The 137,760-nt window shown below is 42.3% G+C and overlaps 6 protein-coding genes across 8 annotated transcripts; 2 read left to right on the top strand and 4 right to left on the bottom strand.

Moving 5' to 3' along the window:
• The first annotated feature begins 14,716 nt into the window (after positions 1–14,716).
• On the top strand, positions 14,717–41,154 carry fa2h (fatty acid 2-hydroxylase). Its single transcript, XM_070831238.1, has 7 exons — positions 14,717–15,071; positions 34,272–34,403; positions 36,966–37,108; positions 37,585–37,685; positions 37,923–38,095; positions 38,239–38,491; positions 38,618–41,154. The coding sequence occupies exons 1-7, from the start codon at positions 14,790–14,792 to the stop codon at positions 38,683–38,685; spliced, it is 1,152 nt and encodes a 383-aa protein (XP_070687339.1). The 5' UTR covers positions 14,717–14,789; the 3' UTR covers positions 38,686–41,154.
• A 1,854-nt stretch (positions 41,155–43,008) lies between these two features.
• On the top strand, positions 43,009–56,343 carry ano10b (anoctamin 10b). 2 transcript variants are annotated; one of them, XM_070830976.1, is made up of 16 exons: positions 43,009–43,103; positions 43,227–43,291; positions 44,936–45,198; positions 46,523–46,696; positions 48,460–48,597; positions 49,181–49,297; positions 49,469–49,585; positions 50,921–51,259; positions 51,449–51,631; positions 51,760–51,815; positions 51,901–51,975; positions 52,897–53,061; positions 53,137–53,328; positions 53,428–53,565; positions 53,652–53,768; positions 53,853–56,343. In XM_070830976.1, the coding sequence occupies exons 3-16, from the start codon at positions 44,943–44,945 to the stop codon at positions 53,874–53,876; spliced, it is 2,091 nt and encodes a 696-aa protein (XP_070687077.1). In that variant the 5' UTR covers positions 43,009–43,103; positions 43,227–43,291; positions 44,936–44,942; the 3' UTR covers positions 53,877–56,343. The 2 variants fall into 2 exon arrangements, with proteins under 2 accessions (XP_070687077.1, XP_070687076.1); XM_070830975.1 differs by lacking the exons at positions 43,009–43,103; positions 43,227–43,291 and having other exon boundaries at positions 44,877–45,198.
• Positions 56,344–57,911: 1,568 nt separating this feature from the next.
• snrkb (SNF related kinase b) lies at positions 57,912–70,914 on the bottom strand. The gene is made up of 5 exons (XM_070831228.1): positions 70,644–70,914; positions 69,292–69,713; positions 68,579–68,973; positions 62,634–62,775; positions 57,912–60,661 (listed from the first exon to the last, which is right to left on the bottom strand). Exons 2-5 carry the CDS (start codon positions 69,525–69,527, stop codon positions 59,629–59,631), a joined length of 1,806 nt encoding a protein of 601 aa, XP_070687329.1. The 5' UTR covers positions 69,528–69,713; positions 70,644–70,914; the 3' UTR covers positions 57,912–59,628.
• A 2,173-nt stretch (positions 70,915–73,087) lies between these two features.
• LOC139201459 (probable E3 ubiquitin-protein ligase HERC4) lies at positions 73,088–82,175 on the bottom strand. Its single transcript, XM_070830785.1, has 23 exons — positions 81,959–82,175; positions 81,723–81,840; positions 81,542–81,618; positions 80,774–80,995; positions 80,591–80,682; positions 79,983–80,113; positions 79,678–79,802; positions 79,227–79,303; positions 78,938–79,056; positions 78,741–78,800; positions 78,553–78,658; positions 78,239–78,437; positions 77,496–77,644; positions 77,268–77,363; positions 77,026–77,124; positions 76,248–76,415; positions 76,030–76,170; positions 75,660–75,829; positions 75,463–75,526; positions 75,303–75,373; positions 75,025–75,208; positions 74,339–74,441; positions 73,088–73,484 (listed from the first exon to the last, which is right to left on the bottom strand). The coding sequence occupies exons 1-23, from the start codon at positions 82,173–82,175 to the stop codon at positions 73,267–73,269; spliced, it is 3,006 nt and encodes a 1,001-aa protein (XP_070686886.1). The 3' UTR covers positions 73,088–73,266.
• Positions 82,176–83,232: 1,057 nt separating this feature from the next.
• Positions 83,233–94,744, bottom strand: LOC139201458 (probable E3 ubiquitin-protein ligase HERC4). Its single transcript, XM_070830784.1, has 23 exons — positions 94,519–94,744; positions 94,270–94,387; positions 94,089–94,165; positions 93,305–93,526; positions 93,122–93,213; positions 92,161–92,291; positions 91,503–91,627; positions 91,346–91,422; positions 91,145–91,260; positions 90,963–91,022; positions 88,891–88,996; positions 88,440–88,638; positions 87,783–87,931; positions 87,523–87,639; positions 87,199–87,297; positions 86,929–87,084; positions 86,655–86,795; positions 86,271–86,437; positions 86,069–86,135; positions 85,882–85,952; positions 85,111–85,294; positions 84,845–84,947; positions 83,233–84,524 (listed from the first exon to the last, which is right to left on the bottom strand). Exons 1-23 carry the CDS (start codon positions 94,742–94,744, stop codon positions 84,307–84,309), a joined length of 3,021 nt encoding a protein of 1,006 aa, XP_070686885.1. The 3' UTR covers positions 83,233–84,306.
• Positions 94,745–102,913: 8,169 nt separating this feature from the next.
• On the bottom strand, positions 102,914–123,109 carry LOC139200992 (Wilms tumor protein homolog). Of its 2 annotated transcripts, none has more exons than XM_070830190.1 (8): positions 122,192–123,109; positions 118,621–118,743; positions 117,121–117,223; positions 108,859–108,958; positions 106,032–106,176; positions 104,163–104,252; positions 103,675–103,767; positions 102,914–103,344 (listed from the first exon to the last, which is right to left on the bottom strand). In XM_070830190.1, the coding sequence occupies exons 1-8, from the start codon at positions 122,655–122,657 to the stop codon at positions 103,223–103,225; spliced, it is 1,242 nt and encodes a 413-aa protein (XP_070686291.1). In that variant the 5' UTR covers positions 122,658–123,109; the 3' UTR covers positions 102,914–103,222. The 2 variants fall into 2 exon arrangements, with proteins under 2 accessions (XP_070686291.1, XP_070686292.1); XM_070830191.1 differs by having other exon boundaries at positions 103,684–103,767.
• Positions 123,110–137,760: the final 14,651 nt, after the last annotated feature.

Below are 137,760 nucleotides of genomic sequence, written 5' to 3'. Positions count from 1 at the left end.
GTGAAGCAGAACATTAAAGTTGCGGGCCGTAAAACCAAAACAATCGGTTCAAAGTTGCTAAAAACCTCCACGGAGCTGAAGGGAACTGCAGTTGTGTGATAATTATGTGCAGATTCACTCTGAGCAAACGCTTTCACTCTACATGCAGTCATTTGACCCATCGTTAATACAGAAATATTGATACAGCTTTAATTTTAGATTTTAGACAATGCGTTCATAATGTTGCTTTACTGGATTTGATGAAATGAAAGCAGGTTTGCTGCTCACAAGAGTCTTTTCTTTCTCTCATCAGAAGCGAATCATCTCCTGACCTGTATCTCCTTCTGTACTAATTCTGGTCACCACAGAATTGAAACCCCATAATCAAACCTGAAAGCCAAGAGCCCGGCAACCATTTTGACTTAACACTTGATGATTATGATAAAGCCTGACTGAGAAATTGGCAGGTCCCTATGCCTTTTCTTGCGCTGCAAGAAGAACTGGCAGGACGGGACGGTGACTGTAACACCTCTTTGTGATTTAAAAAAAAAAAAAAAAAAAAAAAAAACCTTAAAAAGTCAAAATAGGTAACAAAAATCCTCTTTAAAATGCGCCCAGGGTCATGGTCAGGGCTAGGATTGGGATGAGGGCAGCGTCGGGAGCTTACTTTAACTCGTTGGTACGCTCATGGTTTGACCGCCCCTCTGCTGCCACCAGCAGGCCAGCTGCTCTGGAAGTAACGCTCTCGTTTAAAAGGCATTTGAAATGTAACTGTGACAAATCAAAGTGAAACATATATACATGAAAGTGAAATATCCATGTTGGTATTTTGACTTTGACTTTTTTGATACAAGTGAGACTTAAAGAACGGACACATTACTGATATTGTGCAGACTCGTTTATAAGCATCAACCAAGTTTTCTTTTGGATCTTACTGCATCTCAGAGCTCATTATTTCAGACTAATAAACATCACTGTGACGACGGTGAAAAGAGGGCATTTTAAGATCTTAAATCAGGATGGGACAAGAGGAAGGCTAATTCTCAGGAGCTGAATTTAAGAAGCATGAGAAAATGGCTAAAATCTCACCTAAAACATACCATTTTTGAATCAATTCTATAAGAGACAGAAAGGAAATGCAAAGGTACTAAAAGACAAGACAAGAAGGGAGAGAAAGATGGAACAAGCCAGACTAAAAACGGGCGGTGGCAGTTTGTGAGTGGTGCCTCAACCTCTAAACTGTGATGACGCTCCTGTGCAAGAAATACAGTGACTGCACACAGTGAACCGCCTGTTCTTCAGAACTGTTCTTTGCATATTAGAGTGGGCAAACACATTTCCAGAAATGTTGAACTGTTTCTTTAGATATTGAATTACAGCACTGTTTCACTGTGTCATCACTCTCCACATACTTTTACTTCAGATTAAATATTTACACACACACACACACACACACACACACACACACACACACACACACACACACACACACACACACAGATCACACTATGGTTGTGAGTATCCAGTTTAACTGAACATGGGCGCTCATTCATAGTGGACTGTCTTTATATCCTGCTGCTGATAAATGTTGAGCTAGCTGTCTGTTAGTGGGAGAGTGAAAGAATGTTTAACACTGCAAGATGGTCATTTTGAACATTTTCCGCATTTGCCACTGTGCGGACAAGGCAACATGTTTCCCATCGATGTCTCACTATGTGTATTTTAATGGAGTAACAACAGATTAACCAATTCTTAATCATCTTCTATTGCTAAGCTAACAGAGGTCTGTGTAGCCTTGGGCTGTTGTGCTTTTAGTTGTTTCATTTTTAGGATTTTGAAAATTCGTTCTTGGTGCATTGAGGTTCTAGTGGGAGGGTAGGAAAATACTTTACCAATCTATGATACAATTTAGAAAATGATGCTTGCAAATGTGAGATAGCAGAGCAGAAATTTGTTATCAATACATTTGATGATTCAATCATCTATCAGGCTTTTACTGTATGTTAATATTTAAGCACATCAGCAACACTGATTTATTATTAGTAGCACTTGATTGCACTTGATACACACTTGGTATTGTGTGAAAATGCTCCGTCTACTGTATTACATTTTATCATATCACTGCTTGTTGTCAGTTTATTTTACAGTATGGAACCTGCACTGTGTAGGTTCTGATTAATTACAATGTAATATAACATAATTGTCTTTTACAAGCCACTGTTGTTGTGATGTTGTGTGTGTGTGTGTGTGTGTGTGTGTGTGTGTGTGTGTGTGTGTGTGTGTGTGTGTGTGCCTGTGTGCCTGAAGTATCAGCTTCTTCCTTGTACAGAAACCAGAGCTTTGGCTTCCTGTTCTACAACCTGACTCCTCAGTCACGTTCAGGTACACACACACGTGCGCGCGCACACACACACACACACTGACATATATAGAGACACATGCTATATATCTGGATGCACAGGGCCTGTGTGTTCCCCTTTTAGTATGTTGGCCATGAAACATTCAGCAGCACACTTGTCTGATCAGCAGTGGCTGCTGTCCGGTCATAAGGCCCCCCATCTCCGGTCTCCCTGTCTCACACACAGATACACACACACACACACACACACACACACACACACACACGGATAGCTCTCTGTTTTCTGTGTGCAAAGGTGCAGGTGAGCTGTAGTTTCCACAGTATTTAGTCGAATGAATAATTATGCGCAGTAAACAAACCAGCAACTTCTGGACCTTGTGCCCTTTTTCAGACAGTACTTTTCCATCTGACTGCCTTTCCTTTGGTTCACATGGTACTACTAACTCATCTACATGTACAGTATTACAGGATTTACTAAAACATTGTTTCATCTGCATATAACATCAACAAAATTTAAGTGGCTTTATGTGCCATAGATTATGTGCTATAATGTGCTTATTTCTTTAGGAAGGATAAGAGCCCTGAGGTTGGTGTGATTAGGAGACGATTAATCCGTGGCATTTGTGGTGAAGGTAGATTTCAGTCAGACTTTACAGCAATGCTAGTGAATCTGTGATGCTGTTGAGATGCTCCTTGAAAAATGGGCTGGCATTAGGGAAACAGCTTCAGGCTGGTTCAAATCAAACCTAAAAAATAGAACATTTTCAATATTGATTGGCCCCTCCAACTTGTAGTGTACCCCAAGGCTCTATCCTCAGCCCTCTTCTATTCACTGTATACATGCTGCCACTGGGTCATATAATGCATAAATATAACACTGTATCATCATCATAAGTGTATCACACATTTCTGTCCTACTAATAACCAGTGAAGTAGGCACTTTTAATCGTCTTGTCTGTCAGAAATAAAATGCTGAATGGCCCAAGATTTTCTCCAGTTAAATGAAAAAAAAATCTGAAATCATTCTTTTTGTGGTCCTCCAGAGTCCATTCCTAAACATCCAAAAACTCCTAGGTTCCCTTTTTCCTTTAATGTTAAACCTGCAGCCAGAAACCTGGGCATGATATTTGATAGTGACTTCTCATTTGATCAACAAATTACAAAAGTGGTTCAATCTTGTTTTTATCTATTGAGGAGCATTGCGAAAAATCAGATTTAATCACTTCTTAAAACTGATCTTGGCAGTCTAGGCAGTAGTCGTTTGGATGTTTCAAAACAGCCAAAGCCAACTCATAGTGACACTAGAAGAAAAGTCAAGGGATCATCAAAATCAGTAGGATTTAACGTCCGGGAATCATGATGTGCTGTATTACATTTGATCTCAAATCATTAAATAGTTGTTGAGATGTTTCAATCTGGACCAAAGTGGTTGAACAACCGACAGACCGTCATTATCATCGTAGAGCAGTGCTGCTGGCATGTGACAGTCCTGTCCTATACAGTCCTCCATTTGTAGTGCAGCACTGCAGTATGTAGGCTACTGGAGATCATAATGTTCAGAGCTGTTGATTCAGTATGGTCATTTTTCATTCTGTGCTTTGTGGCGTCGTTGGATGTTTGACTAAAATATTGTCAAAGATCAATTGAAGTTTTAGTTTGTTTGAGTTGAAGAATAAAACATCACTTCTTATCACATCCGAAATTTGGTTGCACTGACATGAAGCATTTCTTAAAACTCAAAAAAAAAAAGAAAAACGAAATTAACGAAGTACATTTACTCAAGTTCTGTACAGTGCAGTTTTGAGATACTTTTTTACTTGTTTATTTTCATTTTCATTTATCTGACAGATACTTTAGATACTGTTCCACTGATGAACCTATCCAGCAGTGTACAAAGTAGTTAAAATGCTCCACCTCCACCAGCTAGAACACGCTGCTTAAGTTTCATGTAATATCTATACTGCTTAACCTGGCGGGGGGCGGGCTGGGGGGACACTGGGCTGGAGGCGGAGAACATGCAAACTACACAGAATATACTAATACTAATTAGTAATATCATATATCCTGTAGAATAATATAACTCACTGACAGGGACCATTAAGCCCAACAAGCCCTTTAACTTAAATACTTTCAGCACATTTTGCTGATATACTGAATACTTTTGTACTTTTACTGATGTGAAATCTTGAATGTGGAACTTTTGTTTTTATGGAGCGACAGTCGTGCTACTTTTACTCAGCTTAAGTGGTACTTTTTTCACCACTATTTTGTTTTTGCACATTTACTGTTTTGGGTCTCTCATCAGCGTTACTTCCTGCAGCATCACTTCCTGCAAAGAGACGGCATTTTTCATGTGAGTTGGTGAACAGAGCTGAAGGACAACTGACTGTATGAATCATATTCATTAGGTGAATGTTAATTTCTCCCGCTGAATGTGTAAGTGGGAGCTGTGTACGCCATAGCAACACTATCGGGTGATAATACGTCAGGGCCCAATAAATACAGCCTCAATATTGCATGTCACAAGCTGAGCTGTGTATTTTTGTACCAGCAGTGTTGTGGCACAAATTTGACACCATCACATTTGATTATTCTAATATGTCTTCGTGGTACAGACTGCTGTAGGGCATAAAGAACAAGAATCTGTATCCAGCTGGGCTCCTACCTGTAGTGAGCATGTGGGGCGCTGAAACATCTAGAAGTGGTCAGTATGTTTGGTCTGAAGACAACATTTAAAGGCCCTGAAAACTCCTTTTCTCAATCCTATAATGCCTAGTAAAGAAATACTTATTGAGAAATACTTTTTCTTCATTCAAACACACAAAGGCTGAATGTTCAGTCACGATTTGTTATCGTTACTTTCTTCAAATTTTATTGCACTTTTAGAAAACAAATTCACAAAAACACCACTGCATGCCAAGATCAGATGGAACAGCTGCCATTTCATTCATTTTATTATTTATTAATTGTGACCCAGTCTGCCAGATAAGGTCATAGCCTGTTTAGCTGTTCGCTGGTTATCAATGCTGTATTTAAAGTGGTTTTCATATCTGATAAACACCCACAGTAATGGTTAGCATGAGATTAGTACACTTCTTAAATGATAAATTTATCAAATGACAACAAAGACATAATAAACAATTTAATGCAGTAAGCTGCATTAAAAAACAAAGTCTTGTGGAGCGAAGGAGGATCAGAGAAGGAGGCAGCCTGACAGAATTTCACTCCACAATTCCTCGAGAGGACCAGAAGGAAATGTTATGTTAGTCCTGGGTTTGGATATAAAGGGGACCAAATAGTGAAATACAAATGGTGACAGGAGTCCACGCTGCTGAAAAAAAAAAAAAAAACACTCAGGAGGCCTCGTAAAAATGGTAGCTTAAGCTATTTTTATCTTAAAAAAATCTTAAGAGAGGCTCCACTTTGTAAAGATCAGAGTGTTTGAGAATAAGATCATGCCATCCTCTGCTGACGAACCGCAAGTCAAGCGAACATCGTCCTCCAACATCCCCAGTCACACCTCTAGCTGTCCAAATTGGAATAATCTGAATGAACTTTCCCATTGGAGGGCTGATGATCTCCCACGTCACTGTGAGAGTCGTAACTAGGTGGGTTGTTTGCGGTCGTCAGGACTCATGGGTCAGCCAACACGTTTTATACTGCGTTTGTGTCTGAGACAGCTCGGGGCGCACTTCTTCTCCGACTTGCTGCCGGGAGATGCCGGGGCCGGAGCTGCAGACCCCTGCTTCCTGTGCAGGGAGAGAAACCAGACACAGAGGCAGAGAAATGAGAGGAGGAAGTGTGATTGAATGTTTGTTCTGGCAGTGACATGAGAGTATTTAATTATTAACCGCAGACTCCTGAAGCCTCTGCTGATGGAGCCACCGGTGTGATCACAGTCCAGTGTGGGGCGGACAAGGCCAGCTCAGACAGGCTGGTTACTGTCCCCCTCTAAAAGCATCAGTAATGCAATAATAGCAATAAACATGATGCTATCGTGCTGACACACCGCTCACCGAGTCAGTGCTTGGTAAAACTGCAACATTTGTTGTGCTGTAATTTGGCATCAGTTCTCCAACATCAGCATCTAAATATGTCCAACCAACCAACACACACGTCTATCTAAAAAAAGAAAAGTTGCACCCCTAGGTTGCAGTTTAGCACAGCATTACTATCTTTCAAGAAGCTCCCACATCATATTAAGTCGACCTTTATAAAGGAGTAATCCTTCATAAATTATATACTTAAGAAGAACAAAGTTGTTTATTTATTACTTATTGAGCCTTTATTAACTAGCTAACATTTAACAGTAATTCAGTATGCTTTACCTAATATTACATTTCTACCCTTCTGACCTTTAGAAAAAAACCAAGTAGTTGTTTTGGGGCTTAATCTTGTCTGTATCTATCTGGTATTAGGCTTAAATGTGATTTAATGCTGATTAACATGTCTTCTAAAAATATACTAAAATATTATCCAAACATTTCAGCTTATAAAATGGTTGCAAAAATAATTTGGTCCATTGCCACGAAATTTGGAACAGATCCCATCGGTAGAGGATGAAGCCTGAGGACATTGCTGATCCCCTGACCTGCAGCTCAAAGTCTGCATTTATCCAGCAAGATATCTAGCTGATGCATTAGCACAATTTTTATTTCAGACGTTCGTGTTCCCCAGAGGATGTACACTAAGGACTCCAGCACCACCAGCAGGTTGACATTTGAATTTTCCAGCTTTCATCCCCATCGGCCTCAGCTGAACTCTCACTAATGTTAGCAGGCATGCTAAGCTCCCTTGGTAAGCATTGTAACATTATACCAGCTAGGCATCAGCATGGTAGCATTGCTATTGTGAGCATATTGGCATGCTAATGTTAGTGTTTCACAGGGCTGCTAGCATGGCTGAAGACTTTTGTCTGAAGGTACATGGTTATTAGACAATAGAGGGGGACAGTCAGCCATAAATAACACAGTGATGACACTAAACACTATGCATTGACATTTGTATCAACTTGTAATAAAAAGCTGCCTGTGCCAACAGGTTCCAGGTTCCAGGTTGCTGCAGCACAGTTGGTCCTCACCTGGCAGCAGCAGCAGCAGCGCTGGTGGCCGCCTCTCTGTTTCTGACCTGCTTCATCACCTTCAGCATACGGCAGATCTGTCTCAGGGTCATCTTGGGAGCGTGGCATGCCAGGCGGGGTCGTGGGGTGCAGCGAGGACCCCGGTATGTGAGGAGCGACAGATAGTTGCCCCCTCTGGGTCCTCTCCCAAACAGCTGCAGGGGCTGAACACTGGCATAGCAGGATGCAAACTGGGAGTCATCAGGAGAGAGAGTGAGAAGTGAGAAGTTTGTCACTTGTTGTGATCTGCTGCATATGTAAGTAACACATACACACATGGACATACACACACGCACGCATACACCCATACAGTACATACAAACTGTAACACTATATGATTTTGTTCATTTTATTCATTTCTGTTTCTGATCTGTAGAAACAGAATGATGCAAGTTAAAATTGTTAACATTTTGAGATTAATCTAATATTTTCAGAAAAGGTCAAAATTCTAAGAATTGAGGACAATTTTTTAAAAATGTCTCTGAGCAATTATCAAATAATTGTATTGTTTTCAATACTATAAAATTAACTATAAAATTACAATTAAATTTGCCCATGTGATCCTTTAATCACTTTATGTTTATGTTCTGTAGTATCTTTATAATAGTTTGTTATGAAGACCTGTCCCTGATTGACCCTTCCCTCCCACATTTTGTGGTATATGTGATATTGTCCTGACATACTTTTAGTTCTCAGGTTCACAGGCAACTAAAAGACTTCTTTTGAAACATATGATTCACCATGCTAACTTTGTGTATTTGCTAGTGTGACTGCGGTGTGTAATGGTGCACTGAAACACAGAGCTGCACACTGCAGGGCTGGCTTAGTGTGTGTGTTACTGCCTAAATGGGAAACTTTACACTAGATGTAATGCTCTATTTTGACACCACACACTTTGTCACTTAGTAACTTGTTTGATCACTGATGCACCATGGGAAATACTGATAAGTATTTAATTCCAAATTTCCATTATTGACCTACTATGTTGATCTATGAGCGAATAACAGATACTGTAGTTCAGACAGTGGAACAGAATGAGGCCATATGAGCCTCTACAGTCCCAGCTGTGTGCCTCAGTCATTCACACTTCAAATGTTACACTCTGACACACACACACAAACACACACATCACACCATTTTAATTAGTGCACGAGCCAATGTCTTCCTTTTGCAGACTTAATCACCCTCTCCATCAGAAACCCAAGACACACGCGCACACACACACACACACACACACACACACACACACACACACACACACACACACACACACACACACACACACACACACACACACACACACACACAGGGATCGATCGCACAAAGAGAATGCAGCTGTGCAGATTCATTTACAGGACCGACACCTGATCGCGGAGATTTACCTCCCAACAGTTGTTCTTTCATTCACACACACACACACACACACTGGAACACACACGGACACAATAGCTGACCAGCTACAGTATCTTTAAATTGTCATGTCCTCAGAAAAGAAGCGCTGTCATAACAAACACACACATTCTCAGTGGGAGAGATCTCCTTCAATACTCTTCACTAAATTTGACTAATTCAGTCAATTTTTTTAACTGATTATAAATATTCTAACAAATATATTGAGTTCATGAGTGTATGAATGTGAACTTTAGATTTCCTAAAATACTCTACTTCACCCTTTTAGCAAAGTAGGTCACTTGCACTGAGTTTACTTTTATCTGCCTGACTGTATCCAACAGTCACTTAAAGTGCATCACACTGCATGAACGGTACAGAACATAACTAGAACACTTATTTCTACTTTTACTGCAACACTAAAATAACATCTCATCTAACTACTTATGATTCTGTGACTGAATAAATCTAAACTGAGCAATTTTTAAACACACACACACACACACACACACACACATACGGTAGATATACTTACAGGAACGACGGTAGCCATGGAGGACTGTTGATGCTCTGTGCTAAAGAAATAATCATTAGAATGAGAAGTGCTGCCTTCTTATACACGCCGACATGACCAGGCCAGCAGATGAGCCAATCACTCCTCAGAAGAGACTAAATAACCCTGCCCACTTGTGACATCACACGCTGAGGTCAGTCGACCTCTCACACACACACACACACACACACACACACACACACACAAAGACAAAGACACACACTTGCATGCTTGTTGCTTCAGGTTACGCATACACTGACACGCAGTCTATTATTAAGGACTCTTTTGTGATGCAGGGTATATTTAGAAGCAGCTGTAATTCTGGGAACGGAGGGGAAAATAATAAGGGAGAATGATAACAGAGAGAAAGAGAGACTGGAGGAGGGGTGAGGGGGACGGAGGGATGTCCAGAGAGAAGAGAAGGGGGACAAACGGGGGGGGAGGAGAGGAGAAAAAGACAGCGATGGAAAGAGGAAACGTGGACAATAAAAAGGAGCAGGCGTCAGTCCCACAGTGTACAGGGATGTGCCTGTGTCAGTACATTACACATCACTGATGGGAAGAGACAATGGATGTGACACACACACTTCTACTTTGTAAAGGGAAGAAACAGGAGAAGGGCTGGACTGCTGACACGTCAAAACGTTATCAAACACTTTGTCTCAAGACATAATTCAACTTCATTGTAACTTGTGATCAAGATCTAAATGTCTCCAACACACTTACTGACAGGGAGGTTTATATCAGTTGAGGCACAAAAAATCTAACTGTAAGTTGGAATTGACTAGATTATTCTCTAAGCATAATATTCTGGCTTGTGGCCTTTTAAAGCAGAGCTCTTCAAACAGAGTTATTTTCCATCCCACATTGTTTTACCTGAATGAACCAGCAAAAATGAATCTGTTCACATATTTGGCCCAAAGACTTGGTGACACAGTGACGGCTCCCTGGGTTGGTGGGCAGGGATGGAAGAGGTCAGATCATGTACTCGGGTAAAAGCAGTGATACCACAGCACTGAAATACAGTGTTACACTACAGGTTTGTCGTCAAAATATACGTAAGCACCAAAAGTAAAAGTACTCATCATGCAGAACAATGTATATCATATCATTGGATTATAATCTACTCTAATTTGATCAATTAATGCCTGCCTGATTTTGATGCTGAATCTTGTGAAGGTGAGGCTAGTTCTAATTTCTTTATATACTCCTGTGTAACTTAATCTGTAATAACAATGCATCATATGTTATACCATATTACCATATTTCTCTCTGAAGTGGAGTAAAAGTATAAAATGACACATAAATTGGAATTTGTCAGCTAAAGCACAAGTGCCCTCAGAATTATACTTAAGAACAATACTTACAATTAGGTCTAATAGTAAATGCATGTCGTTACTTTACACCACTTTAAACCACCAGCTGCTAACACACTAGCCAGCTGGAGGTAAACAGTCACAACCTTTAGCTCTCTGGACTCTCTATTCTCTATTCTCTGAGCTGAAATGGTGCAGTAATATGCACCATCCATCCATCCATCCATTGTCTGTACCACTTATCCTTAAGGGTCACAGGGGGGCAGGCTGGAGCCAATCCCAGCTGACACTGGGCTGAACTGGTCGCCAATCAATCACAGGGCCGACACACAGAGACAGACGAACCATTCACACTCACAGCTAGGGACAATTTGGAGTCACTAATTAACCTGCTTGTCTTGCCCACGCAAGCACTGGGAGAACATGCAAACTCTACACAGAACAATTAGAAAAGTTAAACACTATAAAGTTGTATATATATATATATATACACTACTCACTAAAAGTTAGGGATATTCGGCTTTCAGGTGAAATTTCAGGATGAACCTAAAATGCATTCTAACCTTTCCAGGTGAACTTAATGTGACCTTCTCTAAACTTTTGAATGCACATGTCCAACTGTTCAGTGTCTCAGTACTTTCTGCACCAGCTGCTGTTCTCTAACAAGAAGCTTAACAGCAACATTCACAACAGGTTTGATCCATGAATCCACCAATACATTTCCTGCTTCAGTTAGAATTGGTATTTAAACAGTCCTCCTCATCCTGCTGTTCACATTCTGACATCATGAGACCAAGACGACACCTAACAGTTGATCAGCAGCACCTCAACACTGGAGGCTTCAAACAGGAAGTCCTCAGACGGAGGTGTTCACTGAGCTTAGAGGGTCACAGAGTGTCATCAGGAGGTTGTATCAGTGATACAGAGACTGGAAGAGTCACAGAAAGGAGAGGAGTGGACGTCCTTTGGCCACATCCCAATTTATTGAGGCACTGAAAATGTTTTGTTGTGGTATACCCCCCACTGTTGTTAGATTTTCTTTGAATAAATTGTTTAAAATGAAGAAATTACCATTGCATGCTTCTACTTAAATGTCCTACTTTCATGATATAATATCACTGTAGCATTCACTTTTTACATTTTCCATATATTTCACCTGAAAGTCGAATATCCCTAACTTTTTGTGAGTAGTGTGTGTGTGTATATATATATATATATATATATGGATGTACTGTAGAAGCGCTTTGGGTAGTCAAAATGACTAGAAAGATGCTATACAAACCATTTACTTTAAGAGGTAAAAGTGTCAGTATTTGACATAAGAAAGTAAAAATAAAGAAACAGAAAATCAGGAGGATTTGTTTATTTATCTGTTTACTTACTTCAGGTGCCAACCCGTCATATTGTGAATCTAGACAAAGTTCTGAGACAGCCGGGTTTATACACACTTGTTCACAATTTCCTCTCTAACTGGTACCAAATCATAAAAGGAATTACTTGGACTTCACACTTACACAGATCCTCTCTAAGAAACTATAGGAAACTATGGAAACAGCAAAATGACATGTTACATTCTTGTTAAGTTTCATTGTAATAACGCTGCCATAAAAACTGTACTGTGGTGTAAGTGAGATAGAGAAAGGTGGGACTCATTTACACTCCGTGCGTCGTGGGCAGCGACACGTCTCTAGAGATGCAACGCTAAAACCAGAGGTGTGTGCGAACATTTCCACACACCTTCACTCAGCTGAATCCCCTGCAAAAAAAAAGATGCAGAAAAGATTACTTTGTTACGGCAACGTGTCTTATCGAAGTGAGAAAACTACCAAGAGACGAGATTATATGACTTCTTTACATAATATTTCCCCTGTTCTCTCAACAACTAGTCGACTGTAGTCTCACTTTCACACCATCCACCCCCACCCCCCAATACACCCATCTCTCCTTTACTGTGTGTACACTCTGGTCTTTTCTGCCCCCTGCTGTTTTCTGCACCACCCTGTCTCAAACAGCCTGAGAAACATGGCCTCGTGTTGCATTCATTGGTAAGATCATGCACTGTTTTATACACGTCCATCTGTTGCTTCATTTTCTGGTAGTTGGCCATGTCATATAGCATCCGTATATCTTTAATCAAATACTAAATATTCTGCATTGTTGACTCCTAAAGCCGTTCACTGTTTTGCAGTGATACACAGAGGACCTTTAGAATGAGGAGATGCGACAGAGGCATGACTGTCACTGGTGCTGCAGACATTTTGGCGACTCGTCGTACTGGTCAGCAGCGTGAGGGTGCATCACTGTGCTGTTGTCCAAATGAAGGGGAATGAAAACCACGCATGGATTAACAGTTCACTTCTGAAACTGGTCATTTTATGGATAATTCTTTATATGACTGGAAGGCTGTTATAAACTTCTCTTTGACTTTGTGTCTGGGCCTGTTCTGGTCTCCAGCTCACCCAACATCAGAGATGATGATGAAACGATGTTCACATCTGTCCTGGGTGGATGGGACCAGTTTTCAGTAAAATTAGACCATTGATCTGTGGTAGATGTCTCAGTTGCATTTTATTCTAGTTGATGACAAAGCTGTATCAGACAGGCCTGAGGTCAGTGTTGTCACAAAGTCACAGTCTTGTGTTTTTTGTCACACTTGAGACTTAAAAAAAAAAAAAAAAAAAAAGTTTTTACATTATGACTGATTGTAAATGCTGGATTATATTGAGCCAGAATTATACCTGATATTCAAATCACTTTGACAGCTAACCGCACACCCAGCATAACACGCAGGACGGCGCTCGTGGACAGGTGCTGGGTGTCACGCTGCCTTCAGGAACGTCTAAGACTTCCCTCATTTTGTCACAAAAAGAGTCCTAAATGTCCCTCGTTGCACATCCACGCGTGTTTTTGTTCAGAGATACCGGAATTACAGTGTTATGCATCAGGTCTGTAGATGGTATTTTATTAATATTAATTTCAGTAAAGATCTCGCAGTGCATCATTTTTAATAACTCCTGATAAAATGTCCGCGCCCTCCGCCCCCGAAACATCACACCTCACAAACTCCGATCATTGAGAGGAAAAGAAAAGAGAATTTGTGTGTTGATATTTTGCGTTTTCTTGTGTTTCATTTTGTGCTCACCTGTGGATGGGAGTATTTCCGACACCGCGTGAAGGCACCAGCTGAGCTCATGTGTTGGATGAAGATAAAGCGGAGAGAGACGCGTAAACAAACACACGCCCTCTGTGTTAGGACACCTAAGGAATAATACATAGAAAGTTTGAGTGTTACTGGTTAAAACATGATCATCATCACAGTTTTTTTTAGACTCGACTCGAAGCAGACAGAGGACAAAGATTTGTGTCACTGTGAAGTGAAACTATTGTCTGAATAGTGAATTCCCCTGTATTTCCATGAACTTGGCTTCACGTTTTAGCCATTAGTCCCTGAGAGCAGCCTGTGGGCATGCACCCCATCTTATTGATCAGGAAGTGATGACACTAGGTAACTCGCTGGTCGACCCCTACAATAATAATTTGAGTAATTTCGCGTTAAGAGACGCTAATTTGTTTAAAAATGTAATTGAATGATCAGGTAATTATGAGTTTGCCGCACGCAGGAGGAGTTGCCTTCACTGACGCCCCGAGAGTGTTTTCACAGCAACAGGTGCGTCTGGATGTGGTGCTGCATTCAGGGAACACGGAGGGATCGGACACATATGAGCGTCCAACGTAAAACTCGTCTTTTCTCAGTTGTGAGGCGGATGATAGTGTTAGAAAAGAGCACAGCTGTGATCACGAAACAAAAACAACCCTCAAAAGACTTTTTGAGTTCTCAAAAAGAAAAAAAAAAAACTCGCACTAGTTGTTATCTACGATCTTTTCCAGGCGTGTGAACCTGTCACAGACCCCGCCTCTGGTCTCTGTCCTCTCTCGGGTTTAGAGCCTCTGGGTGTCAACCGCGGAGAGCAGCCCTCAGTCCAGTAGTCAGGTCTACGGCCCTCCCAGGAGGTCTCAGTGCGCTCCCCCCTCTGCTCTCTTCTCGCTTCAGGTGGACGTTTCTCCGCTGTCAGGATGTCTCCGTCCTCGTCCCCCCGGTTCTTCACGGAGAGGGAGGTGGCCGGTCACTGCACCAAGGACTCCTGCTGGGTGCTGCTGGGGACCAGGGTGTACGACGTGACCGCTTTCTTGCGGATGCACCCGGGAGGGGAGGCGCTGATCCTCCGCCGGTCAGGCAGGGACGTGAGCCGGGAGATGGAGGGGCCCCCGCACCGGCACTCGGACAACGCCCGGCGGTGGATGGAGCAGTACTACATCGGGGAGCTGGACAGGGACAGCGGAGCCGACCAGGCACAGGTAGAGGACACCTGCCCATCACAGTGACCTAGTGACCTCACACAGGCTCAGAGAAAGACACCGTAGGGGGTGGGGGGGGGGGGGGGTCTGTTGACAAGTCTTTGCTGAGCTTAGTTTTATTTCTCATGTGTAAACAGTTTTAAAGTATAAAACACAAAGTTTTAGAATATAACACCAGACTTCAGAGGTACAGAAACAGTGTCTATATCACACCTGATACAAATACTCTCCCTGGAAGTTTCTAGCATGTCTGATAAAGACGCCCTGAGGCAGCCAGAGGCTCCCTGTGTGCTGATGTCAGGTGGAGGCTGTCTGCAGAGCTCAGGATCCACTCAGTCATGACACACGTTGGGCTCTCAGCAGGTGACTTTGCCAAACGCTTAGTGATTTAGAGGCGGTGGAAAGCCGATAGGGGCCTGCTGACCTGACAGGTGTATGATTATCTCTCACCTGACACAGAAAGGAGGAACTCCCTGCTCTCCCCCTGTATTGATCATAGGGGAGGGGGGCAGTGGGGGAGAAGACTCTGGGCTCCGTGTTTGTTAAATATCTGTGAGGTGAGGAGGAGGGGAGGAGCAGAGCAGGGAGGGGCCGTACAGGTGATATGGTAGACTTGGGTGGTGGTGATGGTGGTGGGGGTCAGTGGTGTTAATGAATGATTCAAGACTAGAGAGAGAGAGAGAGAAACTGGTTTATCTCGTCCCAGCAGGGACTACAAACGGGACAAATTTGAGGGAAACCAGAAATCTTGCATCAATTGTTTTTAGATCAACCCACACCCAATTCATTGTGTGTGTTTGTGTGTGAGAGAGAGAGAGGAGGGAGAAACAGAAAGTTTGCATAAATCTCTCACCAACACACTTGACATTTACATGGCTTGCCCACTCGGTGTGCTCTTTGCCCGTCGGCTGCGAGTTTACACACAGCGAAATAACAGAAGCCATGTTCTCCTCATCCTCTGTGCCGTCCGCTCAGTCACTGATGGGCCCAGTCTGTATACAAAATGGTCTTTTAGGCTTAGATTTGAAGATGGTGTACACGGTTTGAGTGTGTGTGTGTGTGTGTGTGTGTGTGTGTGTGTGTGGGGCGGCCATGTTGTTAATGTTTTAAATGTTGTTTGACAGTTTATAGCCCACACACATTGTCACACCAGGCAGCTCAGTGGTCAGTTTTCACACACACACACACACACACACACACACACACACACTGTAACAAAGGACTGATGCTTTTATGGCCCAGTACATGGTTATTTGACAGAATCTACCATGTTAAATGCATCTATCTATCTATCCTTTGTGTCTCTGGGTGTGAAATCCTGGTCAAATGTGACAGCGGAGGTCATGAGACAGACGTCAGCCTGCTGACTGAGTCACCAGGACATTCCAGTTGTTAATGAAATGTCGCCCCTGCATGATTTGGCCTCCAGGTGAGGCCGGAGAACAAATACAGCTCGCTTTCTCTTCTCTCCGTCCCACCGCACAGGGACCCTGGTCCGACTGCAAATATTAGGCCAAACCTTTGTGTTGTTGTTTAATGATTGGCCTTTAAATAGTATTTTCACCAAGCGGTCAAGCTCCAGTGCAGAAATGGTATTTGTCAACTTCTGATCGCACGCTTTGACTTTAAAGAAGGTTAATTGTAATAAATGAATAATAAAAAAAACAGAGGTAATATCATGTTAACTATTGTCCAAGTAATGCCGCTTTGCCTTGCATGCTTGCTTTGAGAATGAAGATAGAATAATATAATAACTGTAGCAGATGAACATGGGGAACTGGGGAAAAGATAATGAGCGTCATCACAGAGTCATAAATCTCAGCAGCTGTTGGGTCAGAGTGAGCAGCGGGGGATATCAGTCAGCTTTAAGCAGTGCTGTGGTGAGCTTTGCTGTGATGCCTCATTGATACAGTGGCATTAACACGCAATTACTCTCTGGACTGTCTTCAGTTTTTTGGCCATTTCATGCCCGTTTGACGCTTTAATTGCACCACACGTCTCTGATGTTATGTGGAACTGAAATGGTTTCATAATGAATAAACACGATACAAGCCAGAGCATCTTAGCAGAATGTTTTTGTCTTGGGTTACACATGGTGATACCATCTAAATAAGGCTGTGGCATCATAATGTGTGTTACACGCCTTAGACATAGCTGTCAATTGCCACTCTGAGTCATTTTTAAAAGGGGCAGTACACTCAAATGTGACTTTATCAGTCCCTGTTTTGGCATAATAAAGCAAAGTCTGGTGGTGGTTTTCTGGAGGCAGCAGGTGCCAGACTATTCTTGGATGATGTGGCTCACTAGTCCAGTTCTTTGAGGGAAGACCTGTCCCCCAAAGGGTTAAGCCTGGCAGGGGGAGACGCAGGCTGCACTTTTCTACGTCTCAGGGGAGGCTGGCCCGCCTGCGCTCTGCCACATAAGACAAAGTGTTTGAACAAGCTATATGCTATAAGCAAATGGTATTCAGAAAGCTCGGCACACATTGCAGGACTTGTGTAACATTATGTTTGAGCTTGCTCACGGCACAAACATAAGGAGGTTAAAGGGGAGATTAGATGGTATCCTCCTTGTATGCTTAAGTAGTCAGCATATACACACACTCTTTAGTTAAGAGAGTTAATGTGGAGTCCCAGAGCATAAGATGACCTGGATACATCACACAAATCTGTCCGCCAATACTCAGCAATTCATTGACCACTGGTTTGTCTTTCTGGACAACACCCGAGGTGCTATTTGAATCTATCCACGCCTCAGATTTTCTTATTTTTCTGCCTTGTGCTGCCACTGTCACAGTGATGGCCACGGCCGGGACCCCTGAACATAAGGTTGTGGTTTTCATTCATAATCTGACTCAGGACTTGGCCTCATAATGCGTCTTCAAGGACTGAATCCAACATCTGCAGGAGTAGGAAGGGGGCGAGACTAGCTTCCAGTGTGTGTGTGTGTGTGTGTGTGCATACATATCAGTGCGTTTGGGAGCAGGTTTACAATCAAACAGTGATGCTGTTTACACCGTCAACATATTGAACTGGTTTGTAATACTTGCTGATTGCCTCCATCCAGAGCCAGTCTTTGTGAGTGCTTTTACACAATGACAATGAATCCAGGACTTGGCAGCGTTTGTCCTTAAATAAACAACGCACATTTTTATCATTCATTACGTTGTTACTAAGGAGAGCGGCGCTGCAGCAGGCAGAGGTGGACAAAACGCAACGCAGAGAGGATTCGATTTGGTCAGCTTCATTTTAATTGATAGCGATCCGTTAAAATAAGTCTGGACCTGGCCCTGGACCTGGCCCGATACTGTTCCTATGACATCCCTATGAATCATTGTTCATTTAGCTGCTCTCTTTTACCTATGTCACTACCTTTTTATCAAACATCATACCGTATTTGTGCTAAAGACACAAGTTAGTGCCCGGGCTCTCCAAAAATGACCACGCGTAGAGGAAATTATACGTTTTTAGTACATTTCCTGTTTTAAAAAATTTTGGAGAAGAACTGAGGACACCCATGAAGGACGCCTGAAGAAACTGAAAGTTCATCAAGGGAAAGTCATCACAGTCCTGGAGATTGATTGAGATCAGGGCAGATCGTTTCTTAGATTGATGACATTGCATACTGTACACGTAAAGTCCACGTCACATGCTGTGACAACAAGATGTTTCAGGTTAGAAAGAAAATGTCTTTGTGTCTGTTCCAGCAGTGTTTCTGAGGTGACCCACGCCTGCTGCTGAAAGTTGCATTTGAAATTTTAGTGTTTTGTTCAGACTGAGGAAGAAGAGGGGCTATCCAAACTCCTCTTCCTCTCCACAGATATACAAAACGCTATGGGACACCATACAGGGTGCAAAAGGAAACCATTAGAAAAGCTGTGGAGTTTAAGTATTCCACCACTTTAGTATTTAGTAATACACTTCCATAAAGATGGGGGCTCAAAAGACGGATGCAATGCAACGGAGACATTTTAGTCCCAGTAAGGGACAAATATTGGATCCTACATCTCCCATAGTGCAACTTGATAGCTTCTGTCTGTCTTTCTGTTAGTCTCTCTTTGTCTGGCCCACATTTTTCAAACTCGCCACCCTGATTTGTAACACTGGCTCTCTGTTGAAATGACAGAGCTGATGACATCACTATGACATCATCACGGTTTTCCCAGGAGCTCCTCCGTCCAGACGTTATACAGCTGGTCTCTCACACTGACGGGTACTCCTGTTGACTAGGAAACCAGTCCAGTCCAGTCCAAGTACCAGTGTGGTGGTATGTTACTCTGTGTCTGTGTGTAAAGACACATAATCAGTGTGTCAATCATGGGTGCACCTTTGTTTGTTCTGCGCTCCCGTCGCTTTGTCTCGAAGGAATCGAGTCAGGGCGGCCTATCTACCGCTGGACAGGATGTGGAAATTCTCCGCTCACCAGTCCTCGACACACTCTTTCACTTGTCACTCGGCCCGTTGATCTCACTCTTTCTTTCTTATATGTGGACTTAAAATGTAAACGAATTCAGCCGGGCAGAGACAGCAGTATCTATGTGAAACCTACAGGAGAATGTGGCCCTGTAGTCACGGACTTGGGAGGATAGTACACATATTGTTAAATGAGTAGAATCACAAATGAATGAGTGTGTGTGACTGAATGAATGAATGAATGAACAACGGGGATACTATGGAAGAGCTCAGCAGAATGAGAACATATGACTGGAAGTCAGTCCATAGCTATTACAGCACTGAATGGAGCAGTTAAGTGAAGCCTGGAGAGGAAAAAAAGTGGATGGAAAAGAAGCCCAGCATCAGTTCGTGGAGAGTAACAGGGTGTAATAAGGTAGAAGCTAGTAGGTGAGAGTACAGAGTGGAGCACCGAGGTCATGATGGTGGGTGTCGATAAGCTTTGTGGGTGGAATGCTGGAGGCTGAGCGGGTCAGGCTGGTGGAGCGCTGGAATGCAGACTTCCATCTGCATGGATCTCTTTCTGCTCAATGATGCGATTGTCTTTCATCAGAGGGCAAATGGAAGAAGACGGGGGGAGACGGAGGGGGAGGACCTTAGTACAATATTAACACCTGCCACTGTAAGTGCCTAATGTAGGGCAGCACACTAATGTACTCAATTGTGGTTATTTATTAAAGGCAATATCCGATTTGGCCACTTTAGATGTTCACCAAATATGAGCCAATCATTCTGTCGTCAGTTTTTCTCCAAAAAGCCGCGCAGGAGAACAGCTTCTTTTACTGCTCCTAAGAACTGTCCTGAGTTTTGTCACCGCGGTGATGCATTACCTGGCGCGTTGTTGTTTACCTTTGCTACCATAGAGACTGCCGACACTGCAATTAGCACTCAGGTGCAGGCCTCAGGTGGCTCCCTTCATCACCACGGCAACCTGTGGAAAGGAGTGAGGACGAGATGGAGGGTCAGAAGGGATGGAGGTGAACATATGCTTGAATGGCGCAATTGATTCGGGCGAAGGTCTCACTGGAGTGACACCAAAGCCTGCGTCACCCTTTCCTCTCATTGTTTGCCCTGAGCCGAGTTAGACGGCATTGTTCACTCTGATTGGTCCGTTTGTGATCCCATGCCAGCGATCTGATTGGCTTGGAAGGTTTGAGGCCCTGCTAATGTTTGCCAATGGTCATAAAGACAAGGACAGAGGAAAATATGTAACAGTGGGATCAAATTTCAGCCCAACGTTGTGTTTCGTCTAACCTGCATTACAAGACCAGGTGACCAGGTCACCAGACAAATGAAATGCAACATTTGTTCTTTTCAAAATGACTTCTAAAACTAACGAGTGCTCAGATTAAACCCATTCGTAAAAGAAATATTTGAGGGCTGTGTGTCACTGACTGTGTTCCTCTCTTCTTTCATTTGTTCCTTCCACCCCACCTCTGTCTTCATCCCATTATGCATCCAGCCATCTTGTCAGCTTTGCATAATAATACTTAAGTGCTCTGTGCAGCCTTGGTGTGGCTGTGTGTGTACAGCACTTGTGTATGGGACTGGTTTGCTCATACCACAGCAGGGAACACAACACGCATACATGGATACATACACTCAACTGTTGGGGTTGTTGGAAGAAGACAAGACTCTGGGGCACACCTAGAGGAGGAGGAGGAGGAGGAGGAGGAGGAGGAGGAGGAGGAGGAGGAGGAGGAGGAGGAAGAGGAAGACAGCCTGAAGCAGTCAGTGTACTGTAGCGGAGTCTACAGGAAGAGAACACAGGGCTACTGTTTCTGCCACGGATATTTTGCATGCAGTACGACATGGCTGCTGGTCAGAGTCTGGTTATGCTCTTTAAGGTCAGGGCTCATGTGCTCGTCTGGTGGAACACCTTAGTGTCAGGAGTCAGCTGACGGTGGTGCACAGTAGGAATTGGCAGGAAGAAATAAATCTGTGTGTTTGATCACCTGAAGAACTAGCTGATGACTTTGGCCTTTCCTGTTACCACTCGGTTCCTGTCATATTACACACCAATACAGTAGACTTTACACATGGCTAAAGCTGTAGACTGATTTTTACATAAAATGTATGCTGGACTTCAATAGGATCAGTTAATATTAATCGCCCCTTTACGTGGAGACTTGACTGAGTTTGTGTTTAAGTCTTTTAACCCTTTAACCTTCTGCTCAACCATATGGTAGAGCACATTTTGACTCACTATATCTTATTGAAAACATGTTTTACTTACGACATCTCAACCGTTTGGTAGAGGCCAATATTTCAAAAAATGTGGGGTCTGTTCATAAAAAAACATTGATTTTTGTAATTAGTGCCCCAAGGAAATAAAATATATAAAGAATACATTTTTTCATTGCTTTTTTCTTGGTGAGGACGTTAAAGGGTTAAATCAACAGTCACTTTTGCTGCATTTGTTGCTTTTGGTCCATTTTTTATTAATTAGAACAAGATTTTTAAAACGTATGCAGAGCACAGCAGCACGATGGGTGGTTTCAGAGTTTACATGGTGCTTAGCTCACTAGTTACTGTCAGTATGGAAACATGACACCTTCTGCACAAACTGCCTAGCTACACACAGTCTCTGATTCTCGTGCACACACACGCACACACACACACACACACACACACACATTCTCACATATACACACACAGGCTACAGAGGGAGAGAGAGAGCAAGGGTGGAATCTTGAGTCCTGGTCATACAGGTTTGACTGGTTCTTTTAGTTGGAGGGAGACGAGTGATGTCGTTATCCACACACACACACGCACACACACACACACGCACACACGCCCATTCCATCCTTATTCCTTTCACTGTGTTCCCCACACACACCTAAGCTGGACATGTGCTCCTCCGGGAGTTGTGCCTGCGTGGATGCCTCTGATGTCCAAATGGTGTTCATCATCAGATTTGAGGCGTTGACAGTCAGACTGACGACGCGTGGATGTGACTCGTACTGTGGCTGTGTCGCACATTCATCATTCACCTGAAGTATTGTTTGCATTCTGTCACGCACACCATGTGAGGGACAGCGATGGCAGAAACGTTTGCTCTGGGGGCTTAACTGCATCATCAACTGTACATTTGTCAGGCTGCTGTAAAAGAAGACTGTCAGTGAGCCGTGCAGTCATTGTGCAGCTGACACAACCATGTTTACATTCTTTTAATCGCTGTGCGACAGGTTCGTTTGGGAGAAAGTTTGCCCAGGAAATGGTTTTGTTTGACCAGAACATAAATCTGTCTGACACCACTGAGGCCGTCTTCACCATCAACAGCCTCGGAAACATGCAGGAGACAGCACAAGCGGAGAATCGCAGTTATTCTCCTGTAGCATCTCACCCCTGACTTGCAGTTCTATTTTTGAGGCTCTGCTCAGACTGCTGCCTCTCGGCTGGCAACGGCGTCAGGGGAGGGACAGGCGTGAAAACCTCTAGACTTAGACTTTAGACTTTAGACTTTAGACTTTCTCTAACAGCCGAACCTGCGATAATTATCATATCACAGCGATGATGAGAGCAACAAAGTGTTCCTTTTCCCATTTGCTCTCCTCTCTCTCACATCCACAGACACACCCACCTACACACATCCACAGACACACCCACCTACACACACACACAGTGCTCAGAGCGGCACACAGCATACAGCTCACCAAAGGGCAGGGCCACATTTATCCTAATCCAGTTGTGCACTTGGCTAATATTTCAGCATGGGATGAATGCTGCTGTAAGAGGCGTGGTTGCGGGTGTGGCCGAATCCAGGAGAGGTGAGGTGTGTATCCTTCCCTCATCGAGCTGAGCATGGGCCGCGAGAGCATTCAACTCTGACACACACAGTCATGTGATCTTCCTGCACGTGCTGATGTCATCGTTATCTAACCTGAATTATGGAGCAAAGCAGTTGTGATTTAGCAACAAGTTTTAGGATTTGATAACATGTGCGGTAGATTTATAAAGGTCAACAGACACTCAGTCAGTCACCACTGTTGGATATGAAAATAAGCCTTTTGTTTTTCTTCCATTCGCTGTGATCTGAGTGACTGGTCGATGTGCCCCATGAGTATTCAGAGCTCACGGCCTTTCCAGTGTTATCGAACCTCCCACGGTGTCAGTGAACTTCAACCTGTCTGTTTCCACATGCATCCTACCAGGGAACGGCTGTAGACACACCCAACTCAAAAACACACACACACACACATACAAAACGTCCAGTTTGTGGCAGGTAGCACAGCAGAGTTTAACATAAAGAGATAACAGCAGAGATAGCAGTGTTATTTTCAGGGTACCTACTTTGGTGTCAGATTTTATTCATCTTTAATCCAGGTTTCCCACCCTTGTCCTCTCCGAGCACATTTTATCTCCCCATGGTTGTTAACAGTTTTGTTCTACAAAATCAGTCATATCAGCACAGGAGTGATAAACCACCTCAGCCTCCTGAGGCTGACCGACAGACCCTCCTCATCTGCGGTGTAACCGGAGACCGGCGGGGTTATGAAAGCTTTTTGTAGCACTGAGGTCACCTGTGGAGCTGCTGCCTTTGATGCTCTGTCTCTTTGCTCTTATTTATTTAATAAAATCCAGAAGGGATCCTAAACTTTGCTGCTGCTGTGTGCAGCGATGATCATTATACAAAAGGTAGAGATGGGTCAAGTTAATGGTTAACAGCAGTGATTAACCAGAAATGCAGGTGTCGGTGCGCAGTTGGCAACAGTTTAGGGACAAAGCAGACAAGTAGCCAAAACTGGTGTCGGTATGCGAGATGTTTTTTATGATGACATGTAATGCATGATTCCTAAATATATAATAAATATGTTCTAAAAATATTTGAGGACTGCTTTAGAAAAGTAAAGACTGGAGCTAAGCGGCTCCAGAGTGCTGCCAATGCGCCGCTGTCGTCATGCCTTTATCACAAAATCTCAACTCCAAAAACCAATCGTGGCCGAGCCCGCTTAGATAGTGGCCGTCCAGAATGCAGAACCAACTCACCTTTTGCCCTACACATAATTCCTCCACCTTTAGTCCCAACACCCTCCCTATCAGCACTCATAAAACACACAGCCATAAAAATGCAGTGAAACCCACAGTCACTCAGCATCACAGCCGTGCTGGTGAGATGAAACAATCCATTCGACGCGAAATCAAACCAAACAAAGATGATATTGACAACAAACATCGATAAAAGATGAGAAAAAAGAGATGAAATAAATTGGCCTCAAGCACAACACATTTTTCAGTAAAGTGTTTTGTTTATTAGTGTTTGGAGGTTTAACAGCACAAATGCCAGAAGAGAGGACACAGAAATGTTACTGGGAGTGACTCTAGAGTGGATCAGTTAATCAGAGCTACATAATCTACATTATAACTGACATATTTCAGGGTGTAGTTTGTTTTCCACCGCAGGCAGGAATCATCAGTGTGGTGTTGTAAGTAGGATCAACAGGTGTGTGCTGTAATGTAAGTGGTGGTCAGGATAATATTATAAAGTTGCTGTATTTTATTTATTTGTCATCACAACGATCAATCATCAATATTTGCTCTTGAAATTTGACTGATATGTTTAATGTTTAAGCCTTGAGGGATCCTGGATATGCTTAGAAATAACAACACAAGCTACAGTAGATATTTATGCCGAACGCTGTGGATGGACCCATCCCATAAGCCAAGTGGTCACTGGTGCCATCGATGACTTTATGCAGCGTTCGGACATTATGATCTGCTCTAAGTTACAGTCATACAGCCACTGCTCAGTCGCTTCCTAATCTGACGCACCAGATGGTTTGAAGTCACCCTTAGAAACTGTAAAGTGGCAGGCTCGCTCAGAAAAAAAACAAAAAAAAGGCAAAGTGATGAACCAGTTGGGAGAAGAGCTTCTGTACTCTCCAGTTCAGATAGAAATGATGCTTTAGCAGCATCCGCGCTAAACCTGTAGCTTCCCCTGATCGGTCTGAAGTGCTGTGGTTGGGCCGCAAGCACAGCACTTGGTGTTACGTGGACCCTGGATCATGTAATGGTGATCTTGTGAATCCAGCTGCCTTGTAATGTTCGCTGCTGCCCATGTTTAGCTTGTTTTTTTTAATGGTTGAAGCGTCATGGCTAACTGTCCCACACAGTGACCTAAATTGTCGCAGCTCCACGGGACTTTTCCAAACTCCCCATTACCCTTAAAATCTGTTTTACTCTTCAGCACATTCAGTTAATCCATCCTCCCACATTGGCCTCCCTCCTCCTCCTCCTCCTCCTCCTCTCCTGGTGGTGACTGACTGTAGGTTTTGTTTGTGATGGTACCAGGCCACATCGCCACCCTCCTCCAACCATCTCCTTTGTTTTTTGTCTCGTACTCTCTTATCTTTCTCCTCCCTAATGGGACAGAGCGCTCCCTATGTCCTCCTACTTGACCTTGTTATCCTCTGTAGCATCAGAGCATCAGATCGCTCGGTCCCCCTCTTCTTTTTGAATAGTTTTTTCTTGAATTTTCTGGATACACAAACATAGTATATAACCTTAAGCCCCCTTTCCTGTGCCATACGAGGGACAGACTCAGTAATCTACCCGAACAGCAAATACCGTGCAGAGAGGTAATTGTTGTGTTTGCTGTTGAATGTTTTTAATCACACTTGAACTGAATAATGAAGGATTAAAAGATTGTCCCACCCTGGTGCAGTGGAGTCAATAGGTGTCATTCTCCATGTGACAATGGGCCGACGAGGGGTGAGAGCTAAGTCAACAGCGAAGGCATACCGCCCATTGTCTCTGCTCAGGCCTGGAGAGTGTACACATGCACTTGTGGGCTGACTCAGGCTGACAGTCACTGCCCCCCCCCCCCCCCCCCCCCCCCCCCCCCCCCCCCCAGAGCAGGTGACTGAAAGTGAGCTGACAGCGGCATGAAAGACAGACTGAAAGAAAGGGAAAAAAAAGGTCAGGATGATGGTGAGATGGAGGGAAGTGTAAGTCAGAGGGGATGTAGGTGTGGGAGTTACCCAGGCCCTCTCCTGTCCTGACACTGCTGATGTGTTGCCATGGCAGCCATTGCCTAAGTCACAGCACACGAGGTTGGGTTTCAGTGGTGACGTTACGATAATCAGTACATGTGATTCTTTTTAATATCACAACACAGAGGCAGAGTCCCAGAACAGCCACAACACTGAATGGAAGCAACATTATGGAAATGACTTCAGTAACATGATGAAGGTAGTTCCTGAGCAGCTGCTGTGTATCTCAGTAAGTGTTCAGTGTTCAGTGTCTGCAGCGGTTTAGAGGAACTCCCTCAGTCTACTGGTGACTGCTGCTGTTCCTCGTTGGTCCCACAGTCATCATGATGGATAGGTGCAGCTGCCTTTTATCTTTATGCCAAATTACTTGATCTCAATTGTTTCCCGTGTTTTCCCCCATGAAGTGGATCTTAGAAACGCTCCCTGTATGATACTAAATTTCATCTATTATGACAAAAGTTTTTAGATTCACTTATTTGTATCCTTTAAAATGACCACAGCCTTTGGACCTGGTACATTTTAATCCCTTTATGCCCGATACCAGTACCAGTATACCATGAAGTGGTACTGTGCTGTTCCTGAATACTACCCCTACATTTCAGAGAGAATATAGTACATTTTACTCTACTACACTGATCTGACAGGTGAAGTTATTTTTTCATATTAAGATATTGAATTCAAAACACATGATCAGTTTCAAAATAACATACTTTTACTAATTAAACTACTTAATAGTGTATAAAGTTGTTGAAACTAGCTTCCTCTTGGCAACATGTTAATGAATTGATTCTAATTATCTAATGGGGCCATTTTGCATTGTGAGTACTTTTACTTTTGTGGCTTTAAGTACACTTTGCTGCTAATACTTATGGTGTTTTATATGAATAAGACTTTGAATGCAGGACTTTTTACTTGTTATTGCTACTTTTGCTGAAGTTAAAACTAAAACAAAAGATCCTCCACCACTCGCACCATACTTTTTTTTTTTCAACTGCAACACATTTGGTCAAAGTATTTCAAATATTAGTGGATTAAATCTCTTTCAACAGCGTTGAGGTCCTGTTTGTTGGGAAAACGTGCTTGGTAGATGAAATAGTGTTGGTATAGATATACAGACACAGACGGCCATACGTATTGTGGTGGAGGAATGAACTTACTTACATACTGTAAACAATCTTTTCATCCTCTTAAACCTTAGAGGACACTTTATTTTTCTTCACCGCTTTATGCTGTTCAAAGGTGAAGTTGTATAACTATAAATGAAAGTGCTCACCAAGGTTGTTACTGAATTACTTCCTGTTGTGGTTACTCCTGGTCAGGTGCCTGAGTTCTTCAAAAGCGTTGGCGTCCCAGTGGACACGTTCACCAGCACTTTACCTTTATTTGAGATATTCAGTTAAGTTAATATTTCACCCATTTAAACATTCACAGCAACACACAACAATAGCGGCTGCTGAAGCAAAACCTTCCATCAAGTTATGAAAAGTGGGGAAACCACCTGGTTTGAATGTCTCATAGATTCAATGACAGCCAGGGGAGCTCCGCTATTTGCCTTAAAGGCGTCCTTTTAGCAGGCAAACAAGACGGTCATAGTGTTGTTGTTGTTGTTGTTGTTGTTGTTGTTGGTGGGGCTTGTTGTTCACACAGTGTGTCGTCATGGTTTGGGTGTGAGCAACAACTGGATGTATTTTAGCTCTGCTACGAGTGATTATTCTCATTATAAATACATTTTTAAATAACAAGTTCCCCGAGACCACGGCGACGTGCTTCAGCGGCTTATTTTTTTCTCAAAATAGTTAAAAAAACAAAAGGGATCGAGTTCATGTTCATAAAGAGAAAAGCTCCAAATTCTCATTTCGGTCCAGCAGAAACCCACAATTATACATAGAATTATGAATTAATTATTGAAATGATTGTGTTTTTTTGGTGATTGACAAATGTATTAATAGTTCAAACTGTGCTAGTAGTATAGTTGACGTCAGTGCTGTTATTGCTCTCACTTATTATTGGATAATTGGCTGAACTTTTCAGCTGAAATTTCTGAAGTAATCTAGAAAGATAAAAAGGATGATAAACAGCGTTTTAGATGAATTTGCTATCGAACGGTTTTGGGTGTTTAGCACTGCCAGAGCCTCCTGGAGTCAGCAGATCACTTGGTTAAAACAGGCGTTTCCTCTCTTAAGTTCTGCTTCCTGTATGACATTTTAACACATCGTTGAACCTGTGATTCTCAGAAGTGCAACAAAAGAACTCGTGTCCTCACAATTCAACACAATTCTCTGATCTGGCCCAATAATCCACATGACCCAACACAACGTTTTTTAGTTTTATTGTCCTTCGCACTTAATGTTCCTCTTCTCAGAACCTGCTGACACACTGTTCCCCTTAGATAAGGGATGCAGCGTTAACTAACAACCTCACATTTATTACCGTTGATGAGGCGGTTACAGGCCGATGGAGAGCAGATGAAGAGAGGCAGATGAATAACATCGCTCAGTGTTTTCACGGCTTCATCAGCCATGGCTGCCTCATCGTCACCTCTGAAACAGCTCATGTTCCTGTCAAACCACAGATGGGCTGATTTTATGAGCCAATGGAATTGAATTGAAAGTGAAAATGGGCTTTTGGAGGAAACACGAAAAGCAACATGTTCATGCGTCTGTGATGCACCTGCTGCTCAGAATCAGATGGTAAACCACTGTAAATGGGAAACTTCTCCAAAGCATTTAAAAATAGCAACTTGTGCAGCTATAATAGGATGCAGTATGGTAGTGTTTTACCCTGTGGGCTCACTAGTTCAAATGTCTAAATGTTTAACCCTTTCATGCATAGAGGTCACTACAGTGTGCAGCTATTCAAAAGCTGTTTTCTTGTATATGCACGAGTTTTGATGGCATAGTTGCACATCAGCCACTACAGTGGAAGCTATTGCATCATCTCACACACTGCTACCCAGTGGGAAGCCATTGCAAGTGAAAAAAAAGACGAGTGAAACCAAGATGGCCGACAGACAGACAGCCAGAAACACCAAGTTGTTTCAAACCTTCTATAAAAAGAGACCCTTGCAGGTAAGAAAAATCTGGTGACATCAAGTACCATCTAAGGAGTCATGCAATTGCAAAATTTTCCAAGTATTGATTTAATATTGGGAGGGAATTATGATTAATCACATGTCCACTGAATTGTACATCATGCATCACTAGCTATATTTCAACTACTGGACATGTAAATATATCTTTATAAAATTTGGGTTGAAAAAAAAAATTTTTTTTTCATGCTTAAAGATGAATAAAAACACTCAGTAACGATCTTACTGTTATTCCACTATATGTAACCCACAGCGACCATCATCAGTGCTGCTGCTGATGCTCTCTCATTTGTGCTGTAGTGTGAAATGAACAATATCACTGGAGCACATTCACCATCCTTCCATGCAGTAAATGGTCCCGACCCTGAAGTGTTGTGTTGTTTTAATGTGAGCCATGTGGCTGCAGTTCCTGTTTACTAGTTTGTTTCCATTGTCAGCTCCTTGGAGAGTAAGACTGTGTGTTGCCCAGTGGGAAGGATTCGCTCTATCAGAGCATCATGCAATTCTGTGGTGTGTGTGCGTGTGTGTGTGTGTGTGTGTGTGTGTGTGTGTGTGTGTGTGTGCTCTCTGTATTTTAAAAAATGACTTTACTGTGGTATTTTATCTGCTAATATTTGTCGAAGCAGGATCGTGAGGTGTTTGTTTGCTTTGCACCTTGAGCGTGACCTGCACACAAAGTAAGCGTGAAATAAGTCATATATTTGACCTGCAGATATGGACACGCTTGTAGGGGAGCTTTGTCGTGTAATCACAGCATTTTTGTAACGTTTACTGATTCATATTCTGAATTCTGTCGCATGCTGTGTCTCATATTACTCTGTTTTACCTGGCAAGATTATTATAACGCTGGCTGCAAACAGCTATTTTAAACGTGTTTCATTGCTGCTTTGAAATTAATTTAGACATTTGAAACCTGACTTCATGAAATAATGCGGGTCGGCTATAATTTAGTCTTAGTCTTTTTTCTACATTTTTGACACTATAACTAACTAACTAACTTTTCAGAGAATCATATCAGTGTTGCTGAAAAGTACCTACAGGAATGCAGTTCAACGCATCAACCAGCAGTAAATATTACTGCCTTGCCTAAAATGGCCAGTTTTTATTACTTCACTTTTTATCTAGATCATCCATTTTATCTGTACGGAATGTTTCTCGGTTGCACTTTGTGGTTATGTTGTGCTTGACTGTACACTTTAAACTACAGCCTTACAATAACCGTGCGGTTGATTAAACGGCTCTCTGGCAAAGCATCAGACTGGACAGTGCGTTGAGGTTTTCCCGGTCAGCTCCAGCAGGTCAAACAGGATTTACAGTCATCACCAGCATGTCTCTCTCTGCTTTTGAGAGTGAGAGTGGGCTGAGGTATTCACATATTCCCCAAACGCACCTCTCCTGCAGAATTTAACGGTGACACAGAGTTCCGGTCACCTTTGTTAAGCCAGTCCAAAGTGTGTGTGTGTAGAGTGGGAAGTGTTAGAGCTCGTTAAACATCAGAATGACACCTTAAATAGTTGCAGGCTGTCTCACGTAGGCCATGGCCGCCGCTGCTGATACAGAGGGTGTGTCTGCCATCACGCTGCTTGTTTTGGTGTGTGAGTGTGACGGCGTGAGAGAGTCTGCAAGAGGCGGAGGACAAAATGTGGTGGAAAGAATGGTTGGTAGTTTTTGAACCAGTCGCCTGTGCTGTGCTACCAAGTGTGATTTTATCAGGTCATCATCACCACATACAGCAACACACATAACCACACCAAACAAATGAGACAGTAAATGAACAATGGTAATATGCTAATATTGATCTCTAGACTCTCTCCTTGCTCTTTTCTGTGATTTTTCTTTATCTACATCCCCTCTGCTTTGTTTGATCTTCCCAAATGTTTTGTACATTCACATTTATACTAATTCTACTACAGTAATCAATAAAGAGCTACAGGACTGTGGACTCCAGATAAGGAGCTTATGATCCATCTTTGCTATTAGACACAGCCACACAGGATTGTAACTTGATAACCCATTTTTTAAAGGATAACTCTTTTTTTTAATTAATTTTTTTTTTTTTACATATTTTGGGTTGGAAATAACTGGTAGGTATAAAAAGTTTTGGAATTGGTTCAGTAGATTACCTCAGCCGGCAGCCGCAAGCAGGCTGCAAGCAAGCTACGACGGCTGCAGCGTAATCCTTTGGGGCATCGGCACCAGACAAAGCACAGCCACCAAAAGGGCTTGTTTTTGCCACCGACGGGCACCGATTGTTGTCTAAGTGTCTGACAGCGTTACAGAGATGACCTGTTAAACCAGAAACACCAGTTGCATGGCTAAGTTCAAAGCCCCCAGACTCAATTCACAAAAACAATTCATTTTACCCTGTTTAAGATGGGAATTGCTGATCTCCCGCTGTCTCGATCGGTTGACTTGTTTGTGTTATTGTGTCATTTTGGCATTTCAAAGAGTTAGTTCAGATCCAAACTAATGTGTTAAAACACCAAATTCACAGCATCTGGAACAACAACTCCAACGTTCTGTAAGATAAAATTACTGTTGTTGTCAGTGGGGTCTGGTTGCTTTGAACCGAGCGATTTAACTGCTGTTTCTGGTTGAATCAAGTGATCTTAGTTTGTCAGGTTAATGCAGCGTTTTACTATTATTATCATTATTACTGTAATCTGCATTACACTGCATTCTGCTGTGAATACTGTAGACAAGGCCGGGTGGAGTTCACCTCAGTACTCTCATTAAAAGCTGTAAGTATTGGAAAGTATTGATCTCAAATTACTAGACGTCATAGTGAGTCTTCCTAGAAGGATGACACAGGTTAATGGTCACTTTGTTTCCTTTTTTTTGTTGCTTTAGCGCTGTGTGATAATGGAGGGGGTGTAGGGTTGCCTCGGTAGGTGTAGAATTGCCAAGGTGATGTTAGTAACAAACCATTGGGGACTTGTGTGACCGTGTGTGTGAGAAAGCCTGTGTGTTGTGTTTTATGCAGGCGTGTGCTCGTGCACGCGTCTCAAACCAAGCAGCTGATAAATATTTCGCTTATGCTGACGGGAACGCGGAGGATGAACAGAGGCAGCCAATTGCAGATGAGAGAAGGAGATAATATTGTAACACTGAATTTGTTATTTGAATGTTTATTCTTGGACGATGGGGAAGAAGACAGAGAAACATTTCACGTTTCACTGTACTGCAGTGTGATGGCAGCACGTACAGCCAGTCCAGTTTCACTCCGGTTAGACTTTTACTAATCCACCCAGACTTTGTAGACTTTATCTGTGGTGCTACGGGGCTGCAGCTGGCTCCTTCACAGAGGGCAGCAGCTGTACTGGGGTTCATGTCGGCTACAGCGGACTTCAACATCAACACAGTTGACCCAGACCAAACAAGACAGAACTGTGTGTGGGGGGGGGGCTGATGGGGGCAAAAGAGGAGTGAACAGTCTTCAGGTTATTCACCCTGCTTCATTTGTTCCAAAACTGTCCCTGTTTGTTGGTATATCGTGTAATGCACAAACAGACCGTGATGTTGATGGCAATAAGCTCATAACCTGCTAACCTTAACCCTTACTGCCATGTGCATGCACTACTACCGTCATGATGATTGCACCAGTGTTCATGCGGTTCACATTGTTCATCACTGTTTGCATTGTGTAATCAACTGTGTATACACTGCAAAATGCAACTCAACAGCGATGTATTATATTTGTTTTGATTTACATCAGTATAGATCGATTCTTTCCTCATATAACATCTAGGTTAATTATTTGCATTTTGCATCAACATATATTGAAATCTGTACGGCTGCAGCCTTACAAATCTACCGCAGCGTGTGACGCAGCCTCAGCTTTAGACGTCTGGGTAAGATGCTAATGATTCTTTCAAATAGGCCCAGTTTCAGTGTGGAAGTCAATGGAGAAATCTGGTCATGCAACTTTTGCATTTTCACACACAGAGATGGAGGGCTGCCGCTCTTACAATATGGCCCACATGGTGTTCTTTCCAGCCGCGGCCCTTTATTGTCATGATTATGTAGAACAGGTTTATGAGTCACAGTAGCAGTGTGATGTAAAACAATCGTGGATTTTGTTGTTTTGATGTATTTTAGGAACCTGGTTTTGGCTTTCTTACCATTCTTAGCAAGAAGCACAGTTTTAACTCACATCTTTTAAGAAAAACTGTGCAGCAGAGTCATAAAAGGGAACTAGACATCATGTCAGATCAATGATTGATCAGTGTGCAGCTTTAAAAAAGAGCCCTACCCAATCATCTGTGGAAACGGTAACACTAGGTGTTTTTCAATGATTCATAGGATCAAAGGTTGAAGACTGTAAAAGGAAAGTGTGCATATCACATGTGACCACAGCCTTGAAGAATTTAACATGGTGATGAAGCTGTTGCAATCAACAGAGGAGAGAAAAAGACAGGATGGATGTAACAGACTGTGTGACTGTCTCTTTCTCACACACACACACACACACACACAGCCCAGATCAGTGTTGGACTGTCCTGACCAGGTAGTCTGTCAGTCCATCAGTGACCTTTGCAGATTTCGCTGAGCTCTTCAACCACCTGTCAGTCGAGGAGAAGCTGAGGACACATCCACTCCCTCACAGCTCTGATCCCAGGTCTGTGTCTCTGTTGCTAAACGCATCTGTGCTTCTTTTGTTTTTCCTCAGACTGTGAGAGAGAGGAGGAAGGCCAGTGAACAGACAGAAGCAAAGACGACAGAAAAGACGACAGACAAGGAGGTGAAAGAGGAGGATGACAACGCCCCGTTCAAGCTCTGCAGCTCTGTGGACCTGGACAAGGTGTGTGTGTGTGTGTGTGTGTGTGTGTGTGTGTGTGTGTGTGTGTGTGTGTGTGTGTGTGTGTGTGTGTGTGTGTGTGTGTGTGATGGGGAGTAGAAGAGATTTGAACAGTCGTCAGGTTATTCACCCTGCCTCGTTCGTTCACAAAGTCGTTCCCCTTTGTTAGCAGCAGTCCTCACACTGCTACCAGCATGCACAAACACACACAGATGAATAATAATAATAGTAGTAATAATAATAATAATAATAGTAATAATGATAAATATGAAACCAATTCCTAAAAGGTCTAAATGTATGACTTTTGTGTCCATTCTTGTGAGAATAGTTTGTCTTTGTAAGTATAGAAATCACATATGTTCACATACATTTAAGTCATGCTCATGTGGTAGAGCTGTTTGAATGTGTTTATCTACCAGCTGCATCTATCTCAGCACCCCAGATCCTTGCACAGCACAATTTGATGACAGATTCAACCAGTCCGTCTTGTTCCCTCCGTTGCCAGGCATCATCGCTTCGAGCGAGATGCCCAGCTCTCGACTGTTCACATCGTAAAAAAAAAGACAGACCTCGAGCGGGCGTCACAAACCGTGATGCTTCACAGTGTTCGTACAGCTGCACCCTGTCGCTGAGCTGTAACCAGTAACACTGATGAATAAATGTCTGTAACTACCACTTTAAGTCACTAAAATAAATCCCTCCCCTGGGACTCCTTCACAGCGCTCCAGTGTGGTTTGATTTCAATAACCAAACCCGTGCGCCGAATGCATTTCCTTCAGCGTGGCTGCAGAGTCGGAGCTGTCCTGCATGCTAATTCACAAAACAGACATGAGCTACCGCACACAAATATAGTAACATGAACATACATGGGTTGATATCAGCTGAATCAGTGGCATTTCAGTAGCAGGAAGGCAAGAAAATAGTAGCAACCATAATATTAATAAATAAATTCTTATTGTTCCTATTTGTCTTATTGTGTCGTTATCACCACCCATAATATTGGTATTGATAATAACAGTAACAGCAATAGTACTATCATACTATTACTGGTAATAACAGTGATAATAAAAGACAGTAATAATGAACTAAAATATGAAAGAAGAGTTCAGTTCTAGATATTATATATACTTTTTTGGTGGAGCATGAAGGGTTGCCATGATGTTAGCAGATCCACCAAGACTCCACTGTGAACATCTGGCAACAGCTCTTTGGGGAGCTGGAGACTTCAGTGTGGTTGTTTGAGTTTCTTCTTTGATGGTGCAGACAACAAGGGAGTAGAAGCATTTTTTTATACCACTCATGCAGGTATTATAGCCTCCAATTCGCGTCCAACACTCATTTATAATAAATATGCAGACAAACCAGACAGATACACAATTCACTGAGCTCCACATTCATACAGCTGTTTGAAAAAGTCTGGACGACTGTAGACTGTAGAAAATAATTTTTTTCTCGCTTTTGTGCAAAATATGACTTGAGTTTATTTCATATTTATAAAGATTATTGTTTAAATATGTTTTTTGCAGTAACTTCTGTTTCTGTTGCTTTATACAGTACTGTGCACGTACAGCACTACTCATTATCAGCACAACAGCAGAGTAAGCTTCATTTATCACTTTGTCCTGAGTGAATGGCGGTCATAAAGGTGTTATGAGGCAGTGCTCTGAGGCTGATAACCTGTAAACCCCACAGTGATATGACAGGTAGCTGACCCAGTCAGTGCCAGGCAGCAAAAGGGCCATCGCACGCTAAACTGTCAGCGTGAGAGAGGACGCACTGACATGACGCTTGGTGTGGAGACACGTAGAGAAGTGAGACACGGGGGACAGCTGAGGAGAGTCTGTGGGTGTCTCTGGGTCTAAATGGGGATATGTGATAAACTGTTATCTAGTAAGTAACACGTGATAAGCAGGATGTCATCAACCTGAGAGTCATGTAACTGTGCCAGTCCGTGCCTGATACGAATGAGGGACTTCCCCACCCCATCACCTGGGCAACAATCATCTCTTCCCAAGTAATAAGCAACATTTAGAAATGCACGAGCTGGGACCATATGAGGTTTAGAAGTGAGACAGTGGAAATGGATGAAGATTAAAGTGTGGGCTGCCTGCTTTAGTATGATGTGGTTTTACTCGACCCATCTTCCTCATAAATGAATTCCATCGCTCGTTCTGACTCAAGGTCAGCTTTCCCACCGCTTTCCTAACCTAAAACATTTCTGCAGATGTTACAAAACTGACTACAGATCAGTGTGAAACCTGACTGGCACCGTCTTCATCGTTCACCCAAACCACAGCGGCATCTCTCATGTGTGAGGAGCTTGTAAAGAGTTTATAAAAGCACCTCAAACACTGGCCTTTGGACTCCTGGATTGTTATTGGCAACAGTTCACACACAAGCACTCACTTCCTGGTTTGACCAGTCTGAGTGCGCCTCATCAGTTTTTAACTCTCTGCCGCCACCTGCAGGAGTCAACAGAGGGATCCTGCCTCTTTGTTGTAAACACATCACATTTACTTGAAGGAAACATGTTTCACTGATTTCTCATCGGCTGTGTGTCTGCAGGATTTGGTGGACTGGCGAAAGCCCCTAGCGTGGCAGGTTGGCCACCTGGGAGAGAAATATGATGCGTGGGTCCACCAGCCAGTCGACAGACCGATCAGACTGTTCGGAAACCCCTTACTGGAGGCCGGCACCAAGACCTCCTGGTGAGACAGAGGGCTGCGGCCTTCTCCTTTATATTACTTAAGTGAATATGAGGATAATCAACCAAAACACGCCTGGTTTTCTCTGGATGTTACAGACGTGTGTGTAACTCCCAGATGACAGAAAATAATATGTGAGAAGTTCAGTCTAAAGTTTTTCTTGCCAACGTTAAAATATTGCTGCTATTATGTTTGTTTGTGTTTCTATTGACCAATAAAGTCATTTCCACCCGGTGGAAAGATTAGATTAACAATAACTATATAGAAATTATAAAAGGGTGGGAGGCTGAACTTTAGTATTTACTTCTACTACCCTGAGTCAGCTGTAACAACTAAACACCACATGCTGTGAGCACTGAACATTAGTTTTTCATGTTACCCTTCAGTCTAGAAGATAAAAACAGACCTGATAGAGGGACGTTCCTTCTTGTAAAAAGATTGAGAGTGTGACCACTTTGCTCTGTGCTCTCTTGCTACAGGTACTGGGTACCAGTGGTGTGGCTGCCTGTTGTGTTTTATTTCAGTTGGCACTGCTACACCACCCTGGCAAAGGGCACCACCAAGATAGCCCTCACTTCAGGTAACACACACACACACGCACACACACACACACACACACACACACACACATATGCCTGCAAGCTTACATTGTGAACACATAAGCACCAGAGACTCTTTCATGCTTTCATTTATATGTTTACATTGTCATTTGTGTATGCACATGACCATACAATGGAACATGCTGTCATCATGTCCACTTAATGTGGGTACACATCCATGTCAACATCTGTGTGCGTGTGTGTGTGTGTGTTCCCAGACTTCTCTGTCCCGATCCATAAGTATTTCTTCCCACTGCTGTTTTTGATGGGCTGGTTCTTGTGGTCTTTCATCGAATACTGCATCCATCGCTTTGTCTTTCACATGAAACCGCCAGCCCATAACTACTACCTCATCACGTTACACTTCCTCCTGCACGGACAGCACCACAAGGTACACACACACACAGAGGAACAGGGCGGCTCTCATAAACCTGGCTTAATAATAAAACTGTGTTGTCTTTTAGGAGTCATGAATCATTTTATATGACTCTGCTGTCATGTCTCAGCGTGTGACTCCAGCTCGTCTCTCCACAGTCTCCGTTTGACGGCTCTCGGCTGGTCTTCCCCCCCGGCCTGGCGTCCTTAGTGGTGGGAAGTTTCTACGTACTCCTCCAAAACCTGCTCCCAGATATCCTCGCGATATCTGTGTTTGTCGGAGGACTGTGCGGCTACGTCGTGTACGACATGATCCACTACTACCTTCACTACGGCTCTCCAAAGAGAGGCTCATATATGTACAGCCTGAAGGCCTACCACGTCAAACACCACTTTGAGCACCAGAGAGCAGGTGAGCACTGGAAACCTGAAACTTAATAAAAAGCAGATCCTATTTGATTATTTGGCTTGATTTTCCTTGCATCTGTTTTTGTCTGATCTATCTAATGTCATCCTTATTCCTTATCCCTCTCTCCAGGATTTGGCATCACCTCCACGTTCTGGGACCACCCCTTCAACACAGTCATCCCTGACGAGAAGTTTTAACGCAGAAACGGCTCTCCTGACGGGCCATGGGACTTATCAACCACCCTCTGAGCAGCCAGCCCTCACTATAACCACCCAGACGCACTTAGTCCAGTCTCTGCAGCCACAGCTTTCACTACCAAGGAGGAGGTTCCACCTCTGAGGACTCCTGGGCCTCTGCAACTAATCCATCAAACATAGTATAACACACCTGAAGCTGCCTGTTTATTCCAGCCAGCATCACTTTTCTCTACCTGAGCTCGCTCTGAGTGCGAGCGAGCGTGCGTTTCCCCACTGTGATCATGTCTGTGTAGTTGCAAGGCCTTTCTGTGCCATTTTTTATAACCGAACCAACACCTACTAATGCTGTGCTCTTCTCCGCACTGACCTCAGCAGCCAAATCTTGACCTGATAGCCAATCACAACTCCCTACAGCCAGGAGGTGGGCCAAGGAGAGACAGAGAGGGACACACACACACACACACACACACACACACAGAACAGACACACTCTGCGTTATACTGTACTATGTATAATACTGTAGAGCACATTCAATATCACACTGAGGAAAGTGAAAAAATACGCAGAATACACTGGTTTTTACTGATCCTAAATATTCGCCAACAGCATGACATAAATAAATAAATGTTGACCCACATTCACCCATTGACGTGTACACACACTTCCCTCAGAGCGCGGGAGAGGGAGCAGGAAGTGGTAGATGGTCGGATGAATGTGGAGGATGGAAAAGGAAGGGGATGCGACAGAGCGATAGAAAGTGTGTGAGAGAGTGTGTGTAGAGACGGTGGGCGAAAGAGAGGCCCCAAACCAACTCAGGAAAATAACTCCTTCACTCTCCATCTGCCGCTCCTCATCACTACCGACCACTAACCTAACCTGCTGCGCTCTGTTACGCTGCGGGTCTGTAACAGTCACCAGACATTCCCTCCATCATGCTCGGCCTCACTGTGGGTTTTGGAAGCATTTGTGAAGACACAACATTTGGTTTCAGATATTTGAACACGCTGAGGTTCATTTGACAGTCAAATCTAACTTATTAATTATCAGCATAGCAGCTGAAGTGAAATTATACTGTAGTTCTAAATGTTTGAAAACCGCTGTGGTAATATATTTTTGCTTTTTGTCATTAATGATACAACAAAGATGTAGAAAAATATTTTGTAAGATGCTTTGTATAGAAGAGGAGAGTCTATACAGTGAGCAGATGTTTTCTTGTCAGTTAGACAACAAGAAAACAAATGCATTTAGAGGTACGGATGGATGGATGGTCGATTGTTGTCATGGTGTCAGAGGGACAGAGCTGGAGGCATGAAGCCAGCCTGTCAGACGTCCTGCTGTGGGATCTCGGGGTCAAAGGTCACAGGGTCAGATAGGCCGATGCAGACTAAGCAGAATTTGGGTCTTTGGGAGCTCAAGGTTAGGACCACCCTTCGGATTTCATTCCGTCCATTTAAAGCCACAGATTTTTGTGGCCCTGCAGATCCCCGCAGGATGAAGATGGATGAACCATCTGACTGCTCAGCAGGAGGTCTTGATAGTCACTGGCGGATCCTCAAAAGGTCCCCTCTGCACACCGATAACTGAAGCAGAACAAACTTCATTGAAAGCATTTACATTAATAGGAAGAACACAGCCAGAATATACTACAACAACAGAAAATAATTTTTTATCAACTTTTCTGGTTAAAAAAAAGCCTCGCTTGATACATAATATGTATATGTACATACATACATTCAGACCTCTGTAAAATAATGCAAAATCTATTTCACTTTCAAATTCAAACAGTTTTTCCAATACAGCAACATAATAATAATAATAATAATAATAAAAATAACATGATTCCATTCTGTTTTCTAATATTTAGAGCAGCAATAGTAATAGTAGTCTTCAGGTTAAGCTTAAGAGGGTTGTGCCACTAAAACAGCTGCTGAATATGTGTCAACAGGGCTTGCAGGGCTGAAAGGTGTCCTGTTGCCTACACGTATCAGCTAATATAAAACCGTAACACTGTCTGTCTTAACACAGTGCAGCTGATTATGAATGTTCAGGGCGTCATGAAGAAAGAATTCTGATTTTAATATAATGACTTTGTACCACGAAGACGTTGCTTCAGATGGAACCAAAAACTGTTTTTGATAATGGTAATAATGGTGGAGATATTAATGACCATAGTGATGATGATGATGATGATGATGATGAGTGAGACATGCATACTGATTGTGATGGCTGCATGGCCAAGTGAGTCCACCTGTGGGAGTAAAGTTCATACAGATCTTATTTATGTATATTTATATCATACAGATGAATGACAACAGCTTGTAATCTTTGATTCTGACAGGAGAACTTTTCCTTGAGCAATGCAGCTTCAAGTAATATTTCCTAAATTTGTTTACTACAATATCTTTTTGGAATTTTAAATGTCTATGCAAACGCAAATGTATTTGTAAATAAATATCTGTATATTTCTGATTTCAGTCTGGCTTGTACCTTTTGTCCCATCACAGTTTATTATACATTTAGGCCTCTTTCTTAACCAGTTTTACACTGGTGATTTTCAATGCGAGCCAGTTTACGATGAGGAACGTCATCATGGTTATTTGTGCTCGGGCTTAATGACTTTGATTGTTAACAGACTGCCTACTTTAAACTGGCTTTTCTTACTCAAGTGTGTCGGACAAAGAAAAGTTTGGACTTCCAGTGTGAACATAAAAAAAGCTAATGTGGCAAACAGCATGGCACCATCTTACTCCTAGAGATCTCACACGAACAGAAAGCAAACAGTCTAAAGCAATACGTCGATCGCGATCTACCGGTCGCTCGTGAAGGTAGTGCCGGTAGATCGCGTGACATTAAAAAAATAAAAGTAAATAAAAAGTTGCATTTGCCACTTGGTTGAATTACAGGGCGGCCAGTTTGTGAGCTCTTCTCTGCTACGGGTCGCGGGAAGGGACATGCACGCGGTCAAATGCGCTAGCTACTGCAAAACTCCAGCGAGCAAAGTGAACTAGTCTTCCAAGCTATATCGACTAAAGAAGGGATACTCTGGGATAGGGAATAGGACAGGAAGGGATATTTGACTCCATTCAGTGCAAGTCATCAGAGTAAAGTAGTGACCATAAATGTATTGAATGTTCCAGTTACTCTGGTCACTTGTGTGCAATATGGATGGTTACATCACTGTTTGTCACCTTTGTGCATTACTGCTGTCAATTTTTATGTGTAATACCAGGGGTTACATTAGCCTCAATTGTGCAGTGTATGCCAACATATATTGTATATATAAAGTATACTCAGTATATATAGAAATTAATATATGTTTAGCATTTTTAATGTAGGTAGATCATTTTGACCTGGTCATTTTAAAAGTAGCACGCAAGCCGAAAAAGTGTGGGCAGCCCTGTTCTAAAGCCCTCCTGAAGACTCTCAGGCACAGTGCTGCTTTGAGCTACATGCTAAAATGGCCACAATGAAGAGGCTAGCATGCTAATATTAAGCAGATACAATGGTCACCATGGTCACCATGTTACTTTAGCATGCTAACATTTGCTAACTAGCTCCAAACACAAAGTGGTTGTGCAGGCAGGCTATTTGGTCATAAAACCAAAGTATCAGACACATTTAAATGTTGAGTAAAACTATCAACAACTACTGGTTGGATCTTGATGAAATGTTGCACCTTCCATGATTCTCTGGTTTACCTGACTTCTCCCATAGCACCACCACGAGCACCATGAGCTGGACATTTTTGTTTTTTTAGTGAAATGTTTCGACAACATCGCGGAGTGTCATGAAACTTAGTGCAAATGTCCATGGTGACGTTCCCATTAACATCAGCTGTACTTTCTGTTTAGTGCTAATTAGCAAATGTTAGCATGCTAACACGCTAACCTAAGATGGCAGCCGTGGTGAACACTAACATTAGCATTTAGCTCAAAGCACTGCTGTTCCTATGAACAGCTTCACAGAGCGGCCTCTTGACTGATTGTTACCCCCCTTGACTTTTTCTGGTGATATTTAAGAAAATATATAATAGATTATAAAGAAATAATACAGTATACAGTACAGTGTCCAACAAGGACATTATTGCTGTCATCTGTTTTACTTAACATGTTTTTAAAGCAGGTGATTGTCTGAGGTTTCAAACCAAAGTGGAGTTGCCCTGGGGCATCTTCATGCGTGTGTGTTTTAAACACAGGGCAGCAGGGACGGGTGGAGCAGTAGGACCCTGGGGTGCAGCAAAGACAGCAATAAAGCAGAGAGCAGGCAGGAGGGAGGAGCCTGAATATAAACCACACTACCCTCCACACCCTGCAGTCCCGGGAAGTTCCTCCGCATTCCTGCTATACACACACATACACTGTATATACACACATATATACACCGAACAGCAAGCTGGGAGAACCACACACTGAGGCTGGGTAAGTCTGTGCAGAGAGTGACAGTAGGTAGTTCCTGGTCTCCTTTCAGGAAAACTGAACAGATGTTGTTGTCTTCATGTTCATCTGTGTGTGTGTGTGTGTGTGTGTGTTTTCAAACAGGAGTTTGGAGGGGGTGTGGGCCTGCTGTAGGACCAGAGACCAGAACCTCATCATCAGCGTTCTGACAGGTGCTGTATTTCCTGACTCATCCTCTCTCTCTCTTGCTGTCACTGTCTGTTTACACAGACTGACAGTGGGAGGGACGGTGCCACTTTCATTTCTGTCTCTGTGCCTCTGTCAGTCTTTGTCCCGTCTTCCAGCAGTTTGACTGAACTCTAGTGTCTAGCTCCCCAAACAGGGGAAGTATTTTTTTTAAATCTGCCGTTAGTGCTGAAATAACCGCTGTTTCCTCCCGAGAAACTGAAACATGTACTTTTGATTCTTATCTGAAGGTTGCAGCCAGCAACTGAAATTACAGCCAGAGTTTGAATGACAACACACAGTACGCAGATTACCGGAAAAGGATGCCTGAAATTGCTGCACATTCAGTCTCACATGCAAATCTAAGAGCTCCATAACCAGTGTTGTTTAATGTAATAGCTGGCAATGCAAATGCAGCAATGAAAAATTAAAATCATACCTGTAAATATAAGACTGCACTCAAATACATAAATGATGGGGCATAAATAGTATCTCGCTACATAGCATCTCAGACAGGACGCTGGTAGCGGCTGGTGGCGCACTAACAGTCCTTAAACAGGTAGACGTCCCTCTGATCTAACTGTTTTTTAAGAGCTTCTGGACTTTTATCTGTTCATAAAATGATTGTTGTCAAGCTCTCTTCTATATATTGTACCAATATAATATTGTTTTATATTATATTGGGAGCAGCTTTTCAGTTTTCAGGACCTGCATGAGTTAAGAGTGTGACACTGTTGGAACCTTTACCTTTACTTTTACATCTTCAAGTGGAAAGAAGTGAATAAACAAGCTGAACAGACTAGACCCATGACTGTGGTACAACCAGTCTATTCACTCACAGACAATGCTAACATCCTAATGTTAAGAGGATTTAAAGTTTACCATGGACACTATCTTAGTTTAGCATGTTAAGGTTTTTAAATTAGTACTACACACAAAGTACAGCTGAGGCTGATGTCATTAGTTTTACGCCAAAGGACAAAGTGACTTAATAATGATGGCGCTAAATGAAAAGTTATGGGATCAAAAAGTTATTAGAATTCATCATGAGGGAGATATGAATGTCTAACAAATTTCATGGCAATCCACACCATTGTCGAGACATCTCACTAAAATACATAAACGTAAGCGGCGCTACAGAATAAAGCAAGGCATCAAAAAGTCACCAGGATTTATCCTCTTGTAACTATGCATGTCTGTACGAAATTGTGTGCCAGTTCTTCCAGTAGATGTTGAGATGTGTCACCTGCTGGGGATGCCAGATGAAAAGTCAGACCACCAAAGTCATTAGGATTCGTCCCCTGAGCGCCGTGAATGTCTCGGCCATCCAGTCGTTGTGAAGATATTTCACTAAAAGCCTAAAATGTAAATTTCCTGGTGGCACTAGAGAAAAGTCAGAGATCACTAAAGTCATTATGATTCATCCTCTGGAGACCACTGATGTCAAAATTCGGGTACAATGTGCAAAGGGGCTGTGGAGATGTTGGACCAAAGTGGTGGACCAACAGACTGACATTGCCACCCTTAGTGCGATGATGCTAGTGCAGCTCAAAGTGAAAAACAAACACAAGTGCAGCAATGTCACAAGAGGAGAAACAAACTAAGACTGTTGTGTTACTGTTTCTCCTCAGTCTCACCATGAGTAAGGCAGGTGGTGATGAAGATGGCGGCGGCAGTGAAACAGCTCAGCAGCTGGAGGAAAAGACTTCGGTGGGGAATGTCCAGAGCAAGCTGAGTGCTGCCACCTCTGGACCAGGCTGGACTAAAGTTAGTTGCCCCTGCTGTGTGTCGGAGCGGGTTGAGCCGCTGGTTCTGGTGAAGCTTGGAGAGAAGGTTCGCCCTGAGACGAAAAGATGGCTCATCAGACTGATAGGAGCTCCTCAGAAAGATGGAGGTAAGGGCTCAAATAACAGTGATGATCTGCAAGAGTCCCGAAGAGCTCGCTGGTCTCATTGACTGCAATCTTACAAAGAACATTCAGCTCAAATTTATGGGCCTTTTACAGGAGAGTCTTTGCCTAGAAGTTAACATTTAAACATTTATTTGCATTTGCATGGCACTTGGCAATGTAGATAAATATAATTAAATGATTCCTATGCAAATGTGAGCCAGAGATGGTTTCTAATTAACTAAGACAGAGCAGAAAAACAGAAAGAAGACTACTTTACTACTGCTGTATTCTCATTGTCTCTGAGGAGGTCTGTAAGACTATCTGCTCATCTCTCCTTGGTGGAAATTTGTTCACTTTTCTATTTTATTTCATGTCTGTTGACCGGCCTTTAAAACATACTGAGCTGCCAAAGGGGTTCAATCTGAACTTTATTTGAAATTGTAGTACAGATCTCACATTTTACAAAACTCAAGTATCAGGTTTGAATATTACACTAAACGTCATATAATTGTACTGAGGAGCAGGACCAAGGTAATACAGAACATTCAGTATATGTGTACAGTTTAAGATAATTTGAACAACCTTTAAGGAAATGATTGGTATTTTCCAACCTGGGTCTTATTCTCATAATTATTGCTTTTCTTACGGTGGGCCACACTAACTCTGTTGTTGTGGAGATTTGGGAAATGTGCCTCCAGAAAAAACAACATATATCAAGGCTTCCTGAAGCCTTCCTAAATATGGCAGAGTTGTGTATATTGTTTCAAACGCTTGTCTCAGAAATGAAAAACACAAGTAAACTTAGAAAATATTTAATGTTGAAGATAGGGGGTTGCTATGCTGCTACACTACTTCTACTGCATGACTAATACTACTACCACTTTCTACTTCTTTCGTTATCACTTCTTTGCTGATGACGCTCCACATTATTTTTCGTCTTTCTAACAAACAGATGAAGGAATGTGTCTCATTTTGTCCACTTGATTGTCAGATCACCATATAAAGCTCGACTTAGCTGACTTAGCAGACTGGATTTACTTTATCTGGAAATTAAATCAGTTACCCCTCATCAGCTGCAGTCATGAACCTCAGATCTGAACCACTGCCTGTGTGTTTGGATACTATATCAGCTGGTGAATAAAAGGTTTCTTTCTTTTGAAGGACTATGTTCATAAAACTGAACTCATGTGTACATTGAAACGTTATGGTTGCTGTGATCATCTCTGCATGCTGATCATGAAGAGAATCTCTAATTTCCTCCCATTTGGTCACAAACTACAAAATAAGAGTTTTAATACTTCCTCTTCGTTCTGTTGTCTCACCTCAGGTGCTGCATTACTGGCCCACCCTGGCGAAGACGCCAGTGGTGACATCATCATGGTCTCCGCCCCGCGCTGTACGTTACTTAGAGCCACTGAGGAGTTGGGCCTATGTAAGACTTACTCCAGTGAGAACATGGAAGCCTTCTCCTACAACGACAGAGACAACTTTAAAGATTCAGGTACAGCAATGGAGCTTCGAATGTAATCATGAGCACGCTTTACATGCTGAAACCATCACATGAGAGAGGGTGTGCAGGTTAGTTCTTTAATACAATGTTCGCACAGAGAATTAAACATGTATGGTCACACATGGGTGCCGAATCAAAAGGGAAGCAGATAAAGTTTTACTGTCTCTACATTTACCAGGTTATTTCCCACTCTATCAGCCTCTCTGTAGGTTTACCATTTTATTTAGTACAGCAGCACCCTGTTGTGAAGCCATAAATGCTTGAGTAACACTTTGGTCATAATCAAACAGTTCGCACAATACAAAGTTCAGTTCAGCTGTGTTGTGTTTTTCCATTGTGTGTCTTTGTTCAAAGCTCATTGTTACTGTGCGGTGAAAACCCAGTGTGTCTGAATTTGGTGAACTGAAAACGTTCCGCATCCTCTAACATTAAACAAACCATTTAAAATTCCACTTTATAATAAAAAAAAAAAAATACAATGCATTGTCATAAAGCTAACTCATAGCTAAAAATTGGTATTTTGGAGATGCATGGTTTTCACTGGACAGTGATGATATGACCTTGTGTGTGTGTGTGTGGAAAAGCATCCTTGCACACAAATCTACTGTACCTGTCTTTACCAGTATTATGCATGTTTGTACTCAAGATGAAAAACAGTTCTACTATTCTGTCCTGTCAGATTAAGGCTGGATTATCAAAAAGGTCATATAGATTAGAAGGGTTGATTTAACTCATAAAACAGCTGAAAACTGTTGAATCTGTAATTAAAGGAATTTGGAGCATGTAATCATGCATGTGGTGATTATACTCCTGTCTCTGTTCAAAGATATGTGTAAGTTAAGTAGCCGTTGGCCAGGAGTGTAACCCAGACAAGCCACACCTCCCTCTCTCCCCACTCCCCACCGATGATGTGCTCTGTGCAGGAGGGTTCACACCTTTGACCCTTTATGCTAAAAGTGGAAGTTGGAGTTAGAATTACAATATTCTGTGTGAGTGGGTCTACTATCTAGGAACGGTAGATTTTAGATGAGGCAGAAGCTGCAATTTCAATCCAAAGGGGAGACGGGCTCTATCTTGCCAGGTGAGGTCCTGTTATAGCTGTTACATGGCCTTCACCTCCTCCTCCTCCTCAGGAGTGATGCTGGTAAACAGTAAACTGACAGCAGTGGTACCAGTCTCTGTGGATGGAGCACTTGTAAGTCCTTCATTTCCAAGACAAAAATGTTCTGTTCATTCCGCTGAGGTTCTGTACCTTTGACCTTTATAATCAATGTTTTAGCCACGCTAGCTGTGTGTAGGTCCACCACTTTGGTCCAGACTGAAATATCTCAACAACTATTGGATGGATTGTCATAAAATGTGGTACAGACATTCACACCGCCCACAGAATGAACTCTAACTTTGTTGATCCCCCGGCTTTTCCTCCAGAGTCATCATTTGCTTCAAATCTATATTTCTCCAATATTTTGGTTTATGACTAAAAAGCTGCAAAACTGATGATACTGTCATCAGCCTCAACTGTACTTTGTGTAAAGTGCTAATCAGCCAATGTTAGCAACCTACAATGCTAAACGTAGATCATACAGTAGCATGATAGCATGTATGATACGTATAAAACATCTGCATGTTAGCATTGTCATTGGGAGCCTCACAGAGCTGCCGGCATGGCTGTGGACCCTCAGTGCCGTCTTGTGCATGTTTGTGTTCATGCATTACTGACTACGTGTGTCTGTGTTCATTCATGTGTGTGACAGACAACATGGAGGTGTTCCTGACTCTGGCTGAGCGGCAGTACATAGTGAAGTATGAGCTGGATGGTCTGCGGGCGCAGAGAGACCTGAGAATACCTGGCCTGTCTGACAGCTACACGCTGCATCAGAGAGACAACATCTGTGAGCTCACATCAGTATGGGGGGGCAGGGTGCACACACTGGGGAAATATCAATGGAGACAAATGATTTATTATCAGAGCAATGTGACAACAATCTACCAGTGAGTCATTTTCAACTTGTTATTTAATTTAATCATTTCACAAAATGACTCAGGACAACACACACACACACACACACACACACACACACACACACTAATATATGTTAAAACATTTTTACAGTACCTCCAATCTAATCACCAGTTAGAATTTAGTTTTTTGGACATTTTGACAACCATGTTGTAAATATTTGCTGGTCCCTGCTGTCTCTATATTTATTCATTTGGCTAATATCCAGCTGTATTGGGTGTATCTATGTCTTGCTGACCTGAGCTGTTCTTCTCTCCTCACATTCGATCAAGAAATTGCTTCAGTCAGCATCAGCCTCAGTGTGTGTGGTCTATGACTGCGAGTGCGTGAGTGTGTATGTGTGGATTAGTTGTTACTTACTTGGAAAACTGTCCCTCTTTCACCAGTGTTCTCTTGTCCCTCTTGGTTGGAGCGTTGCTTTGACGTCATGCGTGTAAAATTGAATGTCGTTGCAGGGCAGAAGCTTGGGTCAGCTGGTGTTATTGTGGACACGTTTCCACTCCACCACTCAGACAAACTGAAGGATCTCAGTGAAGCCTGGTACTCTGGGAATCAGCTGGCACAGCCGCTGGGTGGGTGGAAACACACGCACACACACACACACACAAGCACATGACCGCTTGTATGCAGAAACTGATCAGTTTTTCGTGCTTGTGTGTGGAGAGGAGTTGTAATTCACAGCAGATGACTGTTGGACCACACATGTGCTTAAACCAGACACTTCTGTGTGTTGTTGTATCCAGATCAGGTCAATGAGTATTTTGGAAGCTCTGTGGCTTTCTACTTCAGCTTTCTTGATTTCTACACCTGGTCTCTGCTCCCACCAGCGATCCTGGGCCTGTCCATCACATACTTCTCAGGTAGGCGTGTGGGTTTATTCTTTATTTTTGTGTCTGTGTACAGTGTACACAGCATTTATGTATTTAGCACTCAAAAGTATTATTTCACCTTTACAATGGAGATTTTTTTTGTCTCTGCAAGAGGTTTTGCTGCCTGCTAAACAACCTTAATTATAACTTTTCACACCTTTCTTTTTTATGTTAACTGCCTGATTATGCTTTACGCCCCAAAGATAACAGGAGGACAAGAGAACTGCAACAGTACCGAAAGTTTGCTAACGAGGCTAAAACACTCATTAATTCTTATCTGTGGAAGCCAAGAAAAATTTAGAAAAACTTAAATCACATCCTAATTATCATCTTCTCCTGACAAAATAACATTTCCTTTTTAAAATAAATATTCCTGTATGTGTGCTGAAGTTAGCTAGCTTAGCTAGCACAGTTAGCTCTTCCCACAGCAGGAGCCCACCACCACACCTGTTCCACATCATCAGAAAACAACTGTGTTATCCTGAGTAAACAAGCTAATTAACTCATTGTCTCGAGATAACTAAAAATGAATTAAAATGATGTTACCTTTACCACCATGTATTTCACTATGGAAAGCTTGGCCAGCGACTGGCGACAGAATTAAGACCATTTTGTGAAGTGTTAGCATAACATAATAATGTTAAAGTTAACAGTAGCAGCATGTTAACACCGTGGAAGTATGAGGGTTAACACGCCCACAGTAAACTTTTAGAGCATTTAGAGTATTAGCATGTTAGCGTGAAAATTGTTAGCAGGATTATTTTCTAGCTTTGAAAATGCGCACAGCTTGAACACAAGTCCCAAAGTGATGTTTTCATACAGTCTGATAGACAGATGCTATTTTGAGTGTCGACCCTTTTCACAGCAGACATCATGAAGAAGCAGGAAAAGCACAGGTGAAATGAATAACTTTAACGATGGCTGAATTCCATTCAGGTGGGCCAGCTCCAGGTGCTCTGGTGATGTGCACACTCACTTACTGGGACACTGACTGGAATGGAGCCATGGTTGATGTTATGATTTACACCTGTGACTATTGACTAATCAATATCTGCTATGAAAAGGGTCCATTCAAAACAACATTATTATCATGTTTTAGAAATGCCAACATACTAACATCATTCATTTCATTGTACAGCTGATTGTAACTGTGTGTCTGTCATTTTAAAGGCATCGTGTGATGAAAGCTCACCAGAATCATCAGGTTTATCATCTGGAGACAACGAATGTCTCTGCATTTAATGGCGATGCATCCAATTGTCATCTGCTAAACAAAACAGTTGATGTTAAATTAGATGGACACTAGCTTGCCATTACCCTTCACAGGTAAAGTTCAGAAGGAGATGGTGGAGTCTGTCTCACGTGCAGGGGCCCCAGGTATTGAAGATGACTCAGAGCCAGCGGTGAGCGGCCATATGATCCAGGCGATGTTCAGCATGCTCTGGTCCACGGTGTTTATGGAGATGTGGAAGCGCCGGAGCTCCTCCCTGTCCTACCGCTGGGGGACCCTGCACCTTGCTGAGCGCTTCGCAGAGCCGCGGCCAGGTTTCCACGGCGACCTCGGGGTCAACCCTGTGACGGGCCGTGTGGAGCCTCTCTTTCCTGAATGGCAGAGGGACCTGCGAATCGCACTGGTGTCAATCCCAGTGGTGGGGCTGTTTCTAGGTAGAACACTTTCAAATTTGCAGTGAATTAACTCATCAGTGCATGTTGCAGGGATTAAAAAAGAACCATGATATTAATTAGCTTTTTTGAACACATAAACACTCACACATGCATCAAGTCAGCATCATCAAGTGATACAGACATGAAAGCACTTAGAAGCAGAAAATATGCTGTGCTGTCCTCCTGCAGGGTTGGTCGTTCTGGGCATGCTTTGTTTCTACTGGGGGGAGGCCCAGGTGCAGCAACTCAACAACGAGTGGGACTCCCTGCTGTCTCAGGTGTTGCTCTTCGCGCCCTCAGTGCTTCACATCGTCTACACAAACATGCTGGCGACTGTTTACAAGACGGTGGCGCGGTCTCTGACTGAATTTGGTGAGTGAGGCGGATGGGATGCCAGAAGAATAATGACTTCACGAATAGAGTGGCAGTCGTTCAGCTGATCAAGTTATGCAATAGTATTGTTCATGCTAGCCAACAATGAACCTTGTATTTCCCCTCAGAGAACCACAGAGAGGAGTCTGCCTTTGAGAACCACCTGACAGCCAAAGTGTTGGTGGTTAGTTCCTCCTCTCCTCTCCAACCATTTGCTCTCACGTTAACCTAACAGGCTCTTTTACCTGGTTCTTTTCTCTCTTCCCCAGTTCACCTTCTTCAACTACTTTGCAGTACTCTTTCACATTGCCTTCTTCAAGCAGGACGTGCCTTTGCTACGTAAGGTAACAGCTGACCTCTGTCAACAATGCACGGGCTGACCAGTGCGAGCTTAACAAACAGACTGAGGTGCCATATTCTTTGGTTTCTTGTTCTGTAACCAATCAGCATCAAGTGACATATCCACCCCACCCACATCGTGTTTAGCTGACACGAAGACTAGTGTAGCAGTGTAGCTTAGAGGAATAAAAGTCTTTTTTTTTTGTTTAATCTTTACATTCATCAAAGAAATATGCTGATTTTAGAGTAATTACTTCTATAAGTTGATTTACAGCATGCAGCTTTGCCGTTCACACGTCGCTGCGCAGTAGCTAGCGAGCTATGTAGGAACATGACATTCGCACTTTTAATTCTACCTGCAAGGTTTTGCTTGATCAGTTGTTTTTCCCATCAGCCAAGTGCCTTTATACCTGTATTCTTTCTAATGGCTCCAAACAGAAGTATGGTTGTATGGAGGTTTATGGGGAAACTTGATTTATTACCTTAACAAACACTTCCCTCATGAGTTCATGAGCTCAATTCTTAATTTCTTCCTCAATGCAGCGTGATGTTCTTTTATTAAATTATGGTCCCATTTAGAGTAGAATAGACGATAAAGCAGGACATGCTTTAGGGTGGGGTTACCTGGCGACTAACCAGAGGCGGGTCATGACTGATCCTTACGTGGAATGATCGTTACTTCTGGTTCCAAAAACAAGATGGCGATTTTGAAAATGTCAGACTTGAGGCTTTAAAACATCTCCAAACCAACGGATAACATCACATTGGCTACATCCACTTCATATATACAGTCTATGGTGAATATGGAGATGTAGGCAGCGCTTCAGAGGGCTGGAACCAGAATAGAGCAGTTAACTCATCCTCATTGTTATTGAATTAAATCAAAAAGAGTGAAATTCACATATTCTCTCTGTCTTTGTCTGAAGCGTCTAGCATCTTTGCTGATAGTGACCCAGCTGGTGAACCAGGTGACGGAGGTGGTCATACCCTTCCTGGTGGACCGCTTCATCAGTGCCCCCCACAGGGCAGAGAGTGAAGACGACCCGCAGGAGGACAAGTTTAGGAACCAGAGCATCCTGCCTGCTTTTCCTGTGAGTTTACAGTATTGAGAAAGAGTGCATATCAAAACGGGGATTAGATTACACACACATTATGTTTTGTCACAGGGCCTGTTTGCGGAGTACATCGAGCTCCTGGTGCAGTTTGGGTATTTGAGTCTTTTCTCCTGCGTGTATCCTCTAACGGCTGTGCTGCTGCTCATCAATAACCTAACGGAGATCCGATCGGACGCCTACAAGATCTGCAAACTGTTCCGCAAACCTTTCTTCCCCCCCGTAGCTAACATGGGCGTGTGGCAGGTCAGCAGAAAACACAATGCACAATAGAAACGAGGAGCAAGCAGTAAATCACACCCAGCTTGTTATGAGTGAACAGCTGTCATTGTCTTTGTGTCTCAGATCGCTTTCGAGGTCCTGAGTTTTGTCTCCGTCGTGTCCAACTGCTGGCTGCTGCTGCTGTCGCCGCGGTTACAAGAGCTGTTTCAGGAGGGTGGGATGAGCGGCACAAACACTCTGCTGTTGGCTGTTTTGGTGGAGGTATGAAGGTGGACGGAGGGCGGAGTCACATTGAAGACAATCTGCGTGCGTTCCCCTGTCATTTTTACTCATGTGATTGTTTGCAGCACGCGCTGATCTCGGCTAAGGTGGTTTTGGCGGTCCTGATCCCTGATGAACCGGACTGGATCCGAAAAAAGAGAGAACATATTGAGTATGCATCCATGCAGGCCCTGAGAGAGCAGGTTAGACCCCCTTCTCAATACAGTTCATCATAATTTGGGTGTTCCTCTTCATCTGTGTGACAACTTTTCTTTGTTCTCCCCCAGAGGCTGCGTTCTGACGAGTCCTGACCGTGTTTCAGAGTGTTGAGGTGCTGCTTTATGTTGTCCCGCGCTGAGCTGCTACAACCACAAGATACAGTACCGCCCTCAGTGTTGTGTGGACCCACACAGGAGACCAGTGCTGGATCTCCAGCAGGGTCCACAGTGCATCCTGCTGTGCCCCTAACGCACCCCCTGTATACTTTTAAAGTGTTCGTGCTGCTCTCACTAACTCACGGGGTGCTTCTGCAATGTGCATCATATGAAACACATTACATTGTTCACTGCAAGTGCAATTAAAACAGCAGCTTTAAAGTGTTTTTTCCACTTTTAGACAGCAGGTGCGATGTATTGGTTACATGGATAGAGGCCTGTTAAAAGATTATGTTATGATAAAGGAGGTTTTCACAGGATTTGTTCAGATTGAATGAGCTGAAGAGTTCTTATAAAATCACTATGGCTACAGTATGTACAGTCATTATTTACAGTAGTAAGAGTTTTTAATGTTATTGGCAGGGTCAAAGACTCAGTCACGGGTGGTTTTGCTCAGTACATATACTGCTGTGATAAGCTACAGTTAGCATTCATGATCCGTTATTAGAGGGGAGTATCATCATTGGAGTGATTATCGTGAGACAAAAAGCAGCGGATTCAAATGAAAGTCTGTCTTTAATCAATACTTTTTATATATTTAAAAAAAAGTTTTTTTTTTAATGTTTTAGAAACATTTCAGGCCCAGTCTGCTTTTTTAGCATCTTTTAGCTCATTTTGGGGGTTTCCTGCCCTGCAACTTTACTGTTTTGATCCACTCTTACTGCTCTCATCTACATGTATTCAGCTGCTCTGCTAAACCCACTGTGAGCTACCTGCCTGGCACCATTCAGTAGACAGACCAAGTCGGCGGCTAGCTGGTTAAGATTGTGGAGTATTAAGCAGATAAACAGCCAGATGTTCCCTTAGGAGTTGATGGAGACCAAACAAAGCTAAAAGGAGGCCGAATAAGGGACCTTACATTCATTACTCGGCTCCAAATGAATGATAAGGTTGTCCTGTAACTGCTGGATGTGTATGCAACTGTTTTTTAGCCATATTAACTTAGTTAATGTTAACACTGGTTAATGTTTACAGCTTCTTGTGCTGACCTCAAGAGGTCAGAAAAACAATTATTGCACCTTTGATTTGAGAAAATCATTAATTATGTTTATGACTCCATCAAATATATATAAAAAATGCTTGGATTGTTATTAAACTTACAGTCTGTATTCTTATTAAATGTTTGGTGCTATGAGTCAGGACAGAGAGTCCAACCTCCACCCAACACAGACCCTGACAGAAAGCCCAGCCAGCTGAGCCTGGTTCTGTTCGGGGTTTCTTCCAGTTAAAGGGGAGTTTTTCCAGTTAAAGGGGAGTTTTTCCTGCCACTGTTGCCTAATATAATATAATATAATATCTGATGCTGCTCATGTGGGGATTGAATCCTTCATGCTGAATTCCTGAATCGTTGGGTCTCTCTCTTAATTAAGAGTTAGGTCTGGACCTGCTCTTTAAGGAAAGCGTCTTGAGATAACGCTGTTGAATGAATTGGCGCTCTATAAATAAAGATTGATTGAAGTGATACTACAGATCATTTATTTGTTTTTTATTATTTGCTTTTTTTGTCCAAACTGACATCAGCCTCTGGTTCAGTTAGTTGAAAATCTTGCACTTTAGCACTCCATTGATAATACTGTCCTCTACATGAATAATCCTAATACGGTTAATGGACCATGTGACTCTAACACGGGGTGAATATAGTGAACAATAGTGACTTGATTTGCAGTGAAAGTGATGGGGAACGACCAAAGGATACGGTCCTTTGGTCGTGTGCTTTGCTATTTGAAATGCATTATTTTCTTATGTGTGGATTTTAGTCTTTACTCTCACATCAGTGTGTTGTGTGCCTCTACGAATGACTGCTTGAGCTCAATGTGCTGCAACAACAAATTCACCTTATTGTCAAACATTATTACTGTATTCTATTACTATATTCATGCTTTGAGTGTTATTTCACGGTGTGCTGCTGGCGATTTTGACCTAATATAATGAACGTGCAGATGCACCGGGGGAAGTCTACCGTCGTGCTTGCTACTGTTCACTCTATAGTGTGAGTTGTTGTTCTTAGCAGCTCTTTCACGCCACCAGGAGGCACTGTACACTCTCCATTCACCTCCACATGCTGATTCTCACAAGCCCTAGTGGCTGCAGAAGGACTGCTGTAGTAAAGATGCAGATGGATGGTGAGACTTCCTCATGCAGGTGCAACTGTACACGTGCACCCTGACATTAATCATAAACCTGTGTGTGTGTGTGTCTGTGTGTGCGTGTGTGTGTGCGTGTGTGCACTGTTGCTGTGATGAGATACACTTTTAGACAATCCGGTCGCAGGATCAGGATATCAGATCAAACCAGGTGACAATGTGTGCTGGTTGTTCTACAATAAAGTCACAGAAGGAGACTAGTTGTGTGTTGTGTTAACTCTTCATGAATCAGCCTCACATCCAGTGCTCCGACTGAGCATGTCTACTCCAGAGAGGTGCTCACAATTGTGAGGTGTGATGCTACGTTTTACTCCAGTACATTTATTTGTGAGCTACTAGTCAGTCCAACAGACATTTACATTTGGCAGTTTTTAATTTCTAATAATAATAAGAAACTTTATTTTTATAGCACTACAACTGTGACCTCAGAATAACCAGCAGGGCTCCATCTGCTGATCTTAGCACGTCAGGTCAGAAAAATATTTAGAAGCAAGGCCATTTAAGGCCTTAAAAGTAAGTAATGGAAGTCAATCGTCTATCCTTCAGGAGGCCAGGGGTGATGGGTTCATGCCTCTGTGTCCCAGTGATGAGCTGAGCAGCTGTGGGATGGAGGGAGTTCAGGCTGACACTGATAATAAGAATTTGAATAAAGTGCATTGCAGTAAACCAGATGGCAATAAATAAAAGCGTGTACAACTTTTTGTGAATCAGCAAATCATAGAAAGGACCTGACTAGAGATTAGACTGAGATGGGAGAAACATGATGTGACAACATTTTTGACCTGAGCATCAGAACAGAGGTTAGGATCAACACTGGAGTCCTTGCAGCCAACGACAGCAGCCATCTGACAATCCAGGATTCATTTCAGTCATTTTTCAAACAAAAAAGCCAAACATTTCGCAGCTGCAGCTTCTAATTTATAAGAATGTGCTTTTTTTATTTAGTGTGACAGTGACGTGAATCTCTTTAGGTTTTGGACTGTTGGCTGGAAAAACGAAACTGGAGCGTTACCTTGGGCTTGTCATAAGCTTTGGACAGCATTTTGGACAGCAGATAAATTGATTGAGAAAACAATCATCAGTTGTAGCCCCATATTTGAGATCTATTGAGATCTTCTAGATTAATGTTTTATGCATGAAACGTGATGAATATATGAAATACAGATTATTATGATGGTTTTAGATGATAATTGGCTCCATCTTGATCAAATAGTGTTAAAATGCTGCTTACATGTTAATGCAACTGCAACAATAATCCAATAATATAATGTATATACTAATATTATACTGAGCTATATAATACATAGAGATAAAGCACATTTAGCTGATGATACTTAAGTATGATTTTGAATGTAAGACTTTGATTTGAAATGGAGTGTTTTACAGTGTGGTGGCTGTATTATAGTTTTACAGTTCTGTGTCCCACACTGTGCTGCTAATTTAATGAATGGGGTTTGTTAGTCCACACGTGAGCATTCGGCTTATGGTCGTGTATCAGAATGGGGTCGCCAGAGGTGGACTGAGACGCACGGCCCGTTTAGACAACTATGAGTCCCAAAAGCAAACACTGACTGTTGCTTTGTGTGTGCATCTTATTACCAATCATTTCAGTTGATACTGTGCTGTACATTTACACAGCATTACTGACATATAGTGAGATATCTAGAGTGGGATATCTAGCTTGTGTGTTTGTGTGGGAGAAACTACACTGTACAATTTCCTTGTCCACGTTCTCTATAAAATCAGCACACTGCACATATTCATCGTGTTGATTTAATCCATTTTAATAAATAAATACAGAAAAATAAGTTCATGGCTCCGTAGAGACGCGGTCCTAGTTACAATGCAGGTCAGTAGACACAGACACACTGAGGAGAGACAGGCTGCAATCACACAGGAACAAATAATGGGCTTTTATCCCTCGTCTGCACAGATTTTATGCTTCCATGGCTGATGAAATATGAGCGATAATCAGATTTCATGAGGCGTCAGCTCCCTATATAGACGGTGACCGTCCAATCACAGCTCCCAAGTTAAAAATCCAATTTGTTGTACCCATGAAGCTGCAGTGGCTGACAGGAATAAGCTCTGTTTACTTAACTATAGGAGGGAGATGTAGCTTATTGTACAGCTTTGGCCTTCTGTAACGTTACAAAACTTGTCCCAGTTTCAAAAGAGGAAAAAAACATACAGTGTGTATGAGAAAAAATAAGAACACACAGAGGCATTATAGGGTAAGATAATACCATACAGATTTGACTGTCGTTGGTCTAAATGACCAACAAATCTACCCATCAGTCCCAGGATACTGCTAGTACAAAGCTCCCAGCTACAGTAGTCGTACTGTGTGCAATCCATCACTCAGTGGGTCACCTCAAGGTACTTAACACTTACACAAGAACAATGTCCTGTCAGATCCAAGACACACAGAGGTATGTGGTGATAAATATAACATGCACAAAGTCACATATCTCTTCAGAGAATTAATACCTTTGTCACGTTATTGAAAAAAAATATCCAATAGACTTCATATTTGCACATCTAAAATAAAACTGTTGTGCTCAAATAGCATTAAACTGTTTAGTATAATTGAAAAGAAACTGTTGAAAATGCGATGGAAGACCTGCATCCCAATCAACGATCAATGATCCTATCAACAGTATTATATGTTAGGACAAGTCATATATATATTAAGACTTTAGGATTAAGAGAACAGAAAACCATATCATCATCTCAGTCTGAGGCATATATTACACAGTATCATTTCATATCGTGTCGTAACAGTCTTTCTTTAATAGAGCTTATATTAAGAGCTTTTAAACCAATGACAGAAGCAGGTTGTGCAAAGGGAAGAGGAAACAAGTGCTACTCTGTAGCAGAAGCTGGTGCAAAGTTGATTCTAATTCATATGTTATAAAATATGAAGTCATGGATCTACCGAGTGCTAGACCACTCTGACTTTTAGAGCTTTTTACAGTCAGAGCCAAAACGACACAGTGGCCGTGTACAATATGAAACCTATTTTATCGTTGTAGGCACCTGTTAAACACAACAGACGATAGCTTATTCAATAAAAACTGCTGCAGTCGTCTTCTCTCTTCAGTCTCCCTCCTTCCTGTAGGTCCAGTATTGTTTCTAAGCTACAGATCCGACGCTGTCTAGTCGTTGTGATTCTATGGTTGCTCCTGTACGCAGCAGCAAATGCATGAGGTTCTACTAAGTCTGACTACTGTGCTGTACACCACGTCTAGCTTAACACAATGTTTATTACATGAGCACAATGCTAGAGGTGAGTGTTTGTAGGTGTGAAGCTGTACACGTCCCATCCTGTACACTTGGTGTTTGCGTGCCGAGGGCCTTTGTGCCTCAAGGTCTCTGCAGCGGAAAGGCTCAGCAGGGAGCTTTACCACCTGCCCACTGCTAACCAGCCTGCGTGTCCCGAGTGAGCGGGCAGCACATGACAGGCAGCACCCAGGCAGTTTCACTTACAGCACGTGGCAGCAGTTGTACTGAGCCAGCGGCAGGATCTTGGGCTTGTTGTGTGCCGGTATGTTGAAGGCAAGAGCTTTCTCACACAGAGGGAACTGGAAGAGTCTCTCACGCAGCTTTATGCTGTGTCGTTTCCCCTGCTCCACCTTCAGGACGGCCTCATCCCGGGTTGCCAATGCATTGTGGGGCAGAGATCTGTCTGTTAAGAGGTCATCTCTTCCACCTTCCTCTGTTTTTTCGTCTTGTTCTCCTTCTCTCCCTGTTTTTTGCGTCCTCTTCTCATGCGGGATGAGTCTGTTTGTCGCAGGGACGGAGGATTCAGGGGGTTTATCGGTGTTGTTGTTAGGTTCTGTCTCTTTTCCTTCCGCTGGGCTTGTGGAGTCTGACTGCCCCTGACAGCAAACCCCCAAACCAGGCGGAGACGATGATGGGACCTCAGATGTCTGACTGACCAGCTTCACTCCATGACTGACTGGCTGGTCTGAAATCACACTCCCACCGTCTTCCTTCCCTGTTTCCATCTCCACCTCTCCCTGCTCCTCCTCTTCCTCAGCTGAGCTTCCAGATTCTTCTTCTTTGTCTTCCTCGTCCCTGTGCTCTTCATCGTCTGCTCCAGGAAGCTTTTTCTTCGGCTCTTCCACTAACAAAGATGCCAAACCTTCACCCTCTTTCGTCAAACCGCCCTCCTCCTCTTCCTCCTCCTCTTCTTCCTCACAGATCTGCTGTAGTGCAGGCAGGTTCTTGGTGACCAGAGGCTCTTCAGCTGGAGGTGGGTGGAGGGTGAGGCTGAGGCTGGGCTGCCACGGTCCAGGGAAACTCTGCTGAGGCGAGGGCTTTGCGGCGAGCAGGTCCCCACACTCTGGAACTCCTGAGCGGGGAGAGTTTGGAGAGAGGGCCCCCGAGAGCCAGGTTGGTGGGGCCTCTGGGCTCAGCAGGGCGTTATCCAGCCCCTGCAGCCACTGATGAGCTTCGATCTCCTCGAGGGAGGCGCGGCGGGACGGATCCTTCTGGAGCATCCTGGAGATCAGACTGATGGGGCAAAGACAGAGAGGTTCATTGTTTTATGGATGTAAGCACGTAAGAAGCTGTTTGCTTGCTCTATTTTTTTTATCAGATTTTGGATCAGCCAAAGTGAATTGACACAGAGAATGACCTGATTTAGATGTGATCCACCTCCACACATCTTAACATCTGTTCTATTCTGCCCCTTTTCTGAAATCAAACACCGTCATGTGACAGACATAACCCATATGACAAGTGCTGGGTCAGATGTTCCAGGCTGAGTTTGCAGCGGCAGATAATCTAACAAACCACTTTGTTGAGGGTATTTATGCCCGCTGCCTTCTACACGGCGTTCATTCAGGGAGTTTTCAGAGTTGCGACTGCATGCAGATCACAGCTGTTGTTTTACACATGCAACCTGTGCTGCTGTTCTTCTTTTTATGCTGCAGTTAGGATTGTCTTGTCAGTATTTTCAAATTCAATCATCCTGGGTGTATATACTGTATGCTGAGGACAGGGCTGGACTTCTTCTAAATGTTTTCAATTGTCAACAATCCAGTCCAATGAAAAGACCAACACATAGTGCTGTCCGGCTCTCAATAGTTGCTGACTTTCCTTCCCTGTAAATCATAAAAATGGCAAACAAAATAAATCACTTTATTTTTAACAAAGGCTCAGTTATTCCCTAAAACAGCTGCCCGCTGTGGTTTTAGTGAACATTACACAAACAGGATTAAATGGTGCATTTTTGGGGTCTACTTTCAGCAGTGGATTAGTACATATTTGTTGTTCAAGTGAGTATTTATGCAACTATAATGGTGTATGTAGGATTGACTTATATTACATGAAACACAGTGTGTGTGTTCGTCTTTATAAAGAAACATGTCACGCAGTGCAAGAGTGAGGCTCACTGACATTTTTCTAATAGAGAACAATGGAGGTCAATGGCACAGAGGAACAAGACTGTTGTATTACCTCCAGGGTAGCAGAAGTGTTCACCAAGTTAAATGGAAGACTTTTTAAGACTTTTAAAGACCACATAGAAATGGGACTTAATAGGTGTTTCACACTCACGGTCATCAAGTGTGTTGGAGAATCAATAGAGACAATGTGGCCAGAATTATGACATTTTTCTTTCTGTACTCCCCAACAGTTCATAACAACAATTTGTAATGATTAATTAAATGAATGCAATCCAGAAAAGTGGAGTCTCTCTCTCTCTCTCTCTCTCTATATATATATATATATATATCTCCTAATTAAATCTATGACATATTAATACCTTCTGAGGCCTTTTTTGAGGAGACCTGGAGATACCGTGCCCATATATTTGAATTTTCACACCAAATGTGTTTTGGTGTCAGTGCTTTTTGAAATTTGGATCTGAATTTTCATTTGGATTTGATAAACCCCTGCCAACCATCTACATCCTTTTTGATTATTCCTCTGTTAAGTCAATAGTAGAAGAGAGGGATAGTGTGATTTGAGGTTTTTATTGCCACTCTCTCTCCAAAGCTGCAGCAGCAGATCAAAGTGTATTGATGTTTAACCTGCAGTGCTGTGAGCTGAGAACAGTGTGTGCGTTGTGGTTGGAGGTGTGAGGAGTGAAGGTGAATTGAGAAGACACCTGAGTATGAGCGAGTTGTATTTTATTCCAGGCGTGTGTTTGTGTGCCTTTGTCAAGTCTGGAATCTGGTTGAGGACGTTAGAGAGAGCAATACCCAATATTTTAAGATCATGCTCACTGTTTGAAGCTGAGAGAAATGTGTTTGCAGGGGGGTGGAGAAGCTTCTGAGATAACTAGGACACTGTCCACTGAAACACGCATTAATGAGCTGATTTTATGGTCAGCAGCTTCTAAGACAGGGTGACACATCACATCTATTCAACTGCAGAAAATCTCTGGGAGACAGTAAAACTTTAAGTGAAGAGACAATTTACAATCACGGAGGAATCTAACAAACTTAATCTAAGGTCAAACCCAAGTGTCACTACTCACTCTCTGCAGTCGTCTGAAACATGTTTGGGGACGCAGTATCGACAGTCCAGGATCATGACCAGAGTCTCGCTGTCGTTGGTTTCCTGGAAGGGAGGGACTCCACACACCAACATGTAGAGGATCACCCCCAGAGACCAGATATCTGGAACACACACATAAGCACAAAAATTAGCCTTAAATAGCAAAACCATCAGGCCTCAAAATAGCACACAGTCCCTCAGCTATCAGATCTTATTTAGAATTCTGCCAGCCTTGTAATTCATGAGGGATATTTAAAAATATTTGTCCTTTTTGCTTTTGACTTGAAAACACCCAGCAGTCATTGTTTGAAGCAGCAGACAGCTGAGATGAAAACTGGATTCTAGGCAACAGATCTACTAATCTTAAAGATTAACATGTTATTCGTTGATGAAGTGAAAAAAAATTAAAGAGGAAAGTGCTTGAGTAACAGCTGGATGTCCGGTATGCGTCTGAAGTGTAAGGCTGTAGACAGCTGGGCTTGGTGCTCTTGACCCCTGACTCAAACACACACACACACACACACACACACACACGCTTCCTGGTGCTGACCGACAGTGCTGACAGAGTGTTCTTTTCCCCGTCTCCTCCCTTTCCTTCCCCTCCCCTCCACTCCATCTCATGCAGACACAGTGAGGGGAGGTCCATGCAAACTCAGAACAGCCTGAACCAGACGAGAACACTGTGGCCGGTTCACAGAAACACGCACACACGCAGAGGAAAGGGAGCTGGGGGCTCAAGGCCATAACAAACAGAGGGCTTGTTGTGGTGTTGTGCTATTCTGAGAATGATCTTCCTTCTGGTTTCTGTCTCTCCTTGTGTTTCTCCCAAACAGTGAAAATAGGAAGACTGCACAGTGTGTTCACATTGTGCGTTAACCCTGACGGGTTACACTAGAAGTAAAGCCAGATCATGTATCTGATAAATGCTGCCTCTGCTAATATCACATATGTTGCATGAGTCAATCAAAGGACAACTCCAGATATTTTTGACCTTGTTCTTTTCCCCCCAGTTTTTGCTTTCTTAATCTCTCACCAGTTTCATCTGTTTCTGTAAATGAGTGTTTTCATTAAAACATCCTAAGAAGATCAGATATAAAGGGATTCAAAGATCTTTCAGAATACAATAAAAATCCAAACACTGGTTCATTCAGATCCATATCTATCCATAGACAGATCCCACACGGGACTGGTACGTTCCATGTGAACTCAACATTCAGCCATTGTCCCACATTATACTCATGATGGTCCAAACAACAGCCCTCAGTCCTCAGGCCATACAATGTCCACTCACGTGCACACTCACGGGCACGCTCATTACAGTCTAGAGAAGAGTTATGCAACAGGGAGGAGAAGCCACTGAGTGCTGGGAGAGTACTTTTCTCTGCTCACTGGGGAATATCACACATTCTCATCATGCATTAGTGGCCTGCTGACAGCACAAACATCAACTCTACACACACACACACACACACACACACACACACACACACACACACACACACACTGTGTATATAAGCCAGATGTAGATAGGCTGAAGTGAGGTTTTAAAAGCAGTGTAACTATAACAGTGTTGACTCTTTGAAGTGCACATTTAAAGATCAAATTCGTCATGAGGGTCAACAAAGCCGGACCCGCCCCTCCAAGTTCAACCAAAAAAATGCAACCCTTTATTTCTCCACCCATTATTCCAGCATCCCCTGCATGGCGGTAACTTATTAAATGGTGCATTACGGTCATCAGACACTGATAAATCTACTGTATCACATAAACTGGACCAATTATGAGGCCATTGTTGTCATGAGCTTGACAAATGTCATTATTCTGGTATGGTCATCTTCTAACTGTGATATAATGACTCTGATAAAACTTAGAAGCAGATGATTATATGTACATTCATTGTGCATGCAGAGGTTCTTTGACCCATATCGGCGTCATAGTCACTATTTTTATGACTTTATGACCTTCTAGTGACTTTAGTAAGTGGGCTACTATGGAATCATTCATGGACAATGTAAGAAATAAAATATTTGCACAGTTTTTTGTCAAAATGACAAGTCATACTCCAGAAAGTTAGTACTGCACTTACATAAAGTTGGGGGACTTGAGACAGATTCCGAGCACCAAGTATGTACAGCTTTTTTTCCCCTAAAACGTTGACGTCTCTAAGCCCAAGCTGAGTTGACATCATCAGAGTTATAAGACATTACATAACTGTTCTCACAGGCTGTGTAGTGCTCTCCATGAAACTGACCCTCTTACGTGAAGTTGGTGGAATGCCCCTTTAAAAAATGCACTAATCTTGTTACGCATCGAGTGCAGCGTGGGTTAAAACAAAGCAGCAGACTTTGTAAAGTAAAAAAAAGTGTCTTAAAGTGTGACTGTTGTTGGAAGCTGTTGATGAATTGTTCTCTGTATGGAACATATGGTGGTGTGCTGGATCTGTGCTTTGGAAAAGTCTATGTTGATGTAAACAGTCCAGCAGCCCTCAGGTTGATATGAAAACACTGACAAAGAGGTTTTGTCTGTAAGACCTCTCCAGTTATCCATCTATTTTAAAATGGGATATTTAAAGAGGGGTTTTTCCATGTCCTCCTCCCAGCCGGGCACCCAGCAGCCACCAGCCTCCACCCTGGAGCAGAGAGATGAGTGGAGGATACGATGTGGCGGCCGGCCAAAGAGGCGGCATGGCAAGTCATTATTCTAAATGAAACTCTGTGCTGTGGTTCAGTACGTCACACTTTGAGGACACTAGACATCACATCAGAGCACTCTAACCCAGTTTGACCTCATCACTGTGACCGACTTTTTTTGAATGCATCTTCTTCATCTTGTAAATGCTCTTTGAAGAATGGGAGGGACACCATTTATGGTTTTAGAGTTTTAGAAAGCAGCTTTTTTTCCCATCAAACTCGTGTTTTGCAGCACTGAAAGAAATAAAAGTGTTCTTACATTGTCTGTTTGGCTCAACTGTCACGGAAAATAAGACAACTGGACCGCATAACAACAAAATGGGCCCAGACAAGAACATCACCATCAGCTGCTGTCCTTAATGAAGTTAACGTGCTTCAGGATCTTTCTATTACAACCGAGTGTCACGCACTATTCACAGCTCATAGTGTAAATAATAGTGTGCAGCTGACACACAGGGAGGCTTATCTGCCAAAAGCAGAAGTTCCTCCACCAATTTAGATCTTCCTCCCCTCTTATCTGACAATTTCTGTAACTTTATCGACAAGCACGGCTTTGTCGTTAACGGTCAACTGTCATCACCATTCCCAGTTTATGACAAACAACCAAAGGTTAGCCCAGTTCTGTACAAATCTTAAGTGCTTATCATTAGAGAGAAAAAAAGACCATTTGGCCAAGAAACTATATGGACATGTCTCATTAGCAGGCAAGCACGTACACCAGTGGTGACGACCTTCTGCTGACTTGAAGTCATTTCACATCTGTGAACCTAATGTGAAGCCTAACATGAACGCTTTGACCTCAAAAACCGTATACACAGATGCATGCACACAGTAATGGACATATATTATGTAAGTGAAGGCAGTGTTTATCTTGGTCAACAGCAAGAGGCCCCGCGGGCCTTAGTGTCTCTCCTGCACATCATATGACTATCATCAAACACACAAACACACACACACACACACACACAATGTCCTCAAACAGAGAGAACATATACTGTAAAGACTCCCAGCAGTGGAGGAACCACAGTGAATGGAACAGCAGCTCGTTTATAGAAGAAATATCAAACAGGCACAGGGAGCACTCTGTGTGTGTGTGTGTGTGTGTGAGAGAGAGAGAGAGTGTCCACAGAGACAGGTTTATGAGTCACCTTACTAAGCTGAGATCACTAGGGGACATCTCTTCCTCTGTGCAGCTCAGGATTATCACACGTACAAATAGACATACAAACACACGTATATCATATTTATAGATGTGTGTGGGTGATGGAAGTGTGCATTTCTATCAAAGTGATGATATAATAGTGAGAGCCACAGGTTGAGTCATGTCAGGGTAAAATGGAACAGAAAAGTGCACTTGAGCTGAAGTGAAGCAGAAAACAGTCTTGGATGGTGTAATAATAATAACACACACAAATGGATTTAAATGGACGCCGTTCGTGTGGACGCTTTTAGAAACAGGAACTTACATGACAAAAAAAAAGGAACTAATGAAACTCACTCAAGTTATGGATGCATGTGAGTGGTGTTTCTTCATCACCGCTCCTTCTTATACTTGTGTCGTGCCCTCAGCTAACAAAGAAACCCATCCTAGCAAGACCATTATATTACCTTTAGTTTTTCAAATAACACTTCACTTGTTTTGGTTTTGACTCATTTGCAACTCATCCTTTCCACGGGCAATCTTTGCTTTAGACAGAGACAAACGGAACAGCTCCTAATTGCACTTGAGATACATTTGTATTCAGCGCAGATGCATATGTAGTCACCAGAATAAATAGCGCCCAAACCCTGCCAAAATCCAGCCTAGTCCAGCTTAGGAGATAAGACTACCAACCTCCCTGAAGCGGACATGCTGTGTGTGCCCCCCCCCTCAGGAAACACAGGACCAAACCAAATCTATTGGCCTGCCTCAGCTCTAACGTCACACAGATACCAGCAGTGCACACCAACCTTTCTACTATGGATAAACAGTGGTGCGTGCTGCTTTCTCCTTCTGCTATCTGTCTCCGTCCTTCTCTCTCTCTCTCTCTCTCTCACACACACACACACACACACACATATACACACATATACACACATACACACACACACACACTCACAGTACACAAGTGCTTGCTGTGCAGTGTGAGAGCCCGGTGGCGAGCTGCAGTGTTTAGTTCCACTGCAGAACGTGCCCAGTTGGCTCATGACTGGCTGGCTGGCTTGCTTTGACTGACCCAGATACACACACTAATCCTTTATGGACATGGACACACACACACACACATATCCATACATAGACACCGGCACAACAAGCACATCAATACATACAAGCACATTAATATGGATGTGTAGCAAGAACACACACACTATGGTAGGAGAATATACACAGGGGTTAATACAAGGAGACAAATGTGGGAGAAGTGACGACAAGTGCCACACACACACACACACACTCATGGGCTCAAGTAAACAGACACAATTATAAACCATTTGCCATGTTGTCTGTTTGTTGTAGCTGTGCCAAACATTATCAGACAATGTTGTTTCAAAGTTCAATCTTAACCTTGAAAACTGCACATGATAAAATTACTTCACCTCATCTGCTGATAGCGTAGTATGATCAAAAGCTCCAGAACAGATACTAAATGGACCTCAAAGTAAGACTGCTTCATCAGCTGCTCTATCCAAGGTCAAATCCTTCAAGTGCTCAGGCAAAAAAAGTGAAATTTAAACTACATTTCCATGACAACTGGGCAAAGTCTGTCACAGGATCTGATGAAGACCATGGCATATGATCAAAAGCTTCAAAACAGCGACTAAATGGACCTTGAGGTAAGATTGCTCTGTTCAGGATGGCAAATAATTGAATAACATCAGTAAAGCTAAAGTTTAACTGCTGGATTTGTTCACTTAAATGTAGATTTTAACTTGGACGTATGCAAGTGCGTTATGTCAGCATCCGCAGTGCATTTAATGTTTGTACCTAGAAGACTGCACATGCTTGTGACCTCTTGTCACTGGTTGCATTTGTCTACCGAATCCTTCAGTAATTGAAAAAGAAAGTCAGACAAAATGAACATAACTTGATGTGGCACACACGTATTTTCAGTTTTCTGTTAATCTTGTGATGTTTCAGATTTCTCTTGCAAAGCAACATGGAGGTTCTGAGCTTGGGAACCACTGATCTACACCAGCAGTTCAGTTCCAACATTCCCAGATGAAAAAAAAAAACAGCACTTTTTCCGTTTCTTACCAACAGCTGGAGCATCATACTCTTCTCCCAGGAGGATCTCTGGAGCGGAGTACGCCAGCGACCCACAGCTGGTGGCCAACATTGTCCCGGGTTGGAATAAGTTACTGAACCCAAAGTCTGTCAGCTTGACCGCCCCCTGCTGGGGGAAGAACACCACATTCTCAGGCTTCAGGTCCCGGTGCACCACGTGGAGCCGGTGGCAGTACGCCACAGCACGCACAATCTGGGCGAAATGACGCTTGGCGGTGTCCTCAGCAACGCCTCCCTCGTGGCGGAGGATGTAGTCGTAGAGGTCGCCCCCCTCGGCCAGCTCCATGACGAGGTAGAGGGTGGTGGGTGTGTCGATGACCTCGTACAGGCGAACCACATTGGGATGCTGCACCAGCCTCATACACCTGAAAATCATCAGTAATGATGGTGAGGGTGAGGTGGTTATCTAAAGGGGTAATCTGAGGAAATTAAAATATTAACCTCGATTTGAGAAGGATTCTTTGAGTGGTGCAACCCCTTCAAATTTAGAGCATCCTTTTTTTACTGAGGTTCACATAGTCTAAAATCAGCATGTCTGTTTGAAATCCCAATAAATCTGACCTAAATAATAGTTGACTACAAAATGCGCCCAGTTTTGTTTCTTAGCCTTTTTCCAACCATAATATTTCCTTCTCAACCCTCTGTCTCTCAGAGTAACTTTCAGAACAGTTAGTGATCTTTACCTCACTTCCTGTAAGAGGTGGCTTGCTGCCATAACATCAAGTTTTGTCTTGTCAATCATCTTGACAGCAACCAGTTCCCCGGTATTGACATGACGAGCCAGTTTGACAACAGCAAAGTGGCCCCTGCCCAACGTCCGACCCACATGGTACAGTCCGCTGAGGTCAGAGCGACCGGGGCTGCTCCTGGGCTCCAGATCTCCATCCTGGCCTGAAGTCGTTTCTCCAGAGGCGTCCATGTTTAAAACAAAGAGGGGAATCAGGAGGGAGGAGGGTGGAGGAGGGACTGAACTGGACGGCTTTGGGAAGACGGAGAGATAAAAGGACAAAAGGAAAAAGGAGATGGAAAATATTTGTGTCAAGGTGTCGGGACAGAGGGAGGAGGGGGTGCAGGGCAGCAAAGTTCCTCACTGGCGGGGAGTCGCCTGGAGGGACAAAGACAAGACAACACAGTGAGACGATGATTTTGGCCTTTGGCCCAAAGGGAAAAGGGCTTAGATGAGGTCAGCTGCTGCTGACGTCTCACCCCTTTAAGCACTGTACCACAAATAGACTGATATTTCACATCTTTGGACAAAGGCAGACAGAACAAGCTCAAATAAAGCAATGAAGACTAGATTACGCAGTATGAGATTATAGTACAATGTCAGCAGCAGAGGGGAAAACATTCTTTTATTGCGTGTGACGTTGAAGGGCTGTGTTTGGCTCTACTCAAATAACACCCATCCAGCACAAATGGCACGCCGAATCAATACTGTAACAGGAAACCATAATGTATGAGTGTGTGTGTGCGAGTGAGTGTGTGTGTTTTCAGTTTGACTAAGAGGGTCAGAAGGTGGCATGAGACCTGATGATGTCATCATCAGATCTTCCCCAGGGTAACAAGTTCAGCTACCATCATCATCATCTTCATCATCATTACCATGGTCATCATCAGTGCCATTACCAGCTGCCAACTTCTCTGTTGTTTTCTGTATCCAGTTCACCCTCATCATCACTTGTTTCTCACCACAGAGCAGCATCACTAAGGCCATTAAAGAGGCAGCCGCCTGTTTAAAGCCCCTCTCACAGCTGAGTAGACAGGGGCCTCGCCGTGTTAATACGCTCTGATATCCTCGGCTGCGCTGTTTTATCTGATCCCAAACACTGCGTAATCTCTCCTACGGGCTGCTACACTTGTGTCCAGGCCAGCTGTTCTCTTACTTGGCCTCAGCTGCGGTCCAGAGTTGGCACATACGCATGTAGACATCCTGCTGGCTGCTGCTGAGCACCTCCGAACCAAACAGCACCAACAAGCTGCCAGCAGGAGCATGAAGCCTCCCATGAAAACACGCTCCCCCCGGGTGCCAACTTACCATTGTTGACTAAATATCCCGTAGCTGCGCGCCGTCCAGCTAACGGACCTCTGTGTCACTCCGCTGCCTCACGCTGAGTGTCGCCGCTGAATTCTCACGCACAAACCCTCCGCGGCGCCTTCTCGTCTTCTTTCATAACGCTCCATGTTCGCGCACACATACTTTCCTCAGGACTGTCTGTCTGTCTGTCTGTCCGTCCGTCTGTCTGTCTGTCCGCCCGCCTGCCTCACTTCACTCCGCGGGCTCGAGCCGTGTGAGCGCGCGCCCGCTCCGCAGAAAGACACACACGCACTCGCGCACGCACGCACGCGCGTGTACGTAAGCGCGCGTGTCCAGCTTCCTTGTGACGTCAATGCATTCCAACTCGCTCCCGCGGTGCAGCAGCAGCAGCAGCAGCCAGCGGCCACGAGCCTCCGTACGCAGTGGACAGGGAGGGGGGGTAGGGTGTGTGTGTGTGTGTGTGTGTGTGGGGGGGTCTAACTGAATGAATGAATGAAGTCCAAGTCATTATTATATAAGTGACTGGTGTGTTTCGGTGAGCCAAACTATAATGATGATTATAGTGACTGACATTCCTCACATGCTTCTGTCGTTCATTCAGTCAGACTGGAGGAAAACCAAAAAGTTGTTTCTATTTAAAAGCCTAGTTTGCTCTTAGAAGCTGGAGTGTCCTGAGGAAGATTCAAACAGATCTCCTGCATTACTTTATGGGGAATTACAGTGTGTCAGATACTATTTTATAATGATCTCGTCATGTAGATGTATGGTTTTGTGGTGTGTGTGTGAGTGAGTGTGTGAGTGTGTATCATCCTGTCTCCATGTCCATTTATTTTACCTGATGCCACGTGCAGCATTACCTCACACTGCCATTCAGGTTGTGAATGTGTGAAGTGGCTGCATGTCACGTCCTTCTGTTGTTATCAGCGCCTTTTTGGGTTTCAGGCTCTGTCATGTTGAAAAGTCTGCACTGGTCTGCTGGATGATCTCATCCCAGCTGCTCTTTGTTTCATCCCAGCAGCCAGCCTGCAGAGCACTGGGGCCATCTAGTGGTCCTTCTCTCCCTTTCTTACATTATTTGCTGTAATGTCACTTTATCATGTCTAATCAGTGTTGATGTCCTCATGCTGCCTTTACTAAGAAACTTTACTATGATTGGCCGAGAGGAGCTTGTGGATACTGTGCAGTGCACAGCTGCTCATCTGCCAACACAGTTCCCATGAGTTTGTAGCACTGAAACCTTGTAGTTCCATAGAAACGGTCTGACTGTACAGCTGCAAGCTTGAGTGTACGATACACATCTGTCTGCTTTTGGACACATTTATCTCAGGTAAGAGAAAAAGAGCTAAATGCACTGCAGCAGTAACCTGGTGCTGATGAACATTTTTTTCCCCTTCAGGATCAGTCCCATGCTGCTGTTGGCTTTTGAGTTTTCTGGTTCTTTTCAGTTCTCTGAATTCCCTTTCAGTCGTTCCTTCACTTAGATTGGAGGCTCATATTAACTTAGCTTTCTATCTGTTCAATGTAAGTTCACACATTTTCATTTTAAAGTAAGATATATGCATCGTTTGTATTCTTACTTTTGTAACATTTAAGACAACGGTATTATCCAAGTTGTATTCAAGGTGCTTTGACGTTGGCACCACCTGGTGATAAACCACCAATGACACTGTGGACAGCATACAGTTGTACCTTTAATGAATTACTTCTCTATCATATAATATAGCACGCTGGCATAAGGTGTGGAATAAACCTGTTTCCATTCATTTTCACCAGCCAAACATACTTCCTCATTACACATTACTGCTTTGATGCTATGTAACTCGTAGCAGTCATTCACTGATACCAAACAGATGCAGCTAAAGAAAGCTCAGTGCGCCTCAGGGTAAAGGCAACTTTGCAGTTTTGACAAATAGACAAATATATAATTTTATCATTCAAGCATTTTCAAATAACACGTTTTCCATAATGGCAAATTGTAATGATTTTACACTGAGCTGTTTCTGATGTCGCATTTTTTTAATTGACCCAAGATCATGGATACACAAGGTACAAATAAATATACAATAAATATACAATACAGTCATGACAGAACGATGGCCTGACGGCGGGAATGAAGTGCAATATAAATTACTTAAAGGCTAAACATTCTCTAAAAATACACCTAATTTACATATAGATTTGGCTGTAAGAACAATATTAGAATATTAATATCCGAAGAAACTCAGATGTAAACATAGAATCAGCTACAACATTTTGATCCTCACAAAGATACGATTTGTTCTGACAGTGTTGCTGGATTGCAGTAGATTCAGTAAAAAAAATATATATATATCAACTATACAATTTTGCTCATTTCAACATGGCGTCATACTTCATCAGACCAAAACTTTACAGGAATTATTGCAGAGAAGCTGTAAGTTGTAAAATTTCAAAATACCTTGCATTTTAATATTAGACTGCAAATCTTACAAGCACACCATTACAAAGTCCTGTCATTAATGGATTCAGCACAATGACTTGTTTTAATCCTGTGCTAGAACAGGACAGGTGATCCTTAAATATAACCCTCCCCCCGCACAGATGCAGTACTCAGTACTCATGTCCAGCAGATGCTGATCCACCATCACATCATGAATCCTCTATCTGGGATCAGGGCTTCTGTCAGTCTGTCTCGCATGACCTCCTTGGTCGAGTACATCGGCAGCTCCAAGATGGAGTGACACGTCAGAGACTCGGGGAAATGCTGATCATCAGAGCCCTGCTCAACTACCTTATCTCGCACCTTCATCTGGATTTGGTCCATGCCAAGAATAGGAACCCTCCTAAAACCAGTCAGGAACCCTGAGGAACACACGTGAGAGGAGAAAGTTGGGTTTTGTTTGTTAACATCTGTGTGCATCATGAGGTTAGCCACAGTAGCTACAGCCGCTCTTTTATTTACAAATCTGAACAGATGAATGATAATTCATAATAATGATAATAAATTAGATTTTTACTTGGCTCATTAATTTCTTACAAGCAACTGTGACTTTTCAAGCACAGGTAACTAATTATGTTAATTATGGCTGCATTCCATTTAGATGCTCATGTTCCTGTGCCCTGTTTGTGTCTAAGCCATCATTAATATTATTACTTAGACCTAACCTCCACCAAAGTCAAAGCGAATATTCGCGTCGCATTACTCGCTCAGTCAGATGACCAGATCGTTTTCGTTCATTCACGTCACTCCTGCAAGTAAACACAATGACGGGAGGGCCAGAGCTAATGGTTGTGCTAACTTGCTTCATAGAAAGTACAACTCTCACCATATGTATAATAGGAGGAATACTGACAAGAAGACTGTGCACAATGCCCAGAAAAGGGAACGAACAGGGGTTATTAAGGAGCAGCAGCTTAACCCTAACAGGGTAATCCAGCCGTGGGAGGGCGGGGGGCTAAATGAGCACCTAGCATGTCTGACTCTCACACTGGAAATTGCCTCCCGTTTGAAACTCACAACTGATTGCCATCTTTCCCTTGTCATTAAAGATATTACAACTTATAATTTTGCACCTCCCAACCAGCTGTTTATATCTGCTCTGATCAGTTTCACACCTAACAAGTTATTATGAGAATATGTCATTCAAAGGCCTGCATCTTAGTTAAAGGCTTCCACAGTACAATGAAACGATGTTAACATCAGGCACGATACTTACAAATGAAATCTTTCCTCTGCTCCTCGGTCAGTTCACCAAAAACCTCCCAAAACATCTGTATGGTGGGGTGCTCCGCATGATATCTCTGCCCATAGACCGTGTTCTAGATTTATGGAAAAAACAGCTACTATTGTTGACAGTGTAAAATTCAGCAGAGGAAAATGTGGTGAATGAGTTGCAGGGAAAACACAGGGAGCTTTTGTTGTGTTGATTATTTGATGTGGACTCTTCTGATCATTGTGAAGCAGAAGGATTGTTTACCCACTAATGGGGAATGTGAGCTGGGTTTAGACCGCCGTGAGGAAAGCTAGTTGCCTGCACGACTCCTACTGTTACTGTTATTAATCATTATCCATCATTATTCATATTATCATTACAGTAGTTGTTATTGTCGTTGTGCAATGTCCCCCCCCCAACACACACACATACACACACACTCAATAGCCCTAACAATGGCCGCCCACCATGAACCAGGCTCTCTTATAGGTTTCCAGTTCTCCTTGCCATTGTCGCCTGGTGCTCGCTCATGTGGGAAACTTGAATCCTAAATTTTGAATCATGAATCCTCTCTAATTAACACGTATGGTGTTGACCTGCTCTATCTGAAAATCATCTTGCACTAGCATTTGCTATAAATTGGCGCTATATAAATAAAAACTGACTGGCTGATTGATTTTGGACTGTACCTGTTTCAGCTTAGCCCAGTCGTAGACGTCTTGGCCCACCAGCACTTGCTGCAGCTCCTTTGGCTGGAACAGCTTCACCAGATCTCGATCACACACCTGGAAGAAGCCTTGCTTGAACTCCTGAAACACACCCTTCACTGATGTGCTGAAGGCATGGTTCACGTAGGCATTCACAAACTCCTTCCTGTTTGGCAGATAAACGTTTCAATCAAGCATTTGTCTGAGACAGAGCTGATCTGGGTGCAGGCCACATACACAACTTGGATTTACAGTCTTACTTATTTTGGCTCGTCACTTGCTTTTCAGGATTTTGGGGATCAAGGTTCACCTCTGTCCCACCCCAGTTAATCTGTTTATCAGATATGAAAGAGAGGAGGTTAGTGATATCATTGCAAAACCTTTGGAATACTGTGAGAAAGTTATAAGCAAAACACCTACCGAAAAATAGATTTCCTCTTTTTCTAGGTGATCATCTTCGTAGTCCAAGATGTACTGCAAAGACCTGAAAACAAACAAGTTATATTAAGTTAACGCTTATTGTACAGAATTTACAATATATTCTCTAAAAAAAAAGTGTTAGGGTTAGGAAAAAAAAAAAACACAGTATGTTTGACTAAATGTCGCTGAATACTGACTGTGCAACACTTGGGCTGAATTCCCTCATATCCTCAAGTGTGGGCTCTACATCAAGCAGCTTCTTGAAGAGAGCCAGTGGGAAGGGTAAGTGTATAATACTCTGGTTGTACAGGGCCAATCCGCACAAAACCCCCAACAGGAGGAAGTTTTTCTTGTCCTCCTCTCTTACCTGGATTGATAAAAGAAGCAACAATGAAAATCTCTGGCAATTGTATGAATTTATGTTTTCTTGGTTCCTTAACGATAGAAATAAAACTGCAAACATTTCTGTTATTGGTTATAATCATTGGCAGGAAATCCATTAAATAAAGGGAATCCGGGGTCTATGATTCAAAGATAATGTTCCCGTATAGGAACATGAAGTCTTACCTTGGAGGGGAACCACGCCAGTGTTTTGGAGTCATTAAACAAGAACATCCCAGATTTAGCTGACACCATGTCATGAAACAAGTGGTGAAAAAAGTCACTTCTGTAGACACGTGTGATCTTTGGGTCCCCATCAAGATGGACCTGAGAGACAAAAAGTTGTCATTCTTCCTGTCATACAGATATTTAGATGAAAGTAGCCAATTTGAATATGCATTCACCGTCAGCTGCTTCTTGAAAGCACTGTGATGAGCATCAGCCAGTTGTGTGAAGGCGCCTTCCAAAAGCGATGATCGTTTCAGGTTCAGTTCGAAAAAATCAGGGTCAGACTGAGGAATCCATCCATACAGGAAATTGAAGACCATCTTTGGAGGCTTCACGTGTTTATTCTATGATACAATTCAAATTTTAGGAATCATATTTTACGTGCATTTTTATGTGATGTGATTTAATGCATATCATTACTTAAAACAACACTGACATATTAACACTTTATAAAGCTGTAGCTGAAAACATGTAGCAAATAGTTGCCGATTTATACATTCAGTGGACACAAAGCATAGTTTTGGTCACCTGATGCATGAAAGTGCAATGTTTGCTCTGATTTTTAGCTCTGTTTTGTTCTCCACCATCAGCTGAATGATTAGAATAAATATTAGCTGATAAATGCGATTATATGATATAATGTCATTTTGTGCTGGAACTGAGGTTGAGACTGAACCAATCTTGCAAAACTATGGGTCAGAAAACCAAAACAATGAGCTGAAAGATGCTTAAACGTTACACATTGTTATTTGGTCCAATGTTAATGTAACAATATATTTTTTTTTATTAGTGAAGCTTTAAACTCAGGTTTCTAACATATATGAGTTATCAGATTTAACATTAGGCCATTTTGTTAATGGGACACCCTGCTTCTAACTGTACTGGAGATTTCCTGATGCCCATATTGTTAGTGTGTCGTGGTTCCCATGAGGCACAGTTACAGGCTTAACTTACCTGAGTGTATATAGCGTAAGCGTCAAAAGCCGTTTTCTTTGATTTCAGATCCATCACAAATGGAAAGTTGCAAAGGATAAGTGGCTGATCCTTCATAGCCTGAAAAAAGAGCATATCAGCATATCTTTTACCAAAATGTAGCCACAATGATCACAGATTATTTTTTGTAATTTAATTGTCAGAAACAATGAAAGTGAAGGAGTGAATGACTTGACTGAGATGGATTCAAATTAGGTTTTTACCCAAAGCTGCAGATCCTCTAGAAGAAACGTCTGGTTAACCTCAAAACAAAAGGCTTTTTCTGGGATTCTCTGATGTTCTTCAATCTGTCTGTTGGCCTTTAAAACAGGTATATTTAGATAGTGTTAATTAGGGTAAAGATTAGTAGGAAATCACCTTGTAGAAAAGGTGAGTAGGATTATAATTGGTGCGGTCTGAAATTCAAAGGTAAGAATAAGACGGTCACTAACGTTGTACAAATACTGGAGGACTAGCAGCAGGTTCTTGACTCCAGAGTTGCGAAGAACAGGCAGAGAGGACAGGATCACTGAGAGGGCCTGCTTCCACATCTTTACATGTTTAACCATGGTGGAGGGCGACAGTGAGGACCACCAGCCCCCTGAGGAAGACCACAAAAATGTTAGTGAGCATTTCACAACTGAGCCAAGGGAGTCGAGAGTGCGCCCCCTTAATAATCATTGATAATTATAGGTCTCCAATTGTAATCAATAAGTAAACTGATGAATAAAAAATATATACATTGATTAAATACATTGGCATTTCATTCATGCCATATGAACTAAAAACTTCCATAACGTGACGAATTCTAATGAACTTGATTAACTAAAACAGATCTACAAAATGAACTGCTGTTAAACTTTCTCTTATTCCATCTACTAACGTGTCTGCTTAGAATTATGCTTTTAATCTTTACAATTTCCATTTTATAATCTGATTTCAAATGAATCAATTGATTAATTGACATGTATCTTTGATGTAAACATGTGTCAACAGTGTGTCACCTAAGCCCAGCTAGAGGTGTGACAGGCTCTGACCACACACACTACATCAACTATGGAGAACATGTCATTATCAGCTGCCCGGCTAGTGGACTCTTTTGAACTGTAGCTCTGGTGAGCGCAGCGTTACATCACTCTATGATTGGTGACAAATGAAGCTTCTCAATCATTCATACAGCTGTCTCTCGCAGTACCTATGACCTGGCGGCTTTCAGCAGGGAGTCTTTGTATGACTGCAGCAAACGGCTCAGCGAGCTTTGCGCTCATTTGTGGCCGTTTGTGTTTCTGGATCACATGCAGAAGCTCAGTGAGAAGCAGGAAGATCCTCAGGGCCTCCACTCCCGCTGGCTTCTCATTAAGGGAAGGAAGCAAGTGCAGGACAGCAGCCTCAACCTGTTGGGGAAAACCATCTCAATAAAGGAGTAGAGCATAACGAAAAGGTTTTGAAAGTAAACTTTCCCACACATCCCGGATATCAAACATACATAGTCCCATTTCAGTTACACACCTCTGCCATAACATCGTCCCTCTTCACAAGTTTCTCAAAGGCAATTCGCGCGAGTGACAAGTTCAAGCCGGAGTACTTTGGTGTGGTCTGGAAATGCTTGTCTTTGCTATGGAGACAATAAGGACATGTAAGTGTGATCTAATTTACCAGATACAAGGAAGGGGCGGTCGTGCACAGAGAGTGTTTACCTTCGGTCAAGGAAGCTCTGATTCAGACAGGATGCAGAGGAAAACATCTTGTGGATTTCCCTGTGAAGGTTTCATATGATTAGTCACTGAGAATACAGTGTTAATAGTTTGGAGACAAAGAACGGGCACAAAACAAAGGGCGATCCGCCAAAGCTATTATATATTGGAAAAAACGCTTGCTACTGCATTACACTTACTGTTTTATCTTTTTCCACGACTTTGCACTACAGTTAGAGGTCCATTTGTCAATCATACCATCAATACAGTTCTGTCTTATTTTGCTGACATCATCAGCGTTTGACTCCTCCCCAACGTCCTGTGAATGAAACAAGCTGAGTTTATGTTTGCATCATTATACATATATTAAAAACACAAGAAAGAGTCCATGTCTGGTTTAGAAAAATGGCTTCATATGTTTAAATAATTGGGGTACAGGTATGATCACCCCCCCCCACAGTTATATATTGTATGTGTTTTCGTTGGTACCTGAATAGACGTGCATGTTGCAAACGAACAGTCTCCTCCTGCGTAGATGTTTCTAATGATTTGACCATTGGCAGCATCTGGAGCAATAATAGAATAAAAGTTAGTAGTGACCAAAAGTAGAGGCATCAAATCACACAGTCATGTGAGCTGGGAGTGAAAGACTACTGTGTCGAGAAAACTGATGTTACAATCTGCAGGTCGCATCGCTTTGCTTTTAATTTCTGGGTCCGTTTTTGATTGACATTATCAACTATCAATCTAAGCAAGTATGGTGCCACCTTTTGTTAACAGCTGCAGCTATAAAGTGTTTTGAAGTCCTCTTCTCCATGGCTCAATTTTGCCAGCTTAATGAGCAAAAGTTCCTTATCATCAGTCCTAAAAATGTCACTAGTGGTGGTGGTCTATTTGACTGGACTGGTCTTTGATCCATTCATATTAGTGGTGCAGTTACCCTGTGGCAGCTGAACAGGAAGCGGCACAGACCGGTGACTGTCCTCTCCATGTCCCAGCTGCCCTTGCTCTCCACACCCAAAGGAGTAGACCCTCTTGGAGCCCGTTAACACCAATGTGTGGCATCTGATTGAGAAAACAATACAGTATAAACAGTATTTCAATGTTTCTCAGGTCAGTCTGTGTCATCAGTAAAATATGCTTAGCTATTTGCAAGAAAAAACTAATGAAGGATGTAAAATTCAAATCATATTTGAATTGCATTGGCAATGAGCTCAGCATTAACAGTTTATCATTGCACTGTACCGTCCACATGCAATCCTGGTGACCTTTGCCCCCCAGAGCTCTGCTACAAGCCGAGGACGTAGCTCATCGCTGAATGAGTTGTGTCCAAGCTGTCCGTACTGACCAGAGCCAAAGGTAAACACTGCACCATCCTGAGGAAGCAACCAGACCACCATCGTTTAGAGTCCCACAGTAATACTGGCTCTATCCATGTAGTGGATAGTAGTATACATGTACATAGATGTGAGGTCAAAGTGAATTTTCCACAGTGCTTTGAATCCACACATACTTATTTTCTTTCATCCGCGATTAAATTTAGTCATGGCGGATACATCCCTCGCTTGTGGAGTGAGCTCAGAAGTAAAATTACCTCATTGTATGTTTTGTGAGTTAACTGGAGGAAGGGAATATGGAGGCTCAGCTCATATCCTCAATAGCAAATATACATCATCTAAACTGATATCTGTGTTGCACAAATGACGTGATCTATTTTCAAAACGTCTTTTTTTTACCAGGTTATGTAAAATATATTGCATCGTTTCAGCGCCTCTTGCAGAATAAGCTAGAACTGCTTTTAGGCTTTTTCTTTCCCAGTACTAAAATGTGGTTGGTAACAAAATGTGTCAAACCTTTGTCAAAATGGCCGTGTGGTCCTTTCCACAGGAAACATGGACAGTTTTCCTCATGTTCAGGTAATGAACAGAAGTTGGTGTGTGTCTGTCTGTAGAGAAGAAAAGCACGTTGGGCTTTACTTGCCACAGAAACACTAAATGTTCTCATAAATGGAAGACAGGACGACTGCTTTTATTCACCTGTGGTGTCTCCCAGCCCGAGCTGTCCACAGTGGTTCCTGCCCCAGCCGAACACACCTCCAGAGACTGAGAGGGCGAAGCTCTGCTCCCCCCCCGCAGCCACCTGAACCAGGGGCATCGCTGACAGAGATCGGAGGTGCTGGGGGGAAGCGGCGCCGAGCCTCCTCTTCCCCTGACCCAGCTGTCCTCTGGAGTCCAGGCCCCACGTGTACACCTGACCATCTGTGGAGAAACCAGCACCACTGAGACTCCACACTGGTCGTATGTGGGTAAGACACACAGCATCATTTCCTGTTGCACAAAGGTGCCAAAGTTTAGCGTAGTTAGGAGTTAGGAGTTAGGAGTTACTCCTGTAGCGTTATTATAGATCCTACTGAACTCTTAAAGGGCCAGTTCACCCAAATGGAACACATAAAAACACCTTGAAACACTGAAAAGTTTCTTTTTAAATGTAAAAAGGAGAATTATATAACACACACACATATATATATATATATATATATATATATATATATATATATATATATATATATATATATATATATATATATATATATATATATATATATATATATATATATACATATATATATATATATATATATATTGTTACATTAAAATAGATTATAAAACATCATATCTAATTATTACACCACCAATAAAACTGTCTGTTGTTTTGGGGTGGAGCTCTGCTATAAAGGAAATGATCGACAGATTAGTCAAGCTCAGATGCAGATGCCCAGCTCAGACGCACAAACCCCTGCGTACCTTTGGTCAGGGCCACTGAATGCTGGCTCCCACAGGCGACCTGAGACACTGGTATGTTACACAGAGCTTCCAGGGGCCTGAGAGGACGAGGAGCAGAGCAGAGATCAGACACACAGTTATCAGAGGTGACAGGCATGAAGGCAGGACACCGACTGATGCAAATGACTCAGTCTCTCCTTACTTAGGGACTTTAGAGTGGCTTGTGTCCACACGGAGGACTTTGCCGGTCTCAGACAGCAGTGTGACCACATCATCAGCACATCTCACAGCCTCAATCTTCTCTTTACATTCGATAAACTCTGAGGAAACACGGACACACAGCAGCTGGTTATCAGTACTGTCAATAAGAAAACTTTTCAAGAGTGAGAGGCTGAGTAAACTTAGAGAGTTTTACTATGAATAAAGACTGATGCTCACTCTGGCGTCCTCTGGCTCTTCCCCCATCTTTGCTCTCGTTGATGTGAATGATGAACAGGTCTCCGTTGGTTTTGACGAAGGCGAGCACCCTGTGGCCCTGTGACAAATCCCTGATGTGGTACCCCAGGTCCAGACGGTGAACCCCAGCTGCTGATGGGACATTTGCGCCGTCCCTGAGCCTGAAGCCCTTCTGACAGTCCTCTCCCCATGAAAACATCCTGCTACTGCCTGCGGAGAAACACCAGCTGCTTTATAGGACTCCGTCACATCAGCTGATGTCGCAAACAGCATGACAAGTAAAACGAAACTTAGTAAACAGGCGTGATGAAACGAAACAGAAGCAGGAGGAGCTTCATCAGCTGGGACGTGAGAGGGAAAACGAAAGTAAAAGTGCAGCTGATGACAGGTTTTCCCTGCAGGACTACAGAGCCTCTGATTCGGCACTTAAGGGGAAAGCTAAGGGACATTTTTCTGACATCGCTGAGCGGCAGAGCATCTGTTTTTACTGGTGTGGCAGCGTTTGGGACATTTTAGGCTGTTTCAAATGTGTGGCACCTTTATTGTCTTTGATAAAATACGAAAAAGGGATGTTTCACTGCTTTTTTTCATACCTAGACCACATTGGACCAGGTCTCTTTCAAAAATCCAGCAAACTAAGACTGTTCAAATCAGATTTTTATCATATTTCTTTTTATTCTAAAGTGGTCTTTAGCTAAAATGTATAACAGGCTTCGACAGCAATAACATGTTTCCCTTAACTTTCTCCTTAACAGCCAACTCAGAGGCTGCAATTAGGAAACTACCTTTAAGTGGTTTTCAGACTGTGTTTGAGTAGAATAGAGGCTGTCAGCTCACTGATTATATCCTCAGCTTGTAGCTACAGTTTTTACTTAACCTGAGCAGGCATCCAGTGCTGTAAAATAGTGGGAGGGTACTAATAAATGCAACAACTTAGCATCTGATGAGTTAGTTAAGTAGTGGTCATAAAGTCACCCACAGTGATGCCACTTTAACATCCAGATTCAGCCCCATAAGGTCACATTGTTTTTATGTCGCTTTCCACATTGTGCTCCAGCTGGAAGGAACCAAACAACTAGTTTCTGTTTTCCAGACAAAGATACATACTGTAGCTCCAAAGTCTCCAATGGCTAATACAAAATATGTAAATTACAATGTTTCCAATCCTTAGTTAAACATAACACTGGCACTGATATTTTCAAATGCAAATTTTATTTTCTTATTTACGTATATTTAACAAATCAGCATTTAAAAAAAAAAGTGACCATAAACACACACACACACAAGACATTAAAGACACATGAAGGAAGAAGAGGAATGAAAATCAAGTAACAATACGTATACATTCGCGTACGTATCCACTGGGAATCATAAATGAGAGGAGGAAAGACAGAGGCTCTTCAAGAAGAGTCAGCTCACATTGATGGAGCTCAACAAGGAGATGCATCCTATTTTTTACATTCACTTAATGATCTCATTTTTCAAATGCTGCTACACAACCAACCTGAGTAATCCATGAACAGTATACAGGCAGGGTATGTTTTTTACACACCACCATTAATACCGATTGGCATCAGCAGGACGTACATCTCAAAGTTTCTTTTACATTATTCTAACAAAATATAGATGGTAATCCTTACCAGATACATGCACATATCTCCTGACTCATATACTCTGTATGTACAAGTTGCATTATTACACTTAACTTAAATTGTCTTAAACAAATAAGAGGACAGCTCTTCAAGGTGCTCTGTACTTGCTGTTTTATGAAAAAGTGCTTTCTAATCAATGTATGCACCTTCAGTAACTATATGCTGTACAGCATCAGGGTTTGATGAGGAGAACGATAACAAGCATAAAAAAATGGACTTTTGTGCTCAAAGTTGCTTGTCTGGAGCTATGCAAGACATGCTGCAGATGATTTAAACTATTTTACTTAAAAAGAAGTCTCTGCAGAGGCAGAGGATTATACTTCACTGTGTGCACTTGTCACTTGTTTTGCTTGTGACATTTCTCTGACATTTGTCTCTGAAAGAACAAAATTTGTCACACTTTCTATTCCCTGTATTCAACATTTGAGAAAGGAAATATAATCAAATGCCTTTTTTAAGACGTCCCTGCACTACTAACATCATGAATATTTGACATACACCCACCACAGACATCATCATCATCATCATAACAAATGTTACACCCTTCACGTCTGCTGACGCACTGTTACACTAGCAGTGGCTACAAGGGCAGCTCTTTGGCCACTGATTTAAATAGTGCTCTATCACAATGTCGGATCCTCTGTTCAGTACAGGTGCAGTGAACAGTCAGGATCAGCCTCATCTGTAGATTCTTCGATCGTTGCTCAGGGCCTCTGTCAGCTTGGTTTGCATGATCTCTTTGGTGGAATATAAAGGCAGCTCCAGTGTTGAGAAGCATGTATGTGTCTCAGGGTAGTACTGGTCGTAGGAGAGGTCCAGGACTTGTTTGTCTTTGATTGCCATCTTGATCTTCTGCATGCCAACAACAGGCACCCTTTCGAAGCCTGTCACAAACCCTAGTGGAGGGAAAAGTGGTGATCAGTGAGTTTTTTGGGTTTGAGACATTCTCAGTGTTCATATTTGCACTGCCTTCCCCTTGATTCAGACATAATTTTATCACCGTTCATGCTAATTAGAACAACCACCATTGCTGGTAAACCATCATCTACTGTGCAAGTGCATTTTCCCTAGATATTCTATTCGAAATAGCTCTGGATAGTAAAATAATGTTGGTTATTAATTGGATTCTAATGATTAGTTGCCCATCACAAGATGGACTGTAGTTGTTTTTTCATAGGTTGTATGTACATATGTTCAAATCGGGTACGATACTTACAAAGGAATACTTTTCTCTGCACCTCGGTGAGTTCATCAAAAACCTCCCAAAACATCTGTATAGTGGGGTGGCCGACACTGTATTGCCCCTCATAACCAGTGTTCTAATCACAGATAAACAGACTCAATTACTTCCGTTATAGACTGTCCATCAATCAATATTATGAGTATTTAAATCAAGCACATGATGATGTGATGTAAGGGTTGTGGTTGCTAAAAGAAAATGTAGACCATGGTTGGTAGGCTTAGGTTTTGTTTAGACTGCACCTGTTTGAGCTTTGCCCAGTCATGGAAGTCTTTGCCCACCAGCACTTCCTGTAGCTCTTCTGGCCGGAAAAGCTTCACCAGATCTCGATCACACACCTGGAAGAAGCCTTGCTTGAATTCCTGGAACACACCCTTCACTGATGTGTTGAAGGCATAATTCACGTAGGCATTCACAAACTCCTTCCTGTTTGGCAGACAGAATTCGACAAATAGATCCACATATCAGTCACTTTTATTTTATTTCAAGTAAAAGTGATTTAAATCACCTATCCTCCTGACAGACATTTTTCTGTGGAACCTAGTAGCTTCATTTGCTCATCTACAGAACTTACTTGTTGTGTACCCCAAGGGTCGATTCTGGGCCTCATTCGTTTCTCATTTATACACTTTCCCTGGGTCTCATAATAAGTGCACATAGAATATCTTCTCATGTCTTCCTCTCAACCATATTAGCAGCCTGGTTGCTTTGAGGAAATTAAGTGATGGATGACTTGTATCATTCTCCATCTTAGGAGCTTAGTATTTTTTTGTTAAAATTTTGAAAACCAAACACAGGACATTCTTCAGTCTTGTTTTAATCAGTTAAGAAGGATCTCAACTAAGTACACACACATGCACAGAGAATTATCACTAGCTTTACGGTGCTTTTTAGCATATTTTTCTGTTTTTTAAGGCCCACAGGTTCACTGGTTTGTTTCACTCTCATAATGTCAAAAAAATAATAATAATATTATAATATATATATACGTAATATACTTTTGTGGTTCTTACTTGTTTTGACTTGTTACCCGCTTTTCAGGATTTTCAGGGTCAAGGTCAACCTCTGTCCCATTCCAGTTGATCTGGATTGGTTATGAGATAAAAGAAAATCGTAATATCACTGCTTTGGGTGACGATAATGGATTGCCAGTTGGATATCACGAAGAGATAAGTTAAGGACCATCTGTAAAACACCTACTACAAAATCCTTGTCCAGCTTTTCAATGTCAACATCTCCGTATTCTTCCAAGATGCACTGCAGACTCCTTTAAACACAATATAACAGGTGACATTTAAAACATTAAAGGAGCTGTACAATGTTCTGACCAGAAAAATTACAACTAAACTACAACTACAACTAAAAATCGGTGTGACTTAAATGTACAGTAATTTCCTCTTACTCTCCAACACATGGGCTGAATTCCTTCATATCCTCCAGTGTAGGCTTTACACCGAGCAGCTTCTTGAACAGAGCCAGTGGGAAGGGTAAGTGTATGATGCACTGATTGTATAAAGCCAATCCGCAGAGAACCCCAAACTGGAAGTATCTCTCGTCCTCCTGTGCCGCCTGGTGTTGATGGTACAGACAATTGATATCAGAAATTGGAAATCTGCTCTATGAGTTCTTGAAAATATAGGTGATGATTTCTGATTTTTTACGAGTTAGGATCAGAAGTAAAAGTTCAGAATTAAAGAGCTAAATTGTTATGTATAACCAAAAGAAGGGAATCCATAAAATACAATGATTTCTAAGTTTATTCCTGAATGAGGATCTCATGTCTTACATTGGAGGGGAACCATGCCAGCGTTTCAGAGTCGTTGAACCAGAACATCCCAGATTCAGCCGAGACCATCTCATGAAACACTTCATAAAAGAAGTCTTTTCTGTAGACATTATCGACTGTGTAGTTTTCATCAAAATACACCTAGGGGGCAAAAAGGGCAAAACACCTGCTACAACAGAAGCTTATACAGGAGTAACTAAACATCATGCAAGCTTTTCAGTGTGACTTTGCCAAGGCTATGGCTGAAACTATCAGACCAAAACTACATGTTTACCACAAGTTGCAGCTTGTAGTCACTTTGATCAGCAACAGCCAGTTGTTCAAAGGTGTCCTCCAAAACTGCTGTCCTCCTCAGGTTCAGTTCAAAGAAATGGTCCTCAGGCAGAGCAAATGGGAAAAAGAAATTGAAGAAGTTGTATTCAAGTTCTGCCTCCAACTGGAAAAAAAAAGTTCATAGCTTATTACCGGATTTCTTGGAGACTTCTTGACCTTGACAGTATTGTGTGCAACTAGTTCTCATGAGTGACAGTTCTACATCAATTACCTTGGTGTTATCAGCATTCAGGTCAAAAACCATTTTCTTTGATTGCAGATCCATCACAATTGGAAAGCTACAAAGGATAAGTGGCTGTGGATACCAGTTCTAAAAGGGAAAACATACAGGTCCTTTACATGTGTATGACAATGACAATTGAAGATCTCAGATTTTTTTCTCAGATGTGTTTTTACAGTGTCTGAAAAGTGAAAGAAATAAAAGGAGGCAGTAAGCAGGAACAACTCGCCACTAGTCATTAAGTGGATTCACACCCATGATGTGCAGGCACATGGTTTTAGCTCACAATTTGATAAAATCCATGTTTTTTTTTACCATGTGTTGCGACTGTAAACGCCAAAGCTGCAGATCCTCATCAAGAAAATCTTGGTCAATCTTCAAACAGAAGTCCTGTTCTGGCATCCTTTTAGATTCTGCAATCCTGCTGTTTGCCTTTAAAACAAGAGTTTGATTTATTAGGTGAACAGTTCAATAAAGTAAAAAGTTTTATTTTGTAGTCAGAGTAAGAAGCATTGCTAGTTTAGGATTATGCTGTGGGACAGTCACAGAACATCCAAGTAACAGGGGAAACTAACGTTGTACATGTACTGGAGGACTAGCAGCAGGTTTCTGACTCCAGAGGTGCGAGGAACAGGCTGAGAGGACAGGATCACTGAGAGGGCCTGCTTCCACACCGTAACGTGTTTAATCATGGTAGAGGGCGACAGCGAGGACCACCAGTCACCTGAAGAGGACAACGTCGCAGACATTAATGTCAGTGTGCAGCTTGTCATCTACAGCTCTTCATCTAAAAGCTCATGGTGGCTGCTCCCTCTTGTTCCATTTCTTCCCACAACTGAAAAAAAGTCTTGTAGGCAGCATTTTTGAGAAGTGATCAAGGTTAGTGTTAACTGTGGTGACAATTATGTAGTGGTTTCCTTGACAAAGTCACAATAAAAGCCTTCCCGTTTCGTGTGTTAAATTCCGTTAATATGAAGCAGCATAAAGAAATATTCAATTTGAATTTGTAGTAAGTTAATACAAGTAAATAGAGTGAATAGTACAGAGTGAGGCTGTGAGATCAGTGAGATACAATTGTGCTGGATTACATGCATGCAGTGTTAGTTGTGGAACTATAGAGAACCAATGAGGCCACTATTTGTCTCCCTTACTGTTCAATGTCTGTTCATATAATTTTCTCAATGGATCTCATGGACCATAACTGTAATGTACTGAATCGGTGGTGGGAGTACCTATGATTTTGAGGCTGTCTGTAGACAGACTTAGTACGACAGCAGCGACCGCCTCAGCGAGCTTTGTGCTCGTTCGTCTCTGTTTGTGTTTCTGGATCACATGCAGAAGTTCATTGAGAAGCAGGAAGATCCTCAGCCCCTCCACTCCCACTGGTTTCTTATCAAGGGAGGGAAGCAAGTGCAGGACAGCATCCTCAACCTGTTAGTTTCAAAAGGATTGCAAGGGTCAGTCATCGACCGACAACTGGGTTCAGGTGTCTACGTTCAGGGAAAAATACAAGGCTTATTTAGTCCGTTTTTAAAAGCCTCAGACAAGTTAGCAAACTTATTAAAATACATTTTGGGAGTAAATATAAAGTAAAACCCATCATGCCATTTTGAACAGTAACAGAGATATTCAAAGTAGATAACTTTGAGAAGACAAACCCGTTCATACACTTTAGCTACATACCTCTGCCAAAACATGATCCTTCTTTATCAGTTTTTTGAAAGCACATCTTGCAGCTGACAAGTTCATGCCAGAGTACTTTGGTGAGGTCTGGAAATGTTTATCTTTGCTAAAAACACAAAGAAAAAAGACAAAGAGCACCATGACCATGTTAGCATGATAACGCTTCTAATGAGTGTGAGCGTGAATGGCTGTCTGTCTCTATGTGTCGGCCCTGTGATTGACTGGCGACCAGTCCAGAGTGAACCCCGCCTCTCATCTAATGCCAGCTGGGATTGGCTGCAGCCCCCCCTGCGACCCTTAAGGATAAGCGGTATAGACACTGGATGGATGGACGAAATACAATTAAGGCTGATGGAGATGCCATTAGCTTCAGAGATGTTTGATTATACACTAAAGCAGGGGTCACCAACCTTTTTGAAACCGAGAGCTACTTCATGGGTACTGAGTCATACGAAGTTTGTCACACTCCTCTGAAATAACAAATGAGCTCAGTTTGCTTTTAGTTATATATTATTATCAATGATTAATGATACTCATCTATGTGAAGACACTGATCATGTTAGTGATTTCTCACAATGATTATCAACAATGACTTAACAAGGTGGGAAACAGATAAAATCAATATTACACATTTAATGTCTATTCTCAGCAATTGTTTACATTTTCAGATGATCACTTCTACAACATTTCATAGAACAAATGTTCCATTTTCACTGCCCACTGACAAAGAGCCTTTAAACACATCATCAACTATGCTGCAGCATGTTTGTAAAAGTTATCAATTAAGTAATGTTTAAGAAAAATTAACTTTCACATTTTTAAACAAATCTTACCACATTTTAAACTAATGAACAAATCTGCGGCACTTTTAACAAAATTATATCTGTTTATATTTCATGAACACACTTTTGCATTGAACACAATTAAAAATCAATATTTTTATTCACCGTTGCCATGACACCGCCATGTTGCCCCTGACAACATCTGGTATCTGTTTGAAAATGTGGAACTCTAAACGAGGCTTCGGCTGCTTTTTGGGATTTTTCCTCCGGCCTGGTGAAAACAGACTGCTGCTTACCCAAAGCTGCCTTCAGCTCACGGGCTGTTTCTGCATGTCGCGCGCTTCCCGGTGGGCAGTTAGTATGCTAGTTAGCATGGCAGTTAGCATGCTAGTTAGCATGGCAGTTAGTATGCTAGCTTTGTGACCCGTAGTGAAGTGTCGCAAATGAGACACACGCAGTTTTCTTTCGCAGTAGTAACAAAGAACTCTTCCTCCCATTCACTGTGAAAATGATGAGCTTTCTTTCTTTTTTCTGCCATGTTTTTTGGGTTAGAAACCTCATTCAGCTCCCCATCTCCGCTGCGCCCGCTAGCTTACTCTGCACAAGCGCCAAAGAAGCACCTTTGAACTTTGACCTTTGAACTCGAAGAGGTCAGAGTTCACCTAAAACTATCTAAACTAATTCTTTTATTTTTAAGATATTGTCATTTTCAAATCTATATAAATGCAAGTGTGATTAAAAAAAGAATAACAACAGATTCAACAAATTTAATTTTAGACGCAGCTCACTGGTGAGTTGTGCTATTTTTAGAACAGGCCTATGGGGGCGACTCATGTGTTCTTTGGGGGCGACCTGGTGCCCGCGGACACCGTGTTGGTGACCCCTGCTCTAAAGTATAAGCCAAACACTCCCACAACACTCCCACAATACCACTTATCACCAAAGGTGCCGCCAAAGAAATCGCTACTTCATCATTTCACGCCAACAACGTCACACTCGACACTTTGTTGGAGGCCTCGCTACCAAGTGTGTAGTAGATCGGATGAAAGTGACGAACACAAAGTAAGACAGGCAGACAGACAGACAGACAGACAGACAGACAGGCAGACAGACAGACTTCCTTTATAATTAGATGAATGTCTGTACCAAATTTCGTCCCAATCTATCCAGTAGTCATTGAAATGCTTCAGTGTGGTGGACTAACTAGACCACCATCTGGTTAAACAGTAAATGTTACATTTCAGCCTGATAAAGAGAAGTGATGGGCATGCTGGGAGCTACTGTGCTTACCGTTGCTCAAGGAAGCTTTTATTGACACAGGATGCAGAGGAAAATGTCCTGTGAATTTCCCTGTGAAGATTTAACAGCTGCATTGAGAAAACAGTGCTACAAGCTTTCGATCCAAATGAATAATGCCAGTTGTAAAACATCAGGCTAACTAAACTAAATACATATGAAAAAAGAAAACTTACTGTTTAATCTTTTTCCAAGACTTCAAATCACATTCAGAGGTCCATTTGTCAATCAGATCAGCAAAACAGTGATGTGCTTTACTGACACCATCAGTGCTTGACTCTTCTTGAACCTCCTGTGAGTGAAACAAGCTGAGTTGACATTCATGTCATCATACCACCTACCATCATGGTCTGCGCTGCATGTATTTGTGTTGGTACCTCACTCGGCGTGCACGTTGCGAACGAACAGTTTCCTCCTGCGAAGATGTCTCTAATTTTAGGATCATCACCTCTGTCTGGAACAATTAAAGAATAAAATCATTCAATGCATTCACATTATTTAATTCACTTACTGCAGAAATGTAGTTCTAGTTACCCTGTGGCAGCTGAACAGGAAGCGGCACAGACCGGTGACTCTCCTCTCCATGTCCCAGCTGCCCTTGCTCTCCACACCCAAAGGAGTAGACCCTCTTGGAGCCCGTTAACACTAATGTGTGATGTCTGAATACATAAAATATAACAAACAACATTTCTAAAGCCATCAGAAACATAAATATGCTTTGACTCACTGGAGCAGCTTCCCAGCCTGTTGCAATATCTGACAAAGTGAAATTTCTTCAAGACACACAGTGAATTATGTCATATGTGGGTGCCACTGTTTACAACTTGTGATTTAGTACTCATCCCTGGTTTTGAAAGACAATTATAACATCATTGGGATTTCCCTATTGTTTTCAAACTAAAACACAGAAACAAGCCCTACGTACATATTACAAAGTATATCCAATTTAAAAAAGCCTATGAACTCAAGCTTTACTGTCAGATTATAGCTTTGCTTTGGTTCATCTGTTGATTAAATGGATCATACCCGACAGAGGGAAGGTTCTGACCTAACTGCCAGACAATGTAAATTAGACGTTGTGGTGTGGAGGTACAACTGGAAAAAGTTAAAACATCAAAATAGCTTCAGCCTTTCAACATTATGAACTAAACAGGCATAGAATCATTGTAATATGAAAGGTGATATATTGTACCGTCCACATGCAATCCTGGTGACCTTTGCCCCCCAGAGCTCTGCTACAAGCCGAGGACGTAGCTCATCGCTGAATGAGTTGTGTCCAAGCTGTCCGTACTGACCAGAGCCAAAGGTAAACACTGCACCATCCTGAGGAAGCAACCAGACCACCATCGTTTAGAGTCCCACAGTAATACTGGCTCTATCCATGTTCAAATGTGTTTGATAAGTCAGCGTGCTTTTTAAAAAAAATTGTTTTCTGTTTATTTTACCACCACACTTGAAATAAGATTTACAAAATGTGGCATTAGTGTCCTTTTCAGCCGCAGCAGGAAGCAAAAAGCTCAGATAAACTCACTGTTAACTACCAGCGCAAACACTGAGGCATGGTTTACAGCTACTGACCAATATATTTCGGTCAGGAGTCGGTGGAGACCAAAACAGAGTTAAAAAGACACAGAATACTGGACTTCAGGTGGACAGAAACATGACTTTCCCACATCAGCTTAAAAGATGAGAATATGTCTATGTTGTGTTTACCGGCTGTTAAAAAGTAGTCAGAAAATCAGATAATTTTGGTTTAAGTGTGTTTGTCCATGAACAGTAAATATTATATTAATAAAACTGATGAAAAGATGTTTGGGGAAAAAAAAACATCTTCTAAGCTGATATCTGAATCTGGCGAAAAGGTTAACAAGATCATATAAAACCTCCATCATTCCATTTGTACATGGAGTAAATTAGAATCACTGACCCTATAATGTCTGCTGTCTAGGAAATACAGCAGGAAGTGTGGCAGGTGAGTGGTTACAACATGAGAGTGTTTAAAAGTGTTCTGGTGACACTAGTAATACAGTACGAAACACTGTGAGTAGTTATTAGGAACGAGTGAGGAAGGAGAACAAATCTGCAGTCCTTGGTAACTACTCAGAATTTTGTAGACTGCATTAACAATAAATTGTCACCAGCTTTTGTCAAACCTTTGTCAAAATGGCCGTGTGGTCCTTTCCACAGGAAACATGGACAGTTTTCCTCATGTTCAGGTAATGAACAGAAGTTGGTGTGTGTCTGTCTGTAGAGAAGAAAAGCACGTTGGGCTTTACTTGCCACAGAAACACTAAATGTTCTCATAAATGGAAGACAGGACGACTGCTTTTATTCACCTGTGGTGTCTCCCAGCCCGAGCTGTCCACAGTGGTTCCTGCCCCAGCCGAACACACCTCCAGAGACTGAGAGGGCGAAGCTCTGCTCCCCCCCCGCAGCCACCTGAACCAGGGGCATCGCTGACAGAGATCGGAGGTGCTGGGGTGAAGCGGCGCCGAGCCTCCTCTTCCCCTGACCCAGCTGTCCTCTGGAGTCCAGGCCCCACGTGTACACCTGACCATCTGTGGAGAAACCAGTACCACTGAGACTCCACACTGGTCGTATGTGGGTAAGACACACAGCATCATTTCCTGTTGCACAAAGGTGCCAAAGTTTAGCGTAGTTAGGAGTTAGGAGTTAGGAGTTAGGAGTTACTCCTGTAGCGTTATTATAGATCCTACTGAACTCTTAAAGGGCCAGTTCACCCAAATGGAACACATAAAAACACCTTGAAACACTGAAAAGTTTCTTTTTAAATGTAAAAAGGAGAATTATATAGCACACACACACACACACACACACACACACACACACACACACACACACACACACACACACACACATATATATATATTGTTACATTAAAATAGATTATAAAACATCATATCTAATTATTACACCACAAATAAAACTGTCTGTTGTTTTGGGGTGGAGCTCTGACATAAAGGAAATGATGACTCGATGATGAATGAAATGAGATGAAAAACACTCATTAGCTGCAGCTCCAGCTCAGACACACAAACCCCTGCACATAAAACCACCCGACCCTTTCAGTTTGCAGCACTTTCCTGGACTTTACGGTACCTTTGGTCAGGGCCACTGAATGCTGGCTCCCACAGGCGACCTGAGACACTGGTATGTTACACAGAGCTTCCAGGGGCCTGAGAGGACGAGGAGCAGAGCAGAGATCAGACACACAGTTATCAGAGGTGACAGGCATGAAGGCAGGACACCGACTGATGCAAATGACTCAGTCTCTCCTTACTTAGGGATGTTGGAGTGGCTTGTGTCCACACAGAGGACTTTGCCGGTCTCAGACAGCAGTGTGACCACATCATCAGCACATCTCACAGCCTCAATCTTCTCTTTACATTTGATAAACTCTGAGGAAACACGGACACACAGCAGCTGAAAGTGGATGCAGGCGGTTACATGCATTAGCACCATTACTGCAATCCAGAAAACTTTGTAGGTGAGAGGTTTTGCAGTGAATAAACACTGGCAGCATGCTCACTCTGTTTTCCTCTGGCTCTTTTCCCATCTTTGCTCTCATTAGTGCGAATGATGAAGGCATTTCCGTTGGTTTTAACAAAGGCGAGCACCCTGTGACCTGCCGACAGGTCCCCGATGTGGTACCCGAGGTCCAGACGGCCAACCCCGGCATCTGTGGCTCTGTCTGTGGTGTCTGAACCACCTCTCAGCCTGAAGCCCCGCCGGCTGTCCTCCCCCCACGACAACATATCCAACAGTGCCTCCTCAAGAGCGACTGCTGCTTTTTAAAACACCGGAATCGAAACTAAGATCGGGACGCGAACCGTGCTGCGAAAACAAAACCTAAAGACGGATGACTCAGGTGATCAGCAGGGACACAGTCAGCTGGAGGGCAGAGAAATGAGAGTGAAAGTCATGTTTGACTCAGTGTTTGTGATCAGTCAGCCTGGCTGCCACAGGACTCATTGTTCATGTCTGATGTGTGAATGTGCAGGTCAGACAGACGTTTTAGCGACAGGATGAAGAGACAAAGGAGTTAAAACCTGGCTTCAAATGTTCCAAAGCTAATGTAGCTCACCCTGTCAGACTGGTAAACATACATACATGTTTATTAATAATGAGTTTCAATAGAAACAACAACAACAACAACAACAACATAATAATAATAATACTGTTTTTATTTTGAATTGTTATACACACACACACACACACACACACACACACACACACACACACATATATATATATATATATATATATATATATACACATACACATATACGTATATATATATACACACTACTCACAAAAAGTTAGGGATATTCGACTTTCAGGTGAAATATATGGAAAATGTAAAAAGTGAATGCTACAGTGATATTATATCATGAAAGTAGGGCATTTAAGTAGAAGCATGCAATGGTGATTTCTTCATCTTAAACAATTTATTGAAAGAAAATCTAACAACAGTGGTAGGTATACCACAACAAAACATTTTCGGTGCCTCAATAAATTGGGATGTGGCCAAAGGACGTCCACTCCTCTCCTTTCTGTGACTCTTCCAGTCTCTGTATCACTGTTCCAACCTCCTGATGACACTCTGTGACCCTCTAAGCTCAGTGAACACCTCCGTCTGAGGACTTCCTGTTTGAAGCCTCCAGTGTTGAGGTGCTGCTGATCAATTGTTAGGTGTCGTCTTGGTCTCATGATGTCAGAATGTGAACAGCAGGATGAGGAGGACTGTTTAAATACCAATTCTACCTGAAGCAGGAAATGTATTGGTGGACTCATGGATCAAACCTGTTGTGAATGTTGCTGTTAAGCTTCTTGTTAGAGAACAGCAGCTGGTGCAGAAAGTACTGAGACACTGAACAGTTGGACATGTGCATTCAAAGGTTTAGAGAAGGTCACATTAAGTTCACCTGGAAAGGTTAGAATGCATTTTAGGTTCATCCTGAAATTTCACCTGGAAGCCGAATATCCCTAACTTTTAGTGAGCAGTGTATTTAATAGTATTTTTCAAGTTAGGAGCACAAAGAGATTTTCATACGCAGCATAAAAGAAAAACAAAAAGAGCAGAAGACCGCAGACAGCATTAAAAACACAAGAATAGCAAAGCACACCATTAACAGACTGCATGAAACAGAGCTCACAAATAAGTCACCCGCAGACAGATCAGGTGGAAATGACAACACAATCAAAATAAACTCTAATCTTAAAATCAGATGGTTGCCCACCAGAGCTGTAGTTCAACACGTAAGACAAAAGGCAAAGTGTCTTAACTGATTTAAATGCAGAAATAACGGATCTAGATAACATTCCTCTGAACTTGGAAATGTACCTGAGTTGGAAGAAACATTTTTAGAGTTTAGGTCAGTGCTGGAAATATCTCCCAGGTTCTTGGCAGGAAATAAACGGCTAAATAAAAAAATCATAAGGAATAATCAAACTGCACTGCAATCATATACATATATGCTCTTATTCTCATCAACTCAAAGCAGCCTTATTTTTCACTGGCATTAGATTTTTAGATCATGTTTCTCATGTTATTTTACTTGTAGCTCATCCTGAGGGAGCAGTTTTAGCGTGTCAAGTCCTCATGTCTGTATTATATGTCCACTAAAGTAGATGCTGAGAGACAGTGCAGTTTATTGGAAATGTTTTGTGTGTTTTAACTGGTAACTACAGCGTACACGTGGTTGGTTCTTTGCCCTTTTTAAAGTGAAGTCAGTTTCAACAAACCAAATCACGTCACTCGGCGCACAACATAATACTCATATGTGCTCAGAGGCTGAGTGACTTCATCTAAATGAAGTCTGACCTGGAGCTTGTTGACTGAAATATTTAATTTATTACGTGATCACCTTTAAAGATGATGATGCAGATCGACCACAAGATGGAGGCAGAGATTAAACCTTCCTGCGGTTTGACTCTCAGTGTGACAACATGACCAGGCCTCCAGCTAACTTCATGAAGCAGCCATCATTTTTACCAAATCATTTTACCGTCCTAGTAAAGAGCGAGGAGATAAACCCGCACGGTTGACTGAAAGGCGATGCTTTGACTTAAAACTCCAGGACAACACTCTCTTTGCAGGAGACGACGAGCCTCATGGCAAATCACAAGTGGGAGGAACTGTCAAAAGCTGCTACAGCGCGTCAGTCATGTGATTTTTAAAGTGTCCTTAGAGTGTCCTGACCTCAGGCAGTTTGAATCCTAATGTGTGCCGTGAAATTACAGATTACAAGAGTATGAACAAACAATACTTCCTCGTTCTTTGACGTGTCAGAGGTCAGCTGGGCTGACCTGTTGGATGAAGTGAGGCTGAATGTGCTTCACACTTCTCACAGCTTTCTCACCCTTCTCATTGGAGGACGTCTAAATAGGCAACACAAATGTGATACCTTATTTTGCATAATTAGGCCGTTTAGGGCCTTACATGGTCGTCATTTGAAGAGCTTACCTGCCTGCTGCTGTACTGTTTATGGCTTATGGCCCATGTCATCATTCATAAGGATAAGAATTACAGAGCTGTACATTAACAGGTATGCAAATGCATGTATGAAATGCCAATTTTTAATAATACACTTATTGTGTATAATGTGCTTGCTACTCAGGCCCATAATTTACCAACAATGTAGTTCAGGACTTACATTTTTAGGGTATATATATATATATATATATATATATATGTATATATATAATCCATAAAAGCGTAGAGTAAATCCAAAAAGTGCAGGTGGTGTTAAAGAGATGTCTGTGTAACGTGTTCATGTCTTACTAGGTTGGTATTCAGTCTTAGAACCGAACCTGGAACAGTGCATCTCAAAACAGTAAAAGCCCAAAGCCCATTTTTTTTCATGCACTGCATAAATTGTTGTGCTCTTGGCTTTCCTGAAGAGGATAACCATGTTGGAAGTGATTCTTCCATCAGCCTTTCACTCCTTTCATGCACCGTTGCCAGAAAATGTCAAAGCTTCAGCTCCGTCTGGGCTGGAGGAACATCACCTTCATCCTGTTTGGTGCCACAGAGCAACAAAACAGATTTCCCTCCAAATCCAACCCGGAGGCACCAAAGGAAAAACACACAGCTGCTGCTAGGGGCTGCCAGTCCTTATCGATCTGTTAAAGTCACCAGAAAGGACAAGTCCTAATAAAATGATAAATTAATTGTATTTTCTTGCCATATTTTCTGTTTACTCAGCACTTACTCAGCACTTAATAGTAGTCTGTCCTGCGGTGGCTTTGCTGTACTCATGTCAGGATTTTTATCCTCTTGATGCAACTTGAGTCTTTGACAGTAAGTGAAGGAATGCAGCCTCTTGAGAAACAAACTGCACTTCCAGCACTGTGTGTATGTGTGTGCGCGCGCGTGTGTGTGTGTGTGCATGTGCGAGTGTGTGTGTGCGCTCAGCACTCAGCTTCAGGGGAATGAGTTGTGCTGAGCCGTACCAGGACCTAAACATCCAGAGTATCATCTCCCTTTCTCCGCTTCCCCAGATCACAGAACAACATGACCGCAGAGGATGTCTCTTTTTTCTTCTTTTAATCTTTCCCCCAGTGTCCTTTCTCTCTCTCTCTGCTGCTGGTTTTCTGTTTGCTCGGGTCTCTTCTTTTTTCTTATTTAGGAAAATTACGAGATTGCTTGCAGTGTGGCGGTTCTACTCCCCATCAGATGTTAAATGTGACTTTTTAAAGTTGTTTTTTAGGTAAAACCAGGGAGATGTGAGGGAGACCTAAAAAAGTGCACTGCTAACAGCTTAACCCACTAGAGGGCAAAACTTTACTTTGTCAAAACTTGATCGCCACCAGCTTTTAGCGTTGTCCACTCTGTGCTGCACACATGACCTCTATCCCTTTCCAGTCTTCTTCCAGGCACCGTGTCATCGGAATGAAATTAACAATTTCCCATCATACTTCTATCTGAAAATATTCTGCTGTACAGATGATCGAATATTGGAGCACAGCTCATGTTCTGACAGTGATTTATGTACTGATAAATCCTTTCAATTTTTTGTGTGTGTTTTTTTTTTTGGGACTTTTTGCAGTATTGTTTGAAAAATGTCTGTGAATTTATGGTGTCTTTTAAATGCATATATGCTGAGCACAGATGTATGCATGACACAATAATAAGCACCTTATTCATTCATTCAGTCAGTCCTGGGGTCTTATTTTACATTGCTGAAAACTAAAAATGTGTCAATCAGCCTTTTCCACAGCAAGCATTTTGTCATGTTACAGGCGTGTAAATAAAATGAACAGTGGCTGTGTTCCATTTAGCTGTTGGTATTCAGCATGCGGCCATGGCCTGTGACCTGTGGCCTATGTATGTTCCTGTGTGAGCGCACAGACAGGTGCTCCCTCTCTTGTCTTAGCAACTCTAGTTTGACATGATATCACGCGAAGCTATAGCTCATCTCAAACTGTGGCAAGGCTTCTTTGAGCACAATAACATTAAACACCTGCATTACATGAGGTGACCGAATGCAACATACCAATAGGAACGATAAGTCCGTACACGGCGTCACAGTCCTGAGGAGAGATTTACTCTATGTGACAAGAACTGTGTACAGCGTAGATAAATCATATGATAATTAAAAGGAATAACTTGACATTTGGGGAAATATGCTCATTCTCTTTCTTGCGGAGAATTAGATGCGAAGATTGATACCTGTCCCCCGACTGTATGACTGCTTTTTCACTGAAAACATGTGAAGAGGTTGATGAGAGTGGTGGAACTGTAGTAAAAACATTAAATACGGCTGCGTCCAAAATGCTTTGAGGGCAGAAAGAGTGAATTAAAACTGAAACTCACTATAAAGCCGAGGGGAGCTGCAGAGTCAAGTGATTCTAATTTCACGTTTGATATATTATTATCACAAAATGATTCATTAAGTTTATCATTTCTTTTTGGTCTACAGAGATATCTGCTGAGCACCAAAAAGGGTTGATGCACAATACTTGGCGCCCTCAGAATATGCTTGTGTGCGATTTTTTTTTTTCTCTGTGCTTTGCAAGGGGCCTAATCCATGTTTGCTGTATCTGCTCTGAGTAGAACATTTAGATACAACGTCTAATGTGACTACTGAAAGTGGACAAACCTACAGTTATACTGACCAGCTATCTCGCTTCAAAGGCCTTCAGCGGCATGAGGCCGGGACAGAGATGAAACACTAAAACACACACACACACACACACACAGAGCAGAGAGAGATGAGAGATATAGGCCCTGTCCGACAGCTGAGATATAGCACAAGGGCCCTGGGGAGTTTCAGGGGATTTCCACCGAGGGAATCGGACACGTTGTCTGATTTACACTAACACTTTGGCTAAACCTATGATAAAAGTTCACAAAAGAAACATTGCTTTATCTGTCTTTATCCATCTCTGCCTCCATCTGTCTCCGTCTCTGTTTTCTGCTCTGCTGCTTTCTCTCTCTCTCTCTCTCTCCACAAACACCACGCTGGCTGCTTTTAAAGCTGACTTATTATTTTCATGTATGTGAGTGTTGCCCGTCACTGATCTCGCATTCCTCCTTAAATAAAAAGTATTGTCAGAAGTTACTGCGAGGCTGACGGTCGTAACATAAAGACGAAACAAAAGAGCGGATTTTAAGCTGAAAAAGAAGCCGGGGGGGCGAGAGAAGTAAGACAGGGCAGCATGAGAGAGAGTGAAAGGAGTGAAAGAGTTGGGAGAGGCTGAAGGAAAACACGTTCATTTTTATCAGCCTTTACTGCTCCTTTTTTTCACCCAGAGGGGAGCCAAGGAATGCAATGAGGAATCTGGTGAGAGATAAAGAGAGGAAAGTGGATGGTACTGTACTGTACTGTGTGCTGATTGTGCAACTGTGTGTGTCTGTTAGAGTGCACGCAGGAGAGTGTTTCAGCTCGGTCCCTTTGTCTCGTCACTCTAAAACTAATAATGTTTCAGCTGAAGTAAAAAAGGTGGTGTGGTTTTAGTCACAAAGGATAACCAAGGCCGAAGAGGAAAACTATCTCTTGTGGTCAGCTGACGTATAGACGGCTTATTTCATTTCAAGACTAACTTTTTCTTCTTTTGAAAGATGTTGTAACTTCAGAGCAGCGAAATATGAAATATGCTTTCTGAAAAAAAAAAAAAAAAAATTGGCTCCTCATAATGATGGAATTATACATGATGAGGCCAAGAGTGTGTGTTACTTTGTGTGTGTGTGTGTGTGTGTGAGGTGGAGTTGATGCTTTAATACTGAGGTGACTAAAAACTATAGTGTGACCTTGTTGTGGGCCTAATGATAACAACACCCTGTTATTAACTAATAAATAAATGGTGACTTACTATCAAAGGAACAACAAAGAAAGGTTTAAATGAATTAATAAAGACCACAGAGACAAACTGGTACTGTATCAAAACAGTCACAATACATTTACACAGAGAGAAACCATCATTTCCAATTATCTCACACACATTTGAGTACAAAATGTTTCACTGACAATCGCTGTTTTATGACTCAAATATTAATACACATGAAAGAAAGAAAACGGAATATAAACAGTCCCTGGATCCATCCAAAGAAAAGTCGAAAATATATCAGTTAAGTTACAGATTTTCCTCCATGGAAAGAGTTCATTTCCCATGGTGGAGAAGTATTATTTACATCTTGACCATAATGTCCCGGCCACAGAGCCAGTGTGACCCAGCAGACATATTTTAGAGCTTGCAGTTCTAAAACACTGCCAAAGTCCAGCAATATTTACACACCACAGAGACAAGAGATGCAGACGGTTTAGCTGTGAGAGCTGAGCACTGCTAGGAAAAAAACAAATCCTCACGTTACTCAGAAACAAAAAAAAAAAAGTTCACCTTTTCAAATACAACCGTTAAGGTAAGTTTGTGTGTGCAGTGTACATTTTATGCTGACCAGACAAAACATCAGAAGCTTACATTGCAAACACTGCATAAGGTGTCAGCTGCAAATTGTTCACTTAATTTGGCCTCTTGAACTAAAACCCAGCGTCATCTTTCACAGTTTAACTGTGAAAACAATGAGAAAAGGCAGAGAGACCTCTCTCCCTTTGAGTCATTCTACTCAAAGCAATTTTTTTTGTCCACAAATGATAATAAATAAGCCTTCCCAAAGTAGTTCAACATTAGAGATATTTACAGCAGCTGAAGGCGCTAAGCTGTAGTGGCATGTATGTAGCTGACCACAACCTTTGAGCTCGCTCTGCACGGCAAGAAAACACACAACAACTAGGGATGCATGAAATGTTAGATTGTAATCAATTTTGTCTGAGATCCTTCTGATACCAACGTTCGCCCTGGCCACGGTAAAGTAAACAGATGGAGCTCGTGTACATTTTTATATTAACCTGCCAAAATTAAATGTTGGTGTTTTCAGTTGTGAGTTCTTTCAGGAGAAGCTAGAGGAACCCGGCTGACAGAAAAGATTTATGTAAGTTTGGTGATATTATGTGTTTATTTATAGTCATCAAACCCCATAAAAAGACCAAAACCACCAACGGAGAGAGCCTGCAACAGCAGCGGGGCGAGTGTGCCAAATCTGCAGCTGAAAATAATTTGTTTCAGGTGCTGTTTCAGAGACGATTAGTTTGAAGTCTTAAGAGACACCAAAACACTCCTCTGTGGCTCATTCCATTACAAAGGATTTTACAACTGCAAGGTAAACAGCATCTCCGCCTGCACGCATGCGATTGGTCATCTGAGGACATTACAAGATGACGCTGCATTGCATTGCGTCAAAAGCTGAGTCAGGTTCAGTGTTTTTGCCTGATGCTCCTCAGCAGTGGCACCCCCGCGGTCCCAACAGAGTGGGACCATTCAACTGAATGAGGCACTTTTCACACATTATTGGTTTTGGTCTTTTTGTGGGATTTTGTTGGCAATAACAAAAACACAGAATATAACTGGCCTCATCCTTTAAACTCCACACCCTGAAAGTGACACTATCTTAGACAGGCTGTATTCAACCTACAGATTTCAATATTTTGCATGACTTTAAGACAGATTTGCATCTTGCCTTAGAGTGTAGACAGTGGCATCTGGGTCATGAAATCAAAACGATAAACAGCCATTATTATCATTTGTAAGGAACCCATTAGGACTCCATTGGAGCCCCCACAGGGGCTGGTTTCATGGCCGCAAAGGGGGTCACCGCGTTTGGATTAACTGGGGACAGAAACTATAAAATGTAATCCAGATGTTTTACGTGTAAAACTGTGATGACAAATGTCTCAGATGGCCAGCTGGAGCTTGGTGAGGTTCCTCTGGTGCATGTTGTGGTGTCGCACCAACTCATCGCTCCGGGCAAACTTCTTCTGACAGTTGGGCCACCGGCAGTTAAACGGCTTCTCACCTGAGACGGAGGTGGCAGAGGTGGGATGGACAGACAGGTTGGAAGAGGTGTAGAGGATGGTAATGACGGGAGGTGGAGAAAGTAGGATCGGAGGGATTAAGATAGGATGCAAGCAAGGTGGAGTGATGATGGTCAAATGAAAAGAAAGGAGACAATGAAAGAAATATTAGACTATAATGCCGATCACAACTTCAATGGGAAGATCAAATGTATTGTCAATAAAGCATGAATACATTCAACACTATGTTCAACTATTCATTTACTTGTGATCTTTTGTAATATAAACATCAAATGGATGGAGAAGAAATGGAAAAATAAAAGTTTACGCACTTGTTTTACCTGTATGAGTCCGGGTGTGTGTCTTAAGGTGGTCAGACCGAGAGAACTTTCTCTGACACGTCTCGCATTCGAAGGGTTTAACTCCTAAACACATGTACAGTATGCATGCACACACACACACACACACACACACACACACACAAATACAGCACACAAACAAGTCCCAAGTTCACGCACACACACACACACAATACACACACAGACACACACACACACACAGAGGGAGAAAAATACAGTAGAGCAGAGGCCTGCAGGGAAGCCATTCCAAAGTTTGGCCAGCTTTTAGTAACTTCAGTTCTCTAGAGTTCAGTGTAGTGCACCACTGTACACAAAATGCAAACTGTGCACTTCAAAAGACTGCATTGAACACAAAATGGCTGTCATGCAAACTGCGGAGGAGAGCGAGTAGAGAGAGCAAACACGAAGAGGAGAGAGGAAAAATGAAAGACAGAGAGACAGACTGGGTGAAATAATCAAACCTGTGTGCCTCCTCTGGTGTCTTTTGAGCTGGTCAGAGCGAGAGAAACTCCGGCCACAGTCTGTGAACTCACACTGGTAGGGTTTCTCTCCTGGACAAAGACACAGACAGTTACCCAAAATCTAATGTAGTTTTTACCTCTGAAGATATCACAAATAACACACACACACTCATAGGAAAATTAGATTTAATGGTCTAATACTTATGGACCACAATTGTTTCCACAGAGAAATAACTGGCCATCACAGAGTTGTGTGTCTTTCACTGTGGAGCATCTTTAGACTCACCATGGAGCTCTGACTGACAAACCAAGCTCATAACCCAGCCTAGCTAGTTAGCTGGCTCCTTAAATGTGAATATTTCATAGCAAACTGAATATCTTTGGGTTATGGACTCTTGGTCCAACCAAACAAACAATTTGGAGACATCACCTTCACCTCTGGGAACCTGTGATAAACAGTTTTTACTATTTTCTCACATTTTATAGACTAAGCTATTAATCTGGAAATAAACTGGAAGATTAATCCAGAAGCCCACATTTATGTCTCTAATGTACAAGGACAAAGACACGATAAAAGGATAACATTTCTCTGAGGCAGGTTAACTGTGGTATTTTTAAAACCTGGGCTGTTTTGGAATTGGCCCAGGAGATCGCCTCAGCTGGCAGCTGTGAGTGGGCTCATCACGGTCAGTCCACTAAAAGACAGGCTCAGATTGTTATTCAAAGTGTCTGACAACATTACAGACAGGATCCCTACAGGGATAGACCCGTTGGATCCTTTTTGTTTAACACGGCACAGACAAAGCCACCAGACTTCATTGACAAAAACACTAATGTTACCTTGCTAAACACTGGAGCTGCTGGTCTATCACTGCCTCGATCAGTTGCTTTGTTCATGTTGTTGTGTGTTACGCAAATATTGCATTGGATCCAAACTAACCCTTTAAAACAACCAAAGTCACACAATAACACAAATAAATGTAACCAATTGATGCAGTGGTAGAGCAGCGATTCCCATGCTCTGCGAGGTAAAATTACCATTTTTGTGAGTGGAGTCTGGTGGCTTTGAAGAGAACGATAACATGGCTGTTTCTCATTAAAACAAAAAGGATGCTACAGGTTTAAATCTGTAGGGATCCTCTCTGTAATGTTGTCAGACTCTTAGAATAAAAATGTGAGCCTGCCTATGACAGGCTGGCCGAGGTGATCTACTGTACTAACTCCAAACTTTTTTACCTTACAGGATTTGGAACCCGAAATAGGTAAAAGTGTGGCCCAGTTTTAAAGATACATAAAACACATTATTACACTAATTTTACAACAACAGAACAATTACTGTATCTCAACCCAAGGCCATTGTATTGGCATCATCTACAGTTTGAGCCTCTATACCCGTTTAATTTCACCAGACTGTTTGATTATCAGCAAAGTTACTTAAGACCTAAAGCAACTAAGAGAGGTAAATAAAAAACAGGATCAGTGGGTAAAAATTTACTTTGGAATAATACAAAATATTCCTTTATTGATCATCATTGATCAGAAAAGGGAGCACATTTCTTATTTGAGACATTAAAAAAAAGTGTGGTTTGTTTTGCATTGCATCAAATCTAGCTACAAACCCAAAGGATCTCTTTATTTTACAAAACAGGAAGTCATTTCTGGCAAGAGCAGACAAGGGAACCAGTGCCAATGGAAACATCGCTTAAAATGTTTTTAAAGTTTGTCTTATAAAAGCAGACAGAAGACTTCTGAATGAAGTAGAAACACAACAGTGGCAGTAACAGCGCTTCTGGGAAATGTCAGCAGTTATATAATAAGTGTATTATTACAACAATATTAATGTCATTTCCCTGTTCCTGGAGGTTTCACCTGTGTGTTTACGACCGTGCATCTGCAGATGAGACAGCTTGAAGTAGCGTTTGTTGCATCCTGGGTGGGCACACATGAACGGACGCTTCTCGTTGCCCTCAGACCGCACTATGGCTGGAGCGATGCTGGGCACCCGCCGCACGTCCTGCACACACACACACACACACACACACACACACACACACACACACACACACACACACACACACACACGTTACGTTAAAGCCAACCTACTCAAGGCTGAATTAACAAAAACTCTCCCTGGACATTAATAATTGAACCAGTAAAATGTAATTTAGAAAACAGGCAATTAAATCTGCCCTGTGTGTAAATAAGTGCCTGTGATGTGTCTGGCTCGTGGGGATCATTATAATAAAATGGTCATATATTCATTAGATTGGAATTAGCAGTAAAATGACCCCAGACTGACTGCAGCCCAATGGGAGCTGTTAGTCACGCCTTTTAGACAGACCCCCTCTCCAGAGCGCCCCATTACAGCCCTGCTGCTCACTGCCAGCACTGCTGCAGAAGAATAACAGCAAGTAACACATGGCTGCAGAAACAAACAAAAATGTTGTATATGAGTTCGTTGGTAAATTTAAGTCTATTTTCTTATTTTCACACCCTCTCATCTCACCTGTCAACCTCTATTTCCTCTATTTTGTTTTTTTTGTCAATTCTCAGCACTCTGTCTCTGCTTTCTCCTCCAAAACTGTTTCCACTTCATACCACTCTACCTGAACACCCCCCCCCCCCCCACATCCCCCCCTCTCCCCCGTTCTCCCACAGCCATCTGCTCTTCATTTCCTCAGTGTCTAGTGAAATGGCCACAGAGCCTCTGAGTTCGGTTGTAATGTTGTAATTAGCACTGTTAGCAGCTTTTTATAAGCCATTATGTAGTGGAAGAAGAGCCACCAACAGTGCTCATGTTAAATTAACTGACACGTTCATCCTAAAATCCCACAATATACTAAAACACGTATGAAATGAAAAGCTAAAGTGAAATGAGCTGATTAGAATCTGAATCAGGTAGAAATACACGCTGCAGAAAACTGGTATCTAAGGCCTTCTAGCAATGTTTGTTAATGGCAAATGAACCCCAGCATGGTGTCATCACTCTGCTAATAATTAAGACATCAAAATACCTAAAAATAACACAAATTTAGAATATTTTTATAATACCCTAATGTAATGACATATGTCATAAGATATATTCAAATTGCCAATAAAATGTGAAATAAATTAAGTATTCATTAAAACTCAAACTCAAACTTATGAAATGTTACTTCTTCATTCATGTGTTCGTATTTTATAGCTGTGTTGGCAACGTAGCAAGACAAAGAGAGTTCTACCCAGCTAGTTAGCTGGCAAAGCAGTTAGCGTGTGTAGTCTTGTGCAGCCAAATAAAAGCAGAGGTTAGTTACTGTGTCTGTGTGTATTTCCAGCAGCAGCGTTACTTTTTCACTGCTGTTGCACCAGCTAACAGGCTAACAGGTGCTAAGAGGCTAAATGTGGGAGCAGGTGTTGAGCTCTGCCTAAAAGCTTGTGATTGGCTGAAAGCTGAACAGAGACATTATGAAATAAAAATAGGAGGGAAATATAAGTAGAATTTGGGAAAATACCATTATGAAATAAAGAACTTTGAAAAGGGGCACTTAATGCAATTAATTAATGAAATGAATGAAAGGAAAATTAACTCCAATAGGTTCAATGTTATTATAAAAATAAGAGTGATGAAACATTGTATAACATAATATTCTTTATTTATTATCATTATTATTTCACTAAATGTTGGTTTATAATTATATTTATTATATTCCATACTCTCTATTTATTTGTTCATTGCTGAATAAAGTAATATGTCTGTCTGCCGTAAACAAGAATAACTATGAACTCATTTAGAGTTTAATTTAATCAAATAAACGGATTGACTGATCTCCCGAGACAACACTGATATAATTAGCTGTGACTCAATAATTTGTTAGATGATTCAACAAGCTGTGTAATAACTTTTGCTGGTCACAGACCAACATTATTGAAGAATGAAATTCCGTGGCTGTCAACTGTACACTGTTTCTTTTGGCAGTGACTGAGAATTAGTGTAATCCCTGTAATAAAAATTACAGTGCAAAGCATCACTTTGCTGCGTAATCTGTTATCTCACATTTTAGCAGCTCTTAAATTATACTTTAAAAGGCATAAGAGTGAGAGTTTGTTTATTCTTTTGGGCTGAGCCAGACCTCTTATGTGTGCTTTGAGCAATCCATTTCTATGAACGGGAGAAAAAAAATGAGCAAAGGAAAAAAAAAAAAAAAAAAGAGCGGGGTGAATGATGAAACAGGCCCCAAACCGAAAGAAAGAAAGAAAAAAAGAAAGATAGATCTCAAAAAACTCCTGCTGTGGACTAAGAGCAGGTCTGGAGAATCTCTGCTCCCTGTCCTTTAGAGCCGCTGACAGACAATAATTAAAATCTAATGATTTATTAACATGCTGATCCTGGTATGGAAACTGTATCTTTACCCAGTGTAACCCTTTGAGTGTGTGTGTGTGTGTGTGTGTGTGTGTGTTTCTTTGCTGCTAATGGATTTGTGGAAAAAGATTCCTCTTGGCCTTTAGAGCTGCCTTTTAAAAATGTGTGTAAGTAACATGTGTTTGCAAATCTCCTGCTGCGTATCACTATTTCCTCCTCGCCCAGACTGGTCATTTCATCAGACTACTTTCTGTGTCATTAAAGCCTTTTTCCTCCAGTGTTGGTTACACTGACCTCAGGTTGTACGTCATGCGACCTGACCTTGACACCTAAAGTAAAGAAGGGGTGCCGTCCTACCTGTATGCCCCTGAAGACTCCATGTGTGTGTATGCGGTACTGTGTGCTACAGCTGTACACCATGGGGGTGTTGGGGTCACTGTCGTAGCTTGCTGCATGGCTGCCAACACAGAGAGAGACATCAGCGTTAATGGCGTCAATTTATTTGAAAGTGAGAAAATCCACATTGCAGTTTAAAGTGTTCAATCAAACATTTTCAGCTTCAAGATGTCAAAACTGGAAAGTTGTCTGTGCGACTAAATCATTTTGGGATCACAAAATGTATAACAGTTAAAAAGGTTTCCATGTGCGCGGCTGCCACATGCAGTAGGATGGATGTGGAGCAGACAGATATCGGATAACAAGATGCAAGAACAAGGTTTGACACCATAAATCCATACAGGCGAACAAACACAGGCAGATACACGGAGCCCGAGCTGCTGTTTGACTGTAGGCAGCACTCATGTTCACAGAGTCACATACAGCCCGTAATGCAAAACACAGGCCAGTCATTTGTACACTCAGAGCTGACTGTAGAGATGTAGGTTGTGTGGATTTTGTCTAAGTGCCACATATCCAGCTGGAGCCTGTGGATGTGTGTGTGGGTGCCTCTGCTCTGTTTATACATGCATATGTATGTTTGGTGGAAAGATAAAGGTTAAAGTCAGATCCCACAAGCACAAGCGGAGGTGTTCACAGATGAATCTAAACTACCAAACAAGCTATTAATCGAAACTAACTATTAAAAACTAAATACGTTCCTGCCGATCAGTTAGACTAATCATTTCATCACTGCTCAAACACAGGATAATGTATCACAGATTTTAGTGTTCCTCTCTGACTTGGAGAGCAGAACAAAACCTGCTCTGTGTGACGCAGCCTCCAGCTTTGCCTCTCGTATCTTCTTATGATAACACACAGAGACACAGAAAGCTCTTGTCTATGAAATGTGTTATATTTCAGTCTGTCTAACCACACGAGGAGGATGGGAGTTTGCATCCTGTGCTGCTGCAGTGGGAATGTGCAGCACGCGGCCCAGCGGTCATAAGGTGCTCTTTGTCCGCCCCGCTCCTCTCAAGGACAGGAGGAGAGCCGTCGGGGTTACGTCAGCGGTAGACACGGTGTTAATCACACTGTGAGCTCCTTCACTTATGTGCATTCATCTATTCACTGTTTCTGGTGTTTTATTTTGTAGTAGCAGTTGGGAAACCCTTAGTCTGGGCGCATGGACCTTCCACTGTAGCACATCCAACTCAGTCAACCCAGTTAATACAAGAGATGCCTGGGAATCTAACCATAAATCAAATAAATAAAAATATAGTAGGATAAATAAGCATGTTGAAATACAAAAAAGTCAAAAAATTGAGGGCCCCCTGATGAGTCCTTACCACAGAGCTAAGGGCTACGTTTGAATTCGGCCTTTTGCCGCTTGTCATCCCCTCTCTCCCCCATCTCTGCTGTCTACGATCAAATGAAGCAAAAAATGCTCCAAAAACTCATCTTTACAAAACTAATTGATTAATAAAAAGCTTATGTGTACCCATTCGTTATTCAGCAGTGGACACATTCATGCTGGGGGGATCAATGATGTCCTTCTGTAAAATATCATGTGCTTGCAGGCTCTCTCAAGAACCCTTGCAGCAATTAAAGGAATAATTTAATATTTGGATGATTAGCATTTTTATTTTTTTGCCCAAGATTGATCATGTTTAACAGTGGTATCATCTAAACATTGACCAGAAAATGAATAATTCCCCCAAATTACCTCAATTTATAGCATTCTAACTTTATACATTTGTATCAGAATAAAAAATCATATCAAACCACATATGAAAAGTGTAATCTCAGATTACTAATCCCCTCTGTAGCAGCTCTGTGAACGCTGGGAATGCACAGCAAGTCTATCTGCTCTTCCTCTCGAAGCTCAACTCCCTTACACTTCCTCTTCCTCATCCCCTGCTCCTCGCCCCCTTCCTCTTTATCTCCCTGTCTTCCACTGACTCCCTCCTCTTGGCGCTGCTTTACTTTCTCTTCCTCCTCATCCTTACTACTCCCTCACACCTCACCTTCCCTTCTCCTGCTCCCCCTCACTGACAGAGAAACGACAGAGTCACTGAGAGAATCACACCGGCACAGTCGGGGCTGAACAAGGCCACTGGAGCGCCGTGATACACCTTCAACATCCTGCTCCGAAAAACCTCTTCTGTGCTTATGAAAAAGAAGTCACTCATTTAGATGGAATTAGCAAGTCCAACACACATACACACACACACACACGCACACACACACGCACACACACACACACACACACACACACACTCGCACTACTTCTTTAAAATGCAGCAACAGCCTCCAAAAACACAGACGGTCTTTCTCACTACCACTCCTTAGTGCTCGTACACATCACCATCAGACACACACACACACACACACACACACACACGCACACACACACACACACACACATTCATCTGTTAACTATGATGAATGCCTGTTGGCTCAGGGTAGAAAGGTATTTGTGAGCCGACACAGACGCTGACCAGTGTGCAGCTATGCAGGTCACGATGACATTAAGTACTGTACTACACACCACTCAGCGCTTTAAACTCTGTGTGAACAGCGGATGCTGATACTGCAGTGATTCTTTCTAACTGGTTTCTAATGTGGTTCTGTTTTAGTCTGGCAGTGACTGAACTGAACTTTGAAGAACAGGATACTGAGAGTTTCTTCCCCTAATTTAAAGGACTATACTTTTTTTTTTTCAGTTTAATTACATGCTTTACCCCATATGTGACAAAAGAGCTGCACTCTGTGTTTTCTGGTACCAGGCTAAACTAATGCTAAGCTCTAAACCTCAGTGTTTTACTAAGCCAGTGTTGGACTTTTCCTCACTAGAGGCAGAATGGCACTGGGCTGTGGGTCCGTCTGTCAATACATCCAACACTTTGGTCCAGAGTAAGACATCTCTACATTGGTCAACCAGCTTTGCCTCGTTTCTCATGCGATCAAGGGGACCATATGATCAGTTGTACATGTCCGAAGCACATGACGGATTACCTTAAAAAACAGTAGCTGGTTGCAAAGTAGTTAAAATTAATTCAGTACAATGTAATCACATTTTCTGCAGATCAGTTGCGTACCTTTGTAACGTGACGTCCACCCTCCTCTCTCCCCTCACTTCCTCCCACAGGATGGCAAAATGACAGTGAATGTAACTGGACATTTCATGCAATTATATGGTTTCCAGAGAATAAATGCCTACAACCTTGACGCAAAGCATATTTTGGCCCCAACCAGCCAATGAACTGTACAGGTGTTCGCACAGGTCATGTGTGTGTGTGTGTGTGTGTGTGTGTGTGGAGCGAACCCTTATATGTGTTGGTGTGACAGCTCAGACTGATCGCTAACTGGTTCTTTCATTTCATATAGCGGTCATATATGAATTTTTTATTGAAACATCACCTCACACTCCCAGCACATTTGTGTCTACTTGTCTCCACTTGCATTCACTTTATATATAATTATCATTATCACAATTTGACTTTTGACCTGTGTATTTTGAGATGCAATAAGCATTAGAGCCTCTAGGGACTGCTAGAGGGGCTCAAATTCTACCTAGATTCATAGCTAACTTAACAAAAATCTCCTTTTATACACTTTTATGAAGTCTACTATACACTTTGCTCAGTTTTAAAAGTCTTTATTGTTTGTTTTTGTCTTTTTTCACTAATGTGCTGAACGAGCCACAAGTGTTTAGATGGATCAGTCCCACAAAACCAGGTTATCTACAGTAACAATTATCTCAAGAATGATCTCATGTACCAAGTTATTGCTGCCACTGCTGGTCTGTTCAGACTGTCCTGTATCAAAGCGGTTCGTCATGTTTCCCACTGTCTTACTCAACATAAACTTCACTGACTGCTGCTGTTTAAAGAGAGCGATGGATCAGTTCCTACCTCTTTAGGGTGGATGCCAGAGTATTGACAGGGCTCCATGCCACACACTCCAACTGAGAGGTCATTTGATATAAATTCTCTCTGCTGTGGAGGGAAGACAAAAATGTAGAAGAAAAGCTCATGAGCTGTGCAGTGGACTGTCATTTAGCAGGGTTGTGTAGCCATTTGCGTGTTGCCTTTTGTTGTCTTCAATAGAAGCACTCTAATGAAAAATGCCAACCCACACACACACACACAGTCACAGGTGGAACAGAGGTTAAAGAATATGCCTCAGACAGACACCAAGAAAGCTCATTTCTCCCATAATAGCCATCTTTCATTAAACACAGCAGACACCACAATCATTATTCAGACCTGCCATGTGATCACACACACACACACACACACACACACGGTGGATTTATAGCTCTCAACCCCTCACACCACAGCCCCTCAATCACACCACCTGCAGGCTCGCAGCAGCCTGGATGGGGTAGATGTGGTGCCTGGTACCCTGCTCATTACGCAGCTATTATTTTACAGTACAGCAGGGGCACACAGCCAGCAGCACACACAAGGTATTTCTGCTGAAATATTGTTGGAGCAGAGGTTGAGCACAAGATTTAAAGTAATGATGCATGACATTTTCAAATAAATAAGTGTCTGCTTTTCTGCTCTGCTGCTGAGTGATAGAACCCATCACCGACTCAGCCTAAATCCATTTGATGAACGCTGTGTGTTGCAGTAGGACTTCCCTGGGAAACCTCTGTGGTTCACAGGAAGCCTGCGGCAGAGATAATTATTTTTTGGAAAAAATAGAAAAAGAAATTGGTATGCTGGGAATGCCTTTAGTTTTGCAGGTATTTGGTCATAAAGTATCGTACTGGACACATTAACATTTTAACCTGATGGTGGCCTTAAACGTAATGGTTTCGCTCAAACGTCTTGGTGGCGCAAAATGAAAATTCAGGGGATAAACAAAGTCTTTAGGATTTGTCCTGTGGGAATCATGTCTATCTGCATAAGATTTCACAGGAATCCACTTAATAGTTAGAGTCTGGACCAAATTAAATGATGAGAAGGCCACCTCTGAAACCATGCTGCTAATGGAGCTAAACATCTTCCACATGTCCCCATTATTCTGGATCATTCATATTCTTAGTTGTATTTGCTGGTAGTGTTTTTTCGGGTGCTAGCCTCTGGTTGTGCTTGTGTTGTGTATGTGTATTGGGAGGGGAGGGGGGGGTTGTTCGCCTGTATGTGTATGTCTGTCTGGATTAATAAGTTCTCAGCATGTTTTCATTTCATGTTGTTCCAGAGGGCAAAGCTGACGGCCTGCAGAGTAAATACAGTCCTGTTGGTACCAGGCTGCAAGATTAGACTACTGACTCGACTCATATGAGTCTTTCCAGCCACGTCTGTGTGTGTTTGTATGGATGTACACTGTGTGTGTGTGTGTGTGTGTGTGTGTGTGTGTGTGTGCGTGTGTGCACTGAGCAGATATCACTTATGTTTATGACTGAGACCCTCAGACTGAGACTTTCAGGACAGCTTCTCTCTCTCTCTCTCTCTCTCTCTCACACACACACAGTAACTTTACTACCCATCCCCACTGAAGATCCCTTACTTCCATCATTGGAAAACACAGTGGCATGCGAAGAATGTTTCATTTAGAAACATAACAACAAACAGTGAGGAGAGTGAGCAGTGAGGAGTTGTGCGTCCACAAAATGATTAGCTTATTAGATTCAGATGAAGCTCATCGCGAGATTTATTAGTACGGTTCTGAAAGGCATGCAACTATTTTGTAGTTATTTTAAGTTCTGACTGAAGTGTTTTGCAAGCTTGCTGACCATAAAAAGTGATCACAGCTGAATATTTCACAGTAAGATAAACATGTGTCCATGCTTTCCCACTAATGAGATTTGCAGTAATTTCACCAAAGCAGTGTGCAAAATGAACAAGATGTTAATATTTTCTTAAAAACGTGCAATATTCCCAGGGAACTTTGAGTTCTGGTGTGTGGGGGAGTAGGGAGGATAGGATGGGATGAAAGGTTCAGGCAGGGTGTGGCTGGAGGTGAGCTGGATATGAGGACAGATTTAGACTACAACAGTTTAGGTATCTGTGTGTGTGTGTGTGTGTGTGTGTAAAGATTTAAAGTATGTGAACATATTTGGTAAGTGAAATGTGGGTTTTTCCATATTAAAGGATAAACCTGGTCTCTGTTTTTCACATTTCAGGGTTGAAATGACCGTTAAGTACAAAAAGTTTAGGAACTGGTCCAGTAGGTCGTGTCAGCTGGCAGCTGTGAACGGAGTACAATGGCTTCATTGTAATCGTTTGGGGCAACTGCGGCAGTTAAAGAGTACTTGCTTGTCCACCACCACCTCGATCGGTTGGTGTTATTGCGTGACTTTGGTGTTTTAAATAGTTACTCTGGATCAAAATTAACGTGTTAAAACAACAAAATCCCAACAACTAGACACCTCCTGTGTTCTTCGAGGTAAAATGATTGCATTTGTCAATAAAGGTTGGTGGCTTTGAATCGAGTGTTATAATGGCTGACTGGTTAAACAAGAAGGATCTCTGTAGCGGTCCCTTCTGTAATGTTGTCAGCCACTTCGAATAACAACCTGAGCCTGTCAGTGGCAAAAACCAGCACTTTTAGTGGATGCACTTAAAGGTTGCCAAAGGATTACACTGCAGCCGTTATGTCCGTGGCTGCCAGCTGAAGCGTTCTACCGAACAAATTCCAAAATTTTTCATACTCACCAGTCATTTCAATCCCAAAATATGTCAAGATGGAGCCCAGGTCTAAAAGTACCGCAGCATTCCTTCAACACCTCGCTGAAGGAATATTGAATCAGATTCCTTCCAGTTTTTTGGGAGGCAGGTGTTGATGCTGTGATATAGTAAATAAAAGAATATTATTTATATGTATATTTTTCTGTTTCTCCTCCTAATAAATAAGAGGCATTTTCGTGGAAGACATTTTGTCACAGTAGGAAAAACACAGATGCAACTAATAAAATGGCTGAATTCCATTTAGCTGCTTCAGGTTGAGGGTCGTGGTGTCGTTTGTGCTGCCTCACTGTCACACTGTCAAGATTCACTGGGACACTTATACAGGATAGAGCCATCTTTAACCTTATTAGTAACATCTTAGTCAGACAAGTCAACAATGTCTGCTGTGAAAAAGACCCACGATCAAACGTTGTGAACAACACTAACCAAGCTGCAAAAATACATAAATCACTCCTTAATAGTTCACATCAATAACAAGAATAGTGCGACCGATCAGTGGAGCTGCTTGTTGAATCAATGAAAAAGGTTGGCTATAGCTGTGGTGTCTCTCAGCAGACAGCCGTTTGATGAGTGGAAATAATCCTGAAATGTAGCGTTCCAGTCATTCATCTACTGCAGAGTGTTTTGGAAAAACGGTTTAATGTGACTCAATGAAATGAGAAGCAGTCTGCTGTCACTGCGGGCTTTTACTTTTACTTTAATGATTTGCTGAAGTACTGTAGGTCTCCCTGCAAATGATCAAAACAGACTGGCCTTCAGGAATGATATGGGTGAGAGCATCCAGCAACAAACTACAAGTCCTGTTATTCACTTAAAGCTACGGCGGAGTAATGTTGGCTAAAATTGTAATGGATAATTAATAAATAAATAAATAAATAAAGGCAGTGCCACAATATCTTTGTTCTGCTCTGCTGTTTCTAGATATGAAAAAAATACAACACCTATAACCCCGACATGTTTTTCCAGGCCCATCATCTGCGCTGGCAGAAAATATCAGTACACATCATGTCAGAAAAAAGACCAGCGGTGGATGACAAGAATGAAATAATGATGATTGTCCTACATAGCGAGCAGAAAAACTCACTTAATGATATTTTTGCAGATTCAAAGTAAATCAACCCGCCGTCCCTCAGAGCTTCCTGCCACTCTTAGTTTACTTCCCTCAGGGGCACCATGACTTTCGTAGGTACTAATCCGCATGCAAACAACAAAACTGACCCCTCGATGAAGAAAGCCCACTCTTATGATGGCTGAGCTACGATGAACAAAACTGAAAAACAGCCGAAAAGCACCCACAACAGGAAGGGGAGCGAGGAAAGGAAGCCGCTGAGGCAGACAGACCTGTCCTCAAGGTGAACATCCTGTTCAAAACGGCATCCGGCCACCTCTCACCGAATCACTGCTGTTTGATAGCAAACAATCAACAATGCCGTCTCGAGCATTTCCAGCTTTAATTGTTGCTGTTTGTTATAAAAATAGATTTTGAAGAGAGTGTGTGTGTTATGCATGTTCAGTGTGTGTGTGTGTGTGTGTGTGTTACCTGTTGTAAGGGTTCCTCAGCAGCAGGGCCTGGCTGCCTGTACAGCTGTCTGAAGGTGTGTGGCAGCTGTAGACAGGAGGAGGAACAGGATACTGCTGCTCACCTGTGGTGCATGGACACACACACACACACACACACACACACACACACACACACACACGGACAAAATATAAAATATGTGTAAATGCATTAGTACGTCTGTACGCTCCCATAAAGGCTGAATGATTCAGAGGGACTGTTGTGTTTAGGCTTCCACCATATCTCATGTCCTTATGAACTCCACCCTCTCCTGCCCTCTCCTATTTGTCTCCAATTTTCGCCAGTTTCTTCCACAAATAAAGTCCCTTCGCTTCATGTTTCTCTCTCAGAGCAGTGCAGCGAATGGCTCCCTCGATATTTCTCTGCATTCCAAAATCCCTCACGGCTCCGATTCTCCCACTTATCTTTGTCAGAAAAAAAAAATAAAAAATTCAGCAGAAATCTCATAAAGCGAGCCCATTTAAATGTTTACCAATAACATGCACAGAGGAGGGATTAGAGGGAAAGGTGGGCGGATGAAAGACGGAACGAGAGGAGGAGACGAGGGAGTTTGCGAGTCAGGATGTGGCTGATTTATACCTCCGACAGGCGAGGTCACTGCGGAGACGTCAGAATAAGGGACGAGACTCTCCCTAGGTGAGGGCCACGGAGCTGCCATACAGACGCAGCTGTGCACTCACACAGGGGCCTTAAATACACACACAGAGCTACTTTTGTTCTTACTGAAGGAGACTCTGGTGCATTGGCTTTTTTTTTTTGTGACTACTGAGAGATAAAAATAGATAATTAAATCATTCTGAACAAAATGTGTCAAAGTATTTTCCAGATCTGTGCAGAGAAGTAATGGTTACAGAAAAGCTTCGCAGTGACTAATGTCACAGACTCTAGTGGAATTCATATTACTCACTGTGGTTAAACTGCCTTTAAATCACATATTCAAGTTTTTTTAATTGTTTATTAATTCATCATATTGATTTTTTAATATTTATCATAGATGGACGGACAGACAGACGGACAGTCGCTAAACAGAGACACATGTAATTCCAATCAACTGTAAACTATAAATAATCAACATCAAATGATTTTTCTCGTTTAAAAGGACAAGAAAGCTGAAAGAACATATGAAGTGTTAGCAGATGCTGTGTTTTGCTCTCACATTATCTAAAGTTACGGTGAGGGTGAAGGTGAGTGATTTTTAGATATGGCAATGATTTCTTTGGACATAACAATTAGACTAAAAAGCATGAAACTAAGTTATTACAACATATCTGTTACACAGTTTACAGGCCAGCTGGAAAATTGTGGAAACCTCTGTGTCTCAACACCACTGCTCCTGGAGATACTGCCTCAGTGGGGCGGAGGAGCAAGAAGCCGTGTCTTAAACCAAACTCACAACCTGTTGTGATACGTGTGTCGCATGCATTCAGTGACTGCCGCACTCCAACACGCCCACGCTCTTACCCATGGTGCTTTGCTGAGTTAAAGCATCTTCATGTTTGAAGGAGTGGTTGGAGAACTGCGAGCTGTGGTGTGTAGGAGTGTGGCTGTAATTGCCGGCTCCGTCGAATGCAACCGCGCCGTAACCTGCAACACACAAATAAAAAGCGGTGAACACACACAGTCTGTTTCAGTGAGATCACACATGACCTCTTTAATACTGGAACCGGCTTTTGTCATTTTCTATCTGATCGCCAGCGACAATGACATGACGTCTGTGTTTATTTTATTTTTCCCCTAATTTGAAAGGTGGTATTATCGCTGAATACATCCAATAAAAATAGCACCAGTTGGTTAAAATTACATTTGTGCCTATAATTTTGTAAACAGTGTAATACCTTTTAATACTGCAAATTACTGTAAATTAATTAATGTTATAAATCTGCTTTTATGCTTATGAGAACACACGTTTGATAAATAGTGAAGTTAGTACAAAAAAAAAAAGCTTTATGAATAGTCAGTCTTATCATAATGATTCCATGTTGGTTTCTTCTGGTGAACATCTAATTTACAGTTATTAAACGTGTAGCGCAACTTCTCAGCAACTGTATATACGTTTATGCACAGTTATACATTTAGGAAAACAAGATGGGACTATTATTTCTTTCATTTGGCTTTATTAAACATGACTGCTAAACACGCAGCCCAACAGCACCCACACACCACACTCATGTTCACAAACACACACACACACACACATGCTGTTGTTGATCGGAGGAGTTTAAATCTGTGCCTGACTTCTCAGACCAGACCTGACTCATGACTTAGACTGACCTAAAGGGCATGTGGCAGCTCCATAAATCACCCATACACGCACACACACACACACACACACACACACACACACACACACACACACACACACACACACACTATCTCTCACACTGCTTCATTAATTAAAATGCAGCACTTTCACTGACTTTACTCTGTGTATCATTGGGTGAGAGGAGTGAGGAGGGGCAAGAGGAAAAAAACTCATTAAACATCTCCATTTATCTTCCACTCACCCCTGTCTGACTCCTGTGTGTGTGTGTGTGTGTGTGTGTGTGTGTGTGTGTGTGTGTGTGTGTGCGTGTGTGTGTGTGTGTGTGTGTGTGTGTGTGCGCGCGCTGAAGTCCAGCACTGAGGTGACAAGCAATCACGTCAATTTCTATTCAACTGGAAAACCCACAGTCTGGAAATACCCCACCACCTTTCTTTTTTTTCCTCCACAAACTGAAATTCAAAGCTGTTTAAATACCTGAATATTTGTCATTTATAAATGTCTTTAGAACTAAAACTTCAAACCTCTTCCATTCCCTCATATTAATCGTATTTTTCATCCTGGTCGTGTATTTCTGTTCCTATTAGAATAAACTTTTCAGACACTTCAGCTCTCTGTCAAAGAAGTATCTATTATATCTGAGCAGCACTGACGTTAGCAGGTTATCATGTCACGCCTCAGTTCACTCAGCAGATCACTGATAAAACATTCAGACCTGTAAATGCTATTTCACTCCTGAAACAAATGAAGCACGTTGTGAAATGAGAGTATCTGCCTTCTGAAATGTGTGTCCGTTCTTTTTTTTTTTTTTTTAATGCTCCTAAAAATGACCACACATTTTTTAAAAAGCACCCGCAGGCCCCCTTTTAACGGCCCTGCAGCGACATGTGAACAAGTGAAGGTCTTAGAAGTATCGAGCAGAATAAAAGCACTGCCCCCCTATTAAAATCCAGCCCCCCCCCCCCCCCGGAGGGAGTTTGCAGTGATAGTCTCTGTGACCCTGCTCTGCTATCAGCTCTACTGTGCGACCCGAGTCCTGCTGTTAGTTTGTTTGTCTGTGCTCGTCCAGCCACAGCGGGGAGCAGATAAAACAGGTTAGAGGTCGGCTCAGCTCTTTGATTATAATGTTATTCCTAAATTATCTGCTTGATAAGCATGTTATTACTAATTAATCTGTTGGGTAACCACTCACAGATTCATTATCCTGCATGGAAAATTGCAGGATTAGTTTAGGATCAAATGTTATATATTATACTGAATGTACGTTTGAATCCCTTTACTGACCTTTGACACATTTTCTCACCATGCTTCCTTTCACTCTGTGTGTATGTTGCAGATACACCAGTAATGAATGAAATGAAGCAAAGAACAACGTGAGTTCAATTCAGTCAAATTCGATAATTCAGCAGGAAAAAAAATTTAAATAAATGCACGAGATTTCATCAGATTTAAATCTACAAGAGAGAGTTTTGTCTACTTGTCTACAGTTAATTATTCAAAATATGGATCCATTTTTTTGTGTCTTTTTAGACTAAAATTATAGCCGTGGTATACAAAGGTGGGAAAACTCAAATGTGTGAGAAATACTAATAGAAAGAATGGCAGAAAATTAAGATACACTCAGCATCTGTAGACTTTAATTACAACTGGAAAGAAAAAAAGTCACCTCACTTTTTTTTTTCTATATTTGAAGTATTTTCTTTAGCGGTCATAGTAAAAATAATTAAAGGAGAGAAGAGTTGTATACCAACACTTTGGAATCCCATTAGCAGACACATTTTAAATACAGTTCTTTTGTCACATGAGCTTTAGCTAGAAGCCAAAGTACTGTGAATCTGTTTTATTGTGTGAAGCAGCTTCGACGCAGCCAATAAAACGTAAAGACTTTTAGACTTTTGTTTAGAAATCATTTTCCCCTTCATCATTAAAGAAGGATCTATGTGGGTGTGCACTGAGCGCCACATATTTAAAATCTATGTTGAGAAAACTGTCTCATAAGCAAAATAACAAATGGTCTTGATAAAAGAATGAATGGAGATCATGAATGTGCCAAGAACATTTTCATTAATACAGATTAAAGCTTGAGGTTCATCACAGTGACGTTAAGTCAAACTGACTCATTTTGTGGTCAAAACAAGTGACTTATTAAATATGACTTTATTTCTCCCTCAGCTGTGATCTGACTTTTCTAATAGGCCGTTTAAACAAACAGCACTGCAGCACAAGCATGGCTCTCTGTGGTTTTAACATTAATGCCTAAATACTAAACTAAAGTGACTCCTCTGTGAGAGATGCTTGGATTAACACCGTCTGAGGAACAAACTGTGAGTGTATGATCACGTCTCTACTGACCAGGCATGCTCAGGTCCCTCTGCTTTTTTAAAGACATCTCTGAAGGACCCGTGTGGTGGTGACGCAGTGAGAAATTGGGAAAACTAAGGCCTCTGACGAGTGAAGGTAACCAATTTAAACATGTTAAGACAGTGTTTTACAGCTCGTACAGGTGCAACACTGCCGACAGAGTGTGTGACTGATGTCCTCCGAGCTGTCAGGTTTACATCAGATGGGTAGAACGGTTGAATTTCTGCAAGTTAAAAGGTGGGTGACGTGAATCCACAGCATCTCTACTCTACCAAGTGAAGCAGCGGCTCGTCCTGCTTCCTTTCATTTGCCTGTCATAGAAAAGTGACCTTTCTTATCAACACTTGTGGCACAAAACGTGAAGCTCTTGGAAAAGGAGGGATGTTCACACACACACACACACAGTCCTACCTGTCTGGTTGCGGGCTGCCTGCTGTGTGTCCACACAGTTGGTCAGGTACGGTGGGTTGCTGAACATCCTGCTGGGGGTCTGGTGGTGGTGTGGGGCGGCCACTGATGGCGGCTGACTGGAGGTTGGTGGTGCAGGTGCCCCGAAAGCCCCGTACCTGCAGGCCCCGGTCCCCGTGAACTGTCCAGAGAAGTGGACGGTGAAGGCGCTGAGGCCGCAGTGGGGGTCTGTGTCGAGGTGGTGGGGGTCGCTGGTGGTGCCCCAGCTGGGCTCCTGCTTGATGAAGGAGTGTGGACCCAGAGAGGTGTGGGGGGCGGCCAGGGAGGAGTAAGGGGAGGCGGCGGTGTGGAAGTCCAGGACGGGAGCCCACTGAGGGGCCGTGCTGACGGGCAGGGCCGGGCAGCCCGGGCTGGGGCCCGCCGGAAGTGGGGGCAGCAGGGAGTTCAGGTCACGTACGTCTGAACCCATAGTGGTCCAGGGGAGAACACAGGAACTAGGACAGGCTATTTTGAAATCGATCTGTCGCCCTAGAGCTTTCTACCTGTCTGGCTCACCCACACCCAAATCAGCCAGCACCCTATAAATCCTTGAGAGTCTAGAGAGTCTTTCTATCGCTGTAAGAACTGTTTCTTCTCTTTCACAAGTCTTCTCTGGTTCAGCTTTTGCCCATCCGTTGTTTATGACACCGTGCAGCTGCTCTGGAAACCCCTTAAGTCCGACAGAAGTTCATGGCGCGGCAGCAAAGTCACAGCAGTCAACTTTTCTCAGCAGCAGCCCCCGGGGAGAAGAAATAAAGAAAAAGTCAGCACGGTGATGATCAATGGCGATCTTCACCGTTTCCATCCGCAACAGCAGGAAAGGAGTTTGGCTGGAGAGATGGAGTCCATTCAGGGAGGAGAGAGCCTTCTTCTGCTCAGAGCTTTCTCACTGAATGGAGAAAGAGGAGTGGAGGAGTGAGGAGGAGTAGCCCTCTTTTCCCTCCACGCTCTCAGCCCGTGTGTGTGTGTGTGTGTGTGTGTGTGTGTGTGAGGAGGCTAGGAGGTGGAGTCAGGAGGTGATGAGGGACAGGAGCCCTCTGACTTCATTCATTTACTGTACAGTGAGCAGCACAGAAACACAGAAACATTACAAAGACACATCCCAGCTCTGCCCTCAGTGACTTCTACAAGAAATAGGAAAAAATACAACAAAACAAAATAAAGAAAAAACAAATAAATAAATAACAATATTCCATGTAATTTGTATATTTTGGTTTATTTAAAAAAAAAAAAACTCCTCATGTAATTTTCTCTCACCTTATTGAGAAAAAAAAACACACCCCACAGAGCTCTGATGAGGTCACAGAGATGTGAATCTACTTTCCTGCTGAGAGGCTGATGTGCAGATATGTCTCAGCTAATCACACACACTTTATTTCAAACCGAGAACCATCGCACAAGCTATTTTAAAAGCGTTTGTTAACGAAAAAAAATTCTCCATAAGTCCTGGTGACACAGCTAAACTTTAAAATCCAGCAGGAAGACACGAGGCCTCTCGCAGGAATAAATTATTAAGAGAAATGAAATGAAAGCACGAGCCTCCCTCATACACACACACTGTATATTCTACATATTATGTGATGTAATTCTGATTGTATTGTTTTATTATTTGCTGAATGATGTTTGATGGGTACTAGAAACAGGACAGCGGCTCTATTTAAATCCTTGGCAGATGAAGTGTCGCTCACAGACCAACGATAAATCTTGTGGGTTTAGGCTTCAAGGCCCGAGCTTTAATTCCTTTATTCATTTATCTTTTACGAGTTTGCAGTTTTGTAAGTTGAACGTATCCAGTGATACGGGTATTAAATGGTCTTTACAAAAGAGCCTGATAAATTACACACAGGATTTATTAGAAAACTGGGACACATTTTAAACGCACATGGTGAAGTCTGTTGGTTTGAATCAAATACACTTTTTTTTTTTTTTTTACACTGTAAAAAAATATATACATTTATTTCTTTTTTAATTTTTATCTTTAATACTACCTATCATTTTAAACTAAAAACTAAAAGGTGAATTCCAGACACATCAGCTCCAAACCTTCCTGACGCGGCCGCTGATCCCCTTTAATTCTCTCTGCGCTCCTTGTTCATTACCTGATAAATCACACATGTCCGCAAAGTGTCGGTAAAAAGTCCGTTTCTGCTGTAATCCGCATCCGTGTGTGTGTGTGTGTGTGTGTGTGTGTGTGTGGAAGGGAGGATAGCGGCTCATTTAATGCAAATATCATCAGTAAAAAAAATAAAAAATAAAGAAGACCGAATTGAACCTTCATCCGCAAAAATAACAGCAAATACAAATACATTTCGAAAATATCTCTAATTTAAGAAACAAACATTTTTTTTTAATCAGGCGCCATCAGAGATGCAAACGAAAGATTTTCAGCTTCGTTAATGTCGCCGCATAAACTCATTTAGTAAATCTGGTGGTGAATTCTAACAAGCTTCTAAATAATAAAACAATCAAGTGAAACAAAATGACGCCTCCAGTATTTAATCCAGACCTAAAATATACAGAAAAAAGACTGGTCTTTACCTTTTTGACAGGCCACTCTCCCCTGCCTGCTGTGGAGGCCTCCTGCCCTCCTATTGGAGCAGGTCTTGCAGTGCCAACGTGCTGTTACAGTCAGAGGCCACAGCACGCAGGCAGCCTGGGGCTAAAGGCAGCCTGAGGACAACTATGATGAAGCTTCTTCCCACTGAACACACCTGAAAAGCTCACTGGCAAACAGAAAACTGCTCCAACTGATTATCTCGGTAAAAAAAAAGAAAAAGAAAACTCAGAATTTATCTTTGCATTTTATTTTCTTCTGTCAAAATTCATTTCTCATGATTACATCAGCTAAATTCATGCTGCCAATACCATCACATATTTTCCAGACACTTTAACAGCTTTTATTTAAAGTCCACAAGTTTAACGAATGACCACATTTGACATCAATCAAGAATTATGAGTCGAGTTTTAACGTGAGCCTGTTCCAGGACGCCAGATGAACATTAAGCTGGCTCATCACACTCATATAAATTAACATGTATTATATTCCTGATAAATAATGGTGAGGGAGAACGAGAGCAGCGAGCCTGATTGGCTGCTGGGGTGTATTTGGAGGCGTTTCCAGTCTAATTGACAGGTCTGATGAGCTGGTTTACTGTGACACAGCAGCCTGTAGCCTGAGAAGAGTCAGCTCCTCTGACAGTTAAACAGTGATGTAATGTTTCCGGTGGCAGGGGACAGTGATTGCCATCTTTGTCACTGAATCACAACATCCAAATTTGGGTAAAGCTTGAGTTGCCTGAGTTGCAATAGACTGAAACGTCTGTCAATCATCCATTCATGCTTTTGCGCAGAAAACAAGAGGAAATGCTTTAAATTGAAAAAATGTTTTCATGCCTGGCCGAGGTGGAAACGTTACTGTAGTTACAGTGTGGAGCCATGAGGAGGCTGTAACCCTCCTCAAATTAATAAACCAAACGAATATTTCCATCATGTTTTCCGCCAGGTTCTCCATCATTTAAGGGCACCCGACTGAAGAATTATCTCAGTGCACTCAGCTCCTAGTATTCACATTAGTAGCAGCAGTAAAACAGAGGTGGATGGAAAGGTGCAGATTTTCTGTTCAAATATAAGCTACGTTTAACGGACACTGGATGGGTGGGCTGTTCCACTGCAGTAAGTGTGGGGCGCACATCCCCCCCACACTGCCACTGCCAAATTTATCACAAGGTGTCTGTTTCACCAGGTGGTGTTGTTAGCTCGTCCACAAGGTAAAACTATCCACAGCTAATAACAATCAGCCGGCACACCCTCTGGTTTGATAAGTGCTCCGTCTGAGGAGGACATTGTTGCTTTGGAGCAGGGAAAGTGAAAGAGAAGGAAAAGTCTGTAACTAAACAGAGAAGAATCACATTATTGTTCTCTGACCTTTGCCTTCCCTCAGTTTCTGTCAATTTCTTGCTCTCATACATATTGTGTGTGTGTGTGTGTGTGTGTGTGTGTGTGTGTGTGTTGTCCTTGAGTGCTGCTGCAGCTTCTGATCTTAGGCTACAGGCCTATTTAAGTTTATCTCTGACTGATTCTCCTGGGTTTGTCAGCTGTCTTGTGGCTATGGCAACCGGTAAACACACACTGACACACACACACACACACACACACACACACACACACACACACACACACACACACACACACACACTGCAGTGACCATTCTCAATAACCTTCACTTTATAGAGAAGTTATCTTTAACCATATACAGATTGTAAGTAAATGAGGTTTTGTTGTCATCTTGTAAAACAGATCTCATTTGGAGAACAAACATAAGTGCAAAAGAAGCAGTCGTAGATACATAGATGGAAACACGATCTGTAAAACCACCAGGACAGATGTTTCAGTGTCAAACAGCTGGACACAGTTAGTCTTCAGCATTATTAACTGAAACTCTCTCAAACCAGTCCTCCAACACGAACATGATGTCTTGATTTTGGGACACGTTTGTATTTTCCTCAGCTTGTGTGCTTCCCATTCAAGACAAATGGATGTTCAGTGGGCCAGAGTTGCTGGCAGACTGCCACTGGTGGACACAAACACACACACACACACACACACACACACAGACTGTCTGAAGTTAAAGTGGGTTTTCCCCCTCTTAACGGAAGTGTCCACTCAGCACTTTTCTTCCCGTCATGCTCTTCCCCTGGAACCAATTAGAGCACCGACGTGTCTCAATTTGTTTCACTCGGTGCGTCAGAGGAAGCAGGCCAGGTACAGGTAGACAGTGTGTTGTCGTTTACGGTTGTGCATGTTTGCATGTTGCCTAAATAAGATTACAGTGTGTGTGTGTGTGTGTGTGTGTGTGTGTGTGTGTGTGTGTGCACTTAAATGTGAGTTTGGGTGTATCTGTGTTAGACTGATGAGCAGAGATAGATGGTGACTTCACCATCTGGAAATCTAGTCTGGCTCTCACTGTGCAAAGAACTGCTGACCCATGATTCAACTCTTCAACTCCGCAAGGAACAGAGAGAGAGAGACAGAGAGAGAGAGAGAGAAAGAGAGAGTAAGGAGAAGTGGATGAGGGAGGAGCGCAGTGTTAAAAGTGCTTGTCATGAGGAGAAGAATCAGTGTGTCAGACTACTTTGTTCAGCCATCAACAAGGGGCCTGGAAATAAGAGCACATGTGCACATGTGTGCGCAAACACACACACACACACGCACACACACACACACACACACACACACACAGAGACACACTCTGTTTACTCGCGGACATGACTTATGTTATTTCCGTCAGGGCCAGACAGCGACTGACATGTAGGGAGCAGAATGGATGTCGCGGTAATGAAGTGCGAGCCTGTATGACTGACATGCTTTTCTCTCTGAACATTATTCTGTAGAAAACATAGAAAGAGAAATCAAATGTTAAAGTGTTGGTGAGGAAACGCTGCTCAGAGCACCAGAATATTTTGAGGTCTGACCATTGTCATTGTGTCAGTATACCAGTTGCTTTAAAGCTGCACTAACCAGTATTTTTACATCAGCGATGTAAAGTTAAAGCCACACTGAGAATCATCATTGAACTCTGCAGCTCCCTTCAACTTTGTTGTTTTGCTTTTCTTTGCTTCACTCTCTCAGCTCTCATCAGCTTTGTCTCCTGTCGCAGCAGGCCGCTGTTTTAGCGAAAAAGCTTTGAAAAACAGCAGACAAAGTTAGCAACTACACACATTCTGAAGCATTTAGCTGCTTAAGAGCTAAATATTTTCCTCAGGAGTTGGTGGAGACCAAAACAGAGCTGAAAGAGAGTGAATATCATCAGGCCACACATTCACATCAGGTGGATAAAAACTTGTCTCTAAATGAACGATACTGTTGCTCTGAGTCTGCTGGGTGTGTAAACAGGCAGCTCTTTGTTCGCCATCAACCAAATAAGGTCATCAAATATCAGTTTTAAGTGTGTGCTGCTGGCCCTAAGTGGCCAAACAAAAAAAGCCCCAAAACTACTTAACTATTTTAGAATTGTTTTTAAAAGCACTCAGTCATGTAAAAGTAGTATTTGTCCACTGTTTCACCCAGCAGCCATGCTAATCTGTTTTCACATCATCAGTACCTGTATGGTAAAACATGAAACACTTTCTTGTAAGAAAGGAACCCCAAGTTGTGACTTATAGCCAGATGCAGCATTAACTGAAGAAGTACAGGTTTTTGGATATTTAACATCAGCAACAATGAGTATTTATATCACACTGTGCTAAGTAACTTGTTGAAACAAAATACTGAGATATTTTTGTGCACTTCACAATCCAAGGGCAAAGGCTGTCTATCCCATATTAAACACACCTTGTGCTTTTGGTGAAGCAGATAATGTCGTCTCAATCTAACAGTCCTTTCAGCTTCAGCGGGGATGACTGTTGAACTCAAAGATTGTTTGTGTCTTTGGTTCTGTTTTGCTGATAAATGTACACGGATCCATCATGATAAGCCCTGTGATCTTTGATAGGACTCTGGTTGAGAAATAAGCCAGCAGCACCGAGAAGGACAGCCACAGGGACACGCTGAAGTCAGTCTGCTGCTCCTCCTCCTCTTTTTTCTTTTATTTCTATCCTCAGGAACACATCAACACTGGTACATTGAAAAAGAAAGACAATCACACACCCTTCCACTCTATTAACATGGCTGCCTTCTGTCCCAGAGGAGCACTCAGGCATCTGACCAGTCAGCCAATCTGGTTTGAAGATTGATGGCCCCCACGGCCAATGGAACACATTCCTGCCCAATGAAAAACAAATTATCTTCAAATGAAAACTTGACTACCTTACCCCCAAGTGCTTTCTCTAGAAACACGGAGATCCCAGTGACCCGGAAAATATTTTGTTTTTCCATACGCAGCAGGCTCATGTTGAGGTGGATCTTTAAATTAAAGACTACATCACTGTCACTGGGCCTCTTCCAGTCTGTTTCTTCTCTTTCTCTAATTCCTCACTTGCAGACTGAAAGAACAGAACATAACCTGCTTTTAAAACCTGTCTATTGTACAAGTTGCATAAAGTTTCACAAGAAGATCAATGCATCAGTGTTCAGTTTTGCAACACTGTCTTTTATTATGTCTTTTATTGAATTTCTGGATATATATATATACACACACACACACACACACACATATATATATATATATATATATATATATATATATATATATATATATATATATATATATATATATATACACATACACACACATATATATATATACATATATATACACATACACAAATATATATATATACATATATATACATATATACACACATATATATTACTTGGCATACTGGAAATATTTTTGAACACTGAAACAATACATAGTATGAGCACATGCATTAATTGCTGAGCTGATGATGGCAATGAAGAGATCACTTCTTCCGTATTATTCTGTTTTGCTAATTCTTCTGCTCCTGTGCCGTTTGTCTCGGCTATTTTGCACAGCAATAGAGAGAAACTGCACGTCTCTCAGAGACACACCCAGTGTAACTTCCCCAAACCTTCGTTGTACCATTACAAAATGAACGTTTGGACATCACAAGATAGAGCAACAGAGGAATTACAACAGCTTACAACACCAAAGAGAGTCCAACAGATGAGAAAACGCTCAACTTGTTTTATGTTTTAACTCTCTGAGGGAAGAGAGGAAAATTCTATAAACTCTCCAACAAGGGGTGTCAGGAGGGAGGCAGGATTGTGAAGAAGGATGAGCTACCGGTGTTACGAAACTGAATCAGCAACAATTTTTGGAGGCAGTTGGACACTTTGCATATTAAAGTTGGCTCCGAGCGTGCACATTTCCACTGAAGCACTCCCTTGGTTTGATGACGAACAGATTAGAGGCCCAGAGAATGAGGATGAGGAGAGGTTATGCACTGGTCACGCACAGAGAACACAGGTTAGCGACAGATGCATCATTTCAAGTGACAGACAGAAAAATGGAATTTAATATAAACAAAAAAAAAAGGAAAACAAAAAAAGCAACTTTTTTAAACGTATCGAGTCAGAATCCGAAGTTGAAATGAACCATTTTTGACATTTTTTTCACACACGATGATAATTAATAGTTGTGAGTGAACTGAGTACGGCTGCCGTGACCTTCAATCTCTGAATTATGTTTTCTCTGGTCAATGTTGGCCTCAAATTTACAACCCACAGAGGATAGAGACACTCCCTGCAAATGCAGGTGGTGAACTAGATTCCCAGAAGATGTTTGAGTAAACACGAGTCACCTTGCAAACAGTATAAAAAGGAGCACTTAGGGCTTCGTCTTACTTCGCACATATTGGACTACATCCAAAAGACAGAGATTTCATAGAGTGGTACCACCAGCTGCAGCCTCACTTATTAATATAGACTGGGATTCAAGCAACCTTGGATCTACTGCAAACACACACACACACACACACACACACACATATGCACACAAGCACAAATATGCAAAGGATAAGGAGATATGGATTGCAATAACCCTCGCCTGCTGAAACTGAGTGGGATGATTCAATAATGCATTTATTCTCCATTTTGCATCTTATTTAATTTGCCACCTGTGAACACAACACTGACACTGACACCCTCAAGGTGATATGGCAAAAAACAGTTGATAATTATTCATCCACCAGCAGCATTAGACTGATTCATTCATTCATTCTTTTAGCTCTATTTTGGTCTCTACCAACTGCTGAAACAGCAGCCTGTTGCATGTGGACACGATGCTATGAGAGCAGTGAGTGAAGCAACACAGGAAACTGAGCCAACGAACAATGAGCTTAAAGTCAATATAAAGTTATGTAATGTATAATATAAAGCTCCTACAGCAGGGGTGTCCAAACTTTTTTCACTGAGGGCCACATACAGAAAAACATACAAAGGGCTGGGCCACTCACTAGAAGTGAGCTATATTACTAACTTTAATCCACTAGAGGTGATGTATATCGCCTCACCTCTAGTGGATTAAAGTTGGAAAATCAATCAAATGTAGGTAAATTCTGCTTGATAACTAAATATGATTCAAGAAAAAAATTAGTGCCCCCCCACCCCAGCACCTGCACCAGCATCAGTGAGGGAAGCTTGAAATAGTCTGTGCTAGAGCCCTGGTGCTCAAATTAACAGCCTTACCTCCACTTTCTACACCGTAGATTCCTTTGTGCTCACCTGTCCCAGCTGGAGCTCCACCCGTCGTACCTCCACACAGCTCGTCCCATTTAACTCCCATCATGCCAACTGCATCTGGCACAGCTTCAAAAACATCCTCACCCTTCGTGGTGCTCTGTAGACTGCAAACATCAAGCAGCTCCTCCGTAATGCAAAAGTGATCTTCATTAGTTATTAGCTGTGCTCTCATCGCACACCGCGTCTCAAACTTTCTACACTCACTTGCTCTCTTACGTTTCCTTAATTCTGACATTTTGGGTCACCTGTAGCACATTTCTTCTTCTATTACTTATTTTATATAGAAGCTGCCTCGTTCAAGACAGTTACTCCACCTAGTGGTGAGACTAAGAAGTACAATACAGTCCAGTGCAGGTTCCATGGATGGGCCGTATTACAATACATTTTTAGAATTTTCTGCCGGCCAATGAAAATTGGACCACGGGCTGCAGTTGGCCCGCGGGCCGGAGTTTGGACACCCCTGTCCTACAGAGTTCAAGTGATGATTCTTTGCAGGCTCATCACTTCACTTTCACGTCCTCACGTTTTGATTAACTCATGCGCATTAGATAAGTGTACGTACAGAGAACCAGCACAACAGACCTGTTCTCCCCAAAATACAGTCAGTGACAGCTGCCACGCACACATGCCACACACTGTGCGAGCCAGACTGGCTGCATCTCGTGTATTGTGCTCAGCCCTTCTGGGCCGAACCCCCCCCATGGGTTGCCCTGGACATGAGCAGCGTCATCTCTGGTTCGGCTTGTGTCCATGTGGCACACCAGGACAAATCTTGGTGGGCTGCGGTGGATCCTCAATGTTTTTACCGGCAGTCTAGCCCTGTCCAACTCTTTACTGACTCTCTCTGGTAGCTTGTCATTCAGGGTCCACATGATGAAACCCTGCAGGGTTTGACCATCATCAATTAGATTATTTGCACATCTGCTTTTCCTGAGACATGTCAGTTAGTGACCTAAGTCAGCTGGTTGCTAACTTGACCTGTCTAGGTGTGGGGCAGGTGATGTTCAGTGAGTCAGATCAGAGCAATCAGAGCTTTTTGTTAAAAACAGCAGCCTGCTGCTGCTGCTGCTGCTGCTGGAAACCAGGACGATGGGTGCAGTGAGCGTGAATCGATAGTAAAGCAGTAATATTAAAGTTGCGGGTCATAAAACCAAAATAACGAGCAGAAAGATGTTAAAATGCTTTGTAAAGCTGAGAGCAACAGCAGAGTTGAGTGATAATCCTCTGTGGGTTCATTACTATGTGCAAACCATTTCATATCCCCTGTTGTCATTTGATCCACTGATAATATAGAAATATTGATTATTGCAGCTTTAAAGCACAGACGTGAGAAAAATCGGTCTTCTGGTCTCAGTCTTAGAAAAGAAGAAAATAAACATATTCCATAAACGACAAGCTATTCCTATTGAGATTAACATAATTTGTGCTATGTGTTATTAGTCATTTATAAATGATGCTTCATCAGGTGGCAGATATCTCATTTTCTAGTGAAAATAATCTTAGCCAATGTAATTAAATAATGAATATCCTCCCACAAAAGACAGCAATAACTCAGAATTAATATACATGAGAGAAATTTCCTGTGTTCTTGTGGAAGTGTTGATTTCCAAGAACAAACGAGCAGGTTTTACAGATGTTTTTGTCAAGGCAGATGTGAAAGAGAGGACAGAGGGAGAGGTAGAAGTATACAGAGACGGTCGAGCGCACACAGATGTTGGCTTGCTATCAGCTGTAACAGGCTGTGTGAAGTAAGTTATGCTCTGGTTCTTGGAGACAATTCTTCAAAGATACTATCTCTGTCTCCGAGCGGACGGCTGAGGGAAGAGCTTCAGTATCAGTATGTATATATATTTTTAGAGTTGAATACTGGAGCAACAAATCACAGCTCTCTCCTTAATATCCAGCCAAATCCACCGACACAATCTGAAGCTGAAGACGTGAGTTAGTATACATCTGAAAATAGATCCAAACATCGGAGCCCCTTGAGATGCCTTTGATTTAACTCAACAGACACTTGAAATTGTCTGATCCTAAAACAGCCCGAAAAGAACTGGTGATTCATCAGTGCGTTGTAAAATCTGTTGGAAAGTATTTTGTTAACCACAGCCGTGTGTTAATCATCATTATGCCATCCATCAATTAAGACAAGAATGTAGACGGTGGAGACCTCATGTAACTTACATTAGTTTTTGAACCATGAATACAGTGAAACTGACTGAGAACGCTGATTAAGCCTTCAGCTGTAAGGAAACGTGTAGGTACTGTATGGCCTCTGCACAGGTCATGTCTAGAGGAAGTGCAGACATGGGGATGGAAAGAAAACAGACTTCATATAAACAGACAAAAGTAGAATTAACTCTTGTCCGATAAAGATAGTCTACTGGTAAAACAGAGGTTATAAATAGGAGGAATTGGTGATAACATATGTCCTCAATCACATATAACAAAAGGAATGCCACAAGAAAGAAAGAAAGAAAGAAAGAAAGAAAGAAAGAGAAATTTAGTCAAACCAGCTCACAAAGCCGTTATAAGCAGGACGATCAGAAATAGTTAAGATAACAGACTCAAGGCAAAGGTGAAATGTATCAAAGTGTGAACAATGAATGTATCCCATTTCAAGGTTACAGCAGGATCTGATGGCTGGCTGGTGATGGAGAATTAGAGGTGCTGTTAAGGTGGATTTTGGGCATGGCCCACAGGAAAGTAGTACCTCATCTCAAACCTTTACCCCTTAAGAATGCATTAAACAGCCAAATGTATGTGTGTCGTACAAATGCATAAAGCGATATAAAGTGTATACGATAAACTGCAAACATTTACACACATACACATTCTACATACATATGCTAAGATAATTATATGCAGTATAAATAAAAATAACAGTAAAAAAAAGGCACTTAACATACATGTGGAAAGCAAAGACCACTTTATAAATTCCTCCCACCCTTCCACAGGGGACTAACTACTTGACTCTCAGGCTCCAGTGATCTAACACTGCCCTCCATCTTCATCTTGTCCTTGTCACCTGCTCATAATGAGCCGCAGTCACTCAGCCAACCAGCACAATAAAACAGCGGACAGGGAGTCGGAGCGGAGCAGATGACCCTGCTGGCAAGAAAACTGAGAAAAGCACTGCAACAGATATCAGACATAGGAAGGACGTGTGTGTGTGTGTGTGTGTGTGTGTGTGTGTGTGTGTGTGTGTGTGTGTTGGGTTCACTGGCTGGTCAATTGAAAGTGTTTCACTAGAAGAAGAAAAAACAACATTCTTGGCTTGTCCCCACGTAGAAGAAGGGTTTCACTACAAGAAAAGGTTTCATCTCGTAAACCAGTGAAACCTTGTCCTTTCCTTTGCTGCCTACATTCTTAACAAAATTTATGCAGTTTCAATTATCCGGTTTACTTCAAACAACTGCCGTGTTTTAAACCTCTCACCTGTTAGCGTCCGGTGTGGTTTTCTGCCTACATTACACATATGATACGGCTGCTGTGATCGGCTTTAGCCAGCAGGTTTATTTCAGCCAGATCTGCCAAATCCTCGGGTTCAGAACAGGACACAGAGGACTCACCGCTGCCTTTGAGTGACATTGCTTTTAAGACCTATTTTTTTAATCTCTAAATAAAGACCAGAGGTGGGTGTTTTTTGCCCCACTGTTAATGTCCACTCTTCTTTTTAAAGATATCCTCACTTTAAAGATTATTTCACAGATTATGTAACACTCCCATAGGTTTATGTTGTAGCCAAGTTTTAATTACGTCATCTTCTTCTCTGATGTTTAGTCCTTCATTGTGGATGGTGGACATGTTTAAATACTACAATACCTGGCCAGAAGTATAAAAACAAAGGAAACAAGCACTATATTAACTCCGATATTGCCTGTACATTCTTTTTTCTTTTAAATGTATTTCTGGGAGATTTGTGTCCAACAGAAAGTGGAATGAACTGGATCTGACACCCACGGCGCCTGGCCAGACAAACACCTCCCTGCACGCAGACCGTCCATCAGCTCTGCCGCTCTGCCACCATCAGCTCTTTGTGTCTGGGCATGTGTGTGTGTTTACAGTACAGTATGTGTGTGTGGACTTAATTAATTTAATGTGTCTTGTGGATGGAAGCATGTGTGTACCTGTGTTGTTGTTCTAGTATGTGTGTGTGTGTGTGTGTGTGTGTTAAGGGGGGGTGAGGATGTAGCTCAGTCATGCGGCCTCCTGCTGAAGAGTGACCGCTCAGCACTGCTCACCATGATGAAGCACCAGACACATTCCAGCACTTTAATAACAAATGGGCTGACAGGGAATGATGATGGCAGGGCATGGGCTCAGTCGTCAAGTGTAATAATAGATTATTTTAACATTGTGGTTTGGTGCTATAGTCTAAAAGTATCTTTTGTGGAGACAAAGCTTTGAAGATGGGACGTTACCACACATTTTTTGCTTGAAAACATTTGGAACATTCAGTGAGCTCAGGAGGATCGTTGCGGACTGACGCTCCTGACAGACCTAAGTAGGAGATTGGTCTACTTTCTTGCAGTTGTCTCAGCATCTCTGTCATTTATATGTTTTCTTTCCATCAGGACTCCCTTGCAAATCTCAACTTTCTATTTCTAGCCCCACATGTTGCTCTTGGAGGACGGCCCGACTTCACTTCCGACACGAAGAACCACACGAGAAAACAAACACTGTTCGTCTTTATCAGAGACGCAGAGAGAGAGATGACCACAGTGGCAGTGGGCAGGCGCTCCGCCGATCTGAATCCGATGAACTTTGACCTCATTTTTCCTGCCATCTGACAGGTCATTAAGGGCTGGACTGAACGCCATCAATCAACAACTAACAGATTACCATCGACTTGCATTAGTGCCTCCCTCCAAATAGTTATTTGAAAGCAAAAACACTTTATCCATCATTTTATTAATTAGTTATCAAAAGATTTTTTTTTTTTCAGAAAACCTGACCAGCAGTTGCATGACACCACTCAACCTTATGACCTTTACCTACCCCTTTAAAAGACATGCTTTACAGAAGCTTAGTCTGCAAGTAATTGTCAAACTATTGGAAAAAAGAGTGGTTAAAGTTACATAACTGAATAGTTATCAATCAGCTAAAAGAGGTAAAACGTTATCTACAATGGAAAATGTTCAGCAGCAAAACCATTAAGAGAGGAAAAAAACACGAGAACAAATAACAGACAGGCACTACAGGAAGTGAGTAAATCAAAGCGCTGACCTCTGTGTATCAGTAAATCAGCCGCTGGAGCCGTTTCTAAAATTACTGGTCAACAGAATGTGAATGTCGAGCCTCAAAATAGAAAAATGAACCTTGGCTTTAAAACATTAAAACACAACCTGCAGATAGAAGCATTTGCAACTTTGCAACAATTTCTATAACAAAAGCACCGTTTGGCACACGATGACCACGCCAGCTGCACACTGGTCCACCACACAGGACTAAACGCATATGAAGCTAACAACACATCTGTAAACAGCAGGCTGAAGGAGGAATACAGCAGCACACTGACACATGAGACCAACTGTAGTATTTTGCACGATGCACAAGTTTGAGCTATTTGGTTCCACTACAGTCGTGGCTCCCCTTTGCTAGGTATGCAGTGTTGTGGTGGGCAATATGCAACCATAACAACCCACAGTATGAGTCTGAGGTCAAACTATTTCAAAGTAACAATGAAATGAAAAATTACTTTTGCACCTTCAGTCATCATCCTCATCGAAACTTTTAACAACATATGACAACTACTCATCTCTGTTTTCTTACTGTAGCAAATTATTATTATTTTTTTTTAGCGTGCACTCTTACATTTTTCTAAGTGAAGAGAACATTTTGGATTTCAACCACTATAAACACAGTTTTTTCTTTTCCTGCTCTTGTGTCCTGCAGACACCAGCTGTTCATGGTGAGTTATAACAAAAGTCTTCACTATGACTTTTAGACTCGACAAAATCAGAAAAGAATTTGGCTTTGACTTTAACTCGTGACTTGCCTTAGAATTCAGCTCCTCATTTTCCTGACATGGATATATGTTAAACCCATCTGACAGCAGCCAATCGTGTTTCTCAGAGTGGAATGACAGGTACCTTTTTTTATTGCAGACCAACAGACAGATGAAGACAATATGTGAAGCTTTTGACTCAGAAGTTACAAATGGTTGTAATTACAGCTGATAATAGTTTGTATGTGTTTTTAGATTGATGATTACTGTAAATTCATCATTACACTAACTTAAAATGGCTCTAAATTTCATGAAGGGGCACATAGTGACTTGTCTCGTGCTTGAATTGGGACACATTGATCTTGACCTTGTGTTTGTCTTTGGC

Source organism: Pempheris klunzingeri, chromosome 5, assembly GCF_042242105.1.
Source record: "Pempheris klunzingeri isolate RE-2024b chromosome 5, fPemKlu1.hap1, whole genome shotgun sequence".
In the NCBI taxonomy this organism is placed as follows: Eukaryota; Metazoa; Chordata; class Actinopteri; order Acropomatiformes; family Pempheridae; genus Pempheris; species Pempheris klunzingeri.
This window is presented reverse-complemented; position numbering and strand designations above follow the sequence as displayed.

What these genes read in the sequence shown, in the direction of transcription:
- snrkb (XM_070831228.1), bottom strand. Translation starts at nt 69,527, where the DNA reads ATGGACGCCTCTGGAGAAACGACTTCAGGCCAGGATGGAGATCTGGAG. An exon ending in CACCTCTTACAGGAAGTGAG is followed by an intron (nt 68,974 to 69,291) that starts GTAAAGATCACT and finishes GATGATTTTCAG; the next exon opens with GTGTATGAGGCTGGTGCAGC. An exon ending in GTATGATGCTCCAGCTGTTG is followed by an intron (nt 62,776 to 68,578) that starts GTAAGAAACGGA and finishes TGTGTGTTCCAG; the next exon opens with ATATCTGGTCTCTGGGGGTG.
- ano10b (XM_070830975.1), top strand. Translation starts at nt 44,883, where the DNA reads ATGTCACAAGAGGAGAAACAAACTAAGACTGTTGTGTTACTGTTTCTC. An exon ending in AGCTCCTCAGAAAGATGGAG is followed by an intron (nt 45,199 to 46,522) that starts GTAAGGGCTCAA and finishes GTCTCACCTCAG; the next exon opens with GTGCTGCATTACTGGCCCAC. An exon ending in TGCAGGCCCTGAGAGAGCAG is followed by an intron (nt 53,769 to 53,852) that starts GTTAGACCCCCT and finishes GTTCTCCCCCAG; the next exon opens with AGGCTGCGTTCTGACGAGTC.
- LOC139201459 (XM_070830785.1), bottom strand. Translation starts at nt 82,175, where the DNA reads ATGTTTTCATGGGGAGAGGACTGTCAGAAGGGCTTCAGGCTCAGGGAC. An exon ending in CTTACGCTATATACACTCAG is followed by an intron (nt 76,416 to 77,025) that starts GTAAGTTAAGCC and finishes ATTGTATCATAG; the next exon opens with AATAAACACGTGAAGCCTCC. An exon ending in CTTTCAAGAAGCAGCTGACG is followed by an intron (nt 76,171 to 76,247) that starts GTGAATGCATAT and finishes TTTGTCTCTCAG; the next exon opens with GTCCATCTTGATGGGGACCC.
- LOC139201458 (XM_070830784.1), bottom strand. Translation starts at nt 94,744, where the DNA reads ATGTTGTCGTGGGGGGAGGACAGCCGGCGGGGCTTCAGGCTGAGAGGT. An exon ending in TTCAGTGGCCCTGACCAAAG is followed by an intron (nt 93,527 to 94,088) that starts GTACCGTAAAGT and finishes GTTTCTCCACAG; the next exon opens with ATGGTCAGGTGTACACGTGG. An exon ending in CGGGTAACAAGTCAAAACAA is followed by an intron (nt 85,295 to 85,881) that starts GTAAGAACCACA and finishes TCTGCCAAACAG; the next exon opens with GAAGGAGTTTGTGAATGCCT.
- fa2h (XM_070831238.1), top strand. Translation starts at nt 14,790, where the DNA reads ATGTCTCCGTCCTCGTCCCCCCGGTTCTTCACGGAGAGGGAGGTGGCC. An exon ending in GCCGGCACCAAGACCTCCTG is followed by an intron (nt 37,109 to 37,584) that starts GTGAGACAGAGG and finishes CTCTTGCTACAG; the next exon opens with GTACTGGGTACCAGTGGTGT. An exon ending in CAAGATAGCCCTCACTTCAG is followed by an intron (nt 37,686 to 37,922) that starts GTAACACACACA and finishes GTGTGTTCCCAG; the next exon opens with ACTTCTCTGTCCCGATCCAT.
- LOC139200992 (XM_070830190.1), bottom strand. Translation starts at nt 122,657, where the DNA reads ATGGGTTCAGACGTACGTGACCTGAACTCCCTGCTGCCCCCACTTCCG. An exon ending in GAGTCTTCAGGGGCATACAG is followed by an intron (nt 106,177 to 108,858) that starts GTAGGACGGCAC and finishes GTGTGTGTGCAG; the next exon opens with GACGTGCGGCGGGTGCCCAG. An exon ending in ACACCAGAGGAGGCACACAG is followed by an intron (nt 103,768 to 104,162) that starts GTTTGATTATTT and finishes ACATGTGTTTAG; the next exon opens with GAGTTAAACCCTTCGAATGC.